General features: G+C 37.6%; 2 protein-coding genes and 1 long non-coding RNA gene across 3 annotated transcripts; 1 reads left to right on the top strand and 2 right to left on the bottom strand.

Annotated features, from left to right (window-relative positions):
• Positions 1–56743: 56743 nt before the first annotated feature.
• Positions 56744–60832, bottom strand: LOC134542166 (uncharacterized). The gene is made up of 2 exons (XR_010076748.1): positions 60749–60832; positions 56744–58520 (listed from the first exon to the last, which is right to left on the bottom strand). It is a non-coding gene; the product is annotated as an uncharacterized LOC134542166 (long non-coding RNA).
• A 24322-nt stretch (positions 60833–85154) lies between these two features.
• On the bottom strand, positions 85155–89989 carry LOC134542074 (52 kDa repressor of the inhibitor of the protein kinase-like). The gene is made up of 2 exons (XM_063385984.1): positions 89513–89989; positions 85155–88052 (listed from the first exon to the last, which is right to left on the bottom strand). Exons 1-2 carry the CDS (start codon positions 89513–89515, stop codon positions 85272–85274), a joined length of 2784 nt encoding a protein of 927 aa, XP_063242054.1. The 5' UTR covers positions 89516–89989; the 3' UTR covers positions 85155–85271.
• Positions 89990–103180: 13191 nt separating this feature from the next.
• Positions 103181–124332, top strand: LOC134542271 (uncharacterized). The gene is made up of 4 exons (XM_063386392.1): positions 103181–103187; positions 103745–103807; positions 120739–120849; positions 123735–124332. Exons 1-4 carry the CDS (start codon positions 103181–103183, stop codon positions 123866–123868), a joined length of 315 nt encoding a protein of 104 aa, XP_063242462.1. The 3' UTR covers positions 123869–124332.
• The last annotated feature ends 19847 nt before the right edge of the window (positions 124333–144179 follow it).

Raw genomic sequence — 144179 nt, 5'->3', positions numbered from 1 at the left:
AAAACCCGAGGGACCGTAAAAGATACCACAGCCTAAAAAGCATGCTTAAAAAAATATTGTACTTCTTCGTGGCACTGCATTCTATGCATATACCATCTAATAAAGTGTTTAGACTATGATTTTGTTTTCTACCTTTTTTTTCGTTCTCCATAGTTTTTCTGGCGCTATCTGGAGTCTGGGCGGGTGTTTGTAGCAACCACCCCCCTCGCTCACGTCCCTGGTTACAGAATAACATCCAGAACAATACTAAATAAAATCTGACCTCGGTTCAAGTGTCCAACCACTCTTTTTTGCCCTGACCAACTCTTCATCCTCTTTATCTGGTATTTTCCTAAATCATTAGTGAATGCCTACTGCAGCCCGCATGACTGTTCTCAGGACTTCCCCTGTGTTTATGCAGGTGCGCTACATCGGAGCAAGAGCGCTACATCCGAGCAAGTGCGCTCCATCCGAGCAAGTGCGCTACATTCGAGCAAGTGCGCTACATCCGAGCAAGTGCGCTACCCGAGCCTGCGCTGTAGGCAACTGGTCGCACGCATGAGCTGTCGAGGCTGCAGCGATACAGGCACTTAAGAGTTAGCTGGTGAGTTGGCGAGTGCGTGTTACACGATGCATATGTTCACCGGGAGCACTTTCAGAAGATCACAGCCGAACCTGATCCGCTCGGCAGTCTGGGTGGTTGCCCGATGAAGACTGTCGAACCTAAACGCATTAGTTCGTGGTGTAGAATTGTATGTTTTCTCGTATCTTGCTTGTTAGAACAAAGCTGTTGTAGCTCCCGTTGCATAATTAATCAAGGGCGATGATGTACGATGCAATGTAATACCAATGGCAACGCGTAACGTGCTCTGGTGGTATCGTTACCCTTGAGTAGAAGAGGGGCGACGGAATGCATATAGCTGCATACGCTGACGAGAGGCTGACCTGATCATTGCACATACAACGAGGCGAAACTCTCTCTCTCTCTTCTTGAACCCCCTTCCCCAGCAACCCATTTCGCCGTTAGTTCTTCGGGTGGCGAAGCGATGTCGCGCCCCCAGCCAGCGGTCCAACGCACAAGATTGTCAAGTGCTAATTAGTTTCAGTGAACTTGGCTGGAGACCTGTCAAAGAGAGCTCCTTAATTCAGCAGGCGCCCTCGAGACAGGAGCTCGTGCCTGGCATGCGGGCTGAGTTCGTTCATCCGTCGAGCGACACGAAGCGCTGCATGCGATGCTTACCGATCTGCAGAGATCCTGAGTACGTTCAACGTTAAAACGATCATAACTTAGAAACGCACAACACCGAAACACACAACTTATAAATGTCGTAACTTAAAAAACCATAGCTTAGAAATATCATAACTTAGAAAAAACACAACCTAGAACTGTAAAAACTAAGAACCACATAACCTATAACTGTTATAACTTAGAAAACCATAGCTTAGAACAATTACAGCTTAACAACACGCAAAAACTCACAAGTTACAAACACGTAACTTGGAAAAGGAATAATGTAAACAATTATATCTTGAATGTTTCTAAGTTTGACAGCACAGTTATATATATAAACTGCAGTGTGGTACACAGCGAATATTAGTGACGTCAGAATTACTGATGGTGCGACAAAATATAACCGCTTCATTATTTTTTCCATCCGTACGAGTGAATCGTAATTATTAAAATTATTTATCAAATTTATATTTGTAAAAACAGATTTGACGAATCTCAAAACTTCATATGAAATTCGAAATTAATTATTCAAAAAAGTTTCGGGAATTCGTTTAGAAAATTGTAAAACTCTAAAGGAATATTTAAAATTCGGTTATGTGGATGTGAATAAAATCAATATTTCTCTAAAACGCAATAGGCAACGCTTTTAAACAATAAAAATATGTATTTTTTTTTCTTAACCAAAATTTAGAAATGTATCTTCTGTAAAAATATTTCTACATACATGTTAAGTGGGGACTTTTTCTCATAAAATTAAAGATAAATGTGTTTGTTAAACAGATACTAAATAAAATTAATTTTATAGAGAAATGTTAAACAGATATTAAATAAAATTTAACTTCATAGAGAAATTTTTGAAAAAATAAGTTTCAAAAAAATTATCATAATAAACTATTTGGTTCATGCTTGAGAGAGAGGTTTGAAAATGTTTACAAAGAATTTAAAACCAAAATCTTAATTGCTTCTGAGTTCAGTCACAACATGCTCCTTACATTCTTTTTCCTTTCATTTACACTTGACTGCGGAACAATTTAAATCCGTACTTTAATAAAAACTCACTTTTACAGTTGTTTTAGATACGAATTATGGCTAAGTAATTAAGCTGATAAAACCAATTGCGGTGTAACATTAATTCAGAGTAAAACAAAGCGAAACGTTTGGTATTTTGCGTACCACCCCAAGTGATCTTGGCAATCTAGTTGGCAGGACGACTGACTGGGAACCGAGAACGTATTCGCAAAACGGTAAAAGCGAAAATATTCCGCGCAGAAAAATACGTGGTTGTTCGCTTTATTCCTCTACAGGTTTTTTTTTTTTTTTTTTTGCGAAATTTATTGGCTTGGAAGTTATAAATACATTTATTTCTTTTTCGCCTTCTTCCCGCTCCCTGTTCCGTACAAAGGCGATGCTGCCATTTGAAAAGAGGTTGGGGAGGGGAAGGGGGATTTACGATTTCAGGCCAATTTCAGTGGGTCGCGGAGAACGCATTGTTCGCCGGAAGAGATGGCGCTGCAAAATGATTTGGGTGGTTGAGGGGTTCTTGTGGGACTGGGTTTGGCGGGAGGGGGGGGGAAGGAAGCTGAAGGCCGGATGTGAGGAGAATACAGATACTCGCTGACGGGGTGGTCTTTCCAGTCCTTCCTGGGGACTGGCTCTGAGGTCCAGCGACGTGAAACAATATCCTGTTCCTCTCGCGGCTCTGCCAATAAAAAAAAAATAAAAGACGTCGATACCTTCGGGGGGTTGGTACGCGTCTTGGATATAGAAAGACAAAGACGCCATCTTGGTTTCAACGATTTTTAGAGATTTATTTTGTATAGTTTATTTCCAAAATTTGGCATTGTTAAATTTAGCGGAATGCTTGAGGTTAGTAGTGACTGGATAGTTGGTTGTCGTTGGTGTATTGAATTAATTTATTTGAGAATGACTACAATTGTAATAATATTTTTAATAGACAGTATGAAACGATATTTTAAAATCTCTAATTTTGTTATCTGTCTTAAATGAAGAAATTTTTTTAATATCAAACTAAAAAAAAAAAATTGTTACGACAAAAAACTTTGAAACAAATATGGCGTCGTTCGGTTCCTATTCAATATACAATATGTATAAAAAAACTCGTCAACATTGTGGATACATACGCAGAACATGTAAATAAGTCGGAAATGTCAATGAGTAAAGGTCCGGAAATGCTTCTGTTAATCGATATATCGATAGAGCCGTTACCGTGTGCAATGCGATACCCTGGAGCCCCGTTACGTTGGATGTTGTCGGCAAGGTAAAAATCCAAACATACCGGAACCTGTAACACTTTAATGGTTTACCGTCCCTACGTCAACCGGTTCAGGGTTCCACATTCTTCCGGCGAGCGTTTCCTCTAAGACTTAGCAACAAGGCATAGCTTGAAAAATTATTGAAACAAATATGATTCCTGATTTAGAATCAACGGTTAAATGCCTTTTGTTAAAATATCCGTACTTAGGAGGTACAAAACACAAAGTCACATAAACCATATTTTTCATGAGAGCAGTTTAAAGAATTTCAAATATTATCTCACTAATTTACTCAACTACTTTCTACCCAAAATATGTGAACTTTTGACATATCGTAGATCTAAGTGTTGTATGCCACTAGAAATAATGTCAAACGGTGGTCAGGTTTATGGTTGAAAGTGCATTTGCCCAAAAGTGGACATAGTATATTATGCCTCCGAGATAGAGATATTCAAATCGCATCGTCACACGTACTCGTGTTTCTAGGCCAGTCTCTACACTGTTAAAAATTACATTTGATTAACGTAATGCACTTCAAATAAACGAAGGGTTTTTCGTAATTCCAGATAACAGCATCTTTGTAGAAACTACGTCGGCTTCCAACGTGCGAGCTCTGTGTTTTTTTTTAAACAGCATTAACATGCACGTGTTAAGAGTGCGCGATACATGTGGTTCCGAGCAGCAAAATCGACGTTTGTGGTGGAGCAGATTCTGTAAATACCATGACATAAATTGGATTTTGGTAAAATATTATTTACAGAGTAAGGATGGATCTTAAAAATGTTATTATTAGAAATTTCCTTATGCGTCTTATTTTATTAACTAATTATTCCTAAAAACGGCGAAGTTTAGTAGACGAATGCTAGTATAATTTGATTGGAAATGGGAAACAAAATAATAATATTTTACAATACATATGTGTGCATGAGTTAGAAACAGCAGGATGCATTTAGAAGCAATACCAGCTGAAAAATCTGTTCCGCCGTAACCTTTGTAATCGGTAGACGAAGAACGAATTTTACACATCGTAGTTCACGCGTCCACACACAGATGACGGCACTCCGCACGCAGAGGTTCATTGCAGTAACACATAACAGATGTCGCACATGTCGGAGGTTGTCACTAGTTGTTTTGTTGTATGGCGCTACCACGAAGCCACATTTTTAAATTGAAATAGGTGGGAAACGCTGCAATTGACGGCAATAAGACGCGTTTTAAAAAGAATAGTCACAAAGGAAACCTGCTTCTTTCTGAAAGGCGGAAAAATAAAAGTTAGGTAACTTATTTTTAAATTGATGATATTAGTTTGTTTTTCATTCCAAAATCTTTAAAACGATTGTATAACACTTTCCATGTATCTGAATATTCAAATAACAGCAGCGCAGAGACTGTAGCATCCGAGACCGGCCGCAGCGTGGGAATATAGTGCGGGAGAGGGCGGGCGGCGCCCGGCTGGCGGGCGGGCCAGTGTGCATTCCACGTTCACACGCTGCGGCCGTAGGTTTTTTCCCCCCTCGTTGCAGTAATAGTCGTTAATATTTAATGATATGTTGTTTATAACGACAAAATACACACAAGTAATACCAAATATATTTAGTTCGAAAATTTAAAGAAATAAAATGGCGAGAAAGGGGGGAGGGGCAAATGGGCCAGCCCCGATTTTACAAAGGCAGCGATTTTACGAATGCCATCCTTGGAACCGTGAGCCAAGGGCGCCCATACCCATGGGCAGGGTAGGGCCGTGGCCACCTCCCCCAGCTTTCAGGAAGAGGAAAAAATTTATGGGTTTTTGAGGATTTTTAGCAAATTGTAGTTTTTGACACTTTTTGTCAATTTTTGAAGGTCTGCCCCCTCCCCTTACAAACTATTTTATAGTCTGGCCCCCCTTACAAACTGCCATATGGGCGCCCTTGTCGTGAGCATACATAAAATCGTAGCTCTAGTATTATTAAAATGTGGAAACGAACAAGTTCTAGTGTTGTCACAAAAAACGAACTTGAACCCAAATTTGTTGACACGAACTTGAACCGAACTATTTTAAAGTTCGGTTCGAGTTCGAAATTTCGAACGTTCGTACAGCCTTATGCAATATTACTCTTCAAATGTCACACGTGAATGGAAACTTATCAAATAACAATTATATACCGCGTCTATTAAAAACATTAGTTTAAAGAATTTAAAACATTTATCCAGGACTCTTTTTGGTCATTACATATTTGGGATTGCTACATCTGGACACACATTAATGTTAATTGTTGCTGACATCACATAACACAGTATAAACCAATACTAAACGTCCAAAATATATACGCCACAACTGCATTGCCAGTTCACTATCTAGCACTAGCTGCCGGCCGAGGTCGACGTGCGACCTGAAAGATAAGGTGTAGCGCTGTAAGGAAATACCGCGTCTACCATAAAAGGCAAGTGAATGGGTGTTATGGGTTTGACAGAGGGGGAAAAGGAAAGGGAGGAGGGCATCGTGTTGTGAGGTTGTACAGGCCAGCAGATTTTTTCCTCATAACTGTAGTTCCGGATAACTGGATGTTTAATAGAATATTATAATTACATCGTAAAATGTTATTGGTCCCGAAATGTTTGTATCAGTACGCAGTGTAACATAGTTACACTTATTTGTAAGTGAGGAGCAGGGGCGCAACAACTACATTTCCAAAGGGGAGGTGGGGCAATATACCTTTTTATAAAGAATCATCGATCCCCCCTATTGTAGCGGGGGTCCGGGGGCCCTCCCCCAGGAAAATTTGTATTTCAAGGTGGAAAATGGTGCTATTTAAGCAGTTTTATTATTTAAAAAATGATTACCCAGCACTTTCTTTGCCCCCGTTTGCCCCCACTTCAAGGTTTCAAAAGGGGGGGGGGGCAAAATACCCTTGCCCCCTCCTGTTGTTGCGCCCCTGGTGAGGAGTATTTAAAACTTTTGGGCATGGTAAACGAATCTTACGAGATGATATAGCTTCAATTATTTAATAGCAGTATGTAAATGGGCGTCCGGGCACAGGGTTCAGGGTGTGGAGCAGGAGACGATGTCGGCCATATTGGATTTTGACGTCACGGCAGCCATCTTGGATGGTTGCGACCTTGACCTTTGACCTTGACCTTGACCCTGGCGTCCATTTTGGATCCGCCATCTTGGATCCGCCATTTTGGATGACGTAATTTTGTTTTCTCGAACATTCCGGTATTTTGTTTTCCGCCATTTTGAATTATGACGTCACAGTTGCAATTTCCATTTTTACAAAAATTACAAAAATACATAAAATTATGGCTTGTACTAGAACTCTATCTTTGTTCAACAATGAGAAGTTCACAAGCTAGCAGAATCTGTTTATGTATTTTTGTAATTTTTTTCATTTTAAATTTTTATATTATTTATTTTTATTAAATATTTTTTTCCCTGTAATTTTATGATATCAAAGAAAACGTGTGGTGGTTTTCTACGAGTGCATCTGATTATCCATGCCAATATTATGATGGTTTTCTCCGTGTGCTCCTGATTATTCCTGGCTAGGCATCTTATGGATTTCTCCGAGTGCTCCTGATTATTCTTGACAATATTATTATGGCATTCTCCGTGTGCTTGTGATCATTCCTGTGGTTTCTTCAAGTGTTTCTGGTTATTTCTGAGAAACCGCTCTCTCCATGATGGATTTTTTACCTAATGAGACATGTCATTTTATTCAGAGTTACATTTAATTCGAGAATTTCTGCTACTAAATCAGCACTTGCGATATTTTTTTTATCAGGTGGAATTAAAAAATAAACAACCATTACTCAGTCAAATAATAAGCTCTGAGAAACACTAACTGGAAGAACAAACTTCCTTCTCCTTGGAGTCTAGCGAAGCCATCCTTCTTTTGCGATCGTTAGTGAGCATCCCGCATCCCGCACAAATGAAATAAATATTATTTACCTGCAAGCGACACGTGGCGACATTTGTTGTTGAAAAGCAGAATTACTTACAAAAAGCACCTTTGAATGAGATAACTTAACTCTCGCTGATGAAATAATTAAAAAATTGTATTTAAGTAAGGGTTATTAATTTAAAACTCTTAGTTTGCATCTGCCATTAGTCGTAGAAGCTAACATGTACCCTGGTCCGATGTCTGAAGCTGTATCAAAACGTCATCACTGTAGATACTGTAGCAAGGTGTTTACCTTAAGAAAGAATGCTAAACGACATGAGAGAAGCGAGTGTAATTTGGGTCCTTGTCAAAAACCATTTCATTGCAGTCAGTGTCAGAAATCCTTTGGTAGAAGATATTACTTGGATAGACATTGCAAAACCTGTACAATTAAGATGAATAAAGATAACGAAGACTGGGCTACAACATCGCGGAAGAGGAACGAAGGCGAAAAAGCTAATGCTAAAAATACTGATCAAGATCAAGATAATAATTTAAAATTTAAAACAAACGAAGAAAGTTGCAACCACATTAGAAATGAAAATATATTTACTCCAATATCTAGTCGTCTCCATGAAAATGTGAAAGATGGAGAACCATCTGAAGCTTACAAGGTCGAAGACTTAGATGAATCATCTGAAGCTGGCATGATTGAAGATTGTGGTGACACATCTGAGGCTGACATGTTCGATGACTGTGCTAACACATATAAGGCTGACATGATTGAGTACTGTACTGAAGCACCTAAAGCAGGCAAGATCGAAGACTGTGATGGTGGTCTGAGACCAAAACGATGGAAATGACGTAATAAAATAAATTATCCTGATCAAGCTTGTGATGCTGACATGATTGTAGACTGTGGTGACACATCTGAAGCTGACATGATCGATGACTGTGCTGGCACATCTAAGGTTGACATGATTGAGTACTGTGCTGAAGCACCAAAAGCATGCCAGAGCGAAGACTGTGATGGTGGTTTGATACCAAAACGATGGAAACGTCGTAATAAAATTAATTATCCTGATCAAGCTTGTGATAAACGCTGGCACGATGATGAAAGTGACCTTGTGGTTGGTGTTAAAACGAAAAACACCAGAGATAATAATATTTATTATAAAGATGCAAGGATGATTAACGTAGCAGAAGAGATTGATTATACTTCATGGGAAGATCCTAACATATTGGTTGACAGGCTAAGACTACTACATGGTTCGCTTTGTGCAGGAAACTATTCGAACATTAAAGAAATATCCTTCATACTCAAAGAACTGAGGGAAGCTGGCTACATACAATAATGGTTTAAATTAAATTTATGTGTATAAACTTGAAGATAAATTAATATATTTTTTTTCAAGATGGTATCTACCACTTCTCGAAATCTGATTTCTAAATAAAACTTACAACTTAAAGGTGTAAAAAACGTCACCACTGCCAGTCAAAATGTATACCAATAAAGACATGTAAGTAATCATGTCAAGTTCGATAAAAAAAAAAGTAATTGGGCGCATTTGGAGCCTTTTGGAGCTGTTGGAGCCATTTGGAGCTGATGGAGCATTTTGGAGCTAATGGAGCATTTGGAGCCTGTTGGAGCATTTGGAGCCTTTTTGAGCTGTTGGAGCATTTGGAGGTGTTGGAGCCATTTGGAGCATTTTGAGCATTTGGAGCTGTTGGAGCATTTGAAGCATTTGGAGCTGTTGGAGCCATTTGGAGCCATTTTGAGCATTTGGTGCATTTGGAGCCTTTGGAGCTGTTGGAGCATTTATGAACCTTTTGGAGCCTTTTGGAGCCTTTCGAGCCTGTTGGAGCATTTGGAGCCTTTTGGAGCTGTTGGAGAATTTGGAGCATTTGGAGCTGTTGGAGCATTTTGGTGCCTTTTGGGGCCTTTTGGAGCCTTTTGGAACATTTGGAGCCTTTTGGAATCATTTTGAGCTAAAGACATTTTTATTTTTCTTGAGGATATCAGGTAGAACATAATCAATCAGCTTACTGATGAAGTAACAACGTACGGACCTTTAAATTATAACTTTTGGCTTGACTGTTTATATGGTAAATCTTTTCCGTTCGAGGAACTAGAGAAGAAGTCCCCTCAAGACATCGACCGTTATAATTTTACAGTTCTGACGATGTGAAACAATCTGTTAAACATGGTATCCAGAAACTCTGCCAAGAAGAGGAGGACTATGTCAGTAAAGGATCTGGTTGGTCTCTGTCTAGTATAAACCGATTGGAGCTAAGAATTAGTCATTTCACACCGATGCGGAACTAATGATTATAAGATTGCTGGCTTTCGCAACTGATCCTGTAGTAGAATAGAAATTATGTAATAAATATTATGTTTGAGAAAGAACTTACAGTGTTTTATTTTCGAACCTGTAATTTTTGAGGTATTTTTACATATATTTTTTTTGTATCGCCCAGGGGTCGAACCAAATATCGATTCAATGTGTAAAGTAATGTATGATTTTTTCGGTGAATTTTGGAATTTTTCCCGAATTTCTAGCTAAATAATTACACGATTCCAAGATGGCGAACATAATGAAACATGCAACAATAATATGATCCAACATGGCGTTCATAATGTAAAGTGTAACGATAACATCGTACTTAACCAAGATGGTGGGCGTAACAAAACATGCTACAATTATATAATCCAAGATGGCGATCATAATGATACGTGCAACAGTGGTTTATAAGTAATATTTTATTAAATTTTATTATTTAATTCGATTGATTAATTTATTTAATGGATTTTGAAATTTTTCCCGAATTTCTAGCATTAAAATTACGGATTTTCAAGATGGCGGACATGGCGTCATACTACCTGATGATATGTATACTTTGACATAAGTGGTGGGGGTCAGTCTGCAAGCACCCACCACGGGGGAAGGATCGGTTGCCATTTTTATTTTTTTGCCCTCACCGGGTTCGAACCGAGGACTCCGAGCTCCATGTCGTAAATGTTTATTTTAAATTTTTTATTAAAGTTTTATTAATTGAATTTTTTTATAAATTTTAAAATTGTTTTCATTAAAATCGGATAATAAATAAAGATTTTAAAGATGGCGGCCGTAACGTAAATTGCAATGGTGACGTCATAATTCAAAATGGCGGAAAACAAAATGCCGGAATGTTCGAGAAAACAAAATGACGTCATCCAAAATGGCGGATCCAAGATGGCAGATCCAAAATGGACGCCAGGGTCAAGGTCAAAGGTCAAGGTCACAACCATCCAAGATGGCCGCCGTGACGTTGAAATCCAATATGGCCGACATCGGCTGCGGCTCCACACCATGAACCCTGTGCCCGGACGCCCATTTACATACTACTTTTAATATGTACTACTTTTGGTGGTGAAGCCTTTTTGTACCCTTGTTCTGTTTTGTGCGAGTACATAACAATAATCGTAATTTTCACCGCGACTGATACTGGAGAAGATTGTAAAAAAACTCACGTGTCTAAAAATTTCATAAATACGCATGAACAGATGAATAGAAAACAAATTGCAATGACTACTAAAGTACTATTCCAGCTTCTTTAACAATTAATCGTTAATTTGTGGTATCACGTGTGGTTTTCTACTAAGATTATGCTTCATTTCAAAATACATTTTGACGTACTTTATATAGTAAATTTAAAATACTTATTGGTGGAAAATTACTTGAAAGTTTATGTATTTTATCGCTCAAAGACTTGTTGGAACCTACAGCTTCGAAGCAATTCGATACCCCGAGGATCTTAATGAAATTTAAGAACAACCGTTACTAATACTTATCTTTTTAACACTATCTAACAATGTTTCAGAACATCAAATACAGCTCCGTAGGCGCCAATACTTTAGCTACTAGCGACTTTAACAATCGCGCACCGTTCACTATTTGTATTCAAAATGAAGCTAATAGTCTATTATTATTCAAAGCATCTGTATAATTTCATTTAATTTATTTAAAAACCGACATTATACGTTTGAATTTATGTACAACATTAATTTATTTCAAGTCAAATTCTCTAGTTACACAAGAAAGTAATCTTAGTAACATTTAGCATGTTTGAATGCAAGTGGAGCCAGGTGGAGTATCTTCCCAGTTATAGTAGAATAATGTAATAAAACGACTACTTCGTTATGTATTTATGTACCTAGATGCGTATAATTTTTGGTTAGTTGAGCTTTGACAAGTGCCAGTTGTGTGCATATTAACTCAACTTTCTTTTATGTTGTTTGAAATATTCATAGTAGCAATCATAATTGTATCAGTGTAGCCTACATATTGTTAGTAATTAAGTATCTCACTGTTCTTGTAACTTTAACCCAAAATATATGTTATGTGCGGTATTGTAGGGTTCAATATAAAAATGTATAAGTAGGCCTATTATAAGTCAGCACGCTTTAAAACCCGCCATTTATTAGGTATGTTCATGATTAATTTACATATAGAATAGTTACCTAAATTATAATGATATGTGAATATGTTCCTTACTATTTTTAACTGTATAAATTGAAACAAAAATTTGTTTTAACTACGATGCATGTACACAAGATAGGCTAACTTTCAAAAGAAGGTTTGAATGAATAAAAGGTTTCGCCAAAGCTATTTTCTGATGCAAGAAGTACATAGTAAATGTGTTTTTGTGTGCTTTATTGTAAGACCTATCCTACTGTAAATTCATTTCATATCGTTAACTTAATATATATATAGTTCATAATCTTTTATCTTTTCTGCACACATTACTTATTATTTTGTGGATGCGAATTGTAAAACTTCGATTCTTGCAAGGGCCGAACACGGAATGTCAACTTTCTAAAGTATTCTATATACATTTTTTAAGTTAGTAATGTATTCTATATATTAAATGTGTAAAATTTTTGACGTGACCACGTCTAATAAATCGATGAACGCCGGCTGCACGCACGAACAAGTGTCCCGTTACGCACATTGTCCCGTTTCTCTGTGTCCCGTTACGCTCATTTTATATTGCTCTTTGCTAACCTGAACCTCCTAGCATTGCGACCGAGTCCGTGGCGTAATTCTGTTTTCATGCATTTCAATGTAACATTTTCATTGCTCTTTGCTAACCCGTTCCTCCTAGCATTGCTGCAGAGTCCGTGGCGCAAATATATTATTTTTGACTGCATCTTGGTGTTGGGTAAGCCATTTTCCTTCACATCATCCTTGAAACACTCCCATTCGTTACCTACTTTTCCTATCATCGTCATATCCTTAACAGAATAACAAATATTGGAAGAAGTTAAATAGCAAACATGTATAAAAGTTATAGTTAATATAACCTCTTCGTTGAAGTAATAAACATAATTGAATTTATGACTGCAAATAAAAGTAAATTTATCAATTAAATTGTAGATTTCATTTCACTCCTTTGTATCTATACAAAATAGTGATAATTCAATAAAAATGATTCAATTATATTCATAAAAGTATGCAATCATTTCATCACGTTAAACTATCGTCCGTAAACCGACTTTACAGACATACAATTTTTTTCCTGTGTATATATATATATATATATATATATATATATATAATATATATAAAATTCTCGTGTCACAGTTTTCGTTGCCATACTCCTCCGAAACGGCTTGACCGATTTTGATGAAATTTTTTGTGCTTATCCGGTATCTATGAGAATCGGCCAACATCTATTTTTCATCCCCCTAAATGTTAGGGGTAGTCCACCCCTAATTTTTTTTTTTATTTCCAGTTTTTGGTAGGAAATCACCATGGCAACGGCTGTTGCTTTGTTGATGCTTCATTCGTCTCTATGGCAACGGCTATTTCATTGTTAGTGCAGTCCTCATCACCGTTGAAATTTTGCAAGTACTTTAAATATCAAAAATTGCCCTTTTTTTCAAGTATATATTTTACAGACTTGAAACTTCACAGTAATGTTCCTTATGTTACGCAGGATGACATTTTCCGAAAATTAGATCCCATAGCATAGGTGGTTAAAACCAGGCAACAGTGGGTACTTTGTCTGCATGAGAACAGTATTTTGCATTGTTCATGCCTTCTGCGTCTCCATGGCAACAGGCATCGCGCGGCAGTGGCGTACCCACAACGAGGGGCATGTATTATGAGCGGCGCAAGAGTGATCTGCCTGTAGACTGCCGTAGCGAAGTACGGGTACATCAGTTTTATGTTGCGTGCACGAGTCGGGAAACCATCGGTACATTATACAGCATTGTAATAAATTTTCACGGAATTTTTTATTATTTACCATTACTGTAAATGGGAGATGTGGCATAATTCTTTTTCCATTAGTATAGCCGTGCGAAGCCGGGTCGGGCAGCTAGTATATATATATATATATATATATATATATATATATATATATATATATATATATATATATATATACTAGCTGTACCCTGCCACGCTTCGCTGTGGCACATTGTGATTGAATAGTTGATAAATGAGAAACAAAACAAAGAATACATGTCATATAAGTTTAATTTTGCAATACTTGTGGATATACAATATTTTTTTGTTTTTCCACTGTATGCGTAGATATAAAGACTTTCTGGTTTTCCGACTCTGGAACACGTAACATACAGTTGTCCATGTGAAAAGCAATCCGCATCTAAATCAATTCTAAAGATTGACCTTGAGAGTAGTATATGATAGCCGGTCCGGAAACAGGCTTTAAGGCTGTGGAGCTGTGTGTCCTATCCGCCATCTTGGTTGAGTACTATGTCATCGTTACACTTTATGTTGCGTCCGTCATATTGGATCCTATTAATGTTGCAATTACCGTTATGGTCGATATTTTGAAATTTAGTCGCCATCTTGGAAATCCGTAATTATTTAGCTAGAAATTCGGGAAAAATTACAAAATTCATCAAAAAAAATCACTCAACAATTTACATATTGATTCGTTCAGTTGCTGTCCCTAGTTCGATACTCGATCGATGCAATATAGTTTAATTTTATGTAAAAAATAATAATTTCAATAAACCATGTTCATCATTCGTAAAGAGACTCTAAATCCTCTACGACCACCATCATATCAAACATCAAGACCACCATATTGGAAATGCGTAATTTTAATGCTAGAGATTCGGGAAAAAGTTCAAAATTCATTAACTAAATTTGAAATATATATATACTGATTGATTATATCGACTTAGGTCCTTGGTTCGATCCCTGACCGATACAAAACACCTTTAATATTTTAAAAAAGTACCACTAAAGTGGCAGGTTTGAGATAATAAAAACACCACAAGTTCTTTTAAAAAAAATTTTTATTACATAAATTCAATACACTACTATAAGTACAAAAAAAAAACACTGACAAATTACCAAAGCCTTTGGGATTCCACGATTCAAACAGTCTTCTTATTGTACGGACTAAGCCTTTTACATGTCTTTAAATGTCTATCCGATCCGTTCATCACCACAGCCAGAGACGGACTGAAGTTCATAGCACTTATATAATCTCATTAGCCGGTACAACACATGAGTCAAATCAATAACCATGTTCATTATACATCTCGGAGCATTTTTTATAATGTCGATGTAGGCTATCGAGACGTGAAATTAGTTTATTGCACTTATTGCACTGAAATAGTATTCTTTGAACATTATTAGAACAACCGCTTCTTTCATGTCTGCGAGCATATGAGGTGATAGTAAATGATGCACCACAGTATTTGCACTGATGCGAAGTACGCTCTTCATTAATTGAAGTATTCAATGCTGATGAAACTTCAGCTCATGGTGGAACAGTACATATCGAAGTCTCCTCCAGTGTTGTCAGAGGCGTTGCCAACGGGATCTGCTCAAACATCGTCGACGCTGACGTCATGGTTCCCGTAGTCGATGATACATCCTCCATTGAGTTCGACATTAAAGTCGGTAAAGATGCCATCGAAGTCTCAAGAACAGGCAATTACACGACTTATGCACCAGAAGAAACAAACTAGGTGATCCATACACCGTCGACGGCAGTAACAAACTGAGCGTCCTGCTGTCTAGGGGTGGTATTTATATTCATGTCTTGAGCAATTCCTTCGTCAAGAAATTCTTATATGCATTCTTATTTAACATTTGTGTGCCATAGAGGTTGCTTGAGATGATCTCAAGTGATCGCAAACAAGACAATCTTGATGAAGACCATCTTATGATAGTCACATATTTCTTATTTCTGAGAGGGCATTCTCCTGTCTCATATTCGTTGCTTGAGAACACCATCGTAGAAGCATGTTTCATAGTCGCTGAGACCGTGCTTAAGAACACGAATAAGATCGTCTTTGCCAAGACCACTGCAGGCATGTCTCAAGCAATTGCTTGTTCTGATCGCAATGTAGAAAATGGCGGATTCTCGTGAACCTCGTATTTTTAAACTTAAATAAATCCTGTATGAAGTGCTGAAGCAATTTTATATGTATTTTAAATGAGTTTAGTGTTTGTTTGTGACCAGTGGTTACATTTTAAAGTGCTAAACAGACACGTTTATTTACGTATCGATCACAGAACGAGTACAATGGATGTGGAAAACGATGCGTTTAATGATAGTTGATGGTACATATCACAATCAGAAAATTTAATTCTACATTTGTGACACCCAAAATACATTAAATAATAATTTAAGAAAAAGTGGCATTACAATATTGATATACCATAATTTTCCACGAAAACTCGTTAGAGGTATCGTAGTGTAATGGTTAGGGAGATGTGATACAAGTCTGTAGTTTGGGAAAACAATGCGAATGTGGTTAAAATCCTGGCACTGACAATATATTATTTTTTTATATAGTTACAGTAAATGAAAAAATGCAAATATAGCTTTAAGAGAAATTTTATTAGATTATTTTTTTTTTAAATCTAATTGTTATAATATATTTAAATACATAGCTCAATTTAATGATTTGATTATTTCATACGCAGTAGGCTTTGAGACATACTGTAGTCTATATATTTTACTTATAATACGATTAAATTATAGAATCACAAGTAACTTGAACAAGAAAAATTAACCTATTATATAAGGAAATTAATGTCTTATATTATTGATGAACAAACACTTTATAAAGGGATTTACAAAATTTTAAGTTCCTTACTATGTACCCTTATCAGATTCGTTCAAACTTATTGTTATAATTCTAAACATACATTTTTCTTACTTAAATTAAAAATTATCTTTTACTGTGTAGTTAAATCTGATATTTTTATTAAACTAACATTTACTGTACCTTATCCTGAAGCTGAAGCAGTGACATTTTCTAAAAATAAAAAAAAACGTTTTTCACTACCTGAAATATTTTTTGATAATTCTGTAAAGACAGGTAGCTTTTAAACAAGTAGTAATTCAGTATTAACAGTTCTGAAGATGCTAAATTAATTTTATTATTTTTTAAAAGGGTATTATTAAATTGTTAGATACATAATTTCTTAATGTTAAACTTGCACAGAAAAGACAAAAGTCTATAAAGTTCCTAATTTCATTCATCTCAAGTGACACAAGCTGAGATGTACTACAAGGTATGCATATTTGTGGTCGCAAAACATAAATTTTTCCATGTGTGATTCAAGAGTATTAAAACAATAAACGAATTCCTCACATCAACGTACAAACGCATTTCGAATGTAGTGAAATATACTCACTAAACTTGTTACTATAAATAGCCTCAAATTCTGGGGTTTCAGTGCTTGGTGTGAATAGGACCAGAATATTTAACGAAAACAGTTCAAACGGCAAGTTCGTGTATGCTCGTGTCTTTTCGGCTGTCTCAAGTAAGTGCTCCGTCAAGCCATAAGTACGGCAAACAAGCTCTTGCTTGAGCATGCAGTCTTCATGAAGCTCGTATTGTTCGCGGACTATGAAACATGGATATTGAAATCGCTGCCTTGAGAAACAAGACCGTCTTCGTCAAGACGGTCTCAAGACATTGCTCAAGATGCGACTATAAATACCAGCCTAGGACTCGTTAATATACATTAACCGGTTTGAATAATACGATAGTCAAATCAAGAACAATTTACTAAAATACTAGAGTCAAAACAACATTAAAAAAATAGAAGCACCATCAACAAAAAAGGAAGCACATTTGGAAGCACCTTCAAAAAAGGAAAAAACAATAGGAAGCACCAACAACGAAAAGGCAGCACATTTGGAAGCACCGACTACGAAAAGGCAGCACATTTGGAAGCACCGACAACGAAAAGGCAGCACATTTGGAAGCACCGACAACGAAATGGCAGCACATTTGGAAGCACCGACAACGAAAAGGCAGCACATTTGGAAGCACCGACTACGAAAAGGCAGCACATTTTGCAGCACCGACAACGAAAAGGCAGCACATGTGGAAGCACCGACTACGAAAAGGCAGCACATTTGGCAGCACCGACAACGAAAAGGTAGCACATTTGGAAGCACCGACTACGAAAAGGCAGCACATTTGGAAGCACCGACTACGAAAAGGCAGCACATTTGACAGCACCGACAACGAAAATGCAGCACATTTGGAAGCACCGACAACGAAATGACAGTACATTTGGAAGCACCGACTACGAAAAGGCAACACATTTGGAAGCACCGACTACGAAAAGGCAGCACATTTGGAAGCACCGACAACTTAATGGCAGCACATTTGGAAGCACCGACTACGAAAAGGCAGCACATTTGGAAGCAACGACAACGAAAAGGCAGCACATTTGGCAGCACCGACAACGAAAAGGCAGCACATTTGGAAGCACCGACTACGAAAGGGCAGCACATTTGGAAGCACCGACAACGAAAAGGCAGCACATTTGGCAGCACCGACAACGAAAAGGCAGCACATTTGAAAGCACCGACAACGAAAAGGCAGCACATTTGGAAGCACCGACAACGAAAAGGCAGCACATTTGGAAGCTCCATCAACAAAAAAAAAAAAAAAAAAAAAAGGCAAAAAGGAAGCACAAGTTACGAAATCTATGTCTTAGAAATCAGAATACAAGATTTAAAAACATTAAATTCTTATAATTTAAATTATTTATTTTATTGCTTTACATTATACAAATGCAAGTAAAACAAGCCATTATTGTATGTAGCCAGCATTCCTCAGTTCCTTGAGTATGAAGGATATTTCTTTGATGCATGAATAGTTTCCTGCACAAAGCGAACCATGTAGAAGTCTTAGCCGGTCAACCAATATGTTTGGATCTTTCCATGATGTGTAATCATTCTCTTCTACCATTATCTTCCTTGCACCTTTATAATAAATATTATGATCTCTGGTGTCTTCCGTTTTACAACCAACCTCAGGGTTACTTTCATGTTTGAGACGGTGATCATCACAAGCTTGATCAGATTTATTTAATATATCACGTCGTTTCCACCGTTTCGGTCTCAGGACACCGCCACATTCTTTGATCTTGGCAGCTTTAGGTGCTTCATCATAGTCTATGTCTTTGTCAACAGCCTCAGAGTCACTGTAACAATCACCGTAGAAGGAATCGTCTTCACCCAATTTACCGTAATAATTCGATGTTGATGATGTTGAAGTGTCTTCATCGTCTTCATGCTTCCTTTTTAGGAGTCCATCATTTTTACAAAGTAGGAAAGATCTACTTGAATTCGGCTGGAATATATTCTCACTTTTCACGTTAAGGATTCTTCCATTGTCTTCATTCTTCCGTAAATCATCATCCTCCTTCAATTTAAGTTCTTTGTCGAGATCGGAAGAGCCAAGAAAATTATTGTCGTAATGCAGATCACTCTTCCTTAGGCTAGTAGATTCATCGTTGTCCTCTAGCTTGTACGCAGGCTTGACGCTACAAGTTCTGCCATGTCTTTTTAGGCTCTCTCTCCGCGTAAACGACTTGCTACATCGAACACAACTTATCATATTGCGCAGTGGATTTTTAACACAGTCATTCTTCTCGTGTTGTCTTTTATTCTTTCTCAAGATAAACTCTTTACTGCAAAACTTACACCTATGTTCTTTCGATACAGCGTCAGATCCCAAATCGGAATTCATATTAGTTACTGAGACTAATGCCAGATACCAATTGAGTGTTTTAAATTAGATCCAATACTTAAATAAAATTTTTTTCATATTTCATCAGCGAGAATTAATATATCTCATGCAAAAGTACTTTATGCATGTAGCTCTGCTTTTCAACAACAGATGTCGCTACATGTTGCTTGCAGGTAAATAATATTTAGTTCTTTTATGCGGGATGCGGGATGCTCACCAACGATCGCAAAAGAAGGATGGCTTCGCTAGACTTCAAGGAAAAGGAAGTTCGTCTTGCATGTTGGTGCTCCACAGATGTCTCATGGCGTAATATTAATTTGACTGAGTAATGATATTTGTTAATTCCACCTGATAAAAATATTGCAAGTTTTGATTTTGTAGCAGAAATTATCGAATTAAATGTATCTCCAAATAAAATGACATGTCTCATTAGACCAAAAAAAAAAAATCCATGCAGAGAGCGGTTTCTCAGAATAGTCAGAAACACTTGAAGAAACCACAGGAATGATTGCAAGAACACGGGAAAAACCATCATAATATTGTCAAGAATAATCAGGAGCACACGAAGAAAACCATCATAATATTGGCAAGAATAATCAGGAGCACACGGAGAAAACCATCATAATATTGGCAAGAATAATCAGGAGCACACGGAGAAAACCATCATAATATTGACCAGATTAATCAGAAGTACTCGGAGAAAACCACCACATTTTTTCTTTGATATCATAAAATAACAGGAAAAAATATTTAAAAATAAAAATAAATTAATAAAAAAATATTAAAAAAATAAAAATAAATTAATAAAAAAATAATAAAAAATAAAAAAAATAAAAAAAATAAAAAATGCATAAATTTCTGGCTTGTACAAGAACTCTATCTTTGCTCAACAATGATAAGTTTACAAGCTAGCAGAAACTGTTTATGCATTTTATATTTTTTTATATTTTTTTATTTATTTTTTATATTTTTTTATTTTTTTATTAATTTATTTTTATTTTTTTTTATATTTTTTTATTAATTTATTTTTATTTTTAAATATTTTTTCCTGTAATATTTTATGATATCAAAGAAAAATTGTGGTGGTTTTCTCCGAGTACTTCTGATTAATCTGGTCAATATTATGATGGTTTTCTCCGCGTGCTCCTGATTATTCTTGCCAATATTATGATGGTTTTCTCCGTGTGCTCCTGATTATTCTTGCCAATATTATGATGGTTTTCTTCGTGTGCTCCTGATTATTCTTGACAATATTATGATGGTTTTTCCCGTGTTCTTGCAATCATTCCTGTGGTTTCTTCAAGTGTTTCTGACTATTCTGAGAAACCGCTCTCTGCATGGATTTTTTTTTTGGTCTAATGAGACATGTCATTTTATTTGGAGTTACATTTAATTCGATAATTTCTGCTACAAAATCAAAACTTGCAATATTTTTATCAGGTGGAATTAAAAAATATCATTACTCAGTCAAATTAATATTACGCCATGAGACATCTGTGGAGCACCAACATGCAAGACGAACTTCCTTTTCCTTGGAGTCTAGCGAAGCCATCCTTCTTTTGCGATCGTTGGTGAGCATCCCGCATCCCGCATAAAAGAACTAAATATTATTTACCTGCAAGCAACATGTAGCGACATCTGTTGTTGAAAAGCAGAGCTACATGCATAAAGTACTTTTGCATGAGATATATTTATTCTCGCTGATGAAATATGAAAAAAATTTTATTTAAGTATTGGATCTAATTTAAAAAAACACAAAAATTGGTATCTGGCATTAGTCTCAGTAACTAATATGAATTCCGATTTGGGATCTGACGCTGTATCGAAAGAACATAGGTGTAAGTTTTGCAGTAAAGAGTTTATCTTGAGAAAGAATAAAAGACAACACGAGAAGAATGACTGTGTTAAAAATCCACTGCGCAATATGATAAGTTGTGTTCGATGTAGCAAGTCGTTTACGCGGAGAGAGAGCCTTAAAAGACATGGCAGAACTTGTAGCGTCAAGCATGCGTACAAGCTAGAGGACAACGATGAATCTACTAGCCTAAGGAAGAGTGATCTGCATTACGACAATAATTTTCTTGGCTCTTCCGATCTCGACAAAGAACTTAAATTGAAGGAGGATGATGATTTACGGAAGAATGAAGACAATGGAAGAATCCTTAACGTGAAAAGTGAGAATATATTCCAGCCGAATTCAAGTAGATCTTTCCTACTTTGTAAAAATGATGGACTCCTAAAAAGGAAGCATGAAGACGATGAAGACACTTCAACATCATCAACATCGAATTATTACGGTAAATTGGGTGAAGACGATTCCTTCTACGGTGATTGTTACAGTGACTCTGAGGCTGTTGACAAAGACATAGACTATGATGAAGCACCTAAAGCTGCCAAGATCAAAGAATGTGGCGGTGTCCTGAGACCGAAACGGTGGAAACGACGTGATATATTAAATAAATCTGATCAAGCTTGTGATGATCACCGTCTCAAACATGAAAGTAACCCTGAGGTTGGTGGTAAAACGGAAGACACCAGAGATCATAATATTTATTATAAAGGTGCAAGGAAGATGGTGGTAGAAGAGAATGATTACACATCATGGAAAGATCCAAACATATTGGTTGTCCGGCTAAGACTTCTACATGGTTCGCTTTGTGCAGGAAACTATTCATGCATCAAAGAAATATCCTTCATACTCAAGGAACTGAGGAATGCTGGCTACATACAATAATGGCTTGTTTTACTTGCATTTGTATAATGTAAAGCAATAAAATAAATAATTTAAATTATAAGAATTTAATGTTTTTAAATCTTGTATTCTGATTTCTAAGACATAGATTTCGTAACTTGTGCTTCCTTTTTGCCTTTTTTTTTTTTTTTTTTTTTTGTTGATGGAGCTTCCAAATGTGCTGCCTTTTCGTTGTCGGTGCTTCCAAATGTGCTGCCTTTTCGTTGTCGGTGCTTTCAAATGTGCTGCCTTTTCGTTGTCGGTGCTGCCAAATGTGCTGCCTTTTCGTTGTCGGTGCTTCCAAATGTACTGCCTTTTCGTAGTCGGTGCTTCCAAATGTGCTGCCTTTTCGTTGTCGGTGCTGCCAAATGTGCTGCCTTTTCGTTGTCGTTACTTCCAAATGTGCTGCCTTTTCGTAGTCGGTGCTTCCAAATTTGCTGCCTTTTCGTTGTCAGTGCTTCCTATTGTTTTTTTTTCCTTTTTTGAAGGTGCTTCCAAATGTGCTTCCTTTTTTGTTGATGGTGCTTCTATTTTTTTAATGTTGTTTTGACTCTAGTATTTTAGTAAATTGTTCTTTATTTGACTAGCGTATTATTCAAACCGGTTAATGTATATAAACGAGTCCTAGACAGCAGGACGCTTAGTTTGTTACTGCCGTCGACGGTGTATGGATCACCTAGTTTGTTTCTTCTGGTGCATAAGTCGTGTAATTGCCTGTTCTTGAGACTTCGATGGCATCTTTACCGACTTTAACGTCGAACTCGATGGAGGATGTACCATCGACTACGGGAACCATGACGTCAGCGTCGACGATGTTGGAGCAGATCCCGTTGGCAACGCCTCTGACAACACTGGAGGAGACTTCGATATGTACTGTTCCACCATGAGCTGAAGTTTCATCAGCATTGAATACTTCAATTAATGAAGAGCGTACTTCGCATCAGTGCAAATACTGTGGTGCATCATTTACTATCACCTCATATGCTCGCAGACATGAAAGAAGCGGTTGTTCTAATAATGTTCAAAGAATACTATTTCAGTGCAATAAGTGCAATAAACTAATTTCACGTCTCGATAGCCTACATCGACATTATAAAAAATGCTCCGAGATGTATAATGAACATGGTTATTGATTTGACTCATGTGTTGTACCGGCTAATGAGATTATATAAGTGCTATGAACTTCAGTCCGTCTCTGGCTGTGGTGATGAACGGATCGGATAGACATTTAAAGACATGTAAAAGGCTTAGTCCGTACAATAAGAAGACTGTTTGAATCGTGGAATCCCAAAGGCTTTGGTAATTTGTCAGTGTTTTTTTTTGTACTTATAGTAGTGTATTGAATTTATGTAATAAAATTTTTTTTTAAAAGAACTTGTGGTGTTTTTATTATCTCAAACCTGCCACTTTAGTGGTACTTTTTTAAAATATTAAAGGTGTTTTGTATCGGTCAGGGATCGAACCAAGGACCTAAGTCGATATAATCAATCAGTATATATATATTTCAAATTTAGTTAATGAATTTTGAACTTTTTCCCGAATCTCTAGCATTAAAATTACGCATTTCCAATATGGTGGTCTTGATGTTTGATAGGATGGTGGTCGTAGAGGATTTAGAGTCTCTTTACGAATGATGAACATGGTTTATTGAAATTATTATTTTTTACATAAAATTAAACTATATTGCATCGTTCGAGTATCGAACTAGGGGCAGCAACTGAACGAATCAATATGTAAATTGTTGAGTGATTTTTTTTGATGAATTTTGTAATTTTTCCCGAATTTCTAGCTAAATAATTACGGATTTCCAAGATGGAGACTAAATTTCAAAATGTCGACCATAACGGTAATTGCAACATTAATAGGATCCAATATGACGGACGCAACATAAAGTGTAACGATGACATAGTACTCAACCAAGATGGCGGATAGGACACACAGCTCCACAGCCTTAAAGCCTGTTTCCGGACCGGGTATCATATACTACTCTTGAGCTTTATTGATTGTGATTGCAAATGCCAATCGAATTGGGAATTGTAATCTTTTAAATTGAAATGGTGTATCGGTCGGGATCATAGGTATTCGAGGAATGAGGACATCTTCACCTTTGAAAGGCCCCGTTAAAATCGTTGCTTCCACTACGTTATTCTTTAATTTCTTAACCGAAAGTCGCGTGCCGTTGCTGAGTTTTGGCTGATTAATATTCCGCAAGCGGATAATTGGCACACCTATTTTAAATTTAAGTATGTGTGGTGGTATCCCTGGCAAATAAAGTGAGTTTAAAAATTCCGTAGAACATATTAATTAAAAATTAAAAAAAAAAGGTATAGGGTCTAAGGAGTTCAAAAAATGAATAGCCTAGAACCATCTACATGCAATCCCACATCAAGTGGTGATAGACCCATACAAAACATAACCTCTACTTACGATTGATGCAATTGTTGTTATTTGCGATAGAACATATTAATTAAATTAAAAATAAAAATAAAAAGGTATAGGGTCTAAGGAGTTCAAAAAATAAATAGCCTAGAACCATCTACATGCAATCCCACATCAAGTGGTGATAGACCCATACAAAACATAACCTCTACTTACGATTGATGCAATTGTTGTTATTTGCGATAGAACATATTAATTAAATTAAAAATAAAAATAAAAAGGTATAGGGTCTAAGGAGTTCAAAAAATAAATAGCCTAGAACCATCTACATGCAATCCCACATCAAGTGGTGATAGACCCATACAAAACATAACCTCTACTTACGATTGATGCAATTGTTGTTATTTGCGATAGAACATATTAATTAAATTAAAAATAAAAATAAAAAGGTATAGGGTCTAAGGAGTTCAAAAAATGAATAGCCTAGAACCATCTACATGCAATCCCACATCAAGTGGTGATAGACCCATACAAAACATAACCTCTACTTACGATTTGGATAACGGCGCAGCACAATCGAGACACGATCACACTAAAGTACCTCATTCATATTGTATAATTAGTCCCATACCGGTACGCTTAGTCATTTTTTAATTATTGCACCTCACAATAAAATAATTTTCATTGTATATAGCCATTTCCCGCTCGCTTTACTTGACGTAGTTTTTTCCACTGCTAAGAGAAATCCTTTGGCATGGAGAAACGTTTCCATAACAGAAAATGCGTGTTTTTTGTTTTTATTGGTGAGAAAACACATTAATAAAATTGCGCAGTTACTTGTTCGCGGTCGCGGGTATGTTGCTGACGTGAAAAGTAGATAAAAACAATCCTTGATGCGGGTTGTATAATATTATAATGGTAAAATTTCAGCTCGATCGGTGCAGAACTATTTGAGTTTTTGAAGCGTACACAAACCAACATAACATTTATATATATATATATATAGATAGATGTGTGTGTGTGTGTGTGTGTGTGTAAACTTTCTAATGCATTCTATATACAACGTGTACCTAAAACATACTGACAAATTCTGGCAGAATATTCCTGGCGAAAATACAAGACGAAAACCTGTGTACCATACTTTTCTCGTAAATGGATTCGGAGTTTTGAACCCCCAAAAATAAAATTTTCCTATTATTGAATAACTTGCACTGCGTCTGATGATTTTGTAGAACTCAAATTTTTCACCACGAGATACGTGGGTTGTAATGAACATTCTTCAATGAATATGACGGCATTTCTGTTTTAGCAAATTTTATCACCTGAAAAGATAATAAAAAAAATATAAATAAACCAGGGCAGGCATTACAAAGCACGTTTGCAAGGTGTAAAGTTTCCTTCCTAAAAAATCATATGCCACAGTTTACTCACTGATGATGTTAATTTCAAGATATGGAAAATTCCATTTTCGGAGGTTCGTAACTCGATTTATGAGTAAAGTGGTTATTAGGCTTTCGTCTTGTATTCTTTCCATAAACAGTCTGCCGAAGTTTGTACGTATGTTTTAAATACTCGTTGTGTATATAGGTATGTCAACTTTATATGTATTCTATATATATATATATGTATTCTATATATATATATTGTGCTCAATAAACAAGAGTAAACTTACTTTGGTTAAGTTGCTGAACCTATGACTAGCCTATGGAAAGAAAACGCTACGTAACATGAACGAAAAAAAAATCTAAAGTACCTAATACATAATTTTTCACTCAAATTAATTACATGTTTCAATATTAATTTTCGATGGGCTCTTTCGTGGGCATCTTTATTGGAAGGCCGTTGTGTGCTAGGGTTAATGGCTGTCGCTTATTAGCTGTTATAGTCTCTGTATCATATTTAGATATACGGTAGCTTCAATTACAGAATAGCCACTGAGCGACAGGCAGCAAGCCCTCCCATACCTTAGGCCGCGGCCTTCCACCATAGACGCTCTTAACGACACATATAATTTAGTCTAAAATTTGCCGCAATATAGATACACTACTTAAAATATAACAAGATTCGCTGGAAAAGGATTGAAACTAAGGCCAACGCGAATGCGAGTTCAGTAATTGAACCTTCAGAGGTAGTATATACATAGGTGGGTAGTTACCACGACCATGTTCTACGTTACTACGTTATATGAGAAGAGACATAAGTTTTCTTTCTGTAGCGATAAGTTGGCTCAATTTCAACATAACACAATAATTATATAGTGAACTGTCATTCAATAGTTTCAAAAGTTTCTGGCAGTCCAATAGTTTTCTGGTAAAATAAGATCTTTGCAATCCTGTTTACAGAGGACTTTCTCACAAGCTAAACGTCAAAATTCGGACAATGAAATAGATTATAGTAGTTCTGTTTAAATTATGATTACCAGTTGTGATTGCAATAAGAATAATTTATATGTAATATACTGTAATGCCAGTAACATTCACTTTTAAGTTCACTTAATTGGTTACGGAGCAAATATTATGTTGATCGATAAAAAAAGGTATACTTAATTATACACAACATACATTTATAAAAGTTAAATTAAAGTTAAAATTAAAGTAACTTATGGACATTTGGATTTAGAGAAAATATAGAAACTAGTATCTAGGTCCATTGCGGGGGAAAAAAAGACAAATTCTTGTTTGAATTTTCAATCAAAAACGTAGACTAAACGGACTTCATGTTTTTTTTAAACTTCGAAACGAAATATGGAGAAACAATTAGCAAATGTTCATGTAGAAAATAGTACACTAGCAAACTGATTAGAATAATATTTCCTGGAGTAGTTCAGCTTCAGTTGCCTGAGCCAGTGCTTAGTAATTCGGGTCAGCCAGACAACGCTGACCAGACAGAGCGGAAAACTGTTCCAGCCTATCAGGACGCGCCATTGGTATTAACGTAACCTCGCGCGATAAGAGCAGAAAAAGTTGAGGTCAAGCCGATATTTTGTAATGCGGAAAGTGCCGCGATCGGCGATTTTTCAGAGTTTAATATGCTGTTATCTTCTCAAACTATTAACAAATTATGTTGTGTTTTATTCTCTACAAATCAACGGTACATTTGTTACAAAACACGAGTCAGAAATGTCAAGTGTATTAAAAAAGGTATAAATAAGAAGTTTCGTTCTGAAGTTGTCAGGTAGATAATACTAAACTATTAGGTATGTAGTGTAACCTTGTATCTAAAGTTCTATTTTTTTTGGTTTCGCTTGCAGTAAAATGTAAAATAAACATGAGTGATAAATTTACTTTGTAATATTTTATGTACCAGAACTGTTGTACGGTTTTTATTTAAACTAAGTGGTGTTGTATCACACAGTAACATCCACGGACGCCGAAACAGTTAAGCATAAAAACGGCGTTCCTTTAAACGAAAAAAAAAATGTTGTATCCGCTCTGTCTGGTTATGTGTGAAACGGGCGTGATAGTCCAGTGTCGTCTTGTGCTTCTCAGCACATCACAAAGCCGTTGCCTTCGCTGCTACAGCTGACTCATCCCACCCCTAACAGCCGTCCTTCATTCGTCTTTGTATCTCACTTCCCCCCCCCCCCCCCCCCCCACCCGCGGTGGCATTCCGTTTTCCTACTAGTTCGCGGGATCTCCACCTGAATACGCTCCATACGCTCGTGGCCAAACGCAGCGCTATCCTACGAGGAAAAAATGAACCACTTCAACTGACCGCGCGCGAGAAAATATTATCTCCCACGCGCTCTTAAGAAGAAAGAACGTTTTGCTGTGAACTTATAAATTTTCTTGATGATGATTTGATGATTCGATCCTTGTTCGTTCATAACTGTGCCTGACAATTAACGAAGATATCCGTGAACGAAGATCCTTAGATAAGTTGCATAGCCTTTTTTTTTCTTTTGTAAATTTAAGGGTACAATTGTTATCAGTGTGTATCCTCGCGGTTATCTTAGATGAACTTGAACCAGTCGCTATTTTGGATTCCATCATTTTGTTCTTCCGCCATTTTGTCTTCTAGAAATTTCCGCAATTTAGTTTTCTAGAACTTTCTACCATTTTAAATTATGAAGTCACGGCAGTCATATTGAATTCTGACATCACAGTCGCTTTCTTCTGGCATGACAACCGCCAACTGACCACGTGTCGTCGAGCCTCTTCAATGACCTCTGAGCAAGTCTCTGCCCTCGCTCTCTCACGGGCCGATGGAAGACTACCATACTGGAAAACTACCATAATGACAGTATTCCGCCTGGTCTCTTCGAAAAAGGCGAAAAAGTACCATAACTGAAAACTGCCATAATTTTTAAATGACGAGGCGGAATTCTGCCATATTTTCTTATACACTCCATGTAATGAGTACAGCTGCTTTTCTCTCAAAGTAGTGTGAAGAACACGTCGCTAGGTAGCACTATAAACCACATAGTTATTTCTTAGGTTAACTTAAAAAGTTACAGATAGCGCTTCTGACGGTGACTTTCTGTAGTTCCAGTCATAAATTCTCAACAGATCGCGCACTAATAGAAAATGGGTTATAGGAAGCAGCACTGTATACTTATAACTACGATCTGTAAAAATAAAAATAATATGGTAGTTTTCCATTATGGCACATTTCCTCCTGTTTTGACGGTGGTCAACGGAAGACTGCCATACTAGAATACTGCCATACTGGAAGACTACCATAGAGTAGAGTGGGGTGAAAGTGCGCTGCGGGTAAAAATACGCAGTACTGGTATATTTGTTTCCACTAATATTATATTGGCAAACCTGAGTTGTTGTTAAAGGTGTCATGGTGGAGCATCGTTACACGTAAGAACGGCTGGCTTGTACGAACGGCATCAAAACCATGAGGTAAATATTGTATTTCATGATACTGATGTAATATTTAGATTTCTTGGAACTAGTTTATCAAGAAAGGAGTATCGTACGAAAATAATACGCTAGGCTGTTTGATAAAGTGGTTTTCCCCGAGTGTCGTTAAGTATCAGATAGTTCGCATCGCATACCACAGATAGCAGCACTTCCTGGAAATGGAAGAGAAGTATTGCGGGGGCAAAAGTACACAAGTATAATAGGGGTAAAAGTTCGCGAACTTTTACCCCGCAATGCGAATTTTTACCCCGCATACACATCTGTAGTTTACAGTCCTCGAAAATATTGTGGGAAATGATTGAAATACCATTTAAATCTATAGTTATGTTAAAACATTATTTACATACTTAAATTTATTCTTTTAAACTTCAGATATAGTAATGTAATCCTTTTTTTGCAGGAATTATCAGAGGAAAACGAAGCGAAAGCTGTGTACTCCAGAGATGTTGACGATAGCTCAACAGAGACTTGCAGAAGGAGATTCTAAATTAAAATAGCTGCAGATTATGGCATTTCAAAGGCCACTATACGTAAAAGACTCAAACAAGTAAGAATTCCTTAGTAAGGAAATTATTATGTCTAGTAAGTTTACTAAAATAATTTGTGCACCAATACAATAGAGTTCAACGAAATAAAAAGTTAAAAAAAAAAACCACTCACAATTTAAATGGTTCTGGCAAAGAAAGATGCTATAAAAAGGGGGGGGGGGGGAGGAAGGCTGTACGTAGGCCTAAATCTGGTCAACAGCGAGATAATTAGAACCTCCTTACTTATACAAGAGCCAGGTACTGGAAGAGTAATCGACAACAAACTGTGTTAAAGCATTTGCCTGGAGTGATCTCGTAAAAAAAAAAAAAAAAAAAAAAAAAAAATCCTGAATCAGAATGGCTTCCTGCTGAATGCCCGAATTCCTCACAATTAATTGTTATTGTATTATGTTCTATCTTTCTGATATTAGCCTATATATTTTTATACACTTACAATTTATAGGCTGAAAGTCTATATTATCCTATCATAATAATTATTTTGTTGTTACTATTGTGGTGTTTCAGGGATTTGGCGTGGTCAAATTGGGAAGGTTTACGTCAACATTCAAACCAGAGCAAGAGGTCGAACTAGCCACCCATTGCAGAGAGCTAGATGTATCCTTCTATGGACTTACGTTCAATGATCTAAGGAGATTGGCTTTTGAGTACGCAGAGGCAAATGGTATTGCGCACAGGTTTAACAAAGAGTCAAAACTAACAGGGAAAGATTAGGCTTTATGTTTCATGAGAAAAAACTCTTTGTCGTTGTGAACACCACAGCAAACAAGCCTCGCAAGAATGATGGGATTTAATAGAGTGCAGGTGGATGTATTTTTTAATAATTTGTCTGAGGTTATGGAAAAACACAAATTCACACCAAGTAGGATTTATAACATGGATGAGACGGGAATGTCGACAGTATCGAATAATGTTCCCAAAGTTATTTCCAGTACAGGAAAAAGATCTGTTGGGAAAATTAGTTCAGCAGAAAGGGAGGAGTTAGTTACTGCCATCTGTGCAATGAGCGCTGCAGGTCATTATGTTCCCCCTGCTCTTACCTTTAAAAGGAAAAGGCAAAAACCAGAGCAGATGCATGGAACTCCACCAGGATCAGTTATGTATGTTTCTGATAGTGGATATATAAACACAGATCTATTTGTTCTTTAGGTTAAGCACTTTCAAAATCATGTCAAGGCCAAAAAAGATTTGGCTTTTAGTAGTGTGTAAATGTACCTACTGGCACAGGAATCAGGATGTGGAGCCGGGAGCCGAGTCAATGACCGACCTCTTTGACGTCACGGCGGCCATCTTGGACTCAAAAATTCCTCAAAATTACTCAAAAATGACTAAAAATTCCCGTTTTGAGGAAAAATTTCCCGTTTTAGTCCATAAAAATACCAGAGGCTGAAAATGTCCATATAGAGGCTTAAGCATCCATGTCTACAGCCTCCTATAAGCCTCTGACGTCAATATGGAATATGTCATCTTGGATTGACGTCCCCGTTGCAATTTCCGTTACGCCCGCCATATTGAAAATCTTTATTTATCATCCGATTTTAATGAAAAAAAATTTCAAATTTATAAAAAATTCAATTAATAAAATTTTAATAAAAAATTAAAAAGACAATCATTTATGGCATGGAGCTCGGAGTCCTCGGTTCGAATCCGGCGAGGGCAAAAAAATATAAAAATTGCGACCAATCTTCCCTCACTGTGGCTGCAGGCAGACTGACCCCCACCACTTATTACCATGCATATATATCATAAGGTAGTATGACGTCATGTCCGCCATCTTGAAATTTGGACGCCATCTCGAAAATCTTTACTTGTCCGATTTTAATGAAAAAAATTCCAAAATTCATCAAAAAATTAACTTATCAGAATTCTGTTTGATTACATCGATTTCCGTCCTTGGTTCGAATCCGCTAAGAGCAAAAAAAATCAACAGATCCTTCCTCCACAGAAGCCACCTACAGACTGACCTACCACCAATTCCAAGGTATAACTTATATAACGTCAACTGGTGTGACGTCATGTCCGCAATCTTGTCCTCGTCCGCTGGAGGCCACCATCTTGTTTTCGCCTGCTAGAGTGTGCTGGTGATATGTTAGTATGATTTTCTGTTCACCATACCTGTAACCTCGACTGTAGACATTGAACTTTGCCTGATAGTGGTCATTGCCACCATCTTGTTTTCGTCTGCTGGAGGACACCATCTTGTGTGTACTCGTCTTACCATCATGCTAGTTTTATTCTAGCCTGCTACAGTGCAGTAATCATTTGTTATTACTGAGGTGCCCGCTATCTTGAAATTTAACGCCATCTTGAAATCATGTAATTATTTAGCTATAAATGCGGGGAAAATTCCAAAAGTCTCCGAAAAAATCAATTATTAATTTTTATTTTGAATCGATGGATTCCTGTCCACGGTTCGATTCATGACCAGTGACAGTTGTAACTAAATATTAAATAAATTTTAGATTCTGTTTTCCATTACCTTTCGCGGAGTTTATTAATCATTCACTCTACGAAAAACAACTCAAGACAATATACCTGACCAACGAATTAAATACAGTGCCGATTAGCCTCACATAAAAGTATAATTTTTCGATAATCTGAATAACCTATAAGCCGTTCATGTACAAAGCCACACATACAGGCAATTGTCTTCAGACCATGAGACCAAGTCATGGCAATATCAGACGTATAGGCTAGTAATTTAAGGACCGCATGACCTTCTTCGTCGTTAGCTAATTATATTCAATTAGTCCATCGTGACATTTTTTATACATACTAAAGGACCAAGTGACCTTGAAAAATATTTTAGTAACACCAAGAGGTTTTAAACTAGTAAATATTCAGTCACTACATTTTGTAATACGCGCAATCAACAAAAAGGAAGCACCGTCAACGAAAAGGCAGCACATTTGGAAGCACCGTCAACGAAAAGGCAGCACCATCAACGTAAAGGCAGCACATTTGTCATTGGCTCCAATATTCATTGGCTCCAATATTCATTGGCTCCAATATTCATTGACTCCAATATTCATTGGCTCCAATATTCATGGGCTCCAATATTCATTGGCTCCACTTGCTCCAAATGCTCCAAAAGGCTCCAAATGCTCCAAATGTTCCAGCAGCTCCAAATGCTTCAACCGCTCCAAAATGCTCCTAAGGGCTCAAAATGCTCCAACAGGTTCAAAAGGCTCCAAACGCTCCAAAATGCCCCAAATGCTCCAACCGCTCCAAAAGGCTCCAACAGTCTTTTGGCTCCAACAGTCTTTTGAATCCATCAGTCTTTTGAATCCATCAGTCTTTTGGCTCCAACAGTCATTTGGCTCCAATATTCATTGGCTCCATTATTCATTGGCGGAAGGATCTGTTGACTTTTTTTGCTCTTAGCAGATTCGAACCAAGGACGGAAATCGTTCTAATCAAACAGAATTTTAATAAGTTAATTTCTTGATGAATTTTGGAATTTTTTTCATTAAAATCGAATAAAATAAAGATTTTCAAGATGGCGTCCAAATTTCATGATGGCGGACATGATGTCATACTACCTGATGATATATGCATGGTAAAAAGTGGTGGGGGTCAGTCTGCCTGCAGCCACAGTGAGGGAAGGATTGGTCGCCATTTTTTTTGCCCTCACCGGGTTCGAACCGAGGACTCCGAGATCCGTGCCGTAAATGTATGTTTTTTAAAATTTTTTATTAAAATTTTATTAATTGAATTTTTTTATAAATTTTAAATTTTTTTTCATTAAAATCGGATAATAAATAAATATTTTCAATATGGCGGGCGTAACGTAAATTGCAACGGTGATGTCATAATCCAAGATGACATATTCCATGATGACGCCAGAGGCTTATCGGAGGCTGTAGACATGGATGCTTAAGCCTCTATATGGACATTTTCAGCCTCTGATATTTTTATGGACTAAAACGGGAAATTTTCCCTCGCAACGGGAATTTTTTCCTCGAAAACGGGAAATTTTTCCTCAGAACGGGAATTTTTAAGTCATTTTTGAGTAATTTTGAGGAATTTTTGAGTCCAAGATGGCCGCCGTGACGTCAAAGAGGTCGGTCATTGACTCGGCTCCCGGCTCCACATCCTGAATCCTGTGCCAGTAGGAACATTTACACACTACTCCTGTTTGGTTGATTCTTGATAACCACAGTTCTCACCTGTCCTTAGAAGCTGTTTTCTTTTGTCGGAATAATGGCATTCACCTGTTGTCCATCCCTCCTCACAGCAGTTACAACGTTCAACCACTGGACAGATGTTTTTTCAAACCAATGAAAACGTATTTTGCAGAGGCATGTAATAACTGGTTGGTGAGCAATCCAGGAAGAGTCATCACTCAGTTGAAATGGCTAGCTTAATCGGCACTGCCTTCTGTAGATGTGCTTCTGTGGACAGGGCAGTAATATTTCCAAATATGTGGTATTATGCCTGTTAATCCTTGAATATTTACTGATGAAGACTTTTCTCCTTCTGTAGTAACAGATACCGCAATTAGTAAAGAAGTTGCATCATCTACAACGTGTGTTGTTCCATCATCAACATGTGCAGTTCCATCATAAACATGTGCAGTTCCATCTACATCTGGCACCCAGTATAACAGGCCCGAGTTGAATGTACCGTTGCTATCTGTAGGCCTACAATTTAGTCAGAATTCTGATACTGATTCGGACGAGGAACCTTCCACACCATCTCCGGAAGCTAGAAAACCTGTCTCTCCTGCAGAAATTATGCCACTGCCGAGAAGAAAATACTCACAGCAAAGAAGGAAGAAAGGGCAAAAATCTGAGTTAATTACTAATTCACCATTTAAAACACTTTTACAAGAGAGAGCTGCTGTAGTTTCAAACAAGAAGTTATCTTTAAAAGATTTGTGCAATGGGAGTGCATGACTTGATGTAAGTTTTTGGACATACGCCATTGCTAAGAACTTTTTCTGTTGAAGAAAAACTAATAAATAAAAGAAATAAATAAAAATAAAAATAAAAATACTCAAAAAAAGATACAAAAAACACACAAAATTAAGCAAACAATTGCTGTTGTCAACAAGGATATGAACACTACAAAATATTCCGAAACAGGAATATGGTCAGCAAACAAAGAAAAAACAAAGAAAAATGTACTAAGAGAACGAAAAAATCCCCACAAATGATGACAACACAAAAATATTGAAACCCAAAATAATTCAGCACAACAGTTGAAGCGAGACAAAAAACATGACAAAACGAAAAAACAAACAAATACAATAGTTTTACCTAAACTGTTTAGGTAAAACTATTGTATTTGTTTGTTTTTTCGTTTTGTCATGTTTTTTGTCTCGCTTCAACTGTTGTGCTGAATTATTTTGGGTTTCAATATTTTTGTGTTGTCATCATTTGTGGGGATTTTTTCGTTCTCTTAGTACATTTTTCTTTGTTTTTTCTTTGTTTGCTGACCATATTCCTGTTTCGGAATATTTTGTAGTGTTCATATCCTTGTTGACAACAGCAATTGTTTGCTTAATTTTGTGTGTTTTTTGTATCTTTTTTTGAGTATTTTTATTTTTATTTTTATTTATTTATTTTATTTATTAGTTTTTCTTCAACAGAAAAAGTTCTTAGCAATGGCGTATGTCCAAAAACTTACATCAAATTCAAACAAGAAACCATCAAGTTACGTTAAGCGTAAATGAAGGTGTGTTAATGACAGTGTTCCAAACAGTAAAATGAAGAAGAATTCTAGAGAAACAGAAGAGATACTTCTTTGTCCAGGATGTGAGGAGAGATACACAGATCCTCCATCAGAAGATTGGATAATGGTTAATGACTGTAAAGATTGGTGGCATGAAGCATGCTCTGCATATGAAGGCGGAGGTGTATTCATTTGTGATAACTGTTAAAATACATTATAAGCCCTACTGTTTTTTGAAGCTGATAACATGCTAACATTTGCCACTTAAATCTATTTTTCTGTGTTATTAGTGTTAAATTGTAATGAATTAGTGTCTTAAGTAAAACTCATATGAATCTAAATAAATACAATTCAATTTTTCTTTTACAATTTTATGGTAACATACGAACTTTTGCCCTACTGGTGGAGCAAAAGTACGTTTTTACTTCATGTCGGCAAACACATCCTAGCATTCATAATATTTATAATTATGTTAAGTATAATACCTAGTTCATTAGACTCACAAATGATAATAGGTTCTATGTTACAAATAACAAATTGTTTGCTCTATTAACATGACAGATATTTGAATCCAAATGTTAAGTTCGTCCTTTTGCCCCACTCTACTCTAATGGAAGACTGCCATACTGGAAGACTACCATAATCGAAGAATTCCGCCGGGGGTCGACGGAAAAGTGCCATAATGTAAAACTATCATAAGTTAAAACGCGACCATACAGTCCTAATACTCGAACTCTTAGAAATAATTTGTATAAATAAGTAGCATACGAAGTCTTGTGATTCTAATTGATGTTTTAACTCCAGGTCACTAGTTGAAATTAAATGCAATCTAGTGACCGAAAATCACAATTACCTGACAACCGACGATTAAGTAAGTAAAATATTGCATGATTTATATATTATGTTTGAAATTCCACGACAGATTATCACCATCAGGTGTATAGTCATCTATAGTACTGAGGTGGCAAATCAATTGAGTTTATTTTACGTCATGTCTATCAAAAGAACGATGAACTAAACTTAGGCATGAATTATTTCACAAAAAAATGTTAACGTAACTACATCTTTAATAATACCCACATTATGTTTCTGATGGGCTGTTGAGGTTCACTTTTCGTGGGTTGACTTCACTACGACCTTACTTCTTAATGGCTGTGGTTTTTTTTTGTCATCTCGGGGCTGTTAAAGGGTATTGTGATTCCAGAATTATGTTTTTAGCATGAGCTCTGAAAACCATTATAAAAGTATTTTAACATATAGATGTACAGAAAAACAATTGCCATTAAGAATAGATCATAACAATCACAAATGTGAATACGGAATAGTGAGAGCGATTCATGTTTGCTGTTTAAGTTTTATTGATTAAGTAATTGTGACATTAGGCCTATATTTTAACTGAGTCAATGACAACGAAATCTTTTCAGAATATTAATTTATGAAAGCTTTGGAATCAATTTTATATTTGTTTGCCAGGAGAATAGCCTATTTCCGATATTATTTTCCTTATTCTGAAATGCTTGCTTGTCCGTAAACATATTAATAGCGAGGTCAATGTAGACGACAAAACACAATACCAAAGTAGAACGAGAATGTGAAAGGAATTAGCCATGACGTACAGTAAGGAATTTTCTAAAAAAAATCTGTGGGGCTGTAACGAGAGTCACGGCCGTTGGTTTCACGTGAAACTTCTATGTCAGCGAGTCGCTTTTAGTTAATGGTTTAAAATAAAAACAATGAAAATGAGAAATTTACTACGTACTAAAAATTTTAATTCAAAACAGACACTAACTGGTAGCTTACTATTAATTTCAATTAATATTCGACGAAAATTCTGTTGAACATTTTCCTGTGATATGATAAATGAGATACCGAAGGCATAATATAAAAATTAATGTTTTTTTGGTGAACGTACAATCTGTATTGCCCAGTGTTGTCGATTCTATATACACAAACACACGAATCACCGCGCTATAACATCTGAGTCATGAGCTACACTGAACAGAAATTTTTTTCCGAACCTAAATTAAAACTAAGTGTATTTGGGAGGTCTAGGTAAGGAAGACTTAAGTGCGTCTCAGGCCGAAGCATATATAGTTAGGAAAATGTTAAAGCACGATTATACAGACCTTTCGGTCAGACTTTTTATGGTACCCAGCCGGGATTTGAACCTATGTTCTCTGGAATACGAATATAGTGTCTTACGACTCGGTCCATAACTTCGATAGTGTATCTTTTCTCATCTTCAGATTGTATTGTAGTGATTCCTTATGCTACAGGCGTGAGTGTACGATTAATGCATAACAGTACAAATACATAGTTTCAGACAATAGTACTCCACGTAGGCTATCATCACATGTCTTGAATAATTATTGACATCTAATATTATAAGTACAACTGTCATAAATTACAGTCAAGAAAATTTTAATTCACGTCTTTTGTTTACACATTTACTATGGGTGTAAACAGTATTTGTGTAAGGGGAGGACAGAAGCCAGTCACTCCTCCGGAAACTCTTTTACAAAGATAATGCTTGAATATACATTTTTAGGCTATTTGACGATCCCTTAAGGGGCCCGCCTACCTGGGCACACATACAGTGTGCAGAGCTTCAGGAAAAACAACGCGATTTCAAAACTACTCAAGATATCCGAGTGGGGCCTATTTACGAATAGTATTTAAGAGTTCGCTGAGGACCGAAAAGTACTTTTAATTTCGGATTAAGTTTTTAAACTGTATTTTTAGAAGCGTTAAAATGCCTAAAACGCGTGTTTTCAGAGTACTTTTTAGGCATAAAACAATCAGTACAGATTCTTGAAAGCACTTAAGGGGCTTGCATAACACCTTTATCTTCATTTCTCAGCCATATAATGTTACGGTCACCGCTCAAATTTCACAGTTATCCTGTGACGACGAGACGAATGCGCGCCAGTTCAGAGCCTTGTGCTTAGAGGCTATACCGCGCTGGAAGCACCAGCGAGCGTCGCGCTTATCACCCCGCCTCACTAACACACATACACCCCTGACGAGGCGGGCCCCTTAAGTGCTTTTGAAACTCCTGCCATTGTAAATTTTGTAAAATAAATTTTTTTTGTCTAAACAAATCTAGCCACCCTACATCCCCCCCTCTTTTTTTACTACGTTTATGACATTATTACAGAAACAGGTTCCTCTTTTGAGTAAGCTTCTCTGCACTTATACCTGTGCCTTGTTAATAGAAGTGTAAACAAATATACACATAAAACAAATCAAAATACAAATCTGTTTAGAGAAAGTCAGCATCTAAGTGAATATCAAAAACAGTGTAGTTCATTGAATAAAATTTCAACCGACAAACAACATTTTAAATAATAGGTATATTAATTCAGGATGTAGTTTCGGACATACACTATTACTCATTAAACTGTATGTCATGAGAAACCTCAGTAGGTTTGTGCCTTAACAAGGGAATAAATCTCTCTCCCGAAACGTCGCAACTGTTGTCTTGGGAAAAACGTACTGTGTTATTCTGTGCTACCATCGTTGTGGTTTTCAAAATATCTGTTTTTTCGCTCAACTGTTGCTTACGGTGTTCGTCTGTGCTGTCATCACTGTTTATTCACATCGCTGGGTTCACCTGTGCGTCTCTGTATAGCCGTTGTTTTTATTTTATTTTTATCTGTTAAGTTTCATCTTTGGGTTATTCTGTTTGCCGTTGTGCACAGTAAATTTTTTTTTCAATGGAACAGAAATATTCATGTAAATTTACATATTTGTTAATTTGTACATTTACATGACAATAACTGTATCACTACAAAATATGTTACCATTTATGTATTGTGTTGCCCAAGTAGGTACCTCCAATATTTAAAAGTTATTTGTAAACCCTTGTTTGAATAACTTTCCAGTATTAACTAAGAATATTAAGCACGGTAAAACAAACGAAAGCCAAATTGTTGAATATTAAATCGATTATCTTTTCCATGGTTTAAAAAATTAATTTGCCGAATGTACACATCAATAGAAGTATAAAATTATAAGCCAATTTTTGTAAGAAAAAACTTAGTTAAACCTCTATAAACCGTATTTTAGATGTGCAAAAATAACCAAAGCTATGAGCTGTAGAAAAATTTATAATATCTTTCTTTTAGTATTGCAAACTTTTCCTTGTCAATTGTTTTCCAGTAGAATCTTTGTAAAAGTACTGAAAAATCAATTCTGTGAGTTGTCCAAAGTATTTTTCGTCTTTATTTACTGTTCTTGCTTCTAATGGCTCATCGTTGTAGCTCACTGTGTCCGTCTGTGCTGAAATATTTTTTTTTACCAATTCTTTCTACGTAATTTTCTGTCTATGATTTAAATGTTTTGATATTCCATGAGTTTTCTGTATATTTCCACATTTATCTTTCTTGTCTGTTATAGAGGTTTCTTATGACATACATTATAATCAGCAATGGTGTATGTTCTAAATTATATATAATCAATCTCTCCAATTGCAGGAACGATTAAAAAAAGAAAAATTAAAGTATTTATTTGATATTTGAAACCCTTACGTTTGCAAAAAAAAAATGTATTTAAAATAAAATTATATATTAATACGTAATAATCTAAAAATATCAAGTGTAGTATGTATGGAGACTTAAATTTCATAACGAAATTATTATATCTACTTAAGTTGTTGAACTGAAAGAAAGGTTCGAACATTAGAATTTAAAACAAAATTATAAGAAAAGTGAAATCTTTTGTTGTTGGATATTTGTTGTACAAAATATACACATACACAACCATTAAGGCCCGGTGCACACGTGCGGACATAGTCCGCGCGGCGCCGCTGCGGCGCCGCAACGTTGCCGCAGAAACACATTCACACAGTACGGACAAATACCGCACAGTCTGAACGATGCCGACTAACGAGATGGATGTGTACAAACGTAAAGGGGAATTATTTGTGTACCTATTATAGAAATGTTTATTGGATACAACAAGGAAACATTGGGTGCATCCGTTCACCGACACAAGACTCCTGAGGGGCAGATTTGCAACAAGTTTTTTTCCTTGTCATCCTTTTCGTCAAACGATTAGCAAAATTTACGGCACATGTTGATCCACGCACTTCTTTTTTTATTACGATCATGGTATTATTCAACGGCTACGTTCCATATCTCTGGATAACTTTTAACTTCTGCGATGAAGAGTTAAACATCTAATATGTCTTCAAATTCACGTGATGCTGCCATCTCACTTTGCGGAAATCGACCGCACGTGTGCACTGCTCGATTGACACCAATGTACTAAGTAACGTAGTTGGACGTGCGGCGCCGCAGCGTTCCTGTGGGATCTACGGACAAAAATGTAAGCACAGAGGACGTGCAATGGACGTGCGGTGCCGCTGCGGCGCCGCAGCTGTGTGTGCATTATTTCTTATTACTCAAGCCTTCCGAGAACGCATCTCCGGCGCCGCAGCGGCACCGCACGGACAATGTCCGCATGTGTGCACCGGGCCTAAATGAACTTTTGCAGGGGTGCCCACAAGGGAGGGGGGGTGGTGGTAACGACGCAGACTGCGTCATTAAAATTTCAGGAGGGGGGTTGTTAAAAGATGAGAAAAAAAAATATATATATTATTTACATACTTATAGCTTCTAATTTGAAAATACGTTTCTGGTGCTTTGATAATTGAAAGGGATCTTGTAAATCAAATTGGCAACCCCGCACTTTCCTCAACAAAAGCAGTTTGGCATCTGTCGGTTCAGGATGGTCCATATCCCCGCTTCGACAATAAGCGCACACACTCAAAAGTTAAAAAAAAAAAAAAAACTTCGCGCCTGCGCAGACCGTGCAACTGAAAGGAGAATCATGCATTCTATCAGGCTTGGTAATTCTATACCTCTGTTCAGCTCATGCCCGCCTGATAGTTGAGACCATATTTCCGATTATTCCCCACACTTTCTTTACAAGTCAAAATATATAGACGGAAAAAGGAAAAGTGTTATCACTTTACACGCATTCCTTCTCATTTCATTGTTTTGCTTGTTATAGCTGGCAGCGACGCCCAGAATTGGATGGACCACACTGAAGCTATTGTCTGCCATTACTGAATGTATCAGTGCGAAGTCGGGTTGTGCTTGTGCGTTATTCTTATTGTTATAATCTTTGAATTAATTAGTTTTTGAAGTGTAATCGTGATATAATGCTGGTATTGTAGCCATGCCTAAAAAGCAAACGCAATATAAATATAAATGTTTAGAGATTTTGTGTGAAGGGACTATTAGACATGATAAGTGGGCAGACCATTGCAAGAAGAAGCATTTTTATAAAGTTAAGCACAATTTAGAAATTAGGAAAAAAATAATTGAGGTGAAGTGCAGTGATAGTTCTGCGTGGAAACCTTATGATGAGGGAACATTGACATCTACTCCTATTTATGAACCAGGACGAGTAAGGTAAGTGTAAAATATAATAAGCAATACAAATGTACATATCGGTATCAGACACTTATTACGGGGCCCGTCTACATGCCAGAACATCGCTCTGCAGCGTGTTCGAACACATTTTTATACCGAAACTATGTAAATGTATGTTCACGCCAATTATCTACGAAAAGAACACACATTTCACTTGCTTAAGGCACTCGCCTACCTAGTAAGTAAACAGTGTTACATAGTGTTTAAAATACACGTTTAAACAGAATACTACAGAAAATTTTAGAAATCGGATTCGGTATGAAAAGAACTCAAATTTTAGGCAAGAACTAAAATATATTTTCAAAATGAACTGTACATAAAAAACAATATTTTATTACCCCTGAACATGGCCAAAAATTGGTTTTTTAGGCTTCTGTGTCTTACTAACTATTCACGGGATGTATGTGGCACTAATATAAGGGCATGCGCTGGACATTTCTAAAAACTATGCAGAAATAAAATTATTAGGTCACCGCATTGTATGCGACGGACGTAGCGTCGGAACAACAAGAAAGGGGGGTGGGGAGATGGATGGAGAGAGAGAGAGAATTGCACGCGGTATCAATTATCTTTCTTTCCGCCATAAGAGCAGAAGTATTGGAGGTTTGGAAACACCCTATTACATTTGTGACAATTCTTGGAAGGGGGGAAATGAATGACACTCCCGCCGCGGGAACGCGGCTGTCGCCCGCGAAGGCTGCTTAGGTAGCGAATGAAAGTTCGGGATGCGCTCCCAGGTAGGCGGGTGCCTTATGTACTTTCAAGACAACACACATATTAGAAACACCTTTTTTGGCCACGAGGCGGGCCCCTTCAGGGCATTTTATAGTGTGTGGGTAAATTCATTATGCAATTATTACATGTTTTTTAGGCCATTAAAATAGGCATTTCAAAATATTCCCAATTTTGCAAAGTATATATATATTTTTTTTAGGAATGATGTCACACAAAATGGAGAGGAATATTCAGATATTCTGCAGGGCCAGTCAACAACTTATCCTGATACTTCTGGTTCACCCTCCATCGTTTTTGGTACCACCTACTCTGCTGAAAATCCTCCTGCGACTGATGGTATTCTGTCGATGTCATCCACCACTGACATGTCAAGTGTTCCTGGTCCTTCGCATGGATTTAATGCAGGTGAGAAATTTCAAGATCAAATACCTTTCAGCTTGCCCTCTAGCATTCAGCGTGAGTTAACCACAGAAATAATAATGCCGGACACTGAAGTGGCATCTGCTGAATTTATTTCCGACGAGAATAACACTGATCCTTTTAGACTGAGTGAAATCAAACTGACAGCCAGAGACATAGAGTTTGGCTTGAAATTGGAAAATAATGAGTTTGATCCTGAATACGATTTTCCATCAGTCAACAACAGAAAATTCTCAATGAAGTGGCGGAAGTACAAACTTCCTGATGGCACGGTAAAAGATAGAAATTGGTTGGTTTACAGTAAACGGAATGATTCTGCGTATTGTTAGCATTGCCTTCTGTTTGCACTACCCAACCATCATTCTACTTGGTCATCTGGTAACGGCTATCAAGGATGGCGCACAGGTAATGCACAAAGAGATATTGAGGTTAACGAAACTTCTAAAAACCACTTAGGTTGCCAAATTGCGAAGGTTCAATGGATTGCAGGAAAACATGTTGCCAGTACATTTTGTGAAAAAGAAAATGAGAACATTCGACACCAAAGAGAAGTTCTCTCCGTCGTCATTGATTGTTGCAGGTACTTGGTTGAGGAAATGCTAGCATTCAGCAAAAACACTGTAGTTGAAGGAAAGCTGCCGAAGTTGTTTAAACTTCTAGCTAAACACAACCCTGATGCCAGAATGTATCTCGAAAAAATTGAAAATGCAAGTATGAACAAACAAAAACTGGGATCAAATTTTCTAAGCTACAGAAATATATCAGACTTGATTTCCATTATGACTGGCATGGTAACCCAAAGAATAGTTGACAGTATAAAGGAAAGTAACAAGTTTTCTGTCATTTTGGATTCAACACAAGATGTCGTTAAGAAAGAAGCAACTACGGTCCTTCTGACATATGTAGAAAATTCAGGAGTATCTGCAAAACCATGCGAGCAACTAATAAAGGTATTCACATCTTGCGATGTCACTGGAGCAAAACTGAAGTCAAAGTTGATAGAAACTTTGATGGAAGTAGGACTCAGCCCCTTAAATATGATTGGTCAAAGTATGGACGGTGCTGGCAATATGAGGGGCAATTTCTCAGGACTTAAAACTTTAATTCAAAATGAGTATGACACTGCCTTTTATGTTTGGTGTACTTCGCACAGATTCGCCCTCGTTCTTGAGAAATAAATTGATTTTTGCCCCCAGATTCGAAAATTGTTTTCAGTGCTGGAAGAATTATATCGCTTGTTTAAATCTGGGCATAAAAGACATGAGTTTTTGATGAGAAAATGGATTTGAGAACAAAGTTGAGCGACAAGAGAAAGTGACTGAAGAGGGTGTAAACAACAAGATGGTCAAACAAAGCCAAAGCAATAAAAGTTATAATATTGTGCTTCGAGGAGATTACAGCAGCTTTAGAGGATTTGCAGGACAGCAAAAAATTTGACAGAGAAACCGTGACTCTTGCGAAAGGGCTATTGAGCAAGCTAAACTCTTTTAATGTAATCACTGCTCTTCATGTCGCCCAATCTGTATTCACTGTAATGAATCCTGTGACAGTTAGTCTTAAAGGTGTAGTTATAGATTATGGGACTGTTCAAACAATCATTAACAGTGTTAAGACTAAAATCAAGAACCTCCGAAGTGACGAAGGTTGGTCTTAAGTCTTCAAAAAATCGGAATACTTTGCGAAAAAACACGACATTCATCCACTTGTACCAGTACCTGGAAGAATAAGGTTTAGGAAGAGGGCAATGGACGAGATTGGAGTTGACGAGCCCATAATAGTCCTAAATCGTAGACTTAAAATTGAAATGTATTTTAAGCTCTTAGATTCTCTGCATCGTCAGCTCGAGGATAGATTTTCCGATCATTCCTTAAAAATGGTTATGCAACTGAGCCACTTTTCTCACTCAGGAGTTCTTAATGCAGAGAAAGATAATGTTAAATCTGAAGACATCAAAGAGGTCTGTGATTTCTACAAGTGGGATTGTGACTCGGTGGCTGAAGAACTGAACAGCTTCAGTGATCTATACATTTCACACATCCAAATATCTCACTATCCGATGTGGTAAAAGAAAGCCTAAAAACATCAAGAAAGGAAGATGAAGAGACTGAAGTGACTAATAAAAACCTGGTAGATACAGAAGAAATCGATGGTGATGAAGAGGAAAAGGAAGATGAGGGAATCGAAAAAAAAATGTTTTGTGGGTAACCCAAGGATTTCTGAAACCTTATCGATACCTCAATAACTTTTCTGGGTTTAAAGCTATTAAAGTTGTTTATGCAACTTTATTCTCATTGGCAGTAACACGTTGTTCCGCAGAAAGAGCAATGAGTAAGTTACGTATAGTGAAAAACAGGCTGAGATCGTGCATGGGTGACAGATGGCTGTCAAATCTAATGGTTCTGTGTTCGGAAAAAGATGTGCTTGCATCCATTTCAAATGATGGAATCGTTGAGAACTTCTCTCGATCTACATCTTCAAGGAAGAAGCTTTTGTCAAGTATATAGATCAGCGTTAATTTTTAATCATGCAATTTTTTTGCTAGTGAAAGTTATTGCAAGGAGACACAAATTCAATTTGAGCTAGATTTTCAAACAGGCAGTTATCTGTATTACTTTTGTTTGTTATGCTAAGATGTATATATATATAAATATATATATATATATATATATATATATATATCAATGTTAACTGTTTTTAATATATGTCTAATTCAGAATTTTTGAAATTTTCCATTGTACTACTGAACTATTGTGAGCGATGCTGCGATAGTATTTCATCTCATTTTTAAGCTATTAAGGTAACAAGCAAGGATTGAAAAGAACATTGTTACATGTCATAGAATGCTTAAATTATAATTTTAATTATTACCTGATATGACCAAAATTATTATTAGAAAATTAGTTTTAATTAATGCAAAAATGTGACAAAATATAATACTATAAAAGTATAATATTATAAAATCATTGAGTAAATCATTGAGAAAATGGCACAAAAAATTTCGGGGGGGGGGGGGAAGGGGGGGCTCATCATTAGGTTAGGGGGGGGTGAGTCATAGTGTTTGGGGGGGTGGGCACCTCTGACTTTTGATACTGTAACAGTTAAAACATAATACATGACATGTTATATAAAACATGTTTTATACTATTACACGTAGAAATATTACACATCCAAAATAACAACACCGAATTCCAATTTTTGTTACAATTATAATTACAAATAATTAAATAGCGATGTCACTGCGATGTGCACAAATATTAAATAAAAACTTTCTGTAGTTGTGTACTCAAAGAAGTTAATGTTTAATAATCCCGATGATTTAATTAAGTTTCTGAAGGTTTCATTGTATGAAATAAAACATTTATGCTCCTAACCCTGATGTAAGCTATTACCAAGAATTCTGTACTCAGGAGTACTGTAAGTTCCAATAAAAACTATCATTGATTTAGTACTTAATTTAAGATTTTGAAAATGCCTATTTGCAAACAGTTGTTTGAATAGCTTCCCAGTATTAGCTACGCATATTAAACACGGTAAAAAAAAGCCAAAAGTGAAATAACAAGGTTAACTTTTCTGTGGCTTTAAAACCAAATAAATAAAATGTTATACAATAACTTCATAACATATTATAACTAAACACACTCTTTTAATATCTAACATTTATTTCAAAATAACTTTACCATCGACAGTGCAAGCTCTTTACATATATTTTTACTAGTCTATATAATTCTATAAAATTATTACAGCGGGCCTGTAAGTTTGTTTGCAGAAAATCAACTAAAAAATTGCCAGTCTAGTTATACAAATTAATTATATTTCACTGTTATGAAATTACTCAATTCATGTCGAACGAAGAACATAAGAATACATAAATTTGTTCTTTACCGAGGTTAGATGTTACAACACGTACTGCACGTGTTATTGACACACGAAAGTCAGTGTCAGTGTTAAGAAGACTGCTAGTATCCGCTCTACCACTCTGGTTCTGGGGTAGAGCGCCTGCCTTGTGACTTGTAGGACCCGGGTTCGCGCCCCGCCTCCTCCAAGGCGGATTGTCCAGACAATTCTGGTAGGAATACAATCCCTTGCAACAAGTCAGGCTACCAAAGAAACGGTGGGTGGAAAAACCTTCCAGGTGGCTTCCAAATGGGGAGCCCGTTTCTTTTCTTGGGCTCCCCATGTGGTGGCCATTCCGGGGGTTACTCCGGGGTCGCGGAGTTTTGTAAATATATATATATATTTTTAGTTTGTCGCGTTTTAAGTTTTTAGTAACTGTAGCATTATCATTCCAACATGTTATAAATAAAGCTCAAACAAACATTAAAAAAAATTGTTTTTGTACATAAAATATTTGAATTAAGTCAGTGAGTTGTTGTATACCGATGTTGTGTGTTCAACCATTTATCGGTATATATTTTCTTAAAGTATTATAAATTCTAGTCACCAACTATTGACCAATACCTCTGTTATGTAGTATTTTAGACGTTTTTGAAGAAAAAAATATTTATAGGCACATTAATTTTATGCCTAAAACTATTATTTCTGAAAAACCACGTAGTTTTGAATCAGGAAGATCGTCTTTAACACACAGTATTATGTGTATGTGTATATATTTTTTAATTATCTTACAAATATACGCTTTCTAGTCATATTTGTATATGCAATTTCATGGTATTAGATGTTCCGCAAAGTAGTTATTTATCTGAACTACTCTTTAATATTTAATAAATGATAGTCCAACTGTAATCGAAATTGATCAAGAAAATGATGCTTAAGGGACAAATAGGAAATATTTTTGTGAAACTATTCAGCAAGATATTTAAGCTGTCCAGATCTGGTTTTCAAGTTAACAAACGTCTCTGAATTACGATAGCATTTATTGTATAACATTTAGTAAAAAAACTAATTCAATTAATTAGAATTATCACATAGTAAGAAATGAAATCAAACGTGATGTCCACTTTTAATACTTTCGAGTTATATTGGATGCCAAGTATTTTTATTTTTAACCAACATGTAGATAATATTATTAGTTGCACTTGAAGATCTTAGGTCTTATTAAATTTATAACTTTCTCTGCATCAAAACCTGATTGAATACTTTGTTCTTCAAATTTATTAGCTATAAAGTAGAATATTGTATCGTAATTTGGAATTAAATAACTAATTTTGATTGTAATAGAATTGAAAGTACGCAGAAAAAATTCTTAAATAAAATTTTTAAAATTTTAGGCTTAAATTCCTTTTAAATATGCTACATTCCTATATAAATTTAATTTGCGTGTTCTATTTACTAGACGTTCAATCAGTGATACACATTTTATTATATAAGTTGTATTACCATTTTTGATGCTTCAGACATAATATCTCGGTTTGGATTAAGAATTTCAACTTGCAATTATAGAATTAATGACACTTTTAAAACCACTAGTAACTATAAAATTTGTAAAAAATTATAACTCTTTTTGAATAATCTAGAAACATTCATTGGTTAAAAACTTAAGCAAAAAGTTATTTAAAACTTTTATAATATACATATTTATTTTGTAAACTCCATTTTAGTTTCTGTTTAATATTTTTTTTTTGAAAACCAAAGTAACTAATTATAACCAATAGGTTAATATGAACTTCATCAATCTTTATTTATCTGTGTGCTGTGTTTTTTCGTGTTTTGTCGTAAAGTTACTGATATGTATCAGTGTATGCCTTGTGTTAATGTGTTTTTGGTTGTTATTCTATATTTTAATAGAGTACCTATTATTTTTTATGTACCTATGTGTCATAATTCGTTTATGAGTTTTATGAGGCACGAAAAACTGAATTTCAATTTGATCTGACAGTTTTAAAGAAGCAGAATAATATGCTACGCATAGTAAAATGTTTTATTTACTAATAGAAAAAATACTGCAAGCCTGTGCAAAGCCTACCAACATTCCATGTACGAGCCTATGTCTCCCCTAGAGCGCCTGTGCTGCTTGCCCTGTGCTTTCCCTCGCATATCAGCATCTTAAAAACATATTTTGTAGACTTTAAATAATTTAATATGGACATTAAAAATCGTAATATCTGATTTTTTTTTGTGTTCTGTCATCCTAAAAATGAAGACATTAAATAAGAAAACCCTTGAATAATTGCGTTGGATTTGATCTACAATTACTTCAAGTATTTCAGTGCGCAAAAATGTAAATTCTATGAAGCTAGTTACATTACGATTTTACGACCGTTTTCCTAATTCCGTAGAATGTATAAGAAATTTTGGCAGAATTCTCCTTCGTGCATGGAAAACTACCATATGTATTTTTTTTTTAATCGTCGTAGTAAGAATACAGTGCTGCTCCCTATAAAAATCATTTTTTGAAACATTTCTTTCTTTCTTTCTTCCTTCCTTCCCGTCCGCGATCTGGATGTTATTTGTAATTGCAACTATCACCGTCAGAAGCGCTGTTTGTAAGCTTTAAAGTTAACCTGTGAAACAGCTAGAGGGTTGACAGCGCTACCTACCGAGTATTCTATACACTTCTTCGAGGGCAATGCCGCTGTACTCTTTCCATAGAGTGTATACGAAAATATGGCAGATTTCCGTTATGGTACTTTTCCGCCTTGTTCGAAGAGGCCAGGCGGAATACTGTCATTATGGTAACCTTCCAGTATGGTAGTCTCCCCCCCCCCCCCCCCCCCGAAAAACGCCTCCAAAAACTGCAAAACCGTTCTATCTCCCCCATTCTCCTTCTTTTCTTTCACTCCCGCCCTGACAATACCTTCCAATCAAGTTCTGGCCCACAATTCCCCTGGTAAGTGCCACGATCGATTCGTTTATTCATTTCACTAAAATTATTTCATTCAATGCTTTGACACATCATTGTTCAACTTGCGTTCATAATAAATCTGTAATCTGGTATAAATATTTTCTTCAATATATTATGTAATTCGAGACATAACCATAATATAATACCTTAGTGTGTTTTGCCATCCAAAACGTTTAATAAAATGCATTCCTTTAACTATCTCAGTGAATAAAAATGCAAAGATGATTTAATAGCAGCACTGAAATAAATTCTAGTATTCATAGCACTAGGTAAAAACATAAATATGATCCATGTTTTAGGCATGAGTTACAAAATAAATTGTTAATTTACACAAATTCACATAGTATTGACAATATTGAATAAATCTCTTTAATGATTAGATTTGTTTATTATTAAATACGTGTCTTCTTATAGCTGAATTAAAACAGGCTAGTTACAAATGAAATAATATACAAATACAGTAGTTCTAACAAGACATTTTAAAAGCGTTCTGTTAATCACAGAGTGAGATAACACAGCGGTAAAATTTCGGACTTGCTTTTTCAGAATAATCCAGGTTCAAATCTTGATCCTTTCGTACTAATATCGATGTTTCATTTTCGTTCCTCTCCCCCCACCCACCCCCACGAAATGCTGGGAGTGATCATTACTGTAGGCTATGGCCAATACCTCCCCTAGTTTACCTTTAGTTGTATATGTGTAATGATATAATAGTCTACGAGACGTACAACCTATTAAATAAGCCATCATACACAATCGTTTAAGTTTTGTTTTCATAGCAGCTAGATAAACTTCGGAAAACTTCATAAAAAGCTAGCCAATTAAAACACTTCTTGATCATGTCTTCAGGATATTTGAATCTAAATTTCCAAGGGTTGTGATTTCAAGAACAGAGATAGCAGTTGTATAAGAAAAAGGGGTGTGGCTGTCTCATGAATACGACCGTGTGTTGTACTTGAATACGTGTACGTAATAGGTAATATTTTCTATAATAAATATAAAATACGCATTTTTTATTTTAACACAATAAATATTCACTGTAACTATTTTACACTAAAAATGTTTTATATATGCAATCGATAGATTTTGACGAGAGCTGACGATTTAAACTCAAACGAACGTAGTAGTTTCTCCGAGTCAAAAGTTATACTAAATGGAAATCTCGAAAAGCAGCAAAATGACCTCAAAATGGCGGCTCTTCCCTCTCCACTGCGCGCAATGCGTCTGAGTCCTCACTCAGCGTAACGAATTCTTTGATCCTTTAGCTATCCATTGGTGTAATTAAATTTTGGATGGGGTTAATATATCTGTATCTGCAACACCAAACTGTATCCCCCGATTTGGTTAATATTCGTATTTTGAATTGCCTCCCACTATGGAAGCAATTTTAAAGACGTATTCACGTCAAAATCCGCCACTGACTACCGTTTCAACTGTTCTAAAACATTTCAGTTCGCAGCCGGTACGACGGTCTGATATTTCTGCGTCGCGTCGCATGTGTTGCGTGGATTCGTTTCTCTCGAGTTCCTGTTCACTGGATGACGCTTCCGGGAACTGAGGCAGCCGTAGCGTGTTCCTAAAGCCGCTTCACGTACTTGTACCAGGAAACAGTCCTGGTGTGCATGTCTGTGAGGGAGAGAGAGCGAAAGAGAAAACAAAGAGGAAATGTGGCAGCGGCGTTTCCAGGAGGTTTCGTGTGCATTATTCAACGAGACACCGCTTCAGTCCAGCTTCGGAAAGGTCGCACATAGTTCTCACGCACACACGGGATCGGGCCAACTCCATCAATACTATATATATTTTCGATTCGCCCAGTGGCCAAAAAACACTAAGGCCCATTCCACGACAAGGAAACGGATCACAGAACCACAACATATTTACGTTTCGCCATCCGTCTGCCACATACAAAAAGCACGCAAACGTAACAAATGGTAATCAGGTTAGTTTCCGTTTACGAAAAATTAATTTACTCGAAAAAAAGTTTTGAAATGCAAGAGCATAATATGGTTTGTGAACTTGATGAAATTTTGTTCACTTTTGCATTTAAAATAAGGGGAAAATAACTGCCTAATTGATTTATAAAAAAGGGGTTGGGACACTCTCTACAAGAAATTAAAAAAAAAAAACACCACCATCCCCCTTTCACAACTCCTAAAACAGCATATTTTTTGTTTTACTTTATGATAAAATTTAGCACACTTTGCGTTTAAATTAAGGGGGAAATCACTGTCTTCAAATGATTTAGAAAAAAGGGGAATGTAGAATAACCACAACACTCCCCCTTCCCCCCATTTCAGGCAGAAATTTGGTACTTCTTGAAGAACTTTTGCACAAAAATTTTAAGGTCACTGCCTACATCCACCCCATCCCTCATTTTCATCCCTTAAAGCGTACCGTTGGTACATATAAATAAAACAAGCACAATTAATATGAAAAACAAGAGAAAATGTACTGCTTTATCTGCCACTCCGATATTTATGTTAGTATTCGCGTGTATGGCATTGTGGATATTTCTTTCCGCGAGATCCGTCTCAGTTTATGCTTTGAATATATATACTGTATAGAAGTCGCCAGCCCAGGTTAAAATTTATAATACGGTTTGAGGTAGTTGGTTAATTCACCACCGCAATCGCCACCATCTCTAGGGCATCGACTTGTGGTGGTCCCTAGCGGACAAGTGTTGAACTCTTCAAACACCCATTCCCCCTCCCGTTGAACGACCTTGAGCTGCAGTGAATGATGAGTAGGGGGTGCTGGGAATGACAGCGGGCGACAGTGCTGCGCTCTAACGTGTAAATAACAATTAAGACGATTCAGGGTGTTACGGCAGCGCACTGCAGTGGTGAAGTTCCCAAGCTGCTCATTATACGCTCCTGAAAAACGTAGAGTAAATCCTATTGTGCTGTTACTAGTTTCAGAATGCACAGAACGTAATGATTTATTTTAATGATATTATTATTTATAAAAACATATTATTTTGATTGTTATTATTATTATGAAATTTTATTATTTAATTTGTATATTGTTCGCCCGCAAAAGTTATTTAAATATATTTTTATTAACTATGTATATCTACGAGAGCTATGCTCTATGACCTGAAATGGACTTATATGGACAGTCAATTGAGTAATACCCCTCTAAGGACTAATGAACGTAACGAATAAACGATGATTTTATTCGGGGTATTACTTTAAGAAATTTTCATTGTTGGAAATTTTCGTTTTAAATTTACCGCATTTCTGTGTTTTCAATTGTATTGATAAGTGTTATTTACGGTATTCCTATTGTAAATTACGTTAACCGATTTTGGGTTCGGCCAATGAGAGGCCGTGTTTTAAAGGCGAGGCGTCTAGAACGTCTTAATTAATAAAAGGTTGGTTGTATGAAGGCGTCTGATGCCGACGCAAAGGCGCGAGGCCTATTTTAAATTTGAAAGATAGCTAGCTAGATTATGCCATCCGACACTCAGGATGAGCTTAAACGACGAATAAATAAATAATGTGTAAGATTATAAGGGCATATTCTGACGGATATGTTATTAGGAGTGAAAAATCTGTAAGTAAAGATCTTGCATTTTTTATCGCCCATAGACATACCCAGTCGAATGTAATTTCGTCGTAAATCACTCCGATTTGACTACAAACTGATTAGTTTTCACGCAAAAGTTGTCAATTATCCTGAACTACGTCATGAATTGTTATTTCCAAGATTTAAATTATTATTTTATTTTGTGATACCCAGAGGTGAAACGGGAGTACTAGTTTCGTGTCTCTACCATATAAACTGAGTTAAGCCAAGGCAAATACGACCCAAATAGAATCGTTAAAAGTAATCATACTAATTAATTGTGCTAAGATTTCAAACATTTTTCGTTTATGTAAGAATGCGTCCGTAAGAACATTATTTGATTGATTATTTGAACTTACACTAACGAACTTTTGTAAACGATTCATGTGTGCTACGTATAATCCTGATGTTTAATTTACATAAGCGCATATGCACGAGTCATGTTCAGTATCGTTAGGATTGTTTTTCTGTGATTTTTATCTTATTATATTAATATTGATTTTATCTCTACACATATGTTAGTTGTCCCTGATGAATAACCATTTTATTCTTAATAAAAACCTGGATTCTATTCCTATGTGTCGATAAATGTTATCTAACTACCTGTGTCCAAGAGTGTGTTTTATGGTAAATAACATTTATACATGTTTCTAAGGGTCACTCTACAAAAGCATAACAGTACCATTGACATATATATATATATTGAAATATAGTAACAGCCAGTGTATATCTTCATGACAACACACACACAACAAAAGGGTTTATTTTATTTATAAATCAACAAGTACTATAACTGGTACTGGTGCCAGCAGTAAGCATACACCAACAAGAGTAGCAGCAAGCAGCAGTAGAGAAAGTGGCTACCACAACGTGGGGCTCAACACACCGAAGAAGTTTACAAGTAGACTATCCACTCGCGACTTCTATACAGTATATATATTCAAAGGTTTATGTAATTCGTCTTCAGTTCTGAGTCATCATATAACGGGCCTAAGAACTCACTGTAGATGTAGGGTTAGGGATGGCCAATATTTATCTTTATATTCTATTCAACTGAATCGATTTTGATCGAAGTTATTCTATCCCACGCACTGTAATAATTTGACAATTATATTCAATTAATCTATTTGAATGTATCAATTAAAACAACATTCCGGAATTATGGAATTAGAAATACATAAAATTTTTACTGTTCTGCATAACTATTTACATTTATTGTTGGCATACAAAAATCGACATAAACTAATAGATTCAACCGATCATAGAAACGTTTGCCTCGATTCAATTACTCAAACAAATCGGTAATATTGAATATATTCAGTAAATAATCACATCGGAATCGGACTTCACTAGACCGGTAGTTTTAGGCATAGTTTATAAACTACCAAATAAAAGCCAGAGATTAAGGGTGCAACAGGCAAAAAACGAAAGAAAACTATAATAATTTCAAAAACACACTAATCGTAAGACATCACAGAAGCCTACAAATTTAACCCTTTACTGCCCAAATTAATTTTGTTTCTCATGATTTCATTTTCCTTCAACATATAAACTAAAAACACACTATATAATCACAAAAAAAATGATATAAAAAATCTATTTCTCTTACAGTGGCTAAAAATACATGTGTCCATATTGTCACGTGGCACCTAGCCGGTGCCACCACCATTTCTGTCACGATCCACCTTCAGAGGGGGGGGCGAGAATCGTAGCTCTTTACATAGAAACAACTCGCTTGGCATCAACTAGTCTTAACTTCATAAAATACTTTACTGTACCTAGGATCATAGGTTCGTCATCCCGTACAGGATGTCTGGTGAGAGCTGAACTAAGGAGATTTTGCAAAATAACATAATACTTAATTAAAATTATTTTATTCTTAAAGTCAAATACTCAACATCATTTTAAAGAACATTTAAATAGCGGGATTACAATTTAAAACAATAATCTCTTTACTTCCTTAACGATTGAACGACCTTACAAGAGAGAGAATGAGAGAACTTCACTAAACACTTCCCTAGTCCTTCCGAATACCTCAAATCATAATTAATACTTAAAATTAAAACAAAGATAAGTCCATACTCACATTTTCCGAAAAGCCTTTCTTGATCGATTACTTTAAAAAAATAACGTAGGGGCCTCTCCTGCCCTTGAAATCCCGAACGAACATTACATTTTAAAAACTATGACGCGTGACCCCTGACGAGGGCCATAGCCTCCGCCCGAAAGCTTGACGACTACATTATGACCTAACTTAAATTAAACGACTCGTGGCCTCTGGCGTCGACCATAGCTTCCGCCCGAAAGCTTGAATTCCTACATCACGAACGAACTAACAACTCGTGACCACAGGTGAGACGCATAGCCTCCGCCTGAGTGAGCCTGAATTCCTACATCACGAACGAACTAACAACTCGTGACCACAGGTGAGACGCATAGCCTCCGCCTGAGTGAGCCCCGAGTCACCAATCACTTGCGCTTAAATTCGCGCGCCCTGCCGCGCCTACCATAACAAAAGCTCGTTATTGAAGTCAAATTTACTAAACAACTAACTAGAACATCTGGGAAGACTACCCCCCCTCTACCCCAATGTGCAGGCCACACCGCGCGGCTTGTTACGACAGCGCGCCCCAGTAACTGCGGCCCGTGGCTGCGCCAGCGTGCGGCCAAACAAACAAACAAAATTCTGCAAGCCCGCAGCGCGCCGCGCCGGCCCCGTGCCCCAATTACATGGTCACGCCACTTGCGCTGACGAGTGAACAGAGCAGCCAGCCCAGAGTCCCGTCAGTAAAGTCCCTAAATTTGATTTCAACAACCCTGCAAAATTTCAACCCGCGACATAACCCTCCCCTCACAGAGCTCGAGCCCCATCGAGCTACCTCAAAATTACAAATTGTCTTTTTCCATTAAACCATAACTATAAATTCCTCATTTCACAAAAATAATAATTTTCTTAGTTCCTTGCTGTCTGAACATACATCTAGATTCTGCATAAGATTTATTTTAAAACAACAAGTATTCATAAAATTAAATGTAAAACTTTTATCTGGTTTGTTCTCACAGGAACCTTCAGAGGCTCGAGTTCTCAATTCTAAAAAAATTGTTCTGTTAGTGAAGCTCTCTTTACAAATTAAATTACTGTTCTTAGTTTCTCAGTATTCGTTAAACAATGTGCAAATTCTTGATAATTATTATTATTTTTTTTTTTTTGTTTCCGTTTATTACCATACTTCTTTCGTTCTTCAAAAAAAATTAAGTGTCCTTACAGTGTTTCAATTAATTAAACTCTTATCTCGTGAAGGTTGGTGCAACTCCTCGAAGTCAGTGTTGTCGAGAAGAGTAGCTCCCTGGGCTGGCCATCAGCAAACACCACTCAACTCCAACAGCTACTGGACTGGCTTCCAGGGCAGCTCACAACTTCTCCCCACATCTGCTTCGGAGTTGTGCCATCCTCATCACGAACAGATTACAATTCTGAAACATCATCAACAGGCATTACCATCACGCCTGACAAATACAAAACTAACTACTAAACTGCAATCGATGGGCAAGGATGCAAACACACAAAAAAATAAAATTAATTAATTCAACTGCTAACATAAAGTATCCCACCCTTAGCATAATCTAATCAGGCAAATAATTTGATAGGAAAAACTTAAGGAAGGGAAACATGACCTCCAATGATTTTCCCTAACTCTTGAGTCTTGATCTTCTCTATACAGCAAATAGTCCCCACGAAGTAACTGGGTTGAAGGTCAGTTCACATGACCCACCCATAACCTCTTCTACTCTTCTTTTCTTCTGGGGGCAACCACAATGCCCACCAATCTCTCTCCATGGTGCCGAACCAGCTATCCCATGAGAGTAAACAACGTAGTCAATAGGAGCGCAGAGGGGAAACACCAATCTCTGGCTTGTCGAGTCATAAAACTGCTTTATCTTCTTCTTCTTCTTCTTCTGAGTAAAACATCTGATTAATCTTGCTACTATTCTTCCCAACAATAAAAAAAAAGTTCATCAGGTATCTTCATAAAAAAACATTCTAACTAATAATAAGTCTTCTTTTTCTTCTTTTTTTTTTCTGTTAGATGTAATAGAAGGCCATGTTAGGGAGGTTATAGGGAAAAAGAGTGGCCAATTCCCACCCCATCACCCACCTAGATCATGACTAATTAACTTTTAAACTTTCTATTTCAAACAAATAAAAAAAAACATTTTTTTATTCAAACTTTTAAATTATAATTACTTTTACTTCATAACCTCAAAAGCTAATCAATAATTCTAAATGAAATTGTGATTTACTGCATCCTTGTTCCATCCGATCTGTTTGTTTATAACCTTTCTTGTAAAGTATAAAATTTTCAAACATTACTAATTCAAAAAAAAATTAAATTCTGGTGTCCTTTGAGTTACAATTAACTTTACTATTTCTTAGCTTGAAATAATTTAAGTTTTCAGAACTATTTCATTGTCTAATTCACAACACTTAAAAATCAACTCAAAACAACAAATCATCAAAATCAATAAGATCATCTGACCTACCTATCAGTACTGTGAACTTGAACTGTTCGTACACATTTATAATAAGCTATTGTATTTAAATTCCAACCTAAATAAGGTTTTAAAAAAAACTACTAATCCCTCTGTAAATTAAGAAAATTAACTTTAAAAATTAAACTTAAGGTATTAGTTCTTTTTGACAGCTACCACAACTCACTAGTTCCATTACATTACTATAACCTAAAAAGTTCTGTAAATAATGTTTATAACAAAAAAAAACTCCAGTTACTGTCTTCCATAAAAAAAATAAAACTTTACATGACCTTATTAATCTCCACTTGTAAGTCCATGGCTGCCAGCTTTCTCTTCTCTTGAATCTTCAGTCTTGGCTCTTGTTTCAGTGATCTTGTATCTTGTCTCTCGAACTCTTGTCATCTTGTAAACTGGACTGCTGCTCAGCTCATCTTAAGGAATCTGTAACAGTTTCAAAAATACATGTTAATTTAAATTACATAATTCCTGTTCTTTGGTCCTAAAAAAAAAATTGTATTATTAGTACACATTACCCTGAAACAACATTATTATTCATTGTTTATTACTTAAAAAAAATGCTTTACCATAAAATCCTTTTTTGTTCTTTTCATTAGGCCTATTTATTTTCCTTCTTCTTAATTAAATTCTGCTTCAAATGTTAATCCTAACTTAAGACCTACCATCTATTTATTATTCATTACCTACATTATTTATGTTACCCTAAAATTCCCATAAGTTTCTAATACTTCCTATCAAAGACATTCTCTCTAAAAAAAAATTTACTTGTGACTCTTAACTTAACAAACTTAAAAAAAACTTTTACACTAGACTTAACTTATTATTCATTCTTAGTTACTAAATTTCTATATGTAAACTTTAGTACTTACAAACAAAAACTGCCTATTTCTCTCTACCTCTTAATCTCTTTCAATTATTACAATAATAATGTTACCTTGCATCTTTAAACTTTCTTCTTTTCAATTAAATTAGACATCTCATAACAATAAAAATTCTGCCTATACTCTTCTTATGGGTGTCCAACCCAACAACAAAATTTCAAATTCTCAAGTTTCCTTATATTTAAATTATGCAATGCACATAACCTCTGTGGTGCCTGTACCCTTTTAGGCCTACCACCTTCTCCTCTCACATCATGACAACTCTTATTCCTCGGGGTCTGTATTCACTGTTACAAATCAAATATCTCAAAAAAATTAAACACAAATTTATTATTTTAAGAAAACAAAAATTTACATTGAATTTACTATGGAGCCTGGAAATCTTAATGTCTCACAGCAGCTAACATGACTAAATCCCATGGAACCCCAGGTTTACATAACCTGTGCCCAAAAATTTAAGCATACCAGGCTTTCTCTGCACTGGTTTTACAGCATCACACACTATTTAGGGCCCCTGATCTGCCATCAGTCCCAAGGAGTTTTCCCACAACCCCTCTCTACACAAGCGCCTACCGCATTCCTCTCAATTGGCTATCGGTTTTACGGCATTCTTTTGGGATCCGACCATCAAGTTAGGGCTAATCGAACATTAAACCTCCATACTTTCAAACTAATGTAAATCAATTAAATTTTCTCTGTAAATTCTAAAAATCAAAAAAAATTATTCCAACATGCCAAAGAAACTTCCAAAAAAAATTCATAATCTTATCTTCAAACCATTAAAATAAAAATAAATAGATTACTCTGTTTTCTCCTTAATAACTGTAAACTGTCAACAAATATTATGTCGTAAATTTAACTATGCTTACTGACTCTAAATCATAAAATCTCATTCGTCCTAATTAATAAACAACCAATTTCCTTGAAATCTCACTGTATCTCTCATACTCAAACTCCACTGGCTGAATATCTCAATAAATTCAAAAACAATTATCTAAACTCTTAAAGAAATTCCTCCCCAATTATTCAAACTTCTTCACATTATTTTATTTAATTACTTAAAACACCTTACTCAAAAAAATTAATTAATTCCCTTCCATTATTATTTGACCAGAAAAAACTTTCTCATTAATTAATTTATTAAAATTCAATTTCACATTAGGCAAGTACACTAACTCTCTACAGCAATGTTTCTCATTTCCCTCCTTCCTAACTGAATCCAATCTTACTTAACCTCCAGGGAATTTACCTCACAAAATAACCAAAAATTTCACTGTAGTGCCTATCTGCTATAGGCCCACTACACAGGGGGCTCTAACCCCACCAACAAACTTCATTGAAATGGTACCCTATCCCATACAGGATAGCCACTTCGGTACTACCATGGGGAACTCCTGCCCCAAACTACTCACAACTCTCAGGATTCTCCTGACCCTTAATTCCGTAGTCAGCCCATCTCCTATGGTCTGCGCTACAATTCCCTTTCTTCCCAGGGACACAACGCCTCACCTTAGGGTCCCTCGCCCTAATGAAAACATTAATTTTGTCTCTCTGTTCTTTTGGAGTAAATTCCCTCTACACACAAAATCTAGCCTTCCCAGTTTTCTCAATGCTTATCGATTTTATAGTGTACCTCCTTAATAATGTTTACAAATCCCAAAAAAAATATTTTTAAAACCGAGGTAGTATTTAACTAACAAAAACATAAACAACTTACAACGAAACACTTCTAGCCTATACATCATACACTTCTTAAAATAAATTACTTACATACTGAAAGTTCCTCTTCTTCTAAAACACACTTAAATTTAAATTTATTTAACCAATAGTCTATTTTCTTATCGCTAAGTTACCGTACAGCTGATCAAAACAAGGTCACGGCCGTCCACGTCTCTGTACGTGCTCGTGACGTCACCGAATTCCATCAGGTGCGCCAACCCTCGCTTGCGGTTCCTCCGTTCTCCGCTAGGTCTCAGCACCTCCCCGTCACGTGTTCACTCTGCCACGTCCACTGACGTGTCGTTCTGAAACAACTCTCAACATTTTTCTAATTAAAACAAAACATCACTATAAATTCTATAACTCTCTTTTACATAAACTCTCGTTTTCTCTTTAATTCCTTTCTAACGTTTATCCTTCCCTCGACTGATTTAATTCGTACGTCTCGTCTCCTACGCGCACGACAACAAAACAAACTTCACTTGAAAATAATTCCTATTTACGACAAAAAATTTTTATTTTAAATTATAATTCTCTTAACCTACAATCTTAAATTAACTTTAATAAAACTAAACCACTTGCATTATCTTTAATAAGCATTTAACTTATAACGTATTCTCCTCACGTAATAATCCCCGATATAAATCTACAATAAATTCAACGACTTAAAACAACTTATCACTATAAACTTTATCCTTACAAGTATCCTCAAATAAACATCTGTTACGTCAAAAAAAAAATCTCAAAGACTTCCTCCACTATAGACTAAAATTCCGTAATCCTCTCCTCAAGTAAACTCTTAATAACCTGCTATCAGAAGCTGAAACTAACTTAATAATAAACATAAAAATCTACCTCTCTCTCTCTCCAGAAATAGAACCTATCCGGCGAACTCTACCATTTCTGTCACGTGGCACCTAGCCGGTGCCACCACCATTTCTGTCACGATCCACCTTCAGAGGGGGGGGCGAGAATCGTAGCTCTTTACATAGAAACAACTCGCTTGGCATCAACTAGTCTTAACTTCATAAAATACTTTACTGTACCTAGGATCATAGGTTCGTCATCCCGTACAGGATGTCTGGTGAGAGCTGAACTAAGGAGATTTTGCAAAATAACATAATACTTAATTAAAATTATTTTATTCTTAAAGTCAAATACTCAACATCATTTTAAAGAACATTTAAATAGCGGGATTACAATTTAAAACAATAATCTCTTTACTTCCTTAACGATTGAACGACCTTACAAGAGAGAGAATGAGAGAACTTCACTAAACACTTCCCTAGTCCTTCCGAATACCTCAAATCATAATTAATACTTAAAATTAAAACAAAGATAAGTCCATACTCACATTTTCCGAAAAGCCTTTCTTGATCGATTACTTTAAAAAAATAACGTAGGGGCCTCTCCTGCCCTTGAAATCCCGAACGAACATTACATTTTAAAAACTATGACGCGTGACCCCTGACGAGGGCCATAGCCTCCGCCCGAAAGCTTGACGACTACATTATGACCTAACTTAAATTAAACGACTCGTGGCCTCTGGCGTCGACCATAGCTTCCGCCCGAAAGCTTGAATTCCTACATCACGAACGAACTAACAACTCGTGACCACAGGTGAGACGCATAGCCTCCGCCTGAGTGAGCCTGAATTCCTACATCACGAACGAACTAACAACTCGTGACCACAGGTGAGACGCATAGCCTCCGCCTGAGTGAGCCCCGAGTCACCAATCACTTGCGCTTAAATTCGCGCGCCCTGCCGCGCCTACCATAACAAAAGCTCGTTATTGAAGTCAAATTTACTAAACAACTAACTAGAACATCTGGGAAGACTACCCCCCCTCTACCCCAATGTGCAGGCCACACCGCGCGGCTTGTTACGACAGCGCGCCCCAGTAACTGCGGCCCGTGGCTGCGCCAGCGTGCGGCCAAACAAACAAACAAAATTCTGCAAGCCCGCAGCGCGCCGCGCCGGCCCCGTGCCCCAATTACATGGTCACGCCACTTGCGCTGACGAGTGAACAGAGCAGCCAGCCCAGAGTCCCGTCAGTAAAGTCCCTAAATTTGATTTCAACAACCCTGCAAAATTTCAACCCGCGACAATATGGACACACTAAGCAGTTATGAGAGCAAAAATTATCAACATGAATTTGAAAATATTGATGTTCTTTTTAACTTATTTTCATATCATATAGATAATCTTCTTCACCAATCTATTTCTCCAAAGTTCATTCACTGTAAGACCTACAAATTTTTTTTTTTTTAAATTCAATTTCATTTGGAATGAAACGTTTCAAAGCAGTCCAATCACAGTCCCACGTCATATTTTACACACTTAGTGCGAACTGCAGACGTCTTCAACTGGCATCCTTCTCCAGCACATCTTTTTTTCATGCATGTTTCACGAGGTGATTCAAGCTATCAAATCGGACTTCATCAGGTATTCTTGATTTGTTTGATAAAGTAGATGGTCATCCCAAACCTTTGGATGGATTCGCAAACCTCGACAGGTACACCTGGACAATTTCACGCCTAAACTCTAAATGCGAATATTTCTTTCTTGAATTTCTTGCCAGCTGCCAGGCATTATGGACACACACTTCAATTAGCCGTGACATATCAGAGGCCAGTACCATTTTTTGTTTCGGATGTTTATCCTGTATGTGCCTACATTTTGATCATTTGATACAGATGGTCAACTCCACCCATTTTCTGGCTCTACTCTCCAATAAGAAAGGGGCGTTGCATTTGAATGATGCGTTTCTCCTTCTGGGAATATCGTTTTGTTGTAGCAAGTGGTTCAACACCAAGACAGTTTGATGCAATGGATACTACTCCGTTAACGACCCACTTGGATACTATGACACCATCTTCTTTGACAATAGCTGATTCATAATGTCCTCTTTCCTTCTTCAGTAGAATACTATTAGATGACATTGGGCAAGATTTAGGTATCCTATTGTTTCTAATTGTGCCAGTACCACCATATCCTTTATCTCTAAGAAAAGATAGCAAATTTAGCCCAGTGAACAGATTGTCAAAGAAGAAGTGGAAAGGCAAAGCTCTTACTTCTGCACTAAAGTCTTTGATCATTTGAATGAGTGGTGCAGCTGCCTTACCAAAATAATTATCATAGTCTGTGTTTGAACGAGGTGATTTCCCTTTATAAATTCTAAAATTAACTAGATATCCCTGAACAGAAGTCATACTCCACACTTTATATCCAAATCGTATGGGTTTCCTTCGAATAAACTGCTTGCATGAGTGTTTTCCAAAATATTTCACCTTTGATTCATCATACGAGAGCTTCTATTGAGGAATGAAATGTTCTAGGCATTTCTTTTGGATTTCTTCTATCAAGGGCCTAATTTTCCATATTTTGTCTTCATTATCAATCATATTTTTGTATGCACAGTGCAAAAACATTAGGTTTTGCTCAAACCTATTTCTTCTCATTGCATTGCAAACTAACTCATTTCTGGTGTCTTTACTATTTTCCCAGTAATTTATTTTATTGGGAACACTGTTATAAACACTGAGAATCAAAATTCCAATGAAACATCTTATTTCATTCTTAGTAATACTAGGATGTTCATAGTTCTTGAAAATAGCATACATAATTGATTCCCGAACAAAATGCTCAATGATATCATCATCTATGTATAATTCAAACAGTTCTAAAATTGAAAAGTCCCTATACTTTTTTACTACAGTCCTGTTCAGGAAAAGTTTTCAAACACGATTCCATGTTCCCATGCACCCATGTTCTCTTTGCTGATATTGCTAGGTGTTGAAAAGTGCTGGGGTCTTCATCCCTTTCATCATTATATCGTAATTCTGCTTGTGCTCTTAGTTGCCGAGGATTCAAGTTTTCTGCTATTCCACCAGTATCTTCATCACCAGAGTCTTCATCAGTCAGAACAGATGGATCCGGTGGTGCGATATATACTGTTTCTGCAGTACCAGCTTCATTTTCAGCATCAGAAAATATAATGTCCAAAGCCTTCTGGACATACACATCTGGCTGCAGAATGTTCTTCCAATGCTTGTAATAAAGAATCATTTCAATCAGTGCAATGCCAGAATATGAAAGTTTGTGTCACGAACGAGTGGCTATTTTTACAGTTATTTTCATGACAAAACATTAGTTTTGTAGCAGTGGACAGGTTGATGTACAATTACATGCAATTGGTAAGTCTCAGCTGAGTTGAAACAAGAGAATCATAATGAACTAGCTGCAGTACCCGGCTTTGCCCGGGCTGAACACCGGGTGATATATTGTCCGCGAGTTACAGCAAAATGGATAGCGATATGTCCAGTGTGTTGGACATTAAGAAATGACACATAATTACTGTTTGTGTATCTGTGACCTATGATTTTCTGTTTACCCATGGCGATCGGTTGAAAGGTTTAGAAGTTGATGCGCTACAGCGCCATCTAGCGGCGAGTTACAAAAAAATGGATGATAAAAACACCTCGATGTGCCAACTTTCATGGCGATCGGTCAAACGGTGTAAGAGTTTATCGACGTCATTCATACCAAAATCCAATTATACATATTCTTATATTTCGAAATGTTGGGGCTTTCACTTTTGCGGAAAGTGGATGTTCAGGACCTCGAATGGTTTGGAACACTCCATCTCGAAAGAAATGATATTTGAAATTTCTGAAATCGTCGAAATTTTGGGGCTTTGTCCCCAGAGGGGGAGGGGTGATTTTGAGGACCCTGAATGGCTGGGAAACAATAAAAATCGAAAGAATGATATTTGAAATTTTTTAAATTTTGGGGTTTTGACTCCTGAGGGGGGGGGGGGGGGGGTGATGTTGAGGACCCCGAATGGCTCGTAAACACTTCAAATCGAAAAAGAATACGTTTTTGGAAATTTTGGGAATTTTTTTAATTATTGGGTCTTTGACTCCTTGTGGGGGGAGAGTAGTTTGAGGACCCCGAATGGCTCGGAAACACTCCAAATAGTAAAAAAAGTATTCTTAAATTTAAGAAATTTTTCGAAATTTTGGGGTTTTGCATTCCCCCAATCCCCTTACCACAAATTTGTTGGAGAAGACGTCTTTAGGTAAACGTTCCGCCATCCCCCGGACACTTTAGTTAATAATGACTTAATTTTAATACAATTTCCTCCAATTTTTCGTAATTTTGTGGCTTTCACTTTTGAGAAAAGGGAGGGGGGGGGGGGTGGAGGTTCAGGACCTCGAATGGTTCGGAACACTCCATCTCGAAAGAAATGATATTTGAAAATCCTGAAATTTTCGAGATTTTGGGGCTTTGTCCCCAAAGGGGGAGGGGTTATTTTGAGGACCCTGAATGACAGGGAAACACTAAAAATTTAAAGAGAATGATTTTTGAAATTTTCTAAATTTTGGGGATTTGACCCCTGAGAAAGGGGGGGGGGGGGTGATATTGAAGACCCCGAATGGCTCGTAAACACTCCAAACCGAAAGAGAATAGGTTTTCGAAAGTTTGGGAAATTTTTTTATTATTGGGTCTTTGACTCCTTGTGGGGGGAGGGTAGTTTGAGGACCCCGAATGGCTCGGAAACACTCCAAATAGTAAAAAAGTATACTTAAATTTAAGAAATTTTTTAAATTTTTCGTAATTTTGGAGTTTTGCACTCCCCCACCCTCCCACAAAATTGGGTGCGAAGTCGACTTTGGGTAAAAGTTCTACCATGCCCCGGACACTTTAGTTCGTAATGACTTAATTTTAATACAATTTTCTCCAATTTTTCGAAATTTTGTGACTTTCACTTTTGAGAAAAGGTTCAGGACCTCGAATGTTTCGGAACATTCCATCTCGAAAGATTAGATATTTGAAATTCCTAAAATTATCGAAATTTGGGGCTTTTTCCCAGAGGGGGGCGGGGGGTTCTAGGACCCTGAATGGCTCGAAAACGCTTAAAATCGAAAGAGAAAGATTTTTTAAAAATTTTAAACATTTGAAATTTTGGGGCTTTAACCACCTGGGGGGTAATGGGGGGGGAGGGGATTATGTTGAGGACCCCGAATGGCTCGGAAACACTCCATCTCGAAAGAAATGATATTTGAAAATCCTGAAATTTTCGAGATTTTGGGGCTTTGTCCCCAGAGGGGGAGGGGTTATTTTGAGGACCCTGAATGACAGGGAAACACTAAAAATATATAAAGGAAATCTTATTACCTACCTATGAATATTTTTCTAAATAAATTAATAAATAACTCTATGTTTAAGAATTTACGTACATACATAATATTAAACTTCAAACTATAGGCCTACACACCAAAAAAAACCAAGGATGTTTGTGAAACTATTTTTTATTTGTCATAATGTTTAAAACATTTGTAGGATTTGTTGATATGTAAAACTGTGGTGGCCATATTCCGCTTATCCAAAGGAGTATAGAAATTAATAGAGATATCACTCCCTGTACACACCACAAATCTTTGAATTAAGTAAAAAAAAACATAGTCCAAAATGAAACAAAAAGTATAAATAACAAATAATTTGTCAAAAAAATTTATTCAACTGGAATGAAAATGTTAACATCCACCTGAAATTTAATAGAAGTAGGTAGGTAAGAATATATATATATATATATATATATATATATATATATATATATATATATATATAAGAAAATAAATGAAATTAAAACACACATAAATAAAATTATCTCACACTCAACCAAACATAATGTTTAATATGAAATAAAGGAAGATGGCAATTACACGTAAATATTCTAATTAATAAAAAAAATCGACCTACCTGAAATAGTAAAATTCAAATTTTTCAACAATATATTACATAATTGATAAATATTTCTGGTATTCGGTCTCAGTAGCCCTAAGACTCTTGACGCTCAGCAGATAAATTATAAACACTAAACCAAACTCCTTGCAAATAAGTTATAAGTAGGTACTGTAAAAAAAATAATTTAAATTGTAATATACAAAAACGGTATTGAAAATTGAAACAAATATGGCGACACTACTAACTGTCAAGATATTTATTTTTTTCATACTCTCTACTTAGTTCCTTACAATAGCAAAACGTAACGTAATGGCTTGAAAGATATTGCTCGGCAGACATAGAGGAATGACACTAACAGTTTGTATATCTATGACACACGTTACATAAAATTAAGATATATTTTTTAACCCGTTTAAAATTTATTTTTTTTTAGACAAAAGATAGCCTATGTCCATCCCCAGGATATAATCTATCTCCTTGCCAAATTTCATTACGATCCGTTCAGCCGTTCAGCCGGGAAAAGGTAACAAACAGACAGACAGACAGACAGACAGACAGAGTTACTTTCGCATTTATAATATTAGTAAGGATGTTGTCATGGAAATAGCTGTAAACTGAAATAAACTTGTAATTGTACTCATTTATAAGAATATAAAACTTGAATGCTATATAACTAAAATAATTATGTTTAGTGTCCATATGTTCATTGTAAAATGTTTAAGCATGGATAGGGTACTGTTTAACTTTTGGTAATAAGAATTCTCAATTTTGATTCACTTCTGTACTTAGTGAAAAGATATATCATGAATGCCTAGCGTGTCCAAATGGACACACAAATATTTCATGCCAAATAAAGACAAGAATATTCCAATGAACATGAATCTTAACCTCAACATTCAAATAAACATGCCTTTAGGTTATATTTTCAATAACTACATATATAATTATTATTATTTTAGGGAATGATATAGTACTTACTCTTTGTCAACGTCCATGGTTTTTGAGTTATAAAAATATTCACTATTTAACACTGTCACACATCACAAAAACAATTAAGAACTCTAGTTGTTTATACCTGAAAAAAAAACTAACATGTCTGCTGTAGCACATAGTGCAGGTCCCAACACAAAAAGTTTAACCAAAAAAATTATCTGAATTTTTTTGTAGAGCACTAAAATTGTGTCCATATGGACACACTGGGAATTAAAGGGTACTATGGTACTGTAGAAAAATGTTTTTTCCTCCGTTCTTCTTTTCATAGTTTATGTTTTTAATGTAAACATGTCAAATACTTAATAGTTAGATTTCAAAGCGAAATTTGCTTTGACTGAGCTATATTTTGGTAAGACATCTCTATGCATGTGATAAAACTTTTGCACCTTTACGTTTTTTCCTGTCACTTCACTTCACATATATACACTGTAAAAATTTGTTGTACTTATGCAAGGCAGAGCTTTTTACCATTTGTAATTTTACAAAGCTTGGCCTTGTAGTTCTACAAATAATATCTTTGGCAACTGAGTTTCCAAAGACATTCCTTGTAAAAGTACAACAATTATTTACAGTGTAGAATAGAGGAACGCAAGCCAAAATGCAAGAAGTAAGCATTATAGTTTCTAGGTAAAATACAAACTATAAATGTTTAGGGATAAAAAATAAAATAAATATACACAGGCATGACAACTTCTGCCGTGTTCTGTTAGTTGAGTACAATATTGCAAATTATTATACTTGGAATTTTTTTTAACAATGTTGATTTATCTTGGCGTGGATACGTGTTTTTTTTTTTTTTTTCAATTCAAACTGAAGTTATGATTTTCAACACTCATACTTTGCAGCTATACAGATTTTAAAATTTTGAAATAAAAGATAAAGCACTTTAACATTGTGTTTTGGTTGATTCCGTATATTGGGGAAAAAAATAATCTGAAATATCTAAAGGGAAACATTCCCAGGAACGAACGACAAAACTAAAAAATAATATCAAGTCTAACGAGGTTGTTAGGTTGCTGGTAAATACCGCACAGTTAGAAGTTGCTTGGCCTCCCGGTTGTAGCCGCGTCGAAGGCGCAAGATAATGGGCGCGAAAGCCTGCGATCTTTTGACTACCGCACAGTTTGGTGATTTTCCAAAGAAAATAAGAGCTTTATTTACAGCAGTGAGTTGGGTCTCGTTTATGTTCCTTGCTCTGTGCGACGAGCGGATCCTGTGGTTGACCTTGCTGTGAGCCGCGCGTGGAATTGGACAGCTTCGCCAAGCTTTTGGTCTACGGAGCGGCCTCGGCGTGCAAGGTAGACATCGGGTGGAAGAAGAGAGCACCCCACAAGTTATACAGAGTTGTGGTGGTTAAGGGGATTGCAGAACTGAATAAATACTTGTGTTTGAAAGGATAGTGACCAATTAATTACCAAGATAATGTCACGTACAAAAGTGATTCTTTAGCTTTCAGTAGAATTGGCAGAGTTTATTCACCTCAAATATTTCATGATTAAGTATACAATATCTACGTAAAAAAGCTCACTACTTCTGTTTAAGCACTGCTAACGCAAAACTTGCAGTTTATTTAGTTATATTTATATTCTTAACGGAAACCACAATCCATAAATAAATTTTCGCCTTCAGGGATTTTTTATTTTTTATTTATACGCCCTACCTAGAATATAATACACGCTATAAACACGGCTGGTAGACGGTTTTTTTTACAGTCACCCGCACCGATTCATATGGTGTTACTATAACTCAAATTAAATGTACTGTTTATACCTGCGCGTGACAGTTTTTTTTCGAGCGACGTTGTAAATGCACAACGAACCGTCTAATCGTAAATACAGTCCACGAGTGGCCTAGATAAATTTGGCGTTTCATCGCAAGCATGTTAGCCTTTTTTTATTTGTTTAGTCGACTGATATGTTTCCTTCAATAAATTTTACGGCACCTCGTTAAAGCCCAGGCCAGCGTTCATTGTCAACCAGAAAAAAAAACTTAAAAAAAAAAAACTAAGAGAGGAGTGAAACCCTACATCAGTCAGCAAAAGCGATAAAACACCAGGCTCTTCACTGATGTATTTTAACTCGTGAAAAAGTATTCTAATGGTACAGTGTATTTATTCATGGACAAAACTGCTGTGCTACGGAAGTATAGAAGTTTACAGGAAACAAACATATGTACGTAATTGATTACCGTTCAATCGTTCAGAACGTTCCCTTACCAAACAACTTTTTATAAATATTAAATTTTTAAATAAATTTTTCATCATTGCTGTTCTTTTGGATCGTTAAAGTATATGTACGTATTAAAATGTTAGTTTCAACAAAAAAAAATCTTACATCCGATACGTTTTATATTAAATGTAATCACCTGCGAAAATCTTGCTAATGAAATAATACAATAATGAAATAATGAAATAATGAAAAAATAAAACTTGTAAATGTGTTACCTTGCTTGTGTTTAAAGCCTGGCGAGTTACTTTGTCGCAGTCCTCAAGACGATCAAACTCTACAGTTTTGATACATAACTTAAACAGGAGAATATCCCAATTTGGTGAATCCCAGACACTGTTTCGTTTTCATTTGAGGATGACGTGAGATTTTTTCGCATATTTTTCGAATTACCCGCGGAGAGTTTTAAACTTTCTTTAAACTGTTAAATCATTAATTTTCACGTGGATAAGATTGTCCAGAAAACGACGTAATATTTCTACAATTTTTCGTGTTATTAGCACAACTTTCAGTAAATTGATTCATTAAAATTATATCATTCTTTGAGTTTGTATTTCAGTAATTTTTTTTATTTTTATTTAAGTACTGGAATTTCAGGGGGGAAAATTATTTCCATGGGAGGCTTATACTCTGTATAAAATCAAGTTATGTGGAGATATAGTTTCTTAATTGGCTTGGACTAGAACTCGTATTAGTTAATTACTAGCGTGTGATGCGCAAGCCAGTGTCACCCTTAAGGTCTGTTGCGCAGTGGTGCGGGCACTTACAACTCGGACAAGCATCGCGGAAGAATATGTTTACGGCTGGCATTCCCACTGTCGATTCCACAGTGCACGGAAACATCGCAAATAATATCCAGTTTTTTAAATTCGAAATTTTGAAACCAAGACAATCCCTAGCACTTGCTTGTATTTAAAATAAATTTATAAGCAAAACAATTTAATGTGTACTTATTTAAATTTTGAAGGCCAATATTAGTTATTGTATTAAAAAAATACTATCTAAAATCATGGTTACGTTTGTAACATTAATATAATCGAAAAGTTTTTGGTAGTCATAAACATAACCCGAAGAGGATTTCATGTGTTCAATCAAACAATGTACAAAGTAGCGTTAGAAAAAAACTGGTCGTGTTCAGATATTTACGTCTGTTTCATGTAACTGGTTACAGATTTGACAGTTCTCAAAATTAGTACCTACCATTTCTCAACTGCCACTTGCAAACCAACGCACGATGTTTGTTTACGAGCGCTGAAAACCACATGAAGTTGTTTACAAACACTGTTGACAGAACAACAGCTGCAGAATGCGTAGACAATTGGAAATTCTTTCGGGAACTGTCAAATTAATGACACGTTACTTAAGATAGACAATATTGAAACTGAAATTTTTTAACAGTTTTTTATGGGTGGGGGAAAACAGGTTCGTAAGGATAGCCCAATTAATTTTATACAGTTTTATTTATTACTAATATGTACATACTTAATGTCTGTTCACAAATCACTAAGTATCTGTCAAGTTCACAGTACACACTCCTCACTAGCACTGGTGCTAGGCTCAACAGTGGTTCGCCCCTTACCACGCGCCTGTCCACACGCTGTCTCGCGCCACTCGGTCACACATGCACGGTCCCGTCGCTCCGCGCCTCCGCCACTCGCCGAACTCAACTCGCCTGTTGGAACCCGCACGGAGACCGGCGTCGCCGCTTTTATACCCGTGGCCGTCTTTCTGGAACCAACTGGAATGGTGGTGAGGTGTCGCGTCATCCCGGGCCGACCCGACGCTCGATGAATCCAGAACAGTGGCGCTTATTCACGCCACTCCACGTGGTGACCTCGGTAAGCCCGCGGAATTCCTAGGCAGTTAAGGGATAGATAACAGCGCCATGAATGAACGGCGCGGGGGCAGGGGGGTGGCGCGGCCGGGCCGCTATAATCCCCGAAGGTATGCGCGCATGATGTCAGTGGCCGTACGGAGCAGCCAGGCCTCTCAGGTACCTGGCGCGCGTCACAGACGTGTCTCCTGCGTTCATAATATTATTTTAAAAGTAAAAATATTGGGGTGGGTAGTATCGCAACACTACCGTAATTTTTTTGCATTAAAATGTTTCTCGTGGAACATTAGGTAGAATTTAAGAGGAAAGAAATGAAAATTACCTTTTTTATGAACGTATTAATTTATAATTTTTTTCGGCTGGACCAAACATATATATATTTTTTTACATATATCAAGTGTAAATAAAAATTTACCATGCTTTACATTCCATTTGCGAGGGTCCATATTTCCCCGCGTATTAGCCTGAGGTGTTTCATTTGCTTCGTCTTCGTCTATCTGTTTCGGGTCTTCTTAGTTAGATATAATATAATTTAATTATAAAAGCCATCTCCGCCTAAGAGACACACTGTAATTGTGGGTTACGCGTCTAGCACATGATCTGTGATGTTTACAGTCGCGTGGATGTTTTCTCATGAGTTATCTAAAGCTCTTCTGTGAAAAAGAACTCTAATCTATCTTCTCAACCATTAAAATAAATAATTTATTTTCGTACTGATTCCCTTGACAGGACACTTGGCCTCTATATCTGAACCAAGAAAACACATGTGTAGGCTTTAATTACTCCACGCAGCGATTCCATGGAACAGAGCACAGTTCACAACACAAACAATATTAAGAAGTGAGTAAAAGCATTCCGGGAATTTTTGTTTCGCAATAAGATAAGTATATACATCATATAATATATGTGAGTATATCTATAGCATTGAGTAGACTACATCACCACCGTGGCTTTAGGTATTATCATTGTTGTTTTATTTTCCATTCTCAATAAGTCATTGACCCCATGGTGGGACAGTGTGATGTGTTTGGTTTCGTTCCCAGCGGCCAAGGACGCATTTGTTGCTATTAAAGTGAACTCAAAGAACGATTATTATTTATTATTTAATCTTGGCCAAAATACAAATTAAAGAAAGCCTATTAGACGTTGTGTATATTGTCTTTAAAATTTATTTAAAATTTTAAAGAAACTATTTTTAAAACAGCGACACATATTATTATGGAACAATATAACTTAATGACTAAGCCACAAATTTGACCCAAATACTGTGCCACTGTGCACTTGTTGTGTGGGCATGCGCCCATTATTGCTTATATATTTGTTTAGTTTTAAATGCAAACTGGGAGGCTACATTTTTTTTATTATATTGCTTTGTAATACCTAATTGTTTTAACCTTTTTCGATTAGTTAAGGTATAACGAAATTATTATTAAATTCAAGTATCAATATGTAAGGAATTATTTTGTATAAAATAATTTTCTTTTATTACTATGTAAGTATTTATGTTTTTGTTCATCTTTGTGAATTTAAAAGAAAAACATATGGACTGAAAAGACTTTAAAGATTATAAATCTATTTTTCCTTTTTGTTATAAATATTGTGGTTAAGATATAATATTGAGCTATCGCGCTTAAGTGCAGGAAAGTGTAACCAATGTTAAAATTCACATCTCTACGAATGGTCGTATCTATGGTCATCTTTCTCTTGAGAAAGGCTAGATAGTACCGTCCTTCTATTTTTTATTGGTCATGATGTAACTAATTAAATTTTGTGCTCCGCAATTATCCTTCGACATCAATGTCGAAAGTTGGGTTTTTAATACCGCTTTAGGTGAATTTTACTGCATTTTCCCTGGGAATCATGTTTTATAATTATTTATGGAATAGTTTTTATTTATTTTTTGTAATAAACTTGTTTAGCGGTCCGGGTGTTGGCGAGCTCTCTCTGCCCCATGCCTGAGGCGTGATCTTTAAGCTTGGCCCATGACATCTGGGCACCCCAGGACTTGTCCCGTGGTTCTACGGCGATGGGAGTCGCCAGCGAAATTATCAGGAAAGTTTTCAACAACTATGTAAACCTTCTAAGCATGCAGCATGGGTAGTTAAGCTATTTCGGCCACCTATTTCTCCATAGAATTTCGTCGAACTACCCAATTTGTCATCTATATCAACATTTAATTAAAGTATAATGTCTTTTTAATATTTACTGTATCTTTGTTGAATTTCCTTTATTAATTGAAAATGTAACATGTTATAATAATATTTTTTTTTGTAAGGGGCCCCCTTTTATTTTGTAATGACGGTACGAATACTCAACTAATACTCTTATTTCTTTTGGTTATAATAAATATGTTCTGTTATGGCTGACCCAAATTCAGTGTATTTTTTGTGTTACTGTTTCCTAACCTATTATTATTTTTTTAAATATATCTACTTAATAGGTTATCAACTGTTGTTCTGTAGTTTTCCCCAGTCGGCATATTTCTGTTCTACTCTTTATTTATTTTTGTACGGCAAGATGCAGCACCATTGAGCATAAGGTCCTGGAGCTTCCCTGTTGTGTCCACCCCACAAGGTTAACCTAACCAACTGAGGTGGAAAGGGCAGAATACAAATAATGAACTTTAAATTACGAAACAGTGTTTGGTTTATACATATTTTATGCCGAATCTTAACGTAAATGTTTTTAAGTGTGTTTAATCTCTTCTATTGCTGATATATGTGCTTACGATATATTCTGTTGCTTACATCCATAGGAATCGCAACCGTCTTGCGTCTGCAGTCCAGTTCGCACAGCTATATATTTTTTTTAACACCTAACAGCTCAATTTCTGTCACATCATTTTGATCAATTGAAATTTTAGTGTTTAGGAAAATGTTTCAGGATAATTTAAGATTTGCTTTGATTAGACGGGGAAAATAATTCCAGCACCTTGGTATAACTGACGCTCAGAATGCAATGACATTGAACAAAATGTTTGGAGTTTAAAAAATTATATTCATCTGAAGTGTTTGTAATATTTGAACACATTAAATTACCAATCATTTGCACTAAAATTAATTTGGGAACTATTATTAATTTCTTAGTTAAAAGTTTTGTCATCGATAACTGCCAAAATAGTATTTATGTAAACCATGGAGAGTTTTACAAGCATAAATAAGACAACATGCAATGATCCTAACAAAAAATTCGATCAAATAGGATTTTATTGGTGATGTAGGGCTGGGATGTTTTTCAAGAGTAGTTTTCCCCGAAAAATTTATTAGGAAGAAAATGTATACTTTAATGTATGTGGACGCTCGAAATTGACAAAACAAATTAATACTGACAAAAACTATATAAAGTACCATAACATTGTTGTCAGTATTTCACAAAAAAAAAAACGACACGCCGTGATGCTGTTAACCAAGTCCTTTTATTCACATAATAACAGTCATTTCTTCCACACTCCTATTCCTCCATTTACTAACTCTCTAAACTAAAGCAGTGCTACCAACTCGGTAGCTACAACTATACCTACGACACAAAATATCTTTATTGCCGATAACACCTCCCCTCAATAAAATATTTTTAAGAAACAAACAATCTTTTCCTAAATTTGTCAAACAGTACGCCACCAAGAGACTTAGCAAAAATATCACCTAGTTGGTCACTGGTATTAACATAGTCCAACCTAATGATGTTTTCAAACAGTTTCTCTTTTACAAAACACTTCTTAATCTTTAGATGTTTGACTCTAGAGTTGTCAGTGGCCATATGTGCCAGCTTTATAGTAGACTGATTATCTTCTAACAGAGTGATGGGACCAACTTCTATTTTAAAATCATGCAACAAGTCTTTTAACCAACAAGCCTCACTGTCAGCTTGACTAAGAGCAACAAATTCTGCTTCAGTGGATGACAGAGCCACTGATTGTTGTTTTTTTGAAAACCAGATAACAGTACAGCCAAAAACCTTAAAGCAACAACCAGTTGTAGACTTACAGTCATCACTGCCTCCCCAGTCACTGTCCACATAGCCTACTACATCATCATTCCTGTTTCCATAGTAATTTAAACACATATTTAAAGTACCCTTGATATATCTAAGAACATTTTGCAGAATTTTGTAAAGTAAAGTGCTTGCACAGTTCTGATATCTACTTAAGATTGTAACAACAGCACACAAATCAGGTCTTGATCACATTGCAGCATACATTAAGGATCCAACTAATTTTCTACACTTTGACTCTATTTCCTCATTTTCTGAGCACTCCTTTTTCAATAACTCAAACTTGAAGTTTCTGTCGATGGGCAAGGACAAAGGTTTGCATTCTGACATACCATACAACTCAAGTAAGTTCTGCAGATACTGTTTCTGACTTATGGTTGTACGATTACTAGCTAAATCCTGCTCGACATCAATACCTAGAAACCTTTTTACATAACCCAGCTCTTTCATTTTGAAGGTGTTACATAGTGCATCTCTAAGATGACTGAGCTCATTTTTACAATTTCCAAAATATAGAATATCATCAACATACACCAACAAAAACGTTTTGGTGTTGCCTTTACATTTTGAATAAATACATGCATCTTTGTCAGAACGTACAAAACCCAGTGATGACATTACTTTATCAAATTTAGAGTTCCACAATTTGGGAGCATTTTTAAGGCCATAAATAGACTTATTTAGTTTACCAACAGGATACTCTGAATTTACACCCTCTGGTAATTTCAAATAGAGTTCCTAATCAATTTCACTGTTCAGGAATGCACTGCATACATCCATTTGCTGTACTGGTAAGTTCAGTTTGGTGGCCACACTCATTAACACTCTGAAAGTTTTAAGTTTTGCCACAGGAGCATACAAGTTATACACATCACATTCTTGCTCGAAACCTCTTGCCACTAGTCTTGCCTTGTATTTAGTTTCCCCAGTTTCAGTCCCCTTTTTTGTGAACACCCATTTTGAACTAACTACTTCTTTTCCTTCTGGCACCTGTGGTAAGGTCGTCCAAGTGTTGTTTTCATGTAACTGCTGAAGCTCGGCCTTAATTGCCTCCTTCCAACATTGTGAGTCTTCCCTATTCATTGCCTCTTTGTAACTCTTCGGTACCGCATCAGTTGCTACGAGTCCTAGATCGTACTCTGAGCACAACGCTGGCTTTCTTACACTCCGTCCACTTGCTGTTTTAGGTGGCTTATCTTTGGAGGTTTCTCTGCTTGACACTTCAACTGGTCTCCCCTTTCTTTGGTCTCCTTCAGTCACTGCATCCTCAAAACCTTTAAAGGGAGAAGACATTCCTTCACTTTGTACGTCTTCCTCATCAGTACTGGAATTTGATTTTATTTGTTCATCTTCTTGAGTCAGGTCTAAGCCAATCATTTCAATCTCTTCTACTTCAGTTTCAGTCCTTGTTTCACGTCCCTTTAGTCTCACAAACACCACATCCCTCTTTATTTCAACTTTCCTCTTGTCTTTGAAGTAAATTCGATACCCTTTGGAATCTTCGTAACCAACAAAAACTCCTTTCCCTCCTTTTGGGTCCCACTTCAGTCTCTTTTCTTTCGGTATATGGACAAATACCTCTGTTCCAAACACATGAATTAGTTTTGTCAAATCAACATTTTTCCTTTCCCAGACTTGATATGGTGTCTTATTATTTTCTCGAGCCTTTGAGGTCCTATTTAACACATACAAAGCTGTATTTACTGCCTCTGCCCATAGCTGTTTGTTAAGCCCTTTCCCACTGAGCATTGACCTAGCAGCTTCCACTAAGGTGCGAATGTCCCGTTCTGCTCTTCCGTTTTGCTCTGGTGTATAAGGTATTGTTGTCTGGTGTTGTATTCCATGGTCCTCAAGCAGCGCTTTCACTTCCTGATTCACAAATTCTCCCCCATTATCACTTCTAAGCACTTTCACAGGCAGACCTGTAGCTTTTTCCGAAAACTGTATGTAGTATTTCAGCTTCTGGGACACCTCAGATTTACTCTTGAGAAAGTACACTTGCCGGTAATTTGAGTAGTCATCTTTCAGTAGCAGAAAGTATCGAGACCCTCCCACAGACTCTACCTCCATTGGTCCACACACATCAGCAGGTACCAATTGCAATGGAGCATCAGTGTGTTGTTTGCTTTCACCAAATGGTAATTTCTTCATTTTTCCCTCCAGACATGCTTCACATGACTCACTGTTGTCTGAGTACTTAATATTGTTTTGATTCAAGACACTTTTCACATAGTCCAGGTTTTGATGACATAAACTTTCATGCCACTCTCTCAACAAGCGTACCACCACTAAGCAGTCTGTTCCATGATTACGTCCAGAATATACAAATTTCCCTCCTTATTTGCCACCGCACGAATCTGGCTGTCTTTATATACATAGCAATGATCGCCAGCCATTTTAACATTATGACCCTTTTCAATTGCACTTGATACTGAGAATAGGTTCATTTTCAGCTCAGGGACCCACAATACATGGTTAAAGGTACTTTGCACATAATTCTGTCCATTGTAGACTTTCACATTTACTTGTCCGATACCTTGCACCTGAAGACTACATCCATCACCAACGAGAACACATTTATTCGATACTGGTGTAAAGTTCATGAGGAGGCCACGTTCGAATGTCATATGTTCACTTGCTCCACTGTCCATGATCCAAGAGGTGGATATTTATGGTCCTCCAAATCACTTACACTACGCAATACACTTTCTGACATTACAAAGGCATTTTCATGTTTAGACCTATACCTTTGCTTGTACTGAAACATCAGATGTCCTTTCTTGCCACATTCAAAACACTTTCGTAAGTCTTTATCCTCTCTGCATTGGTTTGCCACATGTCCCAAGAATCCACACTTGAAACACTTTAATCCCCCTGTCTTCTTGACAGTGTTCCCTTTATATGATCCTGCCACCATAGCCACATCCTCATCCTTGATTTTAGACTTTAACCTCTCTTCTTCCACTAGTAGTCGTGCCACCAGGTCATCAGGTTTTTGTTTACTAGTTTCTACAGATTCCCATGCTGTCACAAAGTGACCAAATCTCTCTGGCAGTGACATTAATATTTTTGTAATCGTGAACTGTTCCGACACTTCTTCTCCTGCCTGTTTAAGCAAGTGACACAATTCTTGTATTTTTGACAAATATGTAGACATGTCAGAACCCTGCTCGTACTTAAACTGAAAAAAAAAAAAACGTTGTTGCAGTAAGTGTACACTTATACTCTACTGCTGCTCATACACACTAAGAAGCTTCCTCCACATCTCGTTTGCAGTGGTGCAAGTAAGTATGTGCATCATTGCATCCTCACTCAAACGCATTACAATAATACTCTGAGCCTTTGCATCTTTTTTTTGCCACTCACCTTGATCTTTTTCCGGTTTAATGTCTGTTCCATCCACAACTGAAAAAAGATTCATTCCCCGCAACAACACCGACACCTGGAACTTCCACACGTTCCAATTCTTCTGCCCCTCCAACTTTATCGCTCCCACGGTATTCATCCTTAGCTGCTCCATTTTTCCGGAGTCAACAAGCACCGACGATAAATTGTTGACGACGAAAGCGACTGAATGTGTACCACACCCCGGTACCGCTACTCCACAGAAGCTTCCCACGCCGCCATTACCACTCTGCAGAGAAACACGTTGCCGGCCTACACAATTTAAACATCTCTGTTGCGAAGATCACTCATGACTGTTATAAGCATTCTGGGCCCATAACCTGTTGTCAGTATTTCACAAAAAAAAAAAAACGACACGCCGTGATGCTGTTAACCATATCCTTTTATTCACATAATAACAGTCATTTCTTCCACACTCCTATTCCTCCATTTACTAACTCTCTAAACTAAAGCAGTGCTACCAACTCGGTAGCTACAACTATACCTACGACACAAAATATCTTTATTGCCGATAACAAACATAAGTTAATTTTTGAAGGTAAATATGTGCTTTATTGCCGAAAGTGATTTTCTACGAACTATTAATCTTTTCCTCATTCCTTTCAGAATTGACTTGGTTAAAACTTTTTCAATCATGCGAAACTTTGGATAGAATTTCACACATACTTGCACATTTTCCAGCTAACCATTGTTTACAAAAAATATTTAAGCAATTTTTGATACGTTGACAAGAAAGTTCAATTATAACACCCCAGCGTGACATAAACGCACTAACAGTGAGTTGGCACCTAAAAGATTAGAAGCCCACTAAAATATCTGAGGTCTTATTTACATAAGAGGGCGATAAAGGGCTTCATTTAGAGCTGTTTTAGTGGTCAATGCGACGGCTAGTAGAGGTCAAACCAGTTAATGCAGATGAATGAGATTTTTACACATCATTGAGGAAAGGTATAATGACTGATCCCAGTTGTCAGAATGCGGTTAATGTTGTTATTAATAAGCAAAATTAATTAGCAAAAAGGTTTATATTAGCGCAAATTTGACAACTTTCAGAAAATAAAGTAATCAGAATAACAAAAAAGTAAAAACTGAACGATTTACATGTAACATTCTTTTATAGTATATGATTTTTGTAAATAATTATCTTCATACAATTGCGAATTACTTGCACACGCGTAAGTCACTGCAAATTCATGTTTGAGCCGAAAATCTGCCACTTCACTGTTTGGAGATAGGACACATTTATTCCATCCCCTCAGCAAGACCCGAGCACTGTAGATAATCCTCTCCTTTAGAGTGATCGGGTTCCGCTGTTATCTGCAAATTGTTGACGAATGTGTGGAAGGGGTGTAGAGGAAGGTCTGGTTTTCGATAACACATGTCTTGGGTTACCGTCAGTTGGGGTAACATTGGCCCTTTGAGGGTAACTTTGGCCAAAGACAAAAAAAATGTTAAACCATGTTACAACTCTTCCAAACATATGTTACATATGTATCATCACATCTAATAAATATTTGGAAGAGTTGTAACATGGTTTAACATTTTTTTTGTCTTTGGCCAAAGTTACCCTCAAAGGGCCAATGTTACCCCAACTGACGGTACTCTGCATTTCTCTTGTCATTGCATTCGCGTCTACCTCATTTACATTATTCTTAGAGTATTCTTTGCACATATATATTTTATAGTACCGTTTATTTACAAATATTTAACTGGATTGTGGATATACAATTAATAATTTTTAGTTGCTTTTAGGTTACTTGGCATACATCTTATTTTCAACCAAATAATAATTGTATAAAAATTAAATGAACTAAATATACCGTGGGATATTACTTTGCAAGGCATTTATTGGGGGATAAGTTTTACAGATTTTGCAGTTTCAACACATAAGCACAGCTCAAAATACGAATAATTACACAAAACTTTAAAGCTGATTTGTAAACAAAATACATAAGTTCCAATAGTTTACCTCGCGGTTACATACAAATTGATAATATACATAAAAATATTACAAGTTTTCAAAGCTATCATGTTGTTTCATTAAGTAGCATATAAAAACACTAGCTGCAGTACCCGGCGTTGCCCGGGCTAAACACATGGAGCTTTATTGTCTGCGAGTTAAAGCAAACTGGATAGCGCTATATATGTCAGTGTGTTGGACATAGAAAAATGTCACACAATTACTGTTTGCATGTTTATGACCTATGATTTTTTGTTTACCCATGGCGATCGGTTATTTATTATTAATTATAAATTATTAAGACCATTAATCGAAATAAAAACTATCATATCTCTCAAGTTGGAAAAAATTACACATAAATGCCAATTTTCATGGAAATCGGTTAACTTGGTGAAGAGTTCACTGGAAACAAACATCAGGACACTGGATTTATATATATTAAGATCTCTTGTTTGTATCCCATTTAACACTAAAATGTATTTTATATATAATTTATCACATAAATAACACATGTATATTTCATGAATAGTAGTTACTGAAGTAAAAAGGTTTTTCCTTTATTACAAAATAAAATACACAATATAAACTATTCATAACGTAATTTCTTCTTGCTTTTAGCATTCTCAGATATAGGTTCTGCAATTGGCGTACTTTCTTCAGACTTTGTGCTTTCCTTTAACCTTAAATCAAGGTAAAAAACACATGTTTCTATTAATAACACTGCCTGAAGCTATACACTGAAAACGACCCATGAATACTACAAATAATTTGTGTACTTACTTATTTTTCTCTCTCCAATTTGCTAGATTTTTACCTCTATTCCGTTTTCTTCGCACAGACAAATGCAATTTACCACGAGCATTACCTTTTAAAAAACGTTTGTTTGTTTTCGCCATTTATAAATGAACATCCATTCATATATCCCGAGCTAACACAGCGACAGCAAGGAAAACTAAATCTGACTGCCTCGCAGTGCCACCCCACCCCTTTCGGTCCTTATCGTGGGACTGAGAAGTGTCGCCTATCGCGAGGGACTCGGAGCAATATCGGTCTAACGCACAATATCAGGCGCACATGTTACGCTTCAAGCAGCTGGAATTTCTAGTACTTAGCTATTTATCCCACTCTTAAGGCGCAGTCGTTACATGCCAGTTGATGGATTCATATTAAATTCATTAATTTGTAAGGAACTGGAAGATTAATTATATTTTGTTTTAATAATTTTGTGAATTTGCTTATTATTGTAACGAATTATTAACATAATTATCTGTAATCGTTTATTAAAGGTAATATAATTTCATTAAGCGCTTATGTAATGGTTTTGAGAATTTCAAAGGCTAATAAAAAAATTCCAAATATAGCATGAATTGAGAGCATAAAACTATGCAGTTCTCAGTTTTCAATAGATTTTTGAGCCTTTGTTTTCAAAGTAATACATTTTATGATGTCAGTCCGAAATAATTTAAAATACGTTTTCAAAAAATCAAAAGACACATTAGTCTTTAAGGGTTTTATTGAAACAATAGTTTTATTAATTTATAAATGATGTACTAAAATTAAAGTCTTAAGACAAATACTACTTGCTAACGGTTAAATGAAAACTGTGTACCTTAGGATTACTTTTTCTTAGTTTATGCTAGGTTTGAATTATAAATTTTAAATTAAGTTTTTAAAACTCAATTAAATAAACACTTATATAACAATTAATGCATGTAATAATGACGAGTGAAAACGCAAAATATTGAAGCAAAATGATTTATGGTGTGAAAGAAGTGTAGCGCATAAACTCGCGTAAACTTGGGCTGGCCTTGAGCCACAACCCGTGCCACGCGACGCAAGGGAAATGCAAAGAACGAGCTGAAGGTCGGCGAGGAAAGCGAGAGAGGGAGAGAGAGACCAGCGCGCGCGCGTCGCCGTGATAGGACGTTTGCAAACCCACGCTTCTCTCTCTCTCTCCCTCTCTCTCGCAGAGTCGCCGGTCGGGGCCGCGACTTGCGACACGGCCCGGAACCTTATCGCGCGGCGGGAGTGCAGGGTTGTGGCCGCCGCCGCCGCAACAAAGTAAACAACGTAAACAACACGTTGGATAAACATGCGTCGTGACTCGCGCTGTTCTTCTGACGCGGCGCGCGGTGGAAACCCCCACGTCTGCCTGATTGCGTGGCGCACGAAGCTGTTTCTTTTTTCCTGGTTGTACTCCTTAATGCGCGTTATAAGAAATAAAATTTCAAAGCAGTCATGTGGACTGCCGACAGAAGTGAAAAAATTTTCGCAATTTTTGCGAAAAAATATTATTACAAAACAAATTTGTATTATCACGTAAGTAAAATAATTCCAAAATTACTATAAAAAAGCATTGCATAGTAATTGTAGGTATTAAAAAAAATGAAGTTTTTAATTTTTAGGTTGTATAACTACAAAGACTCAGTTTGCTTCTGTAGCCGCCTAGACTACGACTGAAAAAGAGAAAACAGGGAGGGGTTTTTACTATAAAACCCACGGCAGTGGACAACTGGTGCTGTAAGAAAATTATATAAGCCTTTACAAAAAATATATTATGTATTCATAGTAAAACGCCTATAGAGCGAAAACATATAACATGCATGTATGAGTTGATTACAGGTTAACAATTTAGCAATTGATAATAATAATGCGATCCTCATGCGCTCCTGCGGGATGCAATATTCATTAATACAATAATTAATACAATCATTCATACAATTTAAAACAATGTGAAAGTAAAGCGGGGATGGTGGCGAAGCGTTATAAGTAGCAAACAAGTACTATGGGCCGCTAGGCTGAAGGCAAAAGCGAGAAAGAATTTATAATGCGGCTCGACAAGAAGTGTCCAATACAAGGGCGGATCCAGAGTAGTGTTCAGGGGGGGGGCCAAGTAATTTTTTCTATGACATTTTTAGTACATTTATAATTTAAATACAGACCAGTTAGTTTAATATGGTCTTAATTAGCTTATTGTTGTATTTGACAGTGGAATATAAATAATTATTTTGAAGTTCTTATTTCACTTTCTTTTTGTAGTTCTTTTACACCATGAAACAATTAGGTAGGTACACATATATATATATATATATATATATATATATATATATATATATATATATATATATATATACTACAATTTTTACAAACAAAGAAGGATTTTTAACAGTTATTTACATTTTGATGACAAGTAGTCAAAGTTAAATGCATAATTTAAATATTTCACTTGAAATGTACAATTTTTCCACTTAGATTTTATAGCAAAAAGACATAATTTTATTTACAATCTCAGTAATAAGGTAACATTTAATGGTTATTTTCTTACTCAATGATAGAGTTTTATGCTAAAAAAAAGTAACTTTAACTTCAAAAACATGTTTTCTTTAATAGTTATACTCATGCTACTTGCATGTAAACTATATCAAAAAAGGAATTCTTCGGTTTCCTGTTTTCGCAAATCTGTCAATAACACTGTCTACATTCACTGGAATGTCTCGATGCACATGTAAAAGAGCAAGGCCTATGAGCCGATCTTCTGACATTCGTGACCGCAGCCAAGTTTTCAGTCTTCGAAGGGCTGAAAAACTCCTCTCAGAACTGGCGTTGCTGATTGGAAGAGTAGCAAGGATATGAAGCAGCTTATGAATCAAGGGATATACATCCTTGTCACAGGAATTCAAAGCTTTCATCACACTCTGTGGAACCTCAGTTGATTCAGAAACCACACTCCATTTCCTTTTCCACAGAAAAAATTCGCCCTTAAGAAGGATAGGTGCAGCGTCCTTATCTACCTCCATAAAAGGTAGAAAAAGCTTAGTAATGGCATTAATATTTCCGTCGTGGAATTCGGTCTTTACTTGACTGTTAATTGCACTTGGTGTCAGGAAAGATAAATGAAAAACATCAAGGGTGGCAGGTGGAAACCTTCCTTGAAGATCATTTAGAATATCGTCCAATAATGGCACATATATAGCAAGCCTGAAATAACTTTCTTTGCTTGTATCTCCTGTCTGGTAATTTGAACGATTTTTCTGGCGACCACAAAAACGGGGAAGAACTATTTCGGTGCCGAGATCATTTACAAGGGCCTCAATTCTAGACCACGCTTGATGGAAATGATGCTCTGCTTCTTCTCTACGAGATGACAAAATACTAATTATGTTTGAAATTGCTTCTGACGCACCAACCAGATCGAATGACGGTTTTTGCAGCAGCCTGCTGAGTGGAAGTGTAATGGATAATATGTCGCTCAGAGAAGACATAGACTCTATGAACTGGCTGTCACAAAGTGCTGTTGAAAGTCCATATGCTTTTCCAGCAGTAGCAGGGTCACGCCATTCGCAAATGGTGTCCAACGCAGATATTATTTTAGGCAGATCAACAGAGAACTGCACTACCCCGTCATGACGTTCCACCCATCTTGTTTCACAAAGACCGGATAACTGACCCCCTAACTTCCGTAGAATGACAATGTTTCTTTTCCCAGAAGAAGAAAAAAACGAAATTGTTTCTTTCATAGTTCCAATCGAATTTCTTATGGCAGGCACCTCACTACATTTTGAAATAGAGTTGTTGAGAGCATGATTAAAGCATGGGGTTCTTAAAGCATTTTTAGCTTCTTTCTGTATTTCAGCGACTGCCCCTCTTGTTTCTGATAGCATTACTGAGCATCCATCTGTGCCAATACCAACACACTGTTGTAGAGGAAGACCCATACCTTTTAACAGCCGCACAACTATACCTCCCAAATCTTTTCCTGTGAGTGAAAGCTCTTTATTGCCAGTCATATGTGTTTTTATTTGTGTAATTTGATGTGATTTATCCTCCACTGTTTTGCTTTCGCTGCATAAGTCTCCACTATCTTTAACTTGAACTCTTTCAAGATCTTGGAAAGCATCTACAAAACCAATAAAGTCTTCTCTTAACTCACCCTTGTGTACATACCGCAAAACCAGACTAAGCTGAGATTTGTGTGATAAGTCTGTAGTTTCGTCAAATATAATAGAATAAATTCCTGCCTGCAATACATTTTTCAAAATTTGGCTTGAAATCTCTTTACCACAACAGTCAATTAGATTGTTTTGAGTGGTTTTGCTAATATATGTAGCTCTGGAGGAAGTATGTTTGAAATGATGTTCAAGCATTGTATCTCCTGCAGCTACTCGAAAACGCAAGAGCTCCCTGAAATTACCTTCATTGCAAATGCTTTCATTTGTCTCTGACTCTGACATCATGAGCTGATCATCATCTCGATGTCCACGAAATGGAATATTTTGTCGTCCCAAAAAAATAGTGGACTCCACAATGGGCTTCAGTCTCAGCCTGTTATCCTGAATTTCTTGTAGGTGCTGCTTGTTCACTTTATTGAGAATATTGTCTTCAGGCGAATGGTAGTTTTTGAGAAAATATTTACCTGCTTGCACAGCTTCCTTGTGGTATCTAGTATTATTGTGTTCCTCTAAATCACCTTTTTGCCCTAGCAACTTAGAAAATGTTGTTAGAGGTTTCGTAACAAGTTTTTGCAGTTTTACTGTTTTTTGGCCTCCTGCAACATTCCCTACAGTAAACCATGGACAGTACTTGCAATAAAGTCCCTGTTTAGATGGGGAGAAAACTAGCCAGTTATATTTACTGAGGTGGTTGTGGCCCAGAAATCTTCTCACTTCTTTCCCATTCTTGTTGTGTGTCGAATGTGGAAATTTGTAATTTGAAGGAGCTTGCCAAGGATTGGCTAATAACTCCCTCTTTTGAATGTCATCTATAGTCTGCCCAATGAAAATTCCAATGTCATTGACAGCTGTTTCTGATAAAAATGTATCAGCTTTGGTATTTTCATTAGAGGTTGAAGATCCAAGATCTTGTACTGAAGAACTTTCAGAATTCACTAAGGTAGGGTCTGCTATTGAAAGTTTACAGGTATCTGTGAAATCGCCCGTCACTAATGGTGTCAGTTCCATCGAAAGTAGTGGAAGATTGTTTGAAATAATGCTAGAAGAAGTAGGGTCATCCTTTAAACAATTCACTCCTAATGGCACTGATAAATCCACTTCAGAATATGATGATGGCTTAAGAGGTGGTGCCGCCAAAGAAGTTTGCACTAATGAATCCGCAACAGAAGACTTAGGAAGTGTTGGCAAGAAAAATGAATTAATTGTTTTCCTCCGTTTCTTCGCCGATCCTTGTCTTTCCTCGAATGCCTGTAAAACCAAGCAAAGAAGTAAAATAAAGTCTTAAATTGGGTGAAATGAAATGGTTCCTTAGTATTAGTTAGACTTGTGTAAGCTAGTCACATCCAAATTAATTTAATATTAACTTTTATCATTACGACAAAGGCTTTATCCACAATAATGTTATAAGCTTAATGAGACTGGGCAATCAGTTTTTGTAGCAACCTTGATTTAAGCTTGTCACAGTAATAGCAAGCTTGCAGCAATCGGTATGCGCGGAGATGTGCAAGCCTGAGTCAAGTATAGCCAGGCTGCTGCAAGCTTAATATGCTATCAGAGATTATTAAAAACGTTATTTCATAATATTACAGTGTAAACTAATATTAAACTTCAGCTGTAAATAAGCAAACTTTTTTTATTTGTATGAGCATTAGTGTTATTAGAGATGAATTAATTCAACACAGTTCAAGGAAATTGTGGATGGACTCAGCCATGACCTGTAGCAATAAAAGTTTTTAGCATTTGCCTGGAGTGATTTAGGCAAAACATAAAAAGTATTAAGATGCCCCTAACGGGGTACTGAACCCGGGTACTCCAAAATACAAGTTCAGAATCTTACTTCCCCTTATTTGTTGCCAGTATTACCAAAATTATATAGAAGTCTGAGATCTGAGTTGGGTTTAATATCGTATAATCCTTATCTTTTTTCTTGTTGCATAATTTTACTATCCAGGTACAAATCCGTGATCGCAAGAAATTATATTCATCACAATTTTAGAAACTGGTGTAATAATTCCAAGTTTTGATACAAATATAATTTTAATGTAGAATATTCTATTAAGAAGCTAAATTATAAAGTGTCATTTCCTGATTCATTCTAGAACTATGCACGGTAACAACAGTTTAAAAAAGTAAATTATACAGTTTTTAGTTTGAACACAATTATCGTGGTCAGGGCGGTCAGGCTGTGTTTAAATTCTTACATTTAATTTTCCCAGCAGTCATAAGATTCTATTTCGCATAAAAATATGAGTATATATTTTAATGTATTATATGATCTAGGTACGTAACAAATTTTACCAAAACTGACGAATTCGCATAACAAAGAAAATTATTTTTGTTGTAATTAACTACAATTTAGTGTGTTGGTAATAAACAGCACTGAAATTAATATGTGTATATAGGTACCGCGTCTCTAGAGGTGCATCAAAATAGTTCCCAAGTATTGCCCCTTCTCGTGCGTATTTTTCGAAAATAAAAATTTGAACATGGCATAGGATGATACTGTAATTATTTTTAGGTGAATTACGGACGTTCTTTATAATGTTAGCTGATTTTTACTGAACCAATCCACTAAAAAGTGTGCTTCAATCGCAAACCATAGCCAATAAAATCACTATCTTTATCCCTAACAAAAAAAATATAAAGTAGGCATTTGAAACACGAACACATTTGCATATTATATACATTTTTATATATTCTGTACTCACCATTGTTCGCCCTTTATAAGAATTCACTAACAATGCACATCTGCAAACAATAACTACGAGAAATCCATTGGTTTACTTTCATTTTACGAATTATCAACAGCCCACAGCGCTCTCAAAATGTAAACACGATAGCCATAGTAGGTAGTACTATCATATGCCAGAGGAACGCTGGCATTGCTTTTTTTGTAAGGTGGTGCTTTCGTCCGCCGCTAGATGGCTATAGTACCATATTTTCTTCGACGGGCTTTACAGCGTGTTCATTTTGCAATACACTTACAACACTGACACTTTGGCTAACTAACTAATTACAATTAAATTGTTACTAACACATTTGTTGTGCGTTATTTCTGATTCATAAATGTAATATTATTTAGAGCATGCAGTAAAACAATACTTTTGTAAGTTTGGAAAACTATGATTAGGAATTAAGAGAAAAATCAGAAAATTATTCAGGGTTCAGGGGGGGGGGCCATGTCGCCATGGCCCCCCCTCTGGATCCGCCACTGGTCCAATACCATCGTGGCATTCCCATATACAACCGCAGAAATATTACGCAAAGCTACAGGTAGTACTCGGCATGAGCAAAAGAAACTAAATTCAAATATGACCTGAAGGGTCCAACATTGATAGGAATTACGAAACATTACAATACATGGCAAAAATACAAATGTGAAGGTGCGGCCGCAACGCGCAGGCAAGAATAATAAATCATACTAAATACAGACACTAAGTTTCACGGCCGAGTACATACCATAACGCAACGCCACCGCCACAGTGACAGCCTTCGAGTCAGACGACCGAGAGACTGCGACGAATAAGCTAGGAGCCGAGTATATATAGGCCCGGTAAACCACTCGTCAGAGAGCGCTAGTGTGGCGGTGGGGAAGGGAGGAAGAGAGGGTGTAAGAAGGGGAAGTAGGAGAGGGAGGAGAAAGGAGGAGAGGGGAAGGGAAACGAGTGGAAGGAATGCTGAACAGTGCCGAACTGCTTCAACCCCCCTCCCTAAAGCATCCCTGCCCGGAGAGCCAGAAGATCCACACGATGAAGAAAGTTCATGACGTTGAAATCGGAGACTGGTGACAGCATCAAACAGCAAGCTTCAGGATCGCCGCGGCGATCAATAAGATGGCTTCGAACGTAGTCAGGTGCTACGCAGGTCAAAAGACGCTGAAGCACAGGTCTTCAGAACAGTAGTAGACGACAGCCAGCGGCTGATACGGAGTAAGAAGTCCAGAGATGAAGTCAGTGATCGGCCCAGAACAAGGGCTCGAAGCAGGGTGGCCCCGCGAGTCGCAACCACCCAGGCATGGGAGGGGACTCCAGCAAGGAGCACCAAGTCGCAGTGCCTTTGCAGGCTGACGAAGGGGTCAGCTACGATGTCAAAGATCTGTCAAGCAAAGGCTAGGGGCAGCCATGGACTGACGGCGGTGCGAGAAGCACTCAGCCGGAATCAACAGGGCCGCTCTCCAAGACCCAGAAGTGGCGAACAGTATCGAGCCTCCACGCAAGCAGAAAGCCGCCAGGCAAGCTCATGGTAGCACGATGGGTGGTAGCACGATGGGCTCTCATAGGCAGGTACCACCAGTAGGGAGGAGGCGACGAACGGAAGGTCTCACGGAGACGTCTCTCGGTGAGGTGAAGCTGAAGATCGCTGGCGGAAGTCGGGCACAGCAAGCAAGGGTAACAGGGAAAAAGGATGGTGCGCCAAACTAAAAAAAGAAAAGGAGCCGCAACACCACGCACAAATCCAACAAATAACAAGCTGCAAACACAAGTTTCAAACACACGTTCCTTGGAACACAAACATTTAACAACAGGCCAATAGGCTAATCTCATATGAAAGGTACAATACTGCAAACAAAGCTTACAACAAACCCATAAAAATCTATTTAACGAAAGGTTTCACCTGGGTTACATGAGCCTTTCGGAATTTAAACTTGTGCCTACAGCACCTTAACAAAAGGGTGTTGACACCCAATAACTTGTCGACACAATAAAATCCCTCATAAGGAGGAAGTAACTTCACATTTAACTGATCAGCCAACTTAGGCAATTTAAATGCTCTGCAAAGGACTAAATCCCCAATCTTAAAACCATGAGGAGCTCTAGCCTTATTATAATTGTCAGAAACGGCCTTACGGGCCTTATGAATATTACAGGAATCCGTGTCGAGTACACGTTCCAATGCCTGGGCGTCCAGGCTGGTGTCGAGGGATGGCAAGCCCCACTGGTTCAGTAAAGGAACAGTAAGCTCACGGCCTAGGAACGGGATCGAGGGTGGAAAACCAGTAGCAGAATGAAGAGCAGAATTAAGTCCGACATTGAAATACTCAATGTCTGAATCCCAAAGAGTCTGATCAGACCGGTAGAAGGAAACCAGGATGCTTTTGAGAACCTTATTTTGCCGCTCTACCATGTTGCCCTGCGGAAAATAAGCTGAACTATAAATAGGTTTAACGTCCCATTCAAAAAGAAAATTCTTATAGATAGTAGACCAAAAATACGGGGCATTGTCAGAAACAATCATACAGGGAGGACCAAACAACTTGAAAACCTGTTCCTTAAGCGCTTTAACGATAGTAGCAGCCTTCATGTTTCTAAGAGGTAATAAAATGACAAATTTCGTAAAAATATCCAATATAACAAGCAAACATACATTACCCTTCTTAGAAAGTGTAAGAGGACCAAAAATATCAATATGTAAGACATGCCAGGGGGATACAGGAAGATCAGCAGCATACAAACCCACCTTAGAATTATGAGGCGGCTCCGAAAGCTGGCAGTCGAGACAAGATCGAACAAACCTCCGAACATCAGCATGAAGCTCGGGCCAAAACAGGTGCGCTGAAATTCTGCGAAAAGTTTTATCTATTCCTAGATGACCTAAGAGAGATGCATGAAAATAGGTGAACACCATAGGCCTCAAGACAGCTGGAACAACAGCCTTTCGGGCTCTGCCAGAAGTTCCTGTAAAATATAACATACCACTCTCCTCAACATAGGGAATAAACAGCCTTCTTATCATGAAGATCTGTAAGTACCTTCTGGCAGAGGGGGTCCTGAGTCTGACATTCCTTGATATTAAAGTAGGATTCAGGAAATAATTTAAAAGCAGTGATAAATTTAGTAGCATCAGAAAGGCGGGGTTCAAAAGGCTCGAATTCATCGGTGCAAAACATGCGCGAAAGAGAGTCAGCAATAACATTATCTTTACCTGGAATATGATGAATGACAAACTGAAATCGTGATAACCTCAAAATCCAACGACTCTGCTTACCCAGCTGATGAGGATGATTAAAGAGCCAACTAAGGACTCGGTTATCGGTAAATAAATTAAACTCCCGAGCATCGAGATAATTTTCGAATTTTTCTAGCCCGAATAGGCAAGCCAAGGCCTCCTTCTCATAGACACCTAATCGCTGCTCAGACTCCGATAGCGAACAACTAGCATAGGCAATGGGCCTAATTTGGCCTTCCTCTAGATGTCCTGGGACGGCTCCAAGTGCATTGTGCGAGGCATCAACCTGAACGGCAAACCGTTTACTAAAATCGGGTAGAATGAGCACTGGGGGTGAAGCCATACAAGACTTCAGCGCCTGAAAAGATTTATCTTGTTCAGGGCCCCACTCAAAAACTGAATCCTTCTTATGTAAGATATTTAAGGGCACAGATAAAGAGGCAAAATTATTAATGAACCTGGAGAAATAACCTAACATACCCAAAAAATGCTGGACTCCCTTTAAATTTACAGGCCTAGGAAACTGGATGATAGGGGCGATCTTGTCAGGATCCATAAGGAGGGTACCTTGTGAAATAACATAACCCAAGAATTTAACAGACTTTTTCCTAGTGTAACCTTCTTGGGGTTAACGGTGAGATTAGCCCCTCGTAAATGAGAAAGGACTTCAGTCAGGTGAGTAATATGATCCTCAAAGGTTTTGCTATAAACAATTTCATCGACATAATTAAACACGTAATCATACTTAAGATCAGAAAGGACATGATAGAGGATCCGTCTCATAGCCTGACTGCCAAAACTAACGCCCATAGGCGTTAAATTCAAAATGGCCAAAATGAGTTGAAAATGCTGTATATTTGCGGCAACTAGGATCTAAAAGGCACTGGTGAAAACTTTGATTTAAGTCAATAACCGAATAATATCTAGCCTTGCCTAGATGTTGAAGGGCAGACTAAACAGTGGGGAGCGGATAAACATCATCTTTAGCAATTTTATGGTTCAAAGGAATGTAATTATGTACCATACGCCAACTCGCGCCATCTTTTTTACGCACTAAAAAAGTGGGAGAGGAAAAATCAGATGTAGAAGCAGAAATTACACCAGCAGCTAATAGCTTATCCACTATGTCACGTATGGCCTGAAGTTTATGGGGAGAAACCTTGAGATATTTAGCACGGACGGGAACTTCATCCTTTAAGTAGAACTCATAGGGCAAAATGTCACAGCTTCCTAATTTAGAGGTGATGGCATCAGAAAATTTATGAACTAGGTCGGCAATAGCGTGTCCTTGAGCAATGCTATCGAATCGCGACACTCAAAAATAACGGAATTACTAGGCTGCTATCTTAAGGGAATCTTTACAAAAGGAGCAAAGTCAAAACAGAGCTCATGCTGGCCCACATCCAGGACACAGCGAGTCTTGCTCAAAAAATCTAAACCCAAAATAAAATTAGGTGAAAGACCAGGAACGACAATAAACTTCCAATTCCAGGAAAAATGCTTAATCTTAAAGTGAATAACCACAAACTTATTTGCGCGAAGGCACTCACCATTCGCCACACAAATATTAATCTGGCTTTCAGAAAATACACGAAAAGAAAACTTAGGAAATGTTTCAATCTGGAGAAATGTCTCACTAATAGGCGAGCACGTAGCACTGGTATCAACTAGGGCCGAAAAGAAACGCTCGTGAATACACACGGGCAAAATATTCAGAAAAACAGGGCTAGAGGCTTTTCTATAGAAGCGACAGAAACGACCTTTTTCCGTCCTGTCAATGGCCGTTTCCCGGACAATGACTCCGGTAATGACCCAATCCCTTACAAGAAAAACATCTACGGGCATTAACATCAATGCGTGCCTGATCACAGTCCTCAGTCACATGTCCAAACACACAACAGTTTGCGCAACGAGCGCGAGTGTGTGTTGGAACACCCTGTAATCGCTGCGTGGAAGTGGCGACAGCACCGCCAATCAAACACTGACGCGGCTGCGTAGTCTCAAGAGGCGGGGCGGACTGACAGCCACCGGGAGGAATTACACTAGCCGCTCCGCCCAGAAGGAGGCGCTCACGCGAGCCGCTGTCAAACCTACGTGGTGGCGAAGACCGCGCACGTGAGCTGTCATGTAAGCCTGGTGAAAAGGAAGAATGCTGATGACTATTATCTTCATACGTGCGTAAAACACAAGAGTCAGCATCGTGTGCGTCACTGCCACGAAAATCTGAGGTAACCTGTAAGCTGTGAAATTCTCTGTCACGAACACGTGACACAGACATAGACCTAGGGAGAGGCAAGAACTCAGCCTCGTATTTAGACACCGCCAATAACCGCGCATCTACCTCACTACCCCAAGCATGCAAGGCATCAAAGGTGATAGGTGGAGCTAACATACCACAGTGGGTGAGCACAAGAGGTGCAAAGTTGCCTAAAATAAGCTGTACTAACTCAGGCTCAGCCATGTCAATTTCCAAAACATCGGCATAGGAAACAACCTCATCAATATAATGAGTTACTGACTAATTAGGACGCTGAAACCTGAAAATCAAATCGCGCTTACACGCGTACAAGACACACAGCGGACACAGCACGAAGTACCATCTTAAATGTATGGAAATCTACCTTCTGTTAACCTAGACACATACACGCCAGTACACTTACTAAGCAGAGCTTTCATAAAGGCGCCAGCTGACACCAGATTAAATTTAGCGAGGTGCTCAGCATGCAAAAAAAATCTAAAATAGGCCTGGGCTCACTAGCACTCAACACAGGAAGGGATTTGAGAACAGACAAAAACAATTTTTGAGAAAAGGAATTATCGGGAGCCGGACTTACTTCCAGTGTGGCCTGCGCCGACGGAACACCAGACAAGACGTCACTGACCTCGCGTATGAACTGAAAGAGCCGGGCGCGTATGTCAGCTATGGTGTCGCTCGCCGCAGCAGGAAGCTGGTTCTCCTCGAGATAATGTATCAGCTCGTCGCGGTGAAACCGGTAGATCCAACTGACTCCCGAGCCGCTCATGGTCATGAAAAAATACAAGCAAAACACACAGCAAAACCACTGCCGAAGCAGAATAGCGCAGAAGTTGTAGCCGCCTAGACTCCGACTGAAAAAGAGAAAACAGGAAGGGGTTTTTACTATAAAACCCACGGCAGTGGACAACTGGTGCTGTAAGAAAATTATATAAGCCTTTACAAAAAATATATTATTTATTCATAGTAAAATGCCTATAGAGCGAAAACATATAACATGCATATATGAGTTAATTACAGGTTAACAATTTAGCAATTGATAATAATAATGTGTTCCTCGTGTGCTCCTCGTGCGCTCCCGTGGGAAACAATATTCATTAATACAATAATTAATACAATTTAAAACAATGTGAAAGTAAAGCGGGGATGGTGGCGAAGCGTTAGAAGTAGCAAACAAGTAATATGGGCCGCTAGGCTGAAGGCAAAAGCGAGAAAGAATTTATAATGCGGCTCGACAAGAAGTGTCCAATACCATCGTGGCATGCCCATATACAACCGCAGAAATATTACGCAAAGCTACAGGTAGTACTCGGCGTGAGCAAAAGAAACTAAATTCAAATATGATCTGAAGGGTCCAACATTGATAGGAATTACGAAACATTACAATACATGGCAAAAATACAAATGTGAAGGCGCGGCCACAACGCGCAGGCAAGATCATCATACTAACTACAGACGCTAAGTTTCACGGCCGAGTACATACCAGAACGCAACGCCACCGCCACAGTGACAGCCTTCGAGTCAGACGACCGAGAGGCTAGGAGCCGAGTATATATAGGCCCGGTAAACCACTCGTCAGAGAGCGCTGGTGAGGCGGTGGGGAAGGGAGGAAGAGAGGGTGTAGGAAGGGGAAGTAGGAGAGAGAGGGGAAAGGAGGACAGGGGAAGGGAAAGGAGGGGATGGAATGCTGAACAGTGCCGAACTGCTTCACTTCGTTATTCAAACTATATATCTATATAAGAATATTAATATATTTTATACTCACTTTTTACTGCATAGTAATCGTATACTTCAGATTTAAAAGCGCACTAATAGGAATAGAAATAGATATAGTGTTATCGTTAACACGTCACGTGACCATGTCGATGACGACTTATGTACATGAATTTACTCCCTATCCAAACCTTCCCATAGAAGTTTTCACTTCAAAATTTTTTTTATGAGGATGAATTTTTACGATGCCCGCCTAGCATGCAACTAAAATTTTCAGGATGAAAAAAAACCCCTACTCACGAACACAAATTATATGTACATGTGCTTTTAAACCATATACTTTAGTGGTTAATACTGAATACTGATCCATACAATCTAAAAACATTTATTTATTGTAAATATTAATGATAGAAATTGTGTTTACAAATATTTTCAAGTGTATTTAAATAGGTGCGTTTATGTTCCCGTATGTATAATTAATTTGCATTATGAATTACAATAAATAATTAAAATTAATAAATTATAATAAATATTCTGCATATTTATTGATTTTCATTAATAATTAAACATTATCTGGATTATTTTACTAAACTAAATAATGGATTTTATACTAAGTATTGATTTGAATTTTTAATTTGATTGAATTCATACTTTACCATTCACATTTATACCACACCGGTCCTTTAATTATTTCATTTCTATCAATTCTTTGCATGGAAAATTAAAGCTGTTTTTTATTACCCATGTAAGTATGACTTCTATCCCGCGTACGTAAATACACGCACCTTTTTTTTTCTTCAGTTAATTATTTCGCCATATTGGTTCGACGTCCAAAAAATTGGCTGAAGTGTAGTGTTTGCATTATGGAAACAGATTTAAATGACTTCATTTGTTATGAATGTGATTTTTTTTTATCGACGCAGATTCTAATCCATACATCTTCTGGCGTTATCAAGCACCATTTCCACGATGTTTTGGGTGGAAAATATTTGGCGATGACGAGGTAAGAAAATTGGCTTCAACTACGTCGCGGCATGCCGTCTCCTGATAATTCTTGATTCCCTGGAAAGTCCAGGCATTGCAGGTCTGTAGCTGCGCTGCTGCTTGCGGTCAAATTGGAAATCTCGTGTCCACCTGGGACTGGGACAGGGGCATACAGGAATTTTTTTTTCTGATGGAGATTTGGTGGTGGGGGGGTGGGGGGGAATAGAAATAATTTTAAAATCGTAACACATGAATTTAAAAAAAAATCTTTCAAGACTATTGACACGAACACTAACACACAGACATATGAGCCTACGTTTAGTAGCCGTAGGTGGCGTGGCTTCTCACACAGCAACATTCTGTCTTCACTGATATTTTGCAAATTTTTTCATAACTTGGGGGAGGGGTATTAGCCCACGTATCCCCCTGCTTCCGACAGACGACTGGGAGTAGCAGAATCAGCTCAGATGACCACTTATAAGGTCTCGTGACAACATGTCATGAGAGTTTTCGGGTGCCTTACCTTTGCGAGGCAGTACACGGGGAATCGGGTGGGTACGAAAATTAAAGAAGAGAGCACCCCACGCTTTTAGTTATACAGCGTCGTGGTGCATTATTTGGCTGTTAAACAAAATACTTTTTTTTTTTAATTTTTAGTTCCTTCAATGATAAAAGCATTTTTTAAAGGGTTTTTTAAACTATAAGTTTATACTTCAAATAAGTCACTATACGTAAATATAAGCATTGACTTCAGTTCATAAAAACTGGTGCAGAAGTGTGGGCTAAATATCAAATGCAGAACTGACAAACAAATCCCTCGTTTCTGGGAGCAGGACGACCAAACTTAACACCGCTTCCTTAGATCTGTCAGAAAGTAGTCTCTGAAGCGATCACACAATGCAAGTTACAAATAGTCCAGGTCATGCATTGCTGGTTCTCATGGGAGAATCTCGCTCAGTTCTCATGCAACGCAATGTCACGCACAGACATTTTGTTCCAGAGTGTTTCCTTCGATGGCCTCGACGAAATGAGGTTGCGCAAGCTGCAATGAGTTCTGTGTTTTGAAACATTTATATTCTTACTTGCCACTAACATTAAAATATTATGATAATCAAGTTGCTTATAATGAAAAAAAAACAGTGTACGGTTACGTTGTACGGCGTACAGATATAATAAACTATTTATTAAGTTTATTAATATTTATGTATTTGTTATTATTAACAATACTATATTATTTAAGAATACTGTATGAGTTACGTCCCGAGTGAACTGCTTAACGATGGAACTACAGAACTGTCATGCTACAGCCTAGCATATATGAACATTGGACTGCACATAATACCTTCAAACCTAACTTGATTTCATATTTCTGTGATTGTTGTAATTTTATTTCTGTTACATATTTCTAATATTTTTTCACCGCAGATATTTTATGTACAATATTTTCACATTTTGTTTTTGATTGTTAATTACTTTCATAATACCTGTTCTTTGCTGCGGTGATAATAGCCGTAGGTTGTATTTGATATCTGCATCCAGCCGCTAGGCGAAAGTGCAGCCGTGCAATCAGTAGTGTAACGGAAGTAAGAAAAGGCGTTTCTTCGTTTGGGATTATCCCGACGCTGGCCTCAGGAAAATAATTTAAATTTAATTAAGATTTGTAAGATCAGGAAAATAAGTGTTTTTAAGATAATCGGCATTGTTGAAACTCCAAGTGCGAGTGTTTGCAACGTGTTCCTGCACCGATGAGATAGGTTATTTTCAACTTATATTTTAGACATATTTTAGAAGCTAAAGTTTAGCCATCTTACCATCGTAACGTCCTTAAAACGGACTTTTGCTGAAACTCCCTTGTGACATTGTTGAACTATTATAAAGCCATTCCAGTATCCTGTTGACAGTTTAAATTACGTTTTGAACATTGAATTTAATTAAATTGAGATTTCTACAGTAATTACATTTATATTCTACTCAGAGGTCTGATGCTGGAACTTATGTGAACCCTGAGTTATAGCCGAGGCATAAGTAAGAAAGACTTGAGAAAACTGAGTTAATAATTATTTTTCCTACATTCTTACCGCAACTGATAAACTGTAATTTGAGTAAATTTGGAATTTTCTCCACCTAAACTGTTTTTTGTCAACGGACGTTTTACGAAATATATTTTGGATTTAATGAACTCTTGTATTTATTTTACATCTGTGCCGCCCTATATCCGGTATTTTAAAGCTGGTATATACATAACCAGGAAAACCACAATAAACCATAGTAATTAATAATCTTTTTCCTCTCAATATGCACTGCCATATCCCAGCACACAATAAAGTTTCTATCCATAGTGTTTTGCAACTGAACTTATTGTATTGTGTTTTGTTTTTGTGTATATTTAATATTCTTCAGGGTATTTGTTTATGTTATATTTATTATTTAATAAATATTGTTGTGTCTCAGTTGTAAGCTACACACAATCTTATGATTCTATCTACTCCTTATTTTATCTACTCTAACTATAGTGATTTACAACCTATTCTGTCTTCTCAATCCTGTTCCAAACCATATTAAATTACCGGAAGTTTTCTTTCCACCTGCCACCACAATTAAAATTCTATATTTAATTTTTTTATACAGCTTCTGTCCATTCACTTAAATAAGTTGTGTGTAAGCTAAGGGAAATAACACAAGTAGTGTTACAAGATTACTACCATTTGCAAGTGTACATCGTTACTACACTCTACTATTACTACTACTTAGTTACAGTACTAGTAGTTATACTTAGAGAATTTGACACAGCAACTTGTAGCTGTAATTAGTGGTGTATGTATACATCAGAACAGGTTATTTATTTTACTCGTAATCCTTACTAATATTATAAATGCGAATGTGAGTTTGTTTGGTTGTTTGTTTGTTTGTTACGCTCTCACGCGGAAACTACTCAACCGATCATCATGAACTTTTGTACGAATATTTTCTAGGGTATAATAAAGGACATAGGACCCTTTTTATAAAAAAATATTTTTTTCCGAATGGCAAACAAATTGATATTAGTATGTATGATCGTCCGACTGAAATTTTGAGTAATTTGAATGAAATTTAACGCTATCTGGCGTTTCAATAAGTAAATTAAATAGTTCTCCAAACTAATACTGTAATACCAGCAGTCAGTTCACTATTCAGTTTTATTTTTCTGTCACCACCAAGCAATACTAAAACTTCTTTAATTTTTGAGGTTAGGTGTCTGTTTATTTTCTTCGGTGATGGTTTTTTGGACGTTGATGCTGAAGGTTATATTTTACTTTCAAGAGAATTTGGTAATTTAGTAGAAAATGATGTGGATCTTATTACTCAAGTATTCCCGGACTTGCAACAAAATTTGAATAGTGATCAGTGAGTGATTGTGCGCAAGAGCAGTATTGGCGCCAAAAAATTATATCGTTAATAAAATCAACACATATTTTAAAAGAGGTGTAAGGGGAAATGAACGAGTATTTGTCAATAGATACAATCATGGATACAGAACAAAGCACTTCATATCCTGCGGAGTTTTTAAATTCACTTGAACCTTCGGGTGTACTTTCACATAAACTTCAAATGAAACTAAATGTACAAGTTATGCTTATGTGAAATCTAGATGCTCCTCGACTATGTAATGGAACGAGGCTTCGCATCACACAATTAGGGCAGAATATACTTGGTGCCACTATTTTTACAGGTGTCGGTAAAGGGGAAAGTGTTATCATACCTCGAATTCCAATTATCCCCAGTGATCTACCGTTCCAATTCAAAAGAGTTCAGTTTCCCGTCAGGCTTAGTTTTGCTGTTACCATTAACAAAGCGCAAGGGCAAACATTGCAGGTAGTAGGGGTGCATTTGGAAAAGCCATGCTTTTCCCATGGCCAACTATATGTAGCCTGTTCGCGTGTGTCCAATGCCCGAAATCTACACATATTTGCACCGGACAGAAGAACATATAAAATAGTATACAGGAGCATCTTAGAATAACACTTAAGATATTCTAAAGAAAAGAATAATTTATTATACGTTAATACTTTTAACTTTTTTAAATGTTAGTATTTAAAATTATTTATTTTTTGTAATAGTGAAACATATTTCAATAAAGCATGTTTTCAGTTTTTTAAACTAAATTGTATGTTAGAATTTTTAAATACTGATGATCCCAGTCACACAATAAAAAAACTATTACCATATTATTTAATTTTCTTTGCAATGATCTTTGATAATTATTTGAGGACATCAACGCGAGCGAAGCGGCGGGTAAAAGCTAATATATTTTCATAAACGGTGGCAGATCTTTTTTTCTTTTCATTTTGCACTTTGAAAGTGATTCGGTCGTCGGAGGTATCGAACACCGATTTTTTGCAAGTGGCAAACGTGGCACACGCTGCGGTGAGTTGTTGGGATTTCTCTGGGAACTCCCATCTCCCCAAACAATTCATTTCTTCAATGCTCCATTAGCATTTCAGTAGCTTTCATCGTTTTTAATGACCTCTATCTAGGTCGACGAGACGTTAAGATAAAACTATTCAATTTGAAAGTGATTCCCTGTTTCACAAGTTTTTTGTCTAGCACAACTATATTCTGCACAATTTCTATATCTATTATTAACGTGACAACGTCTAATAAATCGATGAACGCCGGCTGCACGCACGAAAAAGTGTCCCGTTACGCACATTGTCCCGTTACGCTGTGTCCCGTTATGGTGTGTCCCGTTACGCTCATTTTACGCTTGCGCCGCATCTATCTCTCTGTCACTCGATTGGAACAACCATCGATTTGACTTTTTCGAGGCACATTAAACTTGAAACACTCCCATTCGTTTCCTACTTTTCCTATCATCGTCCTATCCTTAACAGAATAACACAGATTGGAAGAAGTTAAATAGCAAACATTTACAAAAGTTATAGTTAAAATAATCTCTTCGTTAAATTAATAAACATATTTGAATTAATGAATGTAAATAAAAGTAAATTTATCAATTAAATTGTAGATTTCATTTCATTCCTTCTTTGTATACATACAAAATAGTGATCATTCAATAAAAATGAATCAATTTTATTCATAAAAGTATGCAATCATTTCATCAATGTTTTGTTATGGCGTTGCCACGTTAAACTATCGCCCGTAAACCGAATTTACAGACAACTAATTTTTTTTGTTACTTGATATACGGAGGTTTTCACACGGTAAACTGAAAGAAATGCCAATAGTTTTCTGCAAAGAGGGTGATTTCACAGAAAATTATAGCACGTCATGTTGTCACCTTTAATTTATAATACTTTATCCTAATTGAGGGAAATTATAAGAAATTACCTTGAGATATGGTACGAGAACATGGCATATTTAATTATTATTTTATATTTCATCGCGTGATTCCAGCCCTTACAACTGACGAGTTGTTATTCTTGCTAAAGAACAAGGCCAGCGTCTACAGACTTTTATAAACCAAGGCAACAGATGCATGATGGACGGTCAGTTTTGATGTCGAATTTCAATTTTTAATGCAGGCGATTATTCCATATATTTGGTTGAGATTTTAATATTAATTTATGATATAACAAACTACTGAACCGCTAAAAAAAATCACTCAGTTTATGTTATAATATTAGCCTGAATCCAGCTAAGACTTTTAGGGATACAAATTACAGACGACGTTCTACTATCTTCTGTGGATTGATAGTTTGAAATTTTCGGTACCGCGTCTGAAAATTAGTGATGGCAGAAAACCGTTAAACCCAAGAGCGTCTCACGTAATTCTTAAATCGGTCAGGAGCACTTGCGGGGGACCAGAAGCTTGTGAGAAAAAAGAAAGAGTGGAGGGAAAGTAAGGTCTTGTGTTCAAATCATGATTTCTTTTCCCCCGGAAACTTCATGTTATCCAAAGTAAATTGTGGTCTAAAATAAGAGCAGTTTTATCCCACTCTCTCCCCTTTGATCCGTTATTGGTCAGCAGGGTCAAGGAACGCGAATACTGACCTCTGCCCGGACGCTATCGGACCAAATGTGATATAAACTAGTGTAACTGTAGTATTAGCTGACAGTGAAACTGTGACGGACCAGTCTCGAAGATACTTCACAGCAAACAGACGAGGTACGTTCGTTTTATGTCGGTACAGTTTATTTTGCCGCGTGGCTCCGTGCAATACGGTGTCAGTAACAAACGATAGTAATTCTAAGTCGTTGCATGTAATTTAGGCATATTTTAAAGACATTTCCTTGGTCAAAATGAAGTTACCCCCTCCTCTTGCTATTAATATATCGAGGCAAACATAATTTTAAATACGTAGAGGATGGGCCCGAAATTTTAAGATATTTTCATATGCTATCCTTTTATTCAGGTCGAACTCACAATAAAATAAAACACATTCAATAAATTAGAGGTTAAAATTTTCAAAGGAAAAAAATTATGTGCTTCTGTAGTATGAAATAATATTTAGTGAAAACACGAAACAGATTTATATGTTAATATATGAATATATAAATTTATATATACCTTCTTGTTTTCGGTACTGAGAAGTGGAAATTTTTTATTAGGATATTGTTGAGATAGTATGATTGATTAAAGAGAGTAATGATTTCAAAAGTAATTAATAGCCTGTATGATAAACTGAAGCAGAAACGTTTCTCTAACGATACAGCTGTTGCACAGTGCAAAGTCTCCATTGCTCACGTCAGGAAATTATATATATACATACCTATATATAGAATTTCACAAAACTCAATGTCATTTCAAAAACAGTTGGTATGCAATTTAATTAAGTTTCTAAATCAAAAATCAAAATTAAAAAAGTTTCGTGGGTTATGAATGATAGTCTTGTTTTCAAAATATTAAAAGTCTTCACCCTGCATCAAACTATATATTGAGAATACAAATTTTGGTTTCACAATCATGAATAATCCTACTACTTGCATATAATATGTACTCGGACTTTCAAGCGAGCTACTACGGTAGACTAAATACATCTCTACTTGACCCGGAGGGATTTAAAGATAAGGCCCCTCTGTTTGTATTCGATGTGTCACGTCAAAACGAAAAACTAACCTCAACCGTCATAGATTATAAAATAGACATTACCGCAGCAAACAATATACCGCCGCTAACACAGGCATACGCAATAATTATCCTACACGATAGATTAGTATCGTACAACCCGAGGGATCAAAGTATTAAAATAATGAGCTAAACGCGATGTATGTTCAGTCGTGTCTCAGCTGCCATGGCGAAGTGTGTTAACCTCCAAGGCTTCTTCTCGCAGCACGGTGGTTAAGGACCGTGCTGCGAGAAGAAGCCTTGGAGGTTAACACACTTCGCCATGGCAGCTGAGACACGACTGAACATACATCGCGTTTAGCTCATTATTTTAATACTTTGATCCCTCGGGTTGTACGATACTAATCTATTGTGTAGGATAATTGTGTATGCCTGTGTTAGCGGCAGTATATTGTTTGCTGCGGTAATGTCTATTTTACAATCTATGACGGTTGAGGTTAGTTTTTCGTTTTGACGTGACACATCGAATACAAACAGAGGGGCCTTATCTTTAAATCCCTCCGGGTCAAGTAGAGGTGTATTTAGTCTACCGTAGTAGCTCGCTTGAAATTCCGAGTACATATTATATGCAAGTAGGTAGTAACCATTCATAAAGTTTATTGCTAGGTCCGAATATGGATACGCCTCGGAATTAAGATAGACCTTGATATTTTGTAAATTACAATGATCGAATTTAGATTTGTTTGCGGCTAGAACATTATGCCTGCCGGTTTGAAACACCACTATTATATAACGAGGGCGTTCGCTGGAGAAGCTAGATTTTACAGCCCCACTGACACTCTGTGATGGTGGTAAACTCGGGTAAACTTCTACTCCCCACGATCTGAAAGCCATATCTATGTCGCGACCTTTTTCAACCATTTTCAACAGTCGTGTGCGCTGGGCGGGGCTTACCGTTACATGCGGAACAAGCCAGTCGATAGATTGCAAACTTAATGTCACTTGCTGTGGCTGATCGCTTATGTCCATTATAGCGTAAATATAACTGTTGCGGTGATTATAATGAGCGTTTGTTTACAATTTATTAATATTTGTTTGTAGTCTTCTGCAAAACCTAGCAACTGGTTCAACGGGACGCATATTTCAAACTCGCCTTGCGCTGTAAGTGGTAAACTGTAATCGCCGTCCGGACACCATCCCGTCATCTTACTTACGGATTTTTCATCACGCGTGCGCGATAAATAGTTTTTCACCGTTGTCACAATTCCAACTTCGCGTACCTCGTCGATTGTCACGCCGTTAAGTTCGAATGATATTCGATTTATCATATGTAGTATACCATTGTTTACGATTTTTGCATTGTCTGGTTTTTGACCGTTTGGTTTCGTGAATGCACCGTGAATTCGCAGAAACGATTAAGCAATGTGCGTATACACGTCAGAGTATTGTATTGCTATAACTATCTCGGAACTTGGCTCGTATGGTCCCGCAATGTATGGTTTGTACGTGTGCATTTCACATTTTGAGACTGCATCGTCAAACTGTGGTGATTGTTGCACATCGAGTATACTATATTCCATTTGGAAATACTTTGAAACCTAATTTTTTAGGGAACCTCACATTGGCAGGTGTTAACCGCTTGATATTTGCTTTTGTACTGGCTCTATGCTTGCTCACCCCCGCCCCTTTATCCAAACCAAAGTATCTTACCCCCATACTTTTTTCAAATGTAAGCGTAGTGTAATCACCTCGTATCTAAAGTTGATTAATTTACCGTTCTGGTCTACCACTCTAATAACCAACTCTCGTATTTGTTGCACAGTAACTGGACTGTAAATGAGTGTTTGAGGCGTATCACTGAGCTTATATCCTGGAGGAACGTTCGCGGAATATTCGTGTATCGTACTCTTTGGTTTTCCACTAAGAAAGCTGTGGCCAATGATATTCGCCGTGATTCTAATCACTTTTACCGGCATCATGTTTACGGGCTGGGTCGACTCGTGAATTTTATTCGCCTCATAGACTTCCGGTTCGAATCCAAGCATCGGGGCAAGGGAACAGTCGCCGGTGCAGTCAATTTGTGCATTGCTGTGCAATACGCATTGTGGAGTGTTTGGATTACCTTTCAACAAAAACATTATGTCTGTGGGTAGGTGTTGTTTAATATACGTTTCAATGTCTAAAACTTCGTAGGAGCCTATAGGTAATTTAATCTCTCGCAACATCTCTTTGTTCTTCAGCTGTACCTAAACATCCGGTTGTTTTCGTCCACGTTCGGGATGGAATTGTATACGGTAAAATCCACGAGAGCGAGCTGCCATAACCCATCACTTACGTCGATCGGTGGGAAGTGTGTTGAACACAGTTCCGATGTGTTTCCACTTAGTATTAGCGTGATGCACATGTTTTTTCGAAGCAGGTTCTCTTATATAATGAGATGAGAAACTTTATGCATAAATGACCGCAGTTGAATGAGTTTAACTTTTGCTGTCTATCGTAATTATATGTTATTTTTCAGCCTCTCAGGTATCGCTGCATTTCTAAAGGGGGCGGCAGGTCTGCAAAACTATCATAATACAGAGCCGTATGACTGGCCTTGGCATACGCTACCCAATGCGTTCCAAGTCCCTTACTCGTATCTAAATTAATAATACCGCACTCGTTGTGATATGGTTTTGTGGGTAATTTATCCTTCATAAACACATTTCTAAAATGTGGGATTTTTAATTTCCTAATTGCTGTCTTTAAGTCTGTGGTGGTAAGAGCTCGCTTTGGCAGGTTACTCAGTATCCTCATTTCCTTTTCCCGCCCCTCTTCCTTCTTCACCGCTTGACCCCTCCCCCTGATTCTGGGTAGGGATGCAGGTATAGGCACGAACCGTTTTTTGCAAGTGCCCGCAATTTACTATTGTGCTGTGTGTTGTTCACCGTCTTGGCTATACCCGCCGCTCCACCAATCAAACTGGCTAACGCTGCCAGCGCTGGGAAAATGAAAGGTAGTAGCCCGCCTTTTTTCGCGCGGTTTTTCTTTGTTGAGACACCGCCGCCAATCTTACGTTTTACTCTCATCATCTTATTGACTCCCCACGCTGCAATCTTTACACCGAATTTCGTTGCGGGGTTCTTTGCTATTTGTGCGGCTTGGTTCGCTAATATACCGTCGGCTGTGTGTCTGTCACGTAGGTTATTACTTTTAGAATAGCTAATATCGTGGAGACGACACGCCTCGTCAAGGGAATTGATACCTGTATCACCGCGTGCTAGTCTCTTGGCGAGTTTCGTTCCCGGACCGCAGAAATTTTATCCTGGCAGATGTACTTCTACTGGCAGCTTGTTAATAACAGAGTTTATTATTCCTCCACCTCTTTGTACCTTCTTTTTTGTACAATGCATTACACTATACTGATTCGAGTTAGTATAAGTATGCTGTTTTTATAGTTTTCTGTTTAGTTGCGTGATGGAAGTAGTGCGACAGCGCGAGTCGCTGTCTGTGCGGATTACACAGGCTGATGAAGCCAGTGCTCGCGTGTCTCGGCATGGTTCTTTATTACTTTCGACAATAAGATGTTTGATTGTCGGTCCGTCCGAATGCGGAAAAACATGTGTCCCACTTAGTTTACTCGAGGAACCGAACGGTCTTCGGTTCGAGAATGTTTATCTATATTCAAACTCGCTGCACCAACCAAAGTATCAACGGTTAGCTACGAATCTTAGAGCGGTGGAAGGTTTGGGATTTTTACAGTATACGGAAAATGCTGATGTGATACCTCCTAGCGAGGCCAGGGTCAATTCAGTGTTTGTGTTTGACGATATAATGTGTGAGAAAAAAGGAATCATAAAACAGTATTTTTCTATGGGTCGACACGCACATGTTGATTGTTTTTACCTAGGTCAAACTTATGGCAGAATACCTAAACATTTGCAATGTTATGAATGATTCATTGGGTGAATTACAGTCTTATTTATGGAGCTACAACCTTCGCTCGGGTGATGGGACCTATGGTCTCTATAAACGCAACAACCGTTGGTTCTTAGGGGATACGGAAGTATTTCTTCATGATTATAATTTAATTCGCGTCAACGAAGAATTGATACAGGCTGCTCCCGGCTTATTCAAATTATTGTTCCGCCCTGTGCCGCACACCTACTCCGAGTCCGCCTTAAAACAATACGGACATTTACTATAGATATTACAAATGCTTATTATAAAAGAAATGATCCTACGACAAAACGTTATAAAAGCGAAACGCATGCAATGTTTGAATTCATTAGGGGATTGTTTCCGAATATTGACTCATCTCAGCGAGGAAGTGGTTTGTTACAAAAAACATTGGATTTGCAACGCACAAAGCAATTTATCTATTGGGACAACCCGAACCAGCTTGTTGCTCGCCTCAGATTAATAATGGCCTCGCAAGCTGCTGGCCATACCGGACATAGCAACGAGGTGATATCTATTCTTGAAGAGTTGAGGGAAGCTGGATATATAGCGAAATGAGTGTCGCACAACGTGGGATTGCTAATGAACTGCATCGCGGAGTTCACAGAATTTTTCCTCGTAGACCTGTGTTGACCTATGGGCTTCGCGATTTATTACAGATTGATTTGGTGGAGATGATTCCGTACAGCAGGATAAATAGCGGTTTCAAGTACATCCTTAGTGCTATAGATGTTTTTAGCAAACGTGCTTATGCGGTTCCAGTTAAACGAAAGATGGGAATATTAGTCACTGCGGCCATGAAGAGTATTTTAAATGAGGCGGGAAGTTTTAAGAATATTCAAAGCGACGCTGGAGCGGAATTTTATAATAAACATTTTCAAGCCTTAATGCAAAAGTATGCAATTAATCATTACTCTAGTTATAGCGAAGTCAAGTCGTCTGTTGTAGAACGTTTTGATAGAACATTAAAGGATATGCTTTACCATGAGTTCTCGGCACAACGAAACTATAAGTGGCTTATACTTTTACCGAAATTACTTTCTGTCTACAATAATAGGTTCCACCGCACTATAGGCATGGCCTCGAATGCTGTGAGGGATAACTCTTAGCTACAAACAGTTTACAGATATGTTAAGAAAATAGATTCTAGAATGTTAAAGGCTCGTGTGGGTATGTATGTACGTATATCAAAACACAAGATGATGTTTGAGAAGGGATTCAAACCGAGGTGGTCGCACGAAGTTTTCAGAGTGGTCAAAGTTACGAATATTTTTCCATGTGTGTTTCATTTGAGTGATTTGGACGGTAATGAAATTAAAGGCGGCTTTTATGGTCCTGAGATTCAAGTAACTGCGTACTCCGACACTTATTTAGTGAATAAAATTCATAAAAAGTGTGGCGAACGTTTCCTAGTGTCGTGGAAAGGGTTTCCCATTTCCGTAAAGACCTGGATTAGTGCCTGTGATATTCGACACTAGGATGTGTCTTGACGTCGGTATCCGGGAGTGAATAACAATGTTCTCATCCTTCCCCCCTCCGGTTTTGTTTCTACCTCGCCGTCGATGTCCGGGAGTGACTGAATAACAGCTTTCTCCTCCCCCCTCCGACCCTGTTCCGGCATCGCGCGTGTATCAGTAAACACTTTCACTAGCGTCAGGCTTTTTGTCAACAGATCCCCGCAGACGCATCGCGGCTACCGGTGTGAGAACATGCTTGCAGCTTTCTACACAACATTTATATTATATTTATTAGTTACACGTCGCCGGGGTGGGTGGTGTGCGTTCCGGTGAGTTTTTTTTATGTATGCTTATTGGTACATGTCGCTTCACACTATTTGGTTTATTTCTGGCGATCGTGCCACGGTCGAGCATTCCTACAATTTTAAATATGTTATTACTTAATGCTACGTGTTAAGTGTAGGGGTCCTAACTATGCTTAATACATTCCTGCTCGCCGGCGCACGAACGAGGCTTCCAGCTCTCAGCACGACGTTTGTACTTGATGTAAAATAATAGTCTTTTTCCTAACTATGCTTAATACTTAACTATCTTTACAATATTATAAATTTTAACTATGCTTAATACTTAACACATTGTTTTTAAAATATTATAAATTTTTACTATGCTTATTACTATTTGAATGTGATCTACCACAATAGAGGTCCTACATTTTTTTAACCATGGTTTTTTAACTATGCTTGTACCACTAAAGCATTTCCACACACAGTGTTGGAAAAATTTATATTTTTAAATATTTAAAGACATTATTATGCTTATAATATGATGTGGGGATTATAATTACGCAGTTCATGAGTTTCGCTCCAGCGGACAACATCTCGCTCTCTGTGCACGGGATTTTTTGAGGTTATGTTGCTCTCAGGTATTTAGTCATAGCTAGTATGGCGGCATTATTTAATAATAGCGGCATACTCTGGGTGGTGGTGTCTTTTAAGCATAGAGGTTGGAAATTTTTTAAAATATGGTTGTTGGAAATTAAACATGGCGGTTTGCTTTAAGCATACAACATGGCACCTTAAGCATTTTATTTTCGAAATTTAAACATGGTGGTTGGAAATTAGATATGGCGGTTAAGCATACTCGAAGAGGGGGGTTGGCGGTAATTTATTTTAGCATGCTCGGGGTTTTATAGACATAGCTAGAATGACTGCATTATTTAAGCGTACTTTTTTTTTTCGAAATTTAAAAACATGGCGGTTTAGGCATAGCTAGTATGGCGACATTATTTAAGCATACTGGAAATTTAAACATGGTGGTTTAAGCATAGTGGTGATGGTGGGGGTTGGTGGCATTATTTAAGCTTACTTGTAGTGGGGGTTGGAGGTGTTTCTTTTCGAAATTTAAAAACATGGCTGCATATTTATTTCTTTTCGAAATTTAAGTATGGGTGTTTTAAGCATAGCGGTATTTTATTTCTTTTTGGAAATTTAAAACATGGCGGGTTAAGCATAATGGTGGGAGTTTGCTTTAAACATGGCGGATTTCTTTTCTCGAAATTTGACTGTTTAAGCATACAACATGGCGGCGGTTGTGGAGTGGTGGGGGTTTATAGACATAGATAGTATGGCGGGGCTTTTAAGCATACTGGAAATTTAAAGACATGGTGGGTTAAACATAGCTTCTTTAAAGCATATGTTCGTTATTTAATTCCCCATACTTCAACTGATCTTGTGATCTAGTGGTCAAGGCGTCTGCCTTGTAACTACGACGTTGCTGCGTCCCACGGATCGAATCCCCATGCCACCCAGAATTTTTTGTATACAATTCCTGCCTTCGGAGCGACGGTGGCACGCTCTGGTAACTAAAGGCTGAACTAAGATGGCGGCCTCCAGCAGACGGAAAAAAGATGGCGGCCTCCAGTGGTGGCGACGGTGGCGCGCCCTGGTAACCAATGTCAACAACAATGGCGGCCTCCATGAAGAAAGATGGCGGCCCCCTGGGGGTTCTGGCGCAATGTTTACATTGGTCACAAAACCCCCTTGCACCTCCTACTTGTAGCGATAAAAAGGAAGCATTTCCAGACCTGTATGTACACTGGTTTTTCCGCCTTCTTCCACATGTCGTGAGTACATACCCACAGTTTCGACTAGTATATCAGATACTGAAATACTACATCCTGTATAGAATAGGCGTTGATAAGGGGGGAGGTGGTACCCCCAGGAAGTAGAAGCCCCTCACGCCGAGAGTTCGCTTTCGCTTGCAAAATGGTGACAGTGAAACGGGTTTGATAAATGTAAAAGTAAAAATATATTTAACGGCAAATTTTATGTATACTTTAAAAGTTTTTTGTTTAATTGTATATGTTTAGGCCAAAATATGTGCAGCAAAAACCATACAAGCTGACTAATTAGAGATGACTTGGGTCGGTAAAACGAGAAAAACTATCCCCCTCACCCCCTGCAATAATCCTTATGGCCCTTCACTACGAATCCTAGAGATTTATTTGCGTCCCTGCTGTATAGTATGTACTTGAGTGAGGATGAAACATTAAAATGTTAGCAATATAAGGTTTCGGTGAAATAAGTCGGAAATTATGGAAAATATAAGTTAGGTGTAGGGAGTGCGAGTAGTATATAATAGGGGCTCCGGGCACTGGCTTCTGGATGTGGTGTGTGGCCGAACCACCGCCATCTTGGATTGTGACGTCACGGCGGCCATCTTGGACTCAAAAATTCTTCGAAATTCCTCAAAAATGTCTCAAAATGACTCAAAAATTCCCGTTTAGAGGAAAATGTTCCCGTTTTCGAGGGAAAAAGTCCCGTTTCGAAATAAAATTTCTCATTTTAGTCCTTAAAATACCATAATCTTGAAATGTTCATATAGAGGCTTAAGCAGCCATGTCTACAGCCTCCGATAAGTCTCTGATGTCATCATGGAATATGTCATCTTGGATTATGACGTCACCATTGCAAATTCTGTTACGGCCGCCTTCTTTAAAATATTTATTTATTATCCGATATTAATGAAAAAATTATAAAATTTATAAAAAATTCAATTAATAAAAATTTGATAAAATAATTTAAAAAACATACATTTACGATATGGAGCTCGGCGTCCTCAGTTAGAACCTGGTGAGAGCAAAAAAAAAAATGGTGACCAAACCTCCTTCACGGTGGCTGCTGCCAGACTGACCACCTCACCTTTTTTCATAGCATATATATCATCACCTAGTATGACGTCATGTCCTACATCTTGAAAATCCGTAATTTTAATGCTATAGATTCAGGGAAAATTAAAACAATCATTAAAAAATTATTTAATGGAATTAATTAATAAAAATCTTTAAAAACACTGTTGCACTTTCGTTACAGTAGCCATCATGGATTATATCAATGTTGCATGTTTCGATACGTCCCGCCATCTTGGTTGAGTACGATGCCATCCTTACACTTTATGTTACGACCGCCATATTGGATCCTATTAATGTTGCAATCATCGTTATGGTCGCCATTTTTTAAATTATTATTTATTGTCCGATTTTAATGAAAAAATTCCAAAATTCTTCAAAAATTAACTTATTAGAATTATGATTGATTAGATCGATTTCCGTCCTTGGTTCGAAACCGCTGAGAGCAAAAAAACATCAGATCCTTCATTCACAGAAGCCACCTACAGACTGACCTACCACCAATACCAAAGTATATATCGACAGCTGGTATGACGTAATGTCCGCCATCTTGTCTTAGTCCACTGGAGACCGTCATTTGTTTTCGTCTGCTAGAGTGTGCTGGCGACATGTTAGTAAAATTTTGTTCACCATACCTTGAACTGTGACGACCTATAACTTTGACCTTGAGCTTGAACTTTGACCTTGACAGGAACTTTGACCTTGACCTTGAACTTTGACCTGACCTTGAACTTTGACCTTGACCTTGGACTTTACCTTGAACTTTGACTTGTACTTTGACCTTCAAATTCGACCTTGAAATTTGACCTTAACATTGAAATTAGACATTGATCCTTGAAAGTTGGCCTTGAACTTGAACTTTGACCTTGACATTTGAACTTGACCTTGAAATCTTACCTTGTCCTTGACATTTGACCTTGGCCTTGAAATTTGACCTTGACCTTGTATTTTGACTTTGACCTTGACGAGCATCATGGATAAGACATTTTGTGTTCAGAACATGCTACCAGGAGCTACCACCTGCTAAAGGTCACTACCACCATCTTGTTTTAGTCTGCTGGAGGACACGATATTGTGTGTACTCGTCTTATAGAGTAAATTACCATAATACTTGTTTAATTCTAAACCGCTAGAGTGCAGTAATCATTAATTATTACTAAGATGCCCGCTATTTTATAATTTGGGCACCATATTGAAATTGTGTAATTATTAACTAGAGATTAGGGAAAAAATCCAAAATTCATTAAATAAATCACTCATTAATTTACATATTGAATTGATTGATTCCTGTCCTCGGTTCGATTCTTGACCAGTGACAGGTGTAACTAAATATTAAATATATTTAATATTTTATTTTCCATTACCTTTGGTGGAATTTATTAATCATTCAATCTACGAAAAACAACTCAAGACAATATACCTGACCAACGAATTAAATACAGTACCGATATGCCTTACATGAAAGTCTAATTTTTCGATAATCTGAATAACCTATAAATCGTTCATGTCCAAAACCGCACATACAGGCCAAGTGTCTCCGGACCATGAGACCGAGTCATGACAATATCAGACGTATAGGCTAGTCATTTCAGGACCGCATAACCTACTTCGTCTTTAGCTAATTACAGTCAATTATACCATCGTGAAATTTTTATACATACTAAAGGACCAAGTGACCTCGAAAAATATTTTAGTAACACCAAGAGGTTTTGAACTAGTAAATATTCAGTCACTACAGATTTTAATACGCGCAATCAACAAAAATGAAAGCACCATCAACTAAAAGGCAGTACATTTGGAAGCACCATCAACAAAAAGGAAGCACATTTTGGAAGTACCATCAACTAAAGGAAGCACATTTGGAAGCACCATCAACGAAATGGCAGCACATTTGGAAGAACCATCAACGTAAAGGCAGCACATTTGGAAGCACCATCAACGAAAAGGCAGCACATTTGAAAGCTCAATCTTCAAAAAGAAGCACATTTTGGTCGCACCATCAATCAAAAGGAAGCACATTCTTCAAAACGAAAGCTAAATATCTAAAAGGAGGTACATTCTCACGTACATTCAACTCGGTAGGATGCAATCGTCAACGTTAAGTTAGGATATAATGTCGCTATCAGTCTATGAATCCATCAATTTTTAGTTTCATAAGTCATTGGCTCCAAAAGTCATTGGCTCCAACAGTCATTGGCTCCAACTGCCTTTTGCTTCAACAGCTCCAATGATATTTGGCTAGAATGCTACGAATCTAAGAGACTATGAGGACACAAGGCTACGAGTCTTCAAGTTTACGAAACTGCGAGGATACAGGACCACAAGTCTACATGAGTACTTGAGCACGAAGCTACAAGTCTACATGGCTCCAATTGCGACTTCTGTATTCGGCTGAATTTTTTCTCTTTGGCTCCATCTGCTCCACCAGCATTAAGTTATAACATTACAAGGCTACTTGGTTACGTAGCTACAAGTCTACAAGACTCCAATTGACGTATCTGTCTTCGACAGAATTTTCTCTTTTGCTCCAACTGCTCAAACAGCATTATGTTATAATATTACAAGGCTACTTGGTTACGTAGCTACAAGTCTACGAGACTCCATTGCATCATGACTACGTGACTACGAACCATGTGGTTACAAGACTGTGCGATTGCAAGTCTACATGGTTACGTCATCGCGAGGCTACAAGACTACGAAGCTTCCAGAACACGAGGTTACGTGATTACGAGGCTACAGGACTACGAAGCTTCCAGAACACAAGATTACGAAACTGCGAGGCTACAGGACTCTAACTGACTACAATAGCACCATTCAGTGGTGAGAGTTAATTTATCTCATGCAAAATAAACTGTTAAAAGTAGTGTCGATTATTGACAATAGATGACACCACATGTTGCTTACAGGTAAACATTATTTAGTTATTTTATGTAGGATACGGGATGCTCACTAACGATCGCAAAATAAGGATGGCTTCGCTAGACACCAAGGAAAAGGAATTTCGTCTTGCATGTTAGTGCTTCACAGATGTCTCATGGTATATTATTTCACTGAGTATCTGAATAAAATTACTTGTCTTAGCCACCAAGTTCAAAGCAGTTTGTCTCAAAGCATATTATTTGACTGAGTAATGGTTTATTTTTTGAATTCCACCTGGTAAAAAAAATTGCAAGTGCTGATTTAGTAGCAGAAATTCACGAATTAAATGTAACTCCAAATAAAATTTCATGTCTCATTAGGTAAAAAATTCTTAATGCAGAGTCCGTATTCTCAGAATAGACAGAAGCACTTGAAAATTTCACAGGAATAATCAGGACCACACGGAGAAAACCACCATCATATTAACAAGAATAATCAGGAGCAAACGTATTGACAAGAATAATCGAGGGCACACGGAGAAAACCATCTTCATATTAACAAGAATAATCAGGAGCAAACGTATTGACAAGAATTATCGGGAGCACGCGGAGAAAACCATCACACCTTTTATCATATCTAAAAATAACAGAAAAATATTTAATAAAAATAAATAATAAAATCTTTAAATGAAAAAAAATTACAAAAATACATAAATTGCTGGCTTGTATTAGAACTGTCTTGGCTCATCAATGAGAAGTTCACAAGCCAGAAATGTATGTATTTTTGTGATTTTTTTTTCATTTAAATTTTTTATTATTTTTTTTATTAAATATTTTAAGTGCTTCTGTCTATTCTGAGAATCCGCACTCTGCATTAAGAATTTTTTACCTAATGAGACATGAAATTTTATTTGGAGTTACATTTAATTCGTGAATTTCTGCTACTAAATCAGCACTTGCAATTTTTTTTACCAGGTGGAATTCAAAAAATAAACAACCATTACTCAGTCAAATAATATGCTTTGAGACAAACTGCTTGGAACTTGGTGGCTAAGACAAGTAATTTTATTCAGATACTCAGTGAAATAATATACCATGAGACATCTGTGAAGCACTAACATGCAAGACGAAATTCCTTTTCCTTGGTGTCTAGCGAAGCCATCCTTATTTTGCGATCGTTAGTGAGCATCCCGCATCCTACATAAAATAACTAAATAATGTTTACCTGTAAGCAACATGTGGTGTCATCTATTGTCAATAATCGACACTACTTTTAACAGTTTATTTTGCATGAGATAAATTAACTCTCACCACTGAATGGTGCTATTGTAGTCAGTTAGAGTCCTGTAGCCTCGCAGTTTCGTAATCTTGTGTTCTGGAAGCTTCGTAGTCCTGTAGCCTCGTAATCACGTAACCTCGTGTTCTGGAAGCTTCGTAGTCTTGTAGCCTCGCGATGACGTAACCATGTAGACTTGCAATCGCACAGTCTTGTAACCACATGGTTCGTAGTCACGTAGTCATGATGCAATGGAGTCTCGTAGACTTGTAGCTACGTAACCAAGTAGCCTTGTAATATTATAACATAATGCTGTTTGAGCAGTTGGAGCAAAAGAGAAAATTCTGTCGAAGACAGATACGTCAATTGGAGTCTTGTAGACTTGTAGCTACGTAACCAAGTAGCCTTGTAATGTTATAACTTAATGCTGGTGGAGCAGATGGAGCCAAAGAGAAAAAATTCAGCCGAATACAGAAGTCGCAATTGGAGCCATGTAGACTTGTAGCTTCGTGCTCAAGTACTCATGTAGACTTGTGGTCCTGTATCCTCGCAGTTTCGTAAACTTGAAGACTCGTAGCCTTGTGTCCTCATAGTCTCTTAGATTCGTAGCATTCTAGCCAAATATCATTGGAGCTGTTGAAGCAAAAGGCAGTTGGAGCCAATGACTGTTGGAGCCAATGACTTTTGGAGCCAATGACTTATGAAACTAAAAATTGATGGATTCATAGACTGATAGCGACATTATATCCTAACTTAACGTTGACGATTGCATCCTACCGAGTTGAATGTACGTGAGAATGTACCTCCTTTTAGATATTTAGCTTTCGTTTTGAAGAATGTGCTTCCTTTTGATTGATGGTGCGACCAAAATGTGCTTCTTTTTGAAGATTGAGCTTTCAAATGTGCTGCCTTTTCGTTGATGGTGCTTCCAAATGTGCTGCCTTTACGTTGATGGTTCTTCCAAATGTGCTGCCATTTCGTTGATGGTGCTTCCAAATGTGCTTCCTTTAGTTGATGGTACTTCCAAAATGTGCTTCCTTTTTGTTGATGGTGCTTCCAAATGTACTGCCTTTTAGTTGATGGTGCTTTCATTTTTGTTGATTGCGCGTATTAAAATCTGTAGTGACTGAATATTTACTAGTTCAAAACCTCTTGGTGTTACTAAAATATTTTTCGAGGTCACTTGGTCCTTTAGTATGTATAAAAATTTCACGATGGTATAATTGACTGTAATTAGCTAAAGACGAAGTAGGTTATGCGGTCCTGAAATGACTAGCCTATACGTCTGATATTGTCATGACTCGGTTTCATGGTCCGGAGACACTTGGCCTGTATGTGCGGTTTTGTACATGAACGATTTATAGGTTATTCAGATTATCGAAAAATTAGACTTTCATGTAAGGCATATCGGTACTGTATTTAATTCGCTGGTCAGGTATATTGTCTTGAGTTGTTTATCGTAGATTGAATGATTAATAAATTCCACCAAAGGTAATGGAAAATAAAATATTAAATATATTTAATATTTAGTTACACCTGTCACTGGTCAAGAATCGAACCGAGGACAGGAATCAATCAATTCAATATGTAAATTAATGAGTGATTTATTTAATGAATTTTGGATTTTTTCCCTAATCTCTAGTTAATAATTACACAATTTCAATATGGTGCCCAAATTATAAAATGGCGGGCATCTTAGTAATAATTAATGATTACTCCACTCTAGCGGTTTAGAATTAAACAAGTATTATGGTAATTTACTCTATAAGACGAGTACACACAATATCGTGTCCTCCAGCAGACTAAAACAAGATGGTGGTAGTGACCTTTAGCAGGTGGTAGCTCCTGGTAGCATGTACTGAACACAAAATTTCGGATCCATGATGGTCGTCGAGGTCAAAGTTAATTTCAAGGTCAAAGTCAAAATTCCAATGTCAAGGTAAAATGTCAAGGTCAGATTTCAAGGTCAAGGTCAAATGTCAAGGTCAGAGTTCAAGGTCAAATTTCAAGATCAAGGTAAAAATTCAAGGTTAAAGTTCAAGGTCAATGTCACAGTCCAAGGTATTGTGAACAAATAATTATACTAACATGTCGCCAGGACACTCAAGCAGACGAAAACAAGATGACGGCCTCCAGCGGACGAATACAAGATGGCGGACATGATGTCATACCAGCTGTCGATATACCTTTGTATTGGTGGTAGGTCAGTCTGTAGGTGGCTTCTGTGGAGTAAGAATCTTTTGTTTTTTGCTCTTAGCAGTTTCAAACCTAGGACGGAAATCGATCTAATCAATCATAATTCTAAGTTAATTTTTGAGGAATTTTGGTATTTTTTCATTAAAATCGGATAATAAATAATAATTTTAAATATGGCTGCCAAAACAATAATTGCAACATTAATAGGATCCAATATGGCGTTCGTAACATAAAGTGTAAGGATAGCATCGTACTCGACCAAGATGGCGGGACGTATCGAAACATGCAACATTGATATAATCCAAGATGGCTGCCGTAACGAAAGTGCAAAGGTGTTTTTAAAGATTATTTTATTAATCTATTCGATTAAATAATTTTTTAAAGATTTTTTTTTAATTTTCCCTGAATCTATAGCATTAAAATTACGGATTTTCAAGATGGCGGACATGACGTCATACTAGGTGATGATATATATGCTATGAAAAAAGTGGATGTTGTCAGTCTGGCAGCAGCCACCGTGAGGGAGGTTCGGTCACCATGTTTTTTTGCTCTCACCAGGTTCTAACTGAGGACGCCGAGCTCCATATCGTAAATGTATGTTTTTAAAATTATTTTATCAAATTTTTATTAATTGAATTTTATATTAATTTTATAATTTTTTCATTAATATCGGATAATAAATAAATATTTTAAAGATGGCGGCCGTAACAGAATTTGCAATGGTGACGTCATAATCCAAGATGACATATTCCATGATGACGTCAGAGGCTTATCGGAGGCTGTAGACATGGATGCTTAAGCCTCTATATGGACATTTCAAGGTGATGGTATTTTTAAGGACTAAAACGGGAAATTTTCCTCTAAAAGGGAATTTTTGAGTCATTTTGAGTCTTTTTAAGGAATTTCGAGGAATTTTTGAGTCCAAGATGGCCGCCGTGTCGTCACAATCCAAGATGGTGGTGGTTCGGCCACACACCACAGCCAGAAGCCAGTGCTCGGAGCCCCTATTATATACTACTAGTGCGATTGTTTTTTTGTTTTTTTTGAAAAATCTTAGTCTATCTAGTTATATTTTTGATTTGTCGCCGCCAACAAGTTCGGCGTCCTTGTGATTCCAGATGACTCCGATACTCTCCTTAAGGCTGCTTCTGCTGTCTGCCGTTGCACTCAGCGTGACGTCACACCCAAATATCCGTATTCGAGCTTGTGGACACCATTTAGTGGATATCGTAAGAAATGTTTGCAGCAACATGCGGTTTACTGAAGGCAATTATAATGTTTTCTGTCTTTGAACTTATTGCCAGCTAAGCTGATAAATTCCTTTCAACCGAATGCAAGTATCAAATGGATTTATGTTTAGATTTAGATATTTTGACTGAACTTACTGATAAAATATTTTCTCACTTGTATTATTTGAATATTTAATTTTTTTTAGATTTATTTTCCTGTAGGCACACGACTAACAATACACCATATAAATGCATGAATCAATTAAAAAAAACAGACTCGATTATTTTATGAAGAATCATGAAACATAGTTATATACTCATGACGTCTGGTTCTGTAGTATTATTCAAAAACATTAAATTACAAAAAATAATAATAATCATAGCTCGAGACACGTCAACGCTTTAGAATAAACCAGGTGAAAAAAATAAGTTGCTGTTCTAATGTTTCGATGCCTGTTTCAACATGGAGAGACACGTGAAATTAATAGTAATATGATAAATAGTAAGTTGTGTGGGCCCATCACCACAAATTCACTAAAATATAGTTTTCTAAGACTTTTTTGTGTTCCATTTTCTTCCTGCTTATTTGTGAGACTCCGATAAACCACCTCGGCATTGGTTACAACCAGAACATACGTCATTCTGATCCCTCACATGTAGTTGAGACATGAGTAGCAAACAGACCAGCAGAACTCCACTTTTATATAATTAGAGTACCTGGATACTTAGCCAAGTCTTGGCCCAGATGTGGGAATGGGAACTTCCGACATATTGGATACTGATAAAACATCCATTAGAATCCATAAGGTAGGTATTTTTGAAAGGTTGTCTGAATTGTTGCCCCTTGGAAGGGTAGCCCTTCAGGATTTTTCTGACAGTGGTGTTTTTGAAAGGTTGTCTGAATTGTTGCCCCTTGGAAGGGCAGCCCTTCAGGATTTTTCTGACAGTGGTGTTTTTGAAAGGTTGTATGATTGTTGCCCCTTGGATGGGCAGCCCTTCAGGATTTTTCTGACAGTGGTTAGTTTAGGTTAGGTTAGGTTAGGTTAGGTTAGGTCACTTTACAAACTAACCACTGCCAGAAAAATCCTGAAGGGCTGCCCATCCAAGGGGCAACAATTCAGACAACCTTTCAAAACCACCACTGTCAGAAAAATCCTGAAGGCCGGCCCTTCTAAAGGGTAACAATTCAGGATTATAAAATTACGAAAATAGACACATTTTAAGATACAGAAAGGGCTGCCCTTCCAGTCGCTTTACAAACTAATCACTGACAGAAAAATCATGAAGGGCTGCCCATCCAAGGGGCAACAATTCAGACAAACTTTCGAAAACACTACAGTCAGAAAAATCCTGATGGGCTGCCCTTCCAAGGGGCAAGTTTTCAGGATTATTTAAACACTTAAAGAAACATGTTTTCAGAAATTGGATGGGCTGCCCTTCCAGTCAATGTACAAACAAACCATTGCCAGACAAATCCTGAAGGGCTGCCCTTCCAAGGGGCAGCATTTCAGTCGCCCCTTCAAAGACACAAAAATAAGGGTGTAGGTGTTGAATATGCTACACCTATACCCTAACCGTATTCCTAGTGCACGAGAGGACACAGCCACTCCTTTATTTTAGGCAACCGATTATGTTGTCCTATCTGTTGTGGTTCTGTTGCCAAAATTACGCGCATGTGCTGAGGTCACTTTTTCGTTGATTTCGTCCATTAACTCGTATATAGTTATTTCTGTGATCTTCAGGGAAGTACCAAGCGAATAAAACTTTATGATAGAGAAACCATTCTGGAATATATTGTATACAGTTTAATGGTAATAACAAGACAATCAAAAATTTAAAAGTATTTGGAAAAAATTAAAATTACACAATTTAATTCGCACGCGTTCTAGTGCTGCTATCTGTAGGATATTTGGCGTAGCAAATGTACCGACGGTTGCAAAACATCCGCTAGAATGCATTGAAATCAGTTTGTAGCCTCGTGCAAGACACAGCTTATTAAAACGGTTGCTTTTTCGTTACCTAGCAGGTATTGGGTTTGGACACGTTCTGGAATACGCTCTGCGAGTTAGGTTACAGTTTTATCCCAACAAGGTAGTTCTCATTCACTACCTTACCCGAATATCTTGGTATACCGTCTTAAGAGGTTCATTGTTATAGTTCCAGATAAGAAGCCTTCGTAGTTGTGAAGATTCATCTATAAATAGTAATAATTAGTGTTGTAAGATGTTTTTTAAATGGGTGTATATATCATCATAATTTTTTTGTTGTGACGTAACTGAGGCTTTCTATAAACAACGGGCATTGTAGGCTTGTGTGAAGTCAAAGTTAAAGAACTATTTTACAAAGTTTTGGTTGATTTTAAAGCTGTCAACTGCTCGGTGGCATTTATTTTACAAAGACAACGTTATCAAAATATAAAAGTCTAGCAAATCCTGACATCGGACGTGTTGGCCTGAGTGCAAGTTGTTTTTTTTTTTTTTTTTTTTTTTTGCGTCTGGTCGACGAGGTAATTAGAACTGGACACACTCACTGGCAAAGGAGTTGACCAAAGCCTATGGCAATGAGCCATTACAGTACTTGCATGCTGGAGTCATTTGGGAAACTATGTTAAAAACCAAAATCAGGTACTCGAAGCCGGGTCTTCGAAGTGCGAGTGAAGTGTTTCGCCAATTTTACCACCTCGCTCGGCACAACGTCTGAAGCTACTGGTCGCGCGCGCCCGAGAGTGAAAACATGAACCATCAGGTGGAAAAAATAATTAATACACTTCCTCCTTTAAGCCCGAGTTGGGAATGGAAAAAAAGGGCTACACTTGACGGGGATGATTTTTGAGAACGTTTCCGTGAACAGGCCGGAAGCCAGGCTGCGACCGTGTGTTGTTGCAGGCGCGGCGGAGGTGGCAGCCTGGCGTGGCTACGAAGCGGACGTCTCCAGACCCGGGCGCCAGCGGCGGAGCCTCGTGGATGAGTGCTGCTTTAAGAGCTGCGACCGCAGAGTCGTGGTGGCCTACTGCAGATAGAGGCATCCCCTCCCCACTTTGTCGCTGCACCAGGCCCGTCTAGGGGGAAATAATCTCGTCGAGCCCCCTCCCCATTATTTAACGTACAAGTTATCAAACCCTACGATTTAAAAAAAAAAATCCGGGTACTGTAAACGATATTGTGGACATAACTGTAAACGTGACCAACACGTATTGCATTACTTGTAAGTAGTGATGGGTCGAATGCTAGTTTTCTCTAATACAAATCTCGAACTGGATTAATGTAGGTCTCAAGAGTTAAAAATAAAATATTATTATCAACTGTGTTTTTGTAATAGTGAACACTTTAAATAATGTTTGTTTCACAAACATAGTTTGTAGAATATATATACACTATGTATATAGTGTTTATATTTGTATATATTTACATGTTAAAACTACAATATCTTGGTGAGTGTTAAAAGGATATGCATGAAGAAAATAAATTGAATCAGTAAACTTCAGAGGTTATCGGTGTTGAATTTTTTAGTTTACTCAAAATCCTCTAATATGTTCCTTAGAATAATTTTTCTCGCATATTGAATCCTTCGAATACCAAGGATTTAATGGTACCTATTTTGGGATTTGATTGGCCTAATTCTCCTGGAAATGACAAGTCATTTCGTCTTACTATTAGGGTAAATTAATTTATAAAAAGAAAAATCCCGATCGTCCTCGACGGCCATCGTTGTTACCCGAACATGGAGTCGTGCAGTGGTTCTGCTGCACCGCCCTCTCCGACGCCCCTCCTCGCGGCAGACCACGACCTCGACTCCCCGTCATCTTCACCGGCGTCGTCGGTGACGGCCGATACTGCGGCATTCCTGCGCCTTGACGCTGCTGCTCACTCCATTTGTGCGGTAACTTTCTGCATTTACCAGAAAGAAATTTTTTTAAAAAAAATACGCTGTTCTCAGATACTATCATCACTTCCAGAACTACACTTTGTATCTAACAGAGAGAAGTAGTAGAGTAGTAAATGGGCTACTCTCTTTACAGACTCGCCCATATATATGTATATGTATATATGTATATGTATATAAACGTACGCTTACTTAAGAATTTGGGGTATAAAGTTAATCAAAATGGCCGATAGTATTTTAGAAATTGAACAGCCGATACAATACGATGACGACATTACCAAAAGTGAATACCATTCTTATAGGCCATTCCTACATGGTCCCTATGAAGCAAGCTCTGAGGTAAGAATTTCAATACAAAATGCTGATATCTACACTCTAATCTCCAAGAGCATTCTACGCATACGTGGCACTTTCACCAAGGCAGATGGTACAGCACCGGATAATGCAAAAATTATAAACAATGGAATAATGCACATGATGAGTCAAATATCGTAGCAGTTCTAATGGTGGAGGCAAATCTCCGAAACTATCGTAATATGTAACATTCAGTCCCCTCTTGCTAAAGGAAACCCAATGACTTCCAGGCCCTTCCGAGGAATCTAAATTAATTATAGCACATTCACTATGCCATGGTTTTCTTGGCAAGTTGTTCCTCATAAACACATTTCTAAAGTATGGAATTTTAAATTTTTTTATTGCTACCTTTAAGTCTAAGTAGATGTATTTGGTATGTATGAGGACAGGGGCTGGGGGCTGGGGATTAGGGATTATGTCACTTCCTTCGACCATGCACACACGAAAAAATGCCCCGTTACAGTAGTTGGAAATAGGGGGTTCAAGCACAGGCGGAGGAGCCAGGAGCCGGCCGCCATCTTGGATGACGTCATCGGCGGCCATCTTGGATGACGTCATAATGACCTTTGACCTTGACCTTTGACCTTGACCTTTGACCTTGCTAATCCATGCTAATCTATGCTAATCCATGCCAATCCATGCTAATCCATGTCAATCCATGCCAATCCGTATGCCAATCTATGCCAATTCGTATGCCAATCTATGCCAATACGTATGCCAATCTATGCCAATCCATATGTTAATCCATGCTAATCCATATGTTAATCCATGCTAATCCATGCTAATCCATCCGCCATTTTTGTATTTCTAGAAATTTCCACCAACTTCGAATCGTGATGTCACCGTTGCACTTTTCGTCACGGCCGCCATCTTGGATTCGATTTTTTTTTTTTCGAACTTCAACTTTTCGAAATTCGATGTAATCATCAGCCGCCATCTTGTTTCGTCTGCTGGTGGCCGCCATCTTATTTCGTCTGCTGGAGGCAGCAATCTTGTGACGTCATATAGTTTTGTTGGTCGCCACCAGATAGCACCAGGGATTATTTTATTTTTTTCTTTAACTAAAATATTTTCAGTGCCGAGGCTGGGATTCGATCCATGGGACGTGAAAACGTCCAGGATGTCGTGGTTACGAGGCGGACACCTTGACCACTAGACCACGAGACCAATTGGGATATGGTGGAATAAATAATCTATATATGCTACGTACTGACGGCAAGTTTATGATAAATGGGGGGGGAGGGTGTTTTTGCCTTCCTTAATGCATACCTAAAGCATCACATTTGAAATAAAAATTATTATACAGCCGCCATCTTTAATTCCAGCACAGACTACCAGATGGCGCTAAATTCAAAAAATTAGTTGCCAGAGGTGCCACCATCTTGGTTCTCAAGTTGGCTGGTAGATGTCGCTAGTATCGCGCGCCAAATTCAAAAATTAGTTGTCAGAGGCGCCGCCATCTTGGTTCTCAAGTTGGCTGGTAGATGGCGCCACCGTCGCCATATTTTAGTTCATACAATCGATACCAGATGACGCCACCATCGCCATCTTTAGTTCCTAGTGTTGCTACCAGAGTGTGCCACCGTCGCCATCTTTAATTCTTAAAGTTACCGCCGGAGCGCGCCACCGTCGCCATCTTTAATTCTTAAAGTTACTGCCGGATGGCGCCAAGTGTTATGTAGTCAGTCGAGACAGGCCGGGAACGAGTCGAGACAAGTCTAGACAGTCGAGACAAGTCGGAGGACAAGACGAGACAAGTCGGTAGCCTGTATTCACCAAGTTCTCCGTTGCCGTCACAGCCACCCGGGTATCTGACGAGTCCTAATTAATATACTCGTACACATCCTACCTCTATGACTTCTACAAACAGACTGACCATACCTACTCCAAAAGGACATGTATATATATACGACACCCATATACAAAAATAAATTAACCATCGCTGAAACAAATTTCCCAACATTAATTACAATAAAAAAAGTCCGGTAAGATACTGTATTTTGTCTATAATTTAATAAATGATGATAGAGTATTAATAAAATATTGGTGTTGTGTAGAGTCTCTCTCTTCTTCTCGTAGTGGCGGAAGACATTTCGAAGGTAGTGTTAGAATTTATGTATTAAAAGCAATCACTCTAGCTGAGGAGGTTAATAACTTATAGTTACAACTTTTTAAAAATACTCTGAATTTAAAACAATTTTTATTAAGAGGGACCATTAAATGGTTTTTTGAAATTAAAGCAAACAACGTAAATGTTAAACACATATTTATTTAAATCTTATTACAAACAACAAGGGATAAGAAAAATCACTGATTTAAAAGAATTAAATAATGAGTAATAAAAGTACATAATATTCACACACTGCACATCATAGTGACAAAGTCAACATAACCTATTTACATAAACCAGAAATCCAATACCTAAATATTAAGAATAACTACAAGTTACATAGGATATAATATACTCTGAAATACATATTAAAGAGAAAATTCATATAAATAATATTATACTTTGCTCAATAGTTCCAGAAGTAATGAACGTACAGCTACACGAGCAATCTCAACAGTTCTTTCATCACTAGTGTTTTCTGTGGAACATACTTGAGTGGTGTCTTCACTGATCGGACCTAGATGACTGAGATCTCGGGTTCGACTCTTGCGAGATGTAGGAAGGCGAAGCTGACGCCTGCGTTTATGCTGGACTGCTACTGATGTAGTAGGTGCTGGCGATGTGGGACTCATCTGGGTACAGCTAGATGATGTCTGGACTGACGAAGTCTGACCACATGCAGATGCTGGCGGTGACTGAATAGTTGAGGCACTGAATGTTGCAGAGAAATAATGTCATTTTTGCCAGAACTCACGATAACTGATGTGTGAAGCTGTGCTAGCTCTGCAAGGCTGATGCTAGTTCTACAGGTATGACTGCAAGGCTGCAGTGCTGATGTTGTCTCTAGGATGCTGAATGTCAGACTGGTTGTAACAACCTTTGGTGTCGTAGTACACACAAATTTATAATTCGTCTTCATCACTATCCCCCAAGCCACTATCCGTTCCTTCATCCACATCTTCGTTCGCCTCTTGCGCTTCCTTTGCGGCCTCGATGCAGGTCATAACAGCCTGATATAAATAGGTAATAAATTCCTCTTCCTCAGGGAACTCAGCGAGAATGTTGAGGGTGGAGGATGTAAGGTGGTAATGTATATCATTAAAGTCCATACCTATGTAGCGACGTACTACCTCCATTACAAATTCCCGAACATCGTCCATCGTAACACTGTTTAAATTACAATCGCAAACACTCTCCGCGTAAACACTGGTGGAAGCCATGATGATAGGAGCGTGGTTAGAAGCAGACTACCACGTTAGCATGGAGATGTCGTCAGAGCCCCCCACACCACTGGGTGACAGTTACGGTGACTCCAGAACTCGCTCGAAATATCCTGCACAACACATTCCAAAAACATGATGTAGCCTATGGTTGACGGCACAAACACCCTGAGTGGCTCTGTGTGTTTCCTCCTGCCCGAACACGCGCTGCTGTGAAAGCCTCTTCCCAAGCACAGACGTCACTCCCGCAGCAGACAAAACAGGCGTATGCTACAGGAGCTAGAACAATTGAATAACCAAATATATTTAGACTACCCAACTACATAAATGACATGAGATAATTCCTGTGCGATAATCGTACTTTAAATGTTGTAATGTATGTATAAACATTAATCATTCCGAAGTACTTGAAAAAAAAAAATGTGAGTGAGGTGTTATTCACCTTAAGCGCTTCTCGATTTCTGTATCTGCTACCCACGAATTAAATTGAGACGGGAAACCCCACCATTTCACAAAAGACCGGCCATTTCTTCGTTTGAGAACTTTCTCCACCAAATATGTGTCCGGATACATCGTAGGCTGGATCTCTTCAGCATAGAAGCCACCACGAATAGGCCTTGTGGTCCAAGTCTTCGAGGTAGTAGGTCCTGGGTTCCGATTCACGAACGTGTGTCACACGGAAAAGTTCAGAACTCCAATTCGCCGTGAAACCTTTCTCAAAGACACCTTTCTGCTTGGAGATTCTCACAATGTCACCAACATTAGCTTTATGCTTGCGTGTATCTTTCTTCTTCGTGTTGGTGAATACAGTCCCAAGTAGACGATCATCCTTTACATCTTTAGGCTTCATTTTCGTGGTAGAATGCACTGTGAAATTATATTCACTTATAAGTTTCGACAAAAGATCCAACCAAAAACACCTCAAAGTCTTTTACAAACATAATATTTATTACTCAATTTCTATCCTACTACAGAATCACTTACGAAAGCCAGCAATCTTATAAACATTTAGCCCTGCATAGACGTGCAACGACTACTTCTTAGCTCCAAATGGCTCCAAATGCTCCAAACAGCCTTCAAATGCTCCAACAGCTCCAAAAAAAGGCTCCAAATGCTTGACAGCTCCAAATGGCTCCAAATGCTCCAAACGGCTCCAAATGCTCCAAATGCCTCCAAATGGCTCCAAATGCTCCAAATGGCTCCAATTGTTCCAAGAGCTCCATCTTCAATTGGTTCCAACTGATTCCAATTACTTTTCTTATCGAACTTGGCATGATTACTAACATGTCTTTATTAGTATACATTTTGACTGGCAGTGGTAACGTATTTTGCACCTTTAAGTTATAAGTTTTATTTAGAAATCAGATTTCGATAAATGGTAGATACCATTTGGAAAGAAAATATATTAATTTATCTTCAAGTTTATACACATACATTTAATTTAAGCCATTATTGTATGTAGCCAGCTTCCCTCAGTTCTTTGAGTATGAAGGATATTTCTTTAATGTTCGAATAGTTTCCTGCACAAAGCGATCCATGTAGTAGTCGTAGCCTGTCAACCAATATGTTAGGATCTTCCCATGAGGTATAATCAAACTCTTCTGCTGCGTTCATCATCCTTGCATGTTTATAATAAATATTATCTCTGGTGTCTATCGTTTTAACACCAACCTCAAGGTCACTTTCGTCATCGTGCCAGTGATTATCACAAGCTTGATCAGGATAATTTATTTTATTACGACGTTTCCATCGTTTTGGTCTCAAACCACCATCACAGTCTTCACTCTTGCATGCTTTTGGTGCTTCAGCACAATACTCAATCATGTCAGCCTTAGATGTGTCAGCACAGTCTTCGTTCACGCCAGCTTCTGATGTGTCACCACAGTCTTCAATCATGTCAGCACCACAAACTTGATCAGGATAATTTATTTTATTACGTCGTTTCCATCGTTTTGGTCTCAGACTGCCATCACAGTCTTCGATCTTACCTGCTTTAGGTGCTTCAGTACAGTACTCAATCATGTCAGCCTCAGATGTGTCACCACATTCTTCAATCATGCACGCTTCAGATGATTCATCAAAGTCTTCGACCTTGTAAGCTTCAGATGGTTCTCCATCTTTCTCATTTTCATGGAGACGACTAGATATTGGAGTAAATATATTTTCATTTCTAATGTGGTTACAACTACCTTCGTTTGTTTTAAATTTTAAATTATTATCTTGATCTAGATCAGTAATTTTAGCATTAGCTTTTTCGCCTTCGTTCCTCTTCCGCGATGTTGTAGCCCAGTCTTCGTTATCTTTATTCATCTTAATTGTACAGGTCTTGTAATGTCTATCCAAGTAATATCTTCTACCAAAGGATTTCTGACACTGACTGCAATGAAACGGTTTTTGACAAGGACCCAAATTACATTCGCTTCTCTCATGTCGTTTAGCATTCTTTCTCAAGGTAAACACCTTGCTACAGTATCTACAGTGATGACGTTTCGATACAGCGTCAGATCCTAAATCGGAATTCATATTAGTTACCGAGACTAATGCCAGATGCAAACTAAGAGTTTTAAATTAGATATATTACTTAAATAGAATTTTTTTAATTATTTCATCAGCGAGAATTAATTTATCTCATTCAAAGGTACTTGTTGCAAGTAGTTCTGCTTTTCAACAACAGATGTCGACACGTATTGCTTGCAGGTAAATATTATTTCTTTCTTTCATGCGGGATGCAGGATTCTCACTAACGATCGCAATAGAGGGATGGCATCGCTATACTCCAAGGAGAAGGTAGTTTGTTCTTCCAGTTAGTGTTTCTCAGGCTATATATTATTATTTGACTGAATAATGATTTTTTTTTAAATTCCACCTAATAAAAATAAAATAGAAGCACTCAGAGAAAACCATCAGGGATGATGTCGTTTATTAACATCATAAATTACCAATTTTTTTTTTAAAAAGTCCAAATTTAATCCTACTTAAGCAAAGAGTTCACAAGCCCGCTTGTGCTAGAATTCTCATGTTGCTTAAGCAAAGAGTTCTCAAGCCCGCTTGTGCTAGAACTCTCGTGTTGCTTAAGCAAAGAGTTCACAAGCCCGCTTGTGCTAGAACTCTCATGTTGCTTAAGCAAAGAGTTCACAAGCCCGCTTGTGCTAGAACTCTCATGTTGCTTAAGCAAAGAGTTCACAAGCGGGCTTGTGCTAGAACTCTCATGTTGCTTAAGCAAAGAGTTCACAAGCGGGCTTGTGAACTCTTTGCTTAAGTAGGATTAAATTTGGACTTTTTAAAAAAAAAATGGTAATTTATGATGTTAATAAACGACATCATCCCTGATGGTTTTCTCTGAGTGCTTTTATTTTATTTTTATTAGGTGGAATTTAAAAAAAATCATTATTCAGTCAAATAATAATATATAGCCTGAGAAACACTAACTGGAAGAACAAACTACCTTCTCCTTGGAGTATAGCGATGCCATCCCTCTATTGCGATCGTTAGTGAGAATCCTGCATCCCGCATGAAAGAAAGAAATAATATTTACCTGCAAGCAATACGTGTCGACATCTGTTGTTGAAAAGCAGAACTACTTGCAACAAGTACCTTTGAATGAGATAAATTAATTCTCGCTGATGAAATAATTAAAAAAATTCTATTTAAGTAATATATCTAATTTAAAACTCTTAGTTTGCATCTGGCATTAGTCTCGGTAACTAATATGAATTCCGATTTAGGATCTGACGCTGTATCGAAACGTCATCACTGTAGATACTGTAGCAAGGTGTTTACCTTGAGAAAGAATGCTAAACGACATGAGAGAAGCGAGTGTAATTTGGGTCCTTGTCAAAAACCGTTTCATTGCAGTCAGTGTCAGAAATCCTTTGGTAGAAGATATTACTTGGATAGACATTACAAGACCTGTACAATTAAGATGAATAAAGATAACGAAGACTGGGCTACAACATCGCGGAAGAGGAACGAAGGCGAAAAAGCTAATGCTAAAATTACTGATCTAGATCAAGATAATAATTTAAAATTTAAAACAAACGAAGGTAGTTGTAACCACATTAGAAATGAAAATATATTTACTCCAATATCTAGTCGTCTCCATGAAAATGAGAAAGATGGAGAACCATCTGAAGCTTACAAGGTCGAAGACTTTGATGAATCATCTGAAGCGTGCATGATTGAAGAATGTGGTGACACATCTGAGGCTGACATGATTGAGTACTGTACTGAAGCACCTAAAGCAGGTAAGATCGAAGACTGTGATGGCAGTCTGAGACCAAAACGATGGAAACGACGTAATAAAATAAATTATCCTGATCAAGTTTGTGGTGCTGACATGATTGAAGACTGTGGTGACACATCAGAAGCTGGCGTGAACGAAGACTGTGCTGACACATCTAAGGCTGACATGATTGAGTATTGTGCTGAAGCACCAAAAGCATGCAAGAGTGAAGACTGTGATGGTGGTTTGAGACCAAAACGATGGAAACGTCGTAATAAAATAAATTATCCTGATCAAGCTTGTGATAATCACTGGCACGATGACGAAAGTGACCTTGAGGTTGGTGTTAAAACGATAGACACCAGAGATAATATTTATTATAAACATGCAAGGATGATGAACGCAGCAGAAGAGTTTGATTATACCTCATGGGAAGATCCTAACATATTGGTTGACAGGCTACGACTACTACATGGATCGCTTTGTGCAGGAAACTATTCGAACATTAAAGAAATATCCTTCATACTCAAAGAACTGAGGGAAGCTGGCTACATACAATAATGGCTTAAATTAAATGTATGTGTATAAACTTGAAGATAAATTAATATATTTTCTTTCCAAATGGTATCTACCATTTATCGAAATCTGATTTCTAAATAAAACTTATAACTTAAAGGTGCAAAATACGTTACCACTGCCAGTCAAAATGTATACTAATAAAGACATGTTAGTAATCATGCCAAGTTCGATAAGAAAAGTAATTGGAATCAGTTGGAACCAATTGAAGATGGAGCTCTTGGAACAATTGGAGCCATTTGGAGCATTTGGAGCCATTTGGAGGCATTTGGAGCATTTGGAGCCGTTTGGAGCATTTGGAGCCATTTGGAGCTGTCAAGCATTTGGAGCCTTTTTTTGGAGCTGTTGGAGCATTTGAAGGCTGTTTGGAGCATTTGGAGCCATTTGGAGCTAAGAAGTAGTCGTTGCACGTCTATGCAGGGCTAAATGTTTATAAGATTGCTGGCTTTCGTAAGTGATTCTGTAGTAGGATAGAAATTGAGTAATAAATATTATGTTTGTAAAAGACTTTGAGGTGTTTTTGGTTGGATCTTTTGTCGAAACTTATAAGTGAATATAATTTCACAGTGCATTCTACCACGAAAATGAAGCCTAAAGATGTAAAGGATGATCGTCTACTTGGGACTGTATTCACCAACACGAAGAAGAAAGATACACGCAAGCATAAAGCTAATGTTGGTGACATTGTGAGAATCTCCAAGCAGAAAGGTGTCTTTGAGAAAGGTTTCACGGCGAATTGGAGTTCTGAACTTTTCCGTGTGACACACGTTCGTGAATCGGAACCCAGGACCTACTACCTCGAAGACTTGGACCACAAGGCCTATTCGTGGTGGCTTCTATGCTGAAGAGATCCAGCCTACGATGTATCCGGACACATATTTGGTGGAGAAAGTTCTCAAACGAAGAAATGGCCGGTCTTTTGTGAAATGGTGGGGTTTCCCGTCTCAATTTAATTCGTGGGTAGCAGATACAGAAATCGAGAAGCGCTTAAGGTGAATAACACCTCACTCACATTTTTTTTTTTTTCAAGTACTTCGGAATGATTAATGTTTATACATACATTACAACATTTAAAGTACGATTATCGCACAGGAATTATCTCATGTCATTTATGTAGTTGGGTAGTCTAAATATATTTGGTTATTCAATTGTTCTAGCTCCTGTAGCATACGCCTGTTTTGTCTGCTGCGGGAGTGACGTCTGTGCTTGGGAAGAGGCTTTCACAGCAGCGCGTGTTCGGGCAGGAGGAAACACACAGAGCCACTCAGGGTGTTTGTGCCGTCAACCATAGGCTACATCATGTTTTTGGAATGTGTTGTGCAGGATATTTCGAGCGAGTTCTGGAGTCACCGTAACTGTCACCCAGTGGTGTGGGGGGCTCTGACGACATCTCCATGCTAACGTGGTAGTCTGCTTCTAACCACGCTCCTATCATCATGGCTTCCACCAGTGTTTACGCGGAGAGTGTTTGCGATTGTAATTTAAACAGTGTTACGATGGACGATGTTCGGGAATTTGTAATGGAGGTAGTACGTCGCTACATAGGTATGGACTTTAATGATATACATTACCACCTTACATCCTCCACCCTCAACATTCTCGCTGAGTTCCCTGAGGAAGAGGAATTTATTACCTATTTATATCAGGCTGTTATGACCTGCATCGAGGCCGCAAAGGAAGCGCAAGAGGCGAACGAAGATGTGGATGAAGGAACGGATAGTGGCTTGGGGGATAGTGATGAAGACGAATTATAAATTTGTGTGTACTACGACACCAAAGGTTGTTACAACCAGTCTGACATTCAGCATCCTAGAGACAACATCAGCACTGCAGCCTTGCAGTCATACCTGTAGAACTAGCATCAGCCTTGCAGAGCTAGCACAGCTTCACACATCAGTTATCGTGAGTTCTGGCAAAAATGACATTATTTCTCTGCAACATTCAGTGCCTCAACTATTCAGTCACCGCCAGCATCTGCATGTGGTCAGACTTCGTCAGTCCAGACATCATCTAGCTGTACCCAGATGAGTCCCACATCGCCAGCACCTACTACATCAGTAGCAGTCCAGCATAAACGCAGGCGTCAGCTTCGCCTTCCTACATCTCGCAAGAGTCGAACCCGAGATCTCAGTCATCTAGGTCCGATCAGTGAAGACACCACTCAAGTATGTTCCACAGAAAACACTAGTGATGAAAGAACTGTTGAGATTGCTCGTGTAGCTGTACGTTCATTACTTCTGGAACTATTGAGCAAAGTATAATATTATTTATATGAATTTTCTCTTTAATATGTATTTCAGAGTATATTATATCCTATGTAACTTGTAGTTATTCTTAATATTTAGGTATTGGATTTCTGGTTTATGTAAATAGGTTATGTTGACTTTGTCACTATGATGTGCAGTGTGTGAATATTATGTACTTTTATTACTCATTATTTAATTCTTTTAAATCAGTGATTTTTCTTATCCCTTGTTGTTTGTAATAAGATTTAAATAAATATGTGTTTAACATTTACGTTGTTTGCTTTAATTTCAAAAAACCATTTAATGGTCCCTCTTAATAAAAATTGTTTTAAATTCAGAGTATTTTTAAAAAGTTGTAACTATAAGTTATTAACCTCCTCAGCTAGAGTGATTGCTTTTAATACATAAATTCTAACACTACCTTCGAGATGTCTTCCGCCACTACGAGAAGAAGAGAGAGACTCTACACAACACCAATATTTTATTAATACTCTATCATCATTTATTAAATTATAGACAAAATACAGTATCTTACCGGACTTTTTTTATTGTAATTAATGTTGGGAAATTTGTTTCAGCGATGGTTAATTTATTTTTGTATATGGGTGTCGTATATATATACATGTCCTTTTGGAGTAGGTATGGTCAGTCTGTTTGTAGAAGTCATAGAGGTAGGATGTGTACGAGTATATTAATTAGGACTCGTCAGATACCCGGGTGGCTGTGACGGCAACGGAGAACTTGGTGAATACAGGCTACCGACTTGTCTCGTCTTGTCCTCCGACTTGTCTCGACTGTCTAGACTTGTCTCGACTCGTTCCCGGCCTGTCTCGACTGACTACATAACACTTGGCGCCATCCGGCAGTAACTTTAAGAATTAAAGATGGCGACGGTGGCGCGCTCCGGCGGTAACTTTAAGAATTAAAGATGGCGACGGTGGCACACTCTGGTAGCAACACTAGGAACTAAAGATGGCGATGGTGGCGTCATCTGGTATCGATTGTATGAACTAAAATATGGCGACGGTGGCGCCATCTACCAGCCAACTTGAGAACCAAGATGGCGGCGCCTCTGACAACTAATTTTTGAATTTGGCGCGCGATACTAGCGACATCTACCAGCCAACTTGAGAACCAAGATGGTGGCACCTCTGGCAACTAATTTTTTGAATTTAGCGCCATCTGGTAGTCTGTGCTGGAATTAAAGATGGCGGCTGTATAATAATTTTTATTTCAAATGTGATGCTTTAGGTATGCATTAAGGAAGGCAAAAACACCCTCCCCCCCCATTTATCATAAACTTGCCGTCAGTACGTAGCATATATAGATTATTTATTCCACCATATCCCAATTGGTCTCGTGGTCTAGTGGTCAAGGTGTCCGCCTCGTAACCACGACATCCTGGACGTTTTCACGTCCCATGGATCGAATCCCAGCCTCGGCACTGAAAATATTTTAGTTAAAGAAAAAAATAAAATAATCCCTGGTGCTATCTGGTGGCGACCAACAAAACTATATGACGTCACAAGATTGCTGCCTCCAGCAGACGAAAACAAGATGGCGGCCACCAGCAGACGAAACAAGATGGCGGCTGATGATTACATCGAATTTCGAAAAGTTGAAGTTCGAAAAAAAAAAAATCGAATCCAAGATGGCGGCCGTGACGAAAAGTGCAACGGTGACGTCACGATTCGAAGTTGGTGGAAATTTCTAGAAATACAAAAATGGCGGATGGATTAGCATGGATTAGCATGGATTAACATATGGATTAGCATGGATTAACATATGGATTGGCATAGATTGGCATACGTATTGGCATAGATTGGCATACGAATTGGCATAGATTGGCATACGGATTGGCATGGATTGACATGGATTAGCATGGATTGGCATGGATTAGCATAGATTAGCATGGATTAGCAAGGTCAAAGGTCAAGGTCAAAGGTCAAGGTCAAAGGTCATGATGACGTCATCCAAGATGGCCGCCGATGACGTCATCCAAGATGGCGGCCGGCTCCTGGCTCCTCCGCCTGTGCTTGAACCCCCTATTTCCAACTACTGTAACGGGGCATTTTTTCGTGTGTGCATGGTCGAAGGAAGTGACATAATCCCTAATCCCCAGCCCCCAGCCCCTGTCCTCATACATACCAAATACATCTACTAGTCTACATTGGTAAGAGGACGTTTCGGTAAGTTATTTATTATTGTTTCTTGTATCCCTTCTTCTTGCTTCTGGGTTCCTGCCTTCCCCCTCGTCCCATAACTGGGTAAGGCCGCAAGAAGAGTCCGGACCCGTTTTTTGAATTGCGTGCTAGTGCCTGCATTGTAGCATTATGCTGAGCATTTTGACTTAGCAATTTCACCTGGTTCTTAGCGGTGTTAACAGACTTGGCTATACCTGCAGCTCCACCAATCAAACTACCTAGCGCAGCCAGCGCTGGGAAAATAAAGGGCAACAGTCCACCCTTCTTTGTGTGGGCTTTCCTATTCTGTTTTTTCTTCATGGGTTTGTGCCTTATACCCGATCCGAGTTTACGTTTAACACGCATGATTTTATTTACACCCCAGGCCGCAACTTTCTCCCCAAATTTTGTCCCTGAATTCTTTGCAATTTGCGCAGCTGTGTCTGCTAATATACCATCGGCTAGGTGCCTATCACTTGGATTATTGCTTTGTGAATAGCTAATATCATGCTGCTTGCAAGCTTTGTCGAGAGAATTTATGCCTGGGTCACCACGTGCTAGTCGTTTCGATAATTTCGTCCCTGGTCCACAGTATTGATATCTTGGCAGGTGTAGTTCAATTGGTAGCTTATTAATAACAGAATTTATTAACCCTCCGCCTTTCTGTACCTTCCTTCTTGCTCGAGCCATAACAACGAACTGATAGTATTCCTTATAAGTATGTCTGTTTTATAGGTTTCCACTTAGTGTCATGGAGCTCGTAGCACAGAGCGAGTCGTTACCAGTGCGCATCACTAATGATGATGAAGTCGATGCTTGTGACTCGCGACATGGGTCTTTATTACCCTCAACTGTTCAATGCATAATCACAGGCCCATCCAACTGTGGAAAAACGTGTGTACTACTGAGTTTACTAGAGGAACCAAACGGTCTTCGGTTCGAAAACGTGTACCTATACTCGAAATCACTACAACAACCAAAGTACCAGCGACTGGCTACGATTCTACAATCGGTGGATGGACTGGAGTATTTTCCATTTAGCGATAATACAGATGTCGTGTCTCCTGATAATGCAAGGGCCAATTCGGTGATTATTTTCGACGATGTTGCGTGCGAGAAGCAAGGCATAATTAAAGCGTACTTTTCCATGGGCAGACATGCCAAGGTAGACTGCATATACCTGTGTCAGACATATAGCCGTATACCCAAACATTTGCTCCGCGATAACGCGAATTTTATAGTACTTTTCCGCATGGACGAACTTAATTTACGTCACGCTTATGATGATCATGTAAACACAGACATGCCATTTCAGAAATTTAAAGATATGTGCTCCTTATGCTGGAGCATTAAGCACGGATTTCTCGTCATTGTAAAGAATTTTCCTTTACAAAAAGGCAGGTATCGCCGCGGTTTCGACCACTTAATAGTTGTGCATCATTGAAGAATGAACTATAGCGTCTCCAAGTTTGGTGGTGGGCGTCTTAAACATCAGTATGAGTCGTGTTTGATTCCTACATATGATAGATCTGTAGTGCGGGTGGTAAACGTTTGAAACGCGTGGCCACACCTAGAGATCCTGATGATGCTGTTAATAAAAACTATGTTGACGGTATTTCCGGATTGATTACTCATGCCTTAAGAACCATTTCGGATGAGTTGAAGCAACGCTTTACTGGACTCAATAGCTCACTCACTGACATGAGCAGTGTACAATTAGAGCTTACCAACTACTTGCATACTATGGAAACGAATAAGCAGCACTCGGTGGATCAACTGAATAAAAATCTTTCTGAAATGCTAATAAAATTAAGTGACATGTTTACTTCGTTGTTGGAAAATAAGCTCTTTTCATTTGAAGGAAAGTTGCGTGAATCGATTTTGACTGGGGTTAAAGATATTCTAACATCAAACTTAACAGATTCTTTGCAGTCAATAAGTGTAAGTAGCACAGGCAACACTCAGAGGTTTACACAAATGGTTCGCACTATCGATAGTCTGAAGAATGATATCCATAAATTACTTTCTCTCATCAATACAGGTTCGAAGCCTGCCGCTCCTAAACCAATAGCTCTACCGAAACCTGCGACTCCTAAACCAATAGTTCCCCGTACTAGGCCTTAGACATCGTAGGATGTAAATCTGGGTACACAAGTGCGATCGATCTAACATTTATTGGTTCAGGTTTAGAGCTATATAAGACTTCAGTTATCTTGTTTGTCTTCAGTTATGTCGCTCGAGGCAGATAAGCTAGACCACGTCATTAAGAATGTACGTGCTAAATATTTATTAGCAAAACGGGCTCGCTTAGAGCGTAATGAAATCAATGAAGCTATTTTTCAACCAATTACTTCCCGACTTGAAAAGGTAGCACCTGCGCCCATTGTGAAACAAGAACCCTTACAATCTACTTTTAAAAACCCTCAACCTAAGGCTACATCTAGTAGCAGCGATGACGATTTACCACTGAATCTATGGTATAGGAAACATCAGAATTCAAAACCTACTACATCAGATGAATCCAATACCGACGAAGCACAAACATATCTAAGTAATTTTAACCCTAGAGTAAATGATGTCATATATGGAATATATCGTCGCAAAAACAGATGGTTTATAGGAAATTCAGAAATATTCTTTCTCCCCAAAAGTGAGGTGCGTGTGAATGATGAAGTTGTTCGGGCTGCACCTGGCTTATACGAACTACTATACACACGAGATCCATCTGTATACTCCGACATGGCCTTAAAACAGTATAGACATTTACTTGAAATCACGAATGGATATTTTAAAAATAATAATGCTTTTACTGGACAGTATAAGACATTGGAACATCCAAAATTCGGCATTATATATCACATGTTTGGAGGTATCGGACCGCAGCAGAAAGGTAGTGGACTAGTGCAAAAAACATTTGATTTGAAGCGCAAAAAGGATTATATTTACTGGGATGATCCAAATGAATTAGTTTCTCGACTTCGCTTGTTACTGGCTTCGCAATCGGCCGGACATACTGGTCACAATAACGAAATACTGACTATTCTGGAAGAACTGCGTGAAGCAGGTTACATATCATGAGTAAAGCCGGGATTGCCCGAGAGCTTCATGCTCCTGCAAGACGGAACTACAAACGTCGTAAGGTTATAGTGTATGGTCTTAATGATTTATTTCAGGCAGACCTTGTTGAGATGATTCCATATTCACGAATAAACAAGGGCTTCAAGTACATGCTAATAGTCATCGATGTGTATAGCAAGTTTGCCTGGGCTAGACCTGTACAATCGAAGAATGCAGCTGATGTAACCAAGGCTATGGCAGACATTCTACGTGATGGGTGCATACCGTCACACCTACAGACAGATATTGGCAAGGAATTTTACAATGCAGCCTTCAAGGCTTTGATGAAAAAGAATGCGATCAATCACTACTCCACATTTAGTAATGTTAAAGCTTCTGTAGTAGAAAGGTTTAACAGAACATTGCGCACCAGGATGTGGCGTCAGTTCACAGTTAATGGTAATTACAAATGGTTGGATCTTTTGTCGAAACTTATAAGTGAATATAATTCCACAGTGCATTCTACCACGAAAATGAAGCCTAAAGATGTAAAGGATGATCGTCTACTTGGGACTGTATTCTTCAACACGAAGAAGAAAGATACACACAAGCATAAAGCTAATGTTGGTGACATTGTGAGAATCTCCAAGCAGAAAGGTGTCTTTGAGAAAGGTTTCACGGCGAATTGGAGTTCTGAACTTTTCCGTGTGACACACGTTCGTGAATCGGAACCCAGGACCTACTACCTCGAAGACTTGGACCACAAGCCTATTCGTGGTGGCTTCTATGCTGAAGAGATCCAGCCTACGATGTATCCGGACACATATTTGGTGGAAAAAGTTCTCAAACGAAGAAATGGCTGGTCTTTTGTAAAGGTGGGGTTTCCCGTCTCAATTTAATTCGTGGGTAGCAGATACAGAAATCGAGAAGCGCTAAAGGTGAATAACACCTCACTTACATTTTTTTTTCAAGTACTTAGGAATGATTATTGTTTATACATACATTGCATTATTTAAAGTATGATTATCGCACAGGAATTATCTCTTGTCATTTATGAAGTTGGACAGTCTAAATATATATTTGGCTATTCAGTTGTTCTAGCTCCTGTGGCGTACGTCTGTTTTGTCTGCTTCGCGAGAGAGGGGTGGGGGGAGGTTTGGAATGTGTAATGGTTCGTTGAGGCTGTTGTTAACTTTCGGGAATGCATTGAAGGTTGAGTTCTAGGGCCTCACAGCATCGCTCCGCTAACGTGGTAGTCTGCTTCTAACCGCGCTCCTATCATCATGGCTTCCACCAGTGTTTGCGCGGAGAGTGTTTGCGATTGTAATTTAAACAGTGTAACGATGGACGATGTTCGGGAATTTGTAATGGAGGTAGTACGTCGCTACATAGGTATGGAATTTAATGATATACATTACCACCTTACATCCTCCGCCCTCAACATTCTCGCTGAGTTCCCTGAGGAAGAGGAATTTATTACCTATTTATATCAGGCTGTTATGACCTGCATCGAGGCCGCAAAGGAAGCGCAAGAGGCGAACGAAGATGTGGATGAAGGAACAGACAGTGGCTTGGGGGATAGTGATAATGACGACGAATAATAAATTTGTGTGTACTACGACACCAAGGGTTGTTACAACCAGTCTGACATTCAGCATCCTAGAGACAACACCAGCACTACAGCCTTGCAGTCATACCTGTGGAACTAGCATCAGCCTTGCAGAGCTAGCACTCGGCAGCTCTCCATATCAACTACGCACAGCTTCACACATCAGTTATCGTGGTTACTGGCAAAAATGTCATTATTTCTCTGCAACATTTAGTGCCTCACATCACAAAAGGGGTATGTGGTTAAGCAACTTGCAGCAATGTTCATCGAGGACGGTGATGTATTGAGGACCTACGAATACATATTCAAACCACCATGTGACTGGTCCGAACTAGACAGACAGTCGCAAAGCGAGAATCGTAAACTGACTTATGAAGTGCATGGACTCTCGTGGAACGAAGGTGAAGTGAGCTTTGACCAAATCTCGTCAGTGTTATGTGACATCGTCAACCCTGAAGAAGGAGATGTAGTGTACGTCCTAGGAGACAAACAAAAAAGTATCTTTAGTGAACTGTGCAGTGCCAACATTGTTGATTTACATAATGAAAGAAACTGTCCTAGCTCAACAAACTTTTAAAGACTTATGGAAACCGACTGGATAAATGTATAAAAGTGTATGGCAAATTCCATTGCGCCCATTGTAATGTTCAGCTACTTAAATTCTGGCTATTCGACCATCCATACTACTATGTATAATTGAGTCTCTCTGGTTTATGTTGACTTTGTCACTATGATGTGCAGTGTGTGAATATTATGTACTTTTATTACTCATTATTTAATTCTTTTAAATCCGTGATTTTTCTTATCCCTTGCTGTTTGTAATAAGATTTAAATAAATATGTGTTTAACATTTAAGTTGTTTGCTTTAATTTCAAACCATTTAATGGTCCCTCTTATTAAAAATGGGTTTAAATTCAGAGTATTTTTAAAAAGTTGTAACTATAAGTTATTAACCTCCTCAGCTAGAGTGATTGCTTTAATACATAAATTCTAACACTACCTTCGAGATGTCTTCCGCCACTACGAGAAGAAGAGAGAGACTCTACACAACACCAATATTTTATAAATACTCTATCATCAAACCTAAACATATAAAGGCATACATATATAATAAACATAGTTTAGAATATGGCTTCATGTTCCAAACTTATCTCGACTTGCCTCGACTGGTTACACATTGCATAACACTTGTAGGTTTTTAAATTCAAACTTGGCGTCATCCGGTGACAATGCCTTGAATTAAATATGGCCGACAGTGGCGCCATCTGGTAGCGACTTTATGAATTAAAGATGGCGGCAACAGAGAACTTGGTGAATACAGGCTACCGACTTGTCTCGTCTTGTCCCCCCGACTTGTCTCGACTGTCTAGATTTGTCTCGACTCGTTCCCGACTTGTCTCGACTGACTACATAACACTTGGCGTCATCCGGCAGTAACTTTAAGAATTAAAGATGGCGACGGTGGCGCGCTCCTGCGGTAACTTTAAGAATTAAAGATGGCGACGGTGGCACACTCTGGTAGCAACACTAGGAACTAAAGATGGCGATGGTGGTGTCATCTGGTATCGATTATATGAACTAAAATATGGCGACGGTGGCACCATCTACCAGCCAACTTGAGAACCAAGATGGCGGCGCCTCTGACAACTAATTTTTGAATTTAGGCGCGTGATACTAGCGACATCTACCAGCCAACTTGAGAACCAAGATGGCGGCGCCTCTGGCAACTAATTTTTGAATTTGGCGCGCGATACTAGCGACATCTACCAGCCAACTTGAGAACCAAGATGGCGGCGCCTCTGGCAACTAATTTTTTAATTTGGGCGCGATACTAGCGCCATCTACCAGCCAACCCTAGAACCAAGATGGCG

The sequence above is a fragment of the Bacillus rossius genome (assembly GCF_032445375.1).
Source record: "Bacillus rossius redtenbacheri isolate Brsri chromosome 4 unlocalized genomic scaffold, Brsri_v3 Brsri_v3_scf4_2, whole genome shotgun sequence".
Taxonomy (NCBI): Eukaryota; Metazoa; Arthropoda; class Insecta; order Phasmatodea; family Bacillidae; genus Bacillus; species Bacillus rossius.
Note: the sequence above shows the minus strand (reverse complement) of the source record. Positions and strands in the feature narration are given on the sequence as shown.

Coding starts and splice junctions, on each gene's coding strand:
- LOC134542271 (XM_063386392.1), top strand. Junction 103,808..120,738: donor CTTCACAGCAAACAGACGAG/GTACGTTCGTTT, acceptor TTGTGATTCCAG/ATGACTCCGATACTCTCCTT. Junction 120,850..123,734: donor GACACCATTTAGTGGATATC/GTAAGAAATGTT, acceptor GTGTTGTTGCAG/GCGCGGCGGAGGTGGCAGCC.